The sequence below is a fragment of the Ranitomeya imitator genome, chromosome 2, assembly GCF_032444005.1.
Source record: "Ranitomeya imitator isolate aRanImi1 chromosome 2, aRanImi1.pri, whole genome shotgun sequence".
Lineage (NCBI taxonomy): Eukaryota > Metazoa > Chordata > Amphibia > Anura > Dendrobatidae > Ranitomeya > Ranitomeya imitator.
The window spans coordinates 154,818,162-154,962,340 of NC_091283.1; the positions used below are offsets into that span (position 1 = coordinate 154,818,162).

Sequence of the window (144,179 nt, forward strand, 5' to 3'; positions counted from 1 at the left end):
CCCCTAACCATTGTCACCACTTCCTGTCACTTTTTTACCAGTATTCTCACCACCATTTGTCCCAGTGTTCTCTGCACCTTCCACAGTCACATCCATTCCTTCCTCACTTGTGTGTTGTGTCTGGCTTCTCTGCACTAAGGCTGGTTTCACATTTGCGTTTTTTTGGGTGCGTTTTTGCGGTAAAAAACGCAAAAAAAAGCATGGTGAAAAAACGCATGTAAACGCGTGCAAACGCTGTGTTTTTTTTACGCATGCGTTTTGGCATCTGGTGAAAAAAAGCGGCGTTTTGATGCGCTTACATGCGTTTTTTCATGCGTTTGCGTTTTTTAAACGCATGCTGAGAAATGTGTGACAGCTGCCAATCACCTGCTGGACCGGGGGAGGGGTGCAGCACCACACCTGTTTTCCTTTGATTGGTGCTCTGTTGTGTCTCTGGAGTGCCCTGCCCCCCTACTGCAGCAGTTTTCACTTTATTGTTCTAGGCCCGCTGCTTGTTTGGGGGCGCCTCCTGCCCTGCACCCACAGACTTTGGGGTCCTGGTGTCACGCTTGGGTGCTGGAGCACTCTGTCCCCCTGTCGCAGCAGGACGCCCAGTGTTCCCTGCAGATTATTTATCCTGCTTTTTCTGTGCTTTTTGGACACACTGCTCCCCTATCGCAGCCGCGTGCCCCCTCTCCGTTGAGGCGCACTGCGCCTTTGTCACAACAGTGCGCCCCCCTTTCGCCGAACCTTGTTTTTCGGACCTGCTCCCCACAGCCCCGGCGTCGGCCGGCTCAGCCATAGTGAGCAGGGATGGAGTCTGCCCACACCGTCCCCCTTCTGCAACGGCGTGGACATTCCCCCCCCCCCCACCCTCCCCGACCCCGCCGATAACCGGCTTAGCCGCAGAGGGCAGGGAGGGAAACTCCTCGGGGTCCTCTATGTCCGGCGCTGTGAGTACCACCACAGCCTCGCCCCTGCACTGTTCCCCCCCCACAGACGGCAGCACCGCCGGACGTCCTCCTCCTCTCCCCACCTTGTCTATGCCCCGGACCCACTGCTGAGCCTGTGCCTTTAGGTTTGGTGGGGTTTACACAGGAGGTGGTAGGTGTAACATCAGCCATAGGTACATATTTGTAGATCACCACCTCCTGTGCAGTCTTCTTCTTACTCTTCTTGGTTTCCTCTGCTGGCTCGTCCTCATCAAAGGAAAAGCGCTCCAGGTTCACTGGAGACTCCAGCTCTCGGATCTCCTTTAGCAGACCGCCCTCCTCCTCTTCCTCCGCTGACACTCCAGCCTGTGCTGTCAGAGTCCTCTGCCGTGCTGGGAGGCTGCTTCCCTGTTGTCGGCTCTGCGACTCGCTCTCCCGGCTTGTTCCAGCTTGTAGGACTCCAGTCACAGCCACGTCGTCGTCCTCCTCCTCTTCGTTTAGGACTCCGGCTGGCGGCTCTCCTGAGGTATTTAACCCCTTCATTTCTGAGAACCGCCGCTGGTTCTTAAACCTCTCCAGGAAGGGACCTGCGCTTTTCTCAATCCCCTCCCGGAGGCACACTAACCGGACCACCTCATCTCTGAGGGCTCTGAACCTCTGGGAGGTCGCGGGTCTCTCCTTATTAGAGGCTTGGGTGTTCAGGCCACCCGCAGCTCCTCCTTCAGCACAGTCCGTGCTTTGCCGGCGTCCTCGTACTCACGTAGCATGGCGACCACTCGGGAGGAAAAGGTACTCGTGGACACGCCGGACCTCTTCTCCCCCCAGGATGTTCCTGGGCTCTTCTTCCTGGGGTGCCCCTGTCTCCCTCTCTGGGCAGACGATGAGCCGTCTCAGGGTTTATGAAGGTGGGTATGGTTTTCCTCACCCGTCCCGATCTCCTCAGTCCCTCTTGGGCCGGTTTCTGCTGCTGCTGCTCTCTGTCCCCCGTCGGCACAGATCGGTGAACAGAAGCATGGGAAGCCATGCCGGCCTCCCAGGAAGCCTGCCTCTCCCTGGGGAGAAGAGAGGCAGACTCTGGGCCTCCTCCTGGAAGTGCTGGAGCTCACAAGACAGGTGCTGCTCCTAGCAGGGTGTGACTGACTGTGGGCACCTGTCATACAGTCTCCTTCCCCAGAAATGGCTGATACCAGAGAGTAACAGATTGCAGTCACCTGTCCCCAGTAATGTTTGATAATGGAGATTAATTGTCGTGCCCATTATACTGTACTGCTGAAGTTACAATAGATATGACTCATGTAATGTTAGAAGTGAAATCTTTGGCATTGTACTATATTTCTTATCTGTGCATCATGAATTGTGGTATGTGTTGAAGGGGCCCACTGAGACTCTTTCGCCTGGGGCCCATGAAAATCTGGAGCCAGCTCTGTCTACAGGGCCAGGGTATGAATTTTGGGTTCCTATGTACTCCGGACAGCGGCTCCCAGGGTCACCAGCTTATTTCCCAATTGCTGGCGTGTTGCACAACCTAGTGGCACGCAGCCGGGCGCCGTTTGATCTGCAGTCACATTATCAGCCGCTTCTTTCTAAATATCACATGATTGGCTGTGGGGTCAGAGGTCACATCATCAACTGGGAGATAAAACAAGTGAAGGAGAGATGTGACCCCTAAACTGCAGGGAATCCAGAAAATCCCCCCATCTGTAGACTGATACATTGTAACACACTGTCAGGGAACAGCTTTGTGCTGGGGATCTCTGGGGCACACAGAGGGTTGTCTGGACCGGATACAACTGTGGCAAACCCTCAGCTGGGAGAAGTATGAGGTCAAAATGAGAGCACAAATAATTCCATTCACTGACAGCAAGCAGTTGTCTAGAAAATAGTGACATCATGAAACACAAAGAATGTGGAAAAATGTCAAAAATAATTGAACTTCAATTGTAAAAGACCGGAGACCCCTTGGAGGCCAGGGACCCCCGCCCACACACTAGATGATGCGCTGTAATGGGGGAGCTGTAGACGCACTGTTACGGGGGTACTGCACTGTTATGGGGGATTTTTGCATGAGGCTCTTGTTGTAGGGGATCTGCGGATGACTTCCTGTTATCAGGGATCTGTGGAAAGATGTGCTGCTATGGGGGATCTGTATGTGATCCACTGTAATGGGGATCTGAGGATGGTGTGCTGTTATGAGGGATCTGCAGATGATGCACTGTTATTGGCGATCTGTTCATGATGCTCTGTTATGAGGGATCTGTGGATAATGCGCTCGTATGTATGATCTGTATGTGACTCACTGTTATGGCAATCTGTAGATGATGCACTGTTATGGGGGATCTGCAGATGATGCACTGTTATGGAGGATCTGGGATCATGCATTGTTATGGGGGATCTGGGGATGTTGCACTGTTATGGGGATCTGCAGATTGTGCACTGTTATGGGGGATCTGGGATCATGCACTGTTATGGGGGATCTGGGATCATGCACTGTTATAGGGGATCTGGGATCATGCACTGTTATGGGGATCTGCGGATGACGCACTGTTATGGGGAGCTGAGGATGAAGCACTGTTGTTGGGGATCTGCAGATGACTCACTATTATAGGGGATTTGCGGATGATGCCTTGTTATTGGTAATCTGCAGATGATACATTGTTATGGGCATCTGTGGATTATTATTTTTTTGGGAAATCTGCAGATAGTGCACTGTTGTGGGGGATCTGTTAAGGACGCACTATTATGGAGGATCTGCCGATGATCTGTTGTGAGGGATATGCGCATGATGCATTGTTGTACGTAATCTGCAATAATGCACTGTTATGTGGATCTGCGGATGATGCGTTGTTATGGGGGATCTGCGGATGATACACTGTTATGGGGGTCTGCGGATGACGCACTGTAATGGGGGATTTGTAGATGAGCATTGTTATGGGCAGCTGGCTGATGAATGCTTCCAGGCAGGACGAGGTTAATATGATGATGACTATTCCCAGTACTGTCCCTCCTGCCTGAGACTTTCCCAGGTGACCATCCCCCCCCCCTTCCCCCCCCTCCCTTCTCACTGGGGCAGGTACTGGGCACATGACGTCACACACACACCCCCAGCCCTCCCATGCCCGCCTCTGCTATAAGGAACTACTGGAGACAGCAGCAACAAATGATCCAGCAGCAGCAGCACTGTGAGTATCCTGCCCCTCTGTGTGCCCTCCTGTATCTATCTCTGCACCTTCCTGTATCTATCTCTGTGTCCTCCGGTATCTGTGTGCCCTCCTGTATCTATCTCTGCACCTTCCTGTATCTATCTCTGCGCCCTCCTGTATATATCTCTGTGCCCTCCTGTATATATCTCTGCGCCCTCCTGTATATATCTCTGCACCCTCCTGTATCTATCTCTGCACCCTCCTGTATCTATCTCTGCGCCCTCCTGTATATATCTCTGTGCCCTCCTGTATATATCTTTGTGCCCTCCTGTATATATCTCTGCACCCTCCTGTATATATCTCTGCACCCTCCTGTATATATCTCTGCGCCCTCCTGTATCTATCTCTGCACCCTCCTGTATATATCTCTGCGCCCTCCTGTATCTATCTCTGCGCCCTCCTGTATATATCTCTGTGCCCTCCTGTATATATCTTTGTGCCCTCCTGTATATATCTCTGCACCCTCCTGTATATATCTCTGCGCCCTCCTGTATCTATCTCTGCACCCTCCTGTATATATCTCTGCACCCTCCTGTATATATCTCTGTGCCCTCCTGTATATATCTCTGCGCCCTCCTGTATATATCTCTGCGCCCTCCTGTATATATCTCTGCGCCCTCCTGTATCTATCTCTGCACCCTCCTGTATATATCTCTGCACCCTCCTGTATATATCTCTGCGCCCTCCTGTATATATCTCTGTGCCCTCCTGTATATATCTCTGTGCCCTCCTGTATATATCTCTGCGCCCTCCTGTATATATCTCTGCACCCTCCTGTATCTATCTCTGCGCCCTCCTGTATCTATCTCTGCGCCCTCCTATATCTATCTCTGCGCCCTCCTATATATATCTCTGCGCCCTCCTGTATATATCTCTGCGCCCTCCTGTATATATCTCTGCGCCCTCCTGTATATATCTCTGCACCCTCCTATATATATCTCTGCACCCTCCTATATATATCTCTGCGCCCTCCTGTATATATCTCTGCGCCCTCCTGTATATATCTCTGCACCCTCCTATATATATCTCTGCACCCTCCTATATATATCTCTGCACCCTCCTGTATCTGCACTTTCCTGTATCTATCTCTGCACTTTCCTGTATCTATCTCTGCGCCCTCCTGTATCTATCTCTGTGCCCTCCAGTATAATAATAATAATAATCTTTATTTTTATATAGCGCTAACATATTCCGCAGCGCTTTACATTTTGCACACATTATCATCACTGTCCCTGATGGGGCTCACAATCTAAATATCCCTGTCTTTGGAATGTGGGAGGAAACCCATACATACAACTCTTTGCAGATGTTGTCCTTGGTGGGGTTTGAACCCAGGACTCCAGCGCTGAAAGGCTGCAGTGCTAACCACTGCGCCACCGTGCTGCCCACGGTGCCCTCTATACGGTTCTATCTATCTATCTATCTATCTATCTATCTATCTATCTATCTATCTATCTATCTATCTGTCTATCCCTCTATCTCTGCGCCCTCCTGTATCTATCTCTGTGCCCTCCAGTATCTCTGTGCCCTCCTGTATCTATCTCTGTGCCCTCCTGTATCTATCTCTGTGCCCTCCTGTATCTATCTCTGCGCCCTCCTGTATGTATCATTGTGCCCTCCTGTATCTCTGCGCCCTCGTGTATCTATCTCTGCGCCCTCGTGTATCTATCTCTGCGCCCTCCTGTATCTATCTCTGCGCCCTCCTGTATCTATCTCTGCGCCCTCCTGTATCTATCTCTGCGCCCTCCTGTATCTATCTCTGCGCCCTCCTGTATCTATCTCTGCGCCCTCCTGTATCTCTGTGCCCTCGTGTATCTATCTCTGTGCCCTCGTGTATATATCTCTGTGCCCTCCTGTATATATCTTTGTGCCCTCCTGTATATATCTCTGCGCCCTCCTGTATCTCTGCGCCCTCCTGTATGTATCTATGTGCCCTCCTGTATCTCTGCGCCCTCCTGTATCTATGTGCCCTCGTGTATCTATCTCTGTGCCCTCCTGTATATATCTCTGTGCCCTCATGTATATATCTCTGTGCCCTCCTGTATCTCTGTGCCCTCCTGTATCTCTGCCCTCGTGTATCTATCTCTGTGCCCTCCTGTATATATCTCTGTGCCCTCCGGTATCTCTGCACTCTCCTGTATATATCTCTGCACCCTCCTGTATCTCTGTGCCCTCGTGTATCTATCTCTGTGCCCTCGTGTATCTATCTCTGTGCCCTCCTGTATATATCTCTGTGCCCTCATGTATATATCTCTGTGCCCTCCTGTATCTCTGTGCCCTCCTATATCTCTGTGCCCTCCTGTATATATCTCTGTGCCCTCCTGTAGGTATCTCTGCACCCTCCTGTATCTCTGCGCCCTCCGGTATCTATCTCTGCACCCTCCGGTATCTATCTCTGCTCCCTCCGGTACCTCTGCCCCCTCCGGTATCTATCTCTGCTCCCTCCGGTATCTCTGCTCCTTCTGATACCTTTGCGCCCTCCTGTATATATCTCTGCTCCCTCCGGTATCTCTGCACCCTCCAGTATCTCTGTGCCCTCCTGTATCTATCTCTGCGCCCTCCGGTACCTCTGCATCCTCCTGTATCTTTCTCTGCGCCCTCCTGTATCTCTGCACCCCCCGGTATCTCTGCGCCCTCCTGTATCTATCTCTGTGCCCTCCTGTATCTATCTCTGTGCCCTCCTGTATCTATCATTGTGCCCTCCTGTATCTATCTCTGCTCCCTCCTGTATCTGTCTCTGCGCCCTCCGGTGTCTCTGCGCCCTCCAGTATCTCTGCGCCCTCCTGTATCTGTCTCTGCGCCCTCCGGTGTCTCTGCTCCCTTCTGTATCTGTCTCTGCGCCCTCCGGTGTCTCTGCGCCCTCCGGTGTCTTTGCGCCCTCCAGTATCTCTGCGCCCTCCTGTATCTGTCTCTGCGCCCTCCTGTATCTATCTCTGCTCCCTCCTGTATCTGTCTCTGCGCCCTCCGGTGTCTCTGCGCCCTCCAGTATCTGTCTCTGCGCCCTCCGGTGTCTCTGCGCCCTCCTGTATCTATCTCTGCTCCCTCCTGTATCTATCTCTGCGCCCTCCGGTGTCTCTGCTCCCTTCTGTATCTGTCTCTGCGCCCTCCGGTGTCTCTGCGCCCTCCAGTATCTCTGCGCCCTCCTGTATCTGTCTTTGCGCCCTCCTGTATCTGTCTCTGCGCCCTCCTGTATCTGTCTCTGCGCCCTCCTGTATCTGTCTCTGCGCCCTCCTGTATCTGTCTCTGCGCCCTCCTGTATCTGTCTCTGCGCCCTCCTGTATCTGTCTCTGCGCCCTCCGGTGTCTCTGCGCCCTCCAGTATCTCTGCGCCCTCCTGTATCTGTCTTTGCGCCCTCCTGTATCTGTCTCTGCGCCCTCCTGTATCTGTCTCTGCGCCCTCCTGTATCTGTCTCTGCGCCCTCCTGTATCTGTCTCTGCGCCCTCCTGTATCTGTCTCTGCGCCCTCCTGTATCTGTCTCTGCGCCCTCCGGTGTCTCTGCGCCCTCCGATATCTCTGCCTGTCTGAGCTGCTCTCATGTAGCATTGCGCGACACCGGACATATCCGCCTCCAGCTGCTCACCTCAGACTTTAGCCAACCTGTAGGTTTTCAGCTGCCATGAAGCTACTGATCTCATCATACATGATGCTGCATCTTCTACTTCTCCCTGGGAAACTTTGTAGCCGTTAACAGGATCCAATATAATGGAATGAACTGTAATAAATCCGGGAATTGCTACATAAGCGATTGTCTCCTAAGTGGTGGTCTGTGGCACCTCACAAGGGATAGAAAGTCACTTCTATAGCATGTCAGTGCATGTGTCCTGCTCATTATTTGGAATTTTAAGGGTTACTAGACCTGATCTTCTTGTCTGAGTTCAAAGGGTTTCTGGGTAACCGCAATTTCTAAGAAGAGTGACTAAAAAAAATTCCCGTAAAAAACAAAGGTAATTACAACACTTCCCTAAAGACAATGTTATTTCACTCTGTTTTGTTCCCCATGCTTGTGAAAATAATGTATACCAGCAGCTACCACTAGGGGGAGCTCGCTGTATACTGATACATGATAAGATTCTGCTTTCAGGAAGCTCCACTGAACCTTATAATGTATCTCTGTATGCAGGATGCTCCCCCTAGTGGTGATTGCCGACAGTCCCGTATCACATATCTCTGTATATAGGGAGCTCCCCATAGTGGTGGCTGCAGACAGAATCTTATCATGTATCTCTGTATACAGGGAGCTCCCCCTAGTGGTGGCTGCAGACAGAATCTTATCATGTATCTCTGTATACAGGGAGCTCCCCCTAGTGGTGACTGCAGACAGAATCTTATCATGTATCTCTGTATACAGGGAGATCGCTCTAGTGGTGACTGCAGACAGAATCTTATCATGTATCTATGTACACAGGGAGCTCCCCCTAGTGGTGGCTGCAGACAGAATCTCATCATGTATCTCTGTATACAGGGAGCTCCCCCTAGTGGTGGCTGCAGACAGAATCTCATCATGTATCTCTGTATACAGGGAGCTCCCCTAGTGGTGGCTGCAGACAGAATCTCATCATGTATCTCTGTATACAGGGAGCTCCCCCTAGTGGTGGCTGCAGACAGAATCTCATCATGTATCTCTGTATACAGGGAGCTCCCCTTAATGGTGGCTGCACACAGGATCTTATCATGTATCTCTGTCTGCAGCCACCACTAGGGGGAGCTCCCTTTATACAGAATCTCATGTATCTCTGTATACAGGGAGCTTCCCCTCGTGGTGGCTACAGACAGGATCTTATCATGTATCTGTGTATACAGGGAGCTCCCCCTAGTGGTAGCTGCACACAGGATCTTATTATGTATCTCTGTATAGAGGGAGCTCCCCCTAGTGGTGGCTACAGACAGGATCTTATCATGTATCTCTGTATACAGGGAGCTCCCCCTAGTGGTGGCTGCAGACAGAATCTTACCATGTATCTCTGTATACAGGGAGCTCCCCCTAGTGGTAGCTGCACACAGGATCTTATCATGTACCTCTGTATAGAGGGAGCCCCCCCTAGTGGTGGCTACAGACAGGATCTTATCATGTATCTCTGTATACAGGGAGCTCCCCCTAGTGGTGGCTACAGACAGGATCTTATCATGTATCTCTGTATACAGGGAGCTCCCCCTAGTGGTGGCTGCAGACAGAATCTTATCATGTATCTCTGTATACAGGGAGTTCCCCCTAGTGGTGGCTACAGACAGGATCTCATCATGTATCTCTGTATACTGGGAGCTCCCCCTAGTGGTGGCTACAGACAGGATCTTATCATGTATCTCTGTATACAGGGAGCTCCCCCTAGTGGTGGCTACAGACAGAATCTTATCATGTATCTCTGTATACAGGGAGCTCCCCCTAGTGGTGGCTACAGACAGAATCTTATCATGTATCTCTGTATACAGGGAGCTCCCCCTAGTGGTGGCTGCAGACAGAATCTTATCATGAATCTCTGTATACAGGGAGCTCCCTCTAGTGGTGACTGCAGACAGGATCTTATCATGTATCTCTGTATACAGAGAGCTCTCCCTAGTGGTGGCTGTAGACAGGATCTTAACTTGTATGTGTATACAGGGAGCTCCCCCTAGTGGTGGCTGCAGACAGGATCTTATCATGTATCTCTGTATACAGGGAGCTCCCCCTAGTGGTGACTGCAGGCAGAATCTTATCACATATCTCTGTACACAGGGAGCTCCCCCTAGTGGTGGCTGCAGACAGAATCTTACCATGTATCTCTATACAGGGAGCCAACCCCACCCCCCCCAGTGGTGGCTGCAGTTTCACTGAACTCTGCACCCTCTTCTTTTGTGTTATTTGCCATTGAATTTTTACCTAGTTGGAGAACTAGTAATTGCCTTGTATAACATTATCACTGGAATATCTATGTCTTACAAGCCTCTATATTATAGATGGAATTATACCAGTGGTTTACCACTCTGCCTGTAGTTCCTTCTATGACCTCCAGATGGGGCTGTAATTTGTCAGCTCCGCAGGGCAGGCGTCCTGTATACCGCATATTGTCTCCCCTCACTCGCCGTATTTGACTTTGAATCACTCTTTTCTATGAAGTTAGTAAAGTTTCAGCTGCTTTTTAGTCTCTTCTGGGTCACTTGTTTATGAGGTTAATATTTGGTGCGGAGGTTTGGGGTGCGGGTTAGTGGGGTCTGCGGGCCCGTTCCCTCTGCTGTTATTTCCAGATGAGTCGCTGTGTTCTGGTTATTGCTTATTCTGCTCTAGCCCCTCACACGGACACACGTCCCATCGTCCTGACTATAATGTGAGCTGACATGTGCCATAGACTACACATGGCCGCACCGCCAGACACCACACATCTACCTCCGGGCAATGTGCCCTCCGAAATTTCATAGCTGGGGATCAAAGTGGTTTTGAATCCGGGCGCTGATCCATCTAAGCCGAATAAGAAGCTCATGAAGTCCTAACTGTTAGCTGACAGGCAGGACCACATACCATCTACAGCCCTGGTGGTCTAGGACCCTGTAGGGGAGTAATACAAGAATTACTTGTGGTTTAGGACAATGTAGCATTATATGTGAGGTGGTCTAGGGCTTTTTAAGGGTTAATGTGACTGTTAACTTTGGTGTAGGGCGGGTTTTATTGTGTGTATCCCTGGTGGTGTAGGGGTTAATATCAGCATCTTAAGAAGTGTAGAGGTTAATGTCAGGATATAAAGCAGGATGGGGATTAATGCGAGTATCCCTGATGGTCTTTGGCAGTGAAGGGGTTAATGTCAGGATTTCTGGTGGTCTATGCATATAAACATAACTTACAGAATAGGAAGTAGCTGCAGTACCAGATGCGTCCACACTGGTACATACGGCGCTGTGCTGGGTTACATAGTGACTGGTGAGTGCTGGGGCCCCTTTGTTCTGCTGACCTGGGGTCCCAGGGCCATGTATATATATATAGATCCCTGTATGATGGCATGTGCAGTGATGCCGCTGTGTGGTCTGCCCTCGTCGTCTCCTTCCCGCTCTTTGTAGTTTCCCCTCCGGGTGATGGAGCGATCAGGGAATGTAATCCGTTTCCACTTCTGGTGTTTTATCCGGAAGCTCCACCCGGCACAGACCATTATAATAGCTGGCGATTACCGCAGTGTCCCTGGTGGTCCTGGGCAGTGTAGGGGTTAGTCCAATAGCTGGCGATTATCCCACCATAGTCACCCAGCTTTCTCAGACACAGATATACTCAGGAAACTTATAGAAGAGGTGAGGTCGATGGCAGATGGTAACTGCTGGTCCCGGACCACCATAGTGACGGACGCGTTCCCCTCTTTTTTTTTTTTTTTTTTTTTCAGGAGGCCGGTGATCACACAGCTAATCAGTGAGAAAACAGATCATCTCCAGGCGCTAAAATCTGGGTAAGTTGTAGCAGAGAAGATGGGTGGGGGAGATACATGGACACCTGAGCGGCAGCTCCTGCCAGGACGAGGCCAGTGTGCACAGGAGCTGACGGGCCCGCAGTATATATATATATATACCAGAGAGTGCCCCGGCACCTGTACAATAGAGACCCCCACTCACCCTTATTACACTGGTCAGTGTCCCATACCTGGGGGGCACGTGGCCGGTGGCTGCTCTGTCCGTGGCGCACTTGCCAGTTCTCCGGTCACTGTCTGCTCACGTCTTGGCGCATGATGCTTATATTCCGCAGTCACAGCCGCTTGTACCTCCTCACACTTGCTTAGATGTGGGATAAATAATGGCACCATATTGCTGAGTTTCCTCCTTTCTCTCCCACAGGCGAGATGTCGCAGAGTAAAGGCACGGTGGTCCTGGCGTACAGCGGTGGGCTCGACACCTCCTGTATCCTGGTGTGGCTGAAGGAGCAGGGCTATGACGTCATCGCTTACCTGGTGAGCGGATGGATTTTCCCTGAGGTGGGGGGGCGCTGGGTGACCTCATCATGATTTGTGGCAGGTTTGCCATTCAGGACCCTGGGAAAGCTGTGTGCTGGGCCCTGCAGGACTAGGCTGGCCCCGACCTCCCCTGTCATATGTGTGTACAGTGTCGCCTGCCAGCTGTCGCTGGGATTCTGCTGTCGCTGCAGATCTGGAGATAAACATTCACCTTTGGGACCAGTCTCACATTTGCTGCGCTGTCACTTTAAATAGCAGATAACAGAGGGGAGTTGCGGGCAGTGAAGTCTGAGCATGGGTGAATATTGGGGTCCCATGGCTTGGGGTAGCCCTCCTCACAGCTTGATGCCTCATAGATCCCAAAAATCTGTCACTACTAAAGAGAGATCAGTTCCTGAGGAGCGGGGGAGGGGAAGTGACAACTAGCGAGTGCCTCAGTATTAGGGTCTGGGGTTGTCAGATTCTGACTAGATGTGGGGGAGGGGCGGCTCTGCAGTGTGGATTTTGGAGGAGTAGTAGCTGTGAGGTCCGGGCTCCACATTGAGGAAGCTGAGTCATTTCTCTGGGGACGGAGTGGCGCACTCATTTCCTTCAGGTAAATCTTGGATGTCGCAGTCTGTACAGATGCCAGCGGGGAGCGACACCCGGGCACCAGCAGGCTTGTGTCACAGGGCCCAGTGTCCTCTCGTCCCGCGGTTCTTTTCATTAGTTTCAGGATCTCCGCTTGCTGTCAGTGAAGGGAAACGTTAGTGTTAATATTCCGAGTCTGAGCCTAATTCTTTTCACAGCTGAAGATTTGTTACACTTGTACCAGCCTGCACAATTCTCTGTAAGGAACATCCAGAGCTCCCCCTTGTCCCCAGAGTCTGGACACTAATGTAACAAACCTCCACCTGTGAAAAGTACTGGGACAAAATGTCTTCTCAGCCTCTGAATGTAAATATTAACGTTTCCATTCAGTGACAGTGAGGAGAGATCTGGGACATGGAGACCCCGATTCATGCTTAAATGTGGTCAGAATTCTGCGCGGCTCAGAGGTGCGGCAGACACTGTGCGACATTGGGCGTTTATCCCGCCCAGATCCGCCGATGTAGGCGGGGCATATGCAGAATGGGGCGTGGCTAAGCCCACCCGTATAAGTTGTGCCGTGGGTGGGATGGGAGTCCCCACTGTGGAGGCGCACGGCAGTACTAATGGCGGCACAGTACATGTCCAGATGAATCCGGGCCAAAGTGTGTAGAAAGCTGCAGAGAGGAGACAACCCCCCCTGCTGACCTCTGGTTGGCGAATATAGGGACAGGACCCCCGTAGTTCCCCATAGGACAGAGGGGGGGTCTCAATAAGTACTAGCCTAGGATTATGATGGCTCCATATTAATCAGCGCCGCTGCCAGAGGTCACATGACTCGTTACATCTGTCTCCACCACAGGCAAACATTGGGCAGAACGAAGACTTCGAGGAGGCGAGGAAGAAAGCCCTGAGCCTGGGGGCGAAGAAGGTGAGGCCACGACCACTAACGTGACATAGGGGGCCGCTATCTAGAGATCAGAGGGTCCCGTCCAACATCCAGGTCAGTGGCACCGAGATGAGAGGCCCCCAAATCTCTGACCTTCTGGTGCAGCTTTTTGTTAGTGGAGGTTGGTGCATCGTCATCTGTGCCTCACATTGCGCCAGCCCCGACAAATGCCGTACCGGGGACACCGGGAGGTCAGAGATTCCCAGGTGTCACTGACCCAGGATACCGCTCATCTCTACCGCTAACTTGTATAACAATGCAGGACCGACTGATATCACCCGGCCTCCAGTGGCTGATAACAGGGAGTAATAGATTGTATTAAATACAAAATACTTCACGTGACACCAACTATGATACATTACAAATAAAACACAACAGAACAAAACATAAGAACAAAGCTCCAATCAGACACAAATCACAAAGAAAGAAACCAGAAATGGAAACAAAATGGAGAAAATTCATGACCTACAAATCATGGACAGGAAAGAAAAAATTCAAATAAAATAGAAAACAAAATAACTGTAACTACATGAATACCCCCGTAAAATAATACATAGTATAAAATCATGTAAGATCCCCGGCCCAGCTTCATTCATACTACTATATACAACCCCAACTACATTCACACCGTCCTATATACAATATTATATACAATATATACACTACAAACACATTACACTAAACCGATTCATACAACACCGCAAACACAGCAAAACCCTACTGGTCCCACTGCCTTACCTTACAGCCACCCCCTTACACCACCACATTCACCCTACAACAAACCTAAATACAATACAGTGTACAAAATTAACTTTTTTATTTTATTTACTTTATTATTTTTTTCTTTTTTTTTTCTTTTTCCATTATCATTATTTTTTTAAATATATATAAACACACACCTACACTAACTACCCCGCCACCCCTGATCCAGCTCTGGCCACAAAGTTCAGGAATTATCCGAGCTAGGATCAGGTCCCAAAGTTTTTCCCCAGGCGGGGTCTGGGCCAGGCCAGATCAGTCTCTTATCACCACCATTGAACCCCCCAATCCTCCCACCCAACCTAAGACCCTCTATTATATACAATACATACAATATATACAAAACACTATATACATAACCCAACATTACAGAACACAACCTACATACTCACCACCCAAGGCTCAAGTTCGATGCCTGCAAACCTTCTATTCAGGGAACAGAAATCCAAAACAAAAATCTAGGGTGTAAAGATATCAGCCCACCACCAGGATATAGGGGCGCTAAGGGACTAAGGCACCCCGAAGGAGAAACCCCTCCAGAGATGGGCCGCCCTCCGGGCACCCAGTCTTTTGCACTCCAGAGAACGCACCTTCACCAGGGCACCTAGGATTCTGCTACAAACTTCATCTACACGGAGGATTTTACTCTGCGTTGAAACTAAAACTCGTGCGTTCCAAGTGAAGTACCTGCGCTGACTAAGAATAAAGTGGCTCAGTCCCTTCTCCCGAGGTCTCTGAACGCTCCATAGGCCCACTCTGCATAGGACAGAGTGGCCAGCCGCGGCCAACCAATGAAAGTGCCCACCCTGTTGTACACTTCTGTATTAAAGGCATGTTCTTGCGGTTCGGGGAGGGTGTCCAGAAGATCAAACGCGGGATCCCCGCCTCCCAGCCAGAGACTCTCACACTTGTCCTGGTTGACCTTGGACCCGGATGCCTCCGAGTAGCTCTCCACTTCTGACATCACCACCATCGCCTCCTCTTGCGAAGAAACAAAGACGGTGAGGTTGTCCATGTAGGCCACAACCCTCAGGATAGCCTCTGGCGCCAACCTGCCCATCCTCACCCCCCCCCCCCGCCAACGGATCACAATCGACTCTTCTGAGGAAGGGATCGATCGCAAACGTGTAAAGCAAAGGGCAGGCAGCTCTGGCGGACACCAGATCCCACCCTGAAAGGTTGTCCAATCCACCTGTTTACCAGAGGGAAAGTCTCAGCCCCTGCGTACAAGGTCTTAAGCCAGTCTACAAACCCTCAAGGCAGACCATACTTCAAAAGAGTGGACCAGAGGTACTCGTGGTCGACCCGATCAAAGGCTTTTGCCTGATCCAGGGTCAGCAAGAACCCCTTCCAAAGGCCTGCCCTGCCCCGCTCCACGGCCTCCCGGACACCCAGAACAGCACTGAAAGTGCTACGGACAGGAACGCAACAGTGCTGGGCCTCCAAAAGGAGCCGCGGTGCAAACTTCACCAGCCTGTTGAAGAGTATCTTAGCCAAAACCTTCCTGTCCACATTGAGAAGTGCTGTGGGACGCCAATTCTCAATGCGTGACGGATCCTTACCCTTTGACAAAACTGTCAAAGCTGACCTCCTTAATGATGGAGTAATAGATTGTATTCACCTGTCCTACAGTGACCTCTCCCCAGTAATGGCTGATAACAGGGAGTAATAGATTGTACTCACCTGTCCTACAGTGACCTCTCCCCAGTAATGGCTGATAACAGGGAGTAATAGATTGTAGTCACCTGTCCTACAGTCACCTCTCCCCAGTAATGGCTGATAACAGGGAGTAATAGATTGTACTCACCTGTCCTACAGTCTCCTCTCCCCAGTAATGGCTGATAACAGGGAGTAATAGATAGTAGTCACCTGTCCTACAGTCACCTCTCCCCAGTAATGGCTGATAACAGGGAGTAATAGACTGTACTCACCTGTCCTACAGTGACCTCTCCCCAGTAATGGCTGATAACAGGGAGTAATAGATTGTACTCACCTGTCCTACAGTCTCCTCCCCCAGTTATGGCTGATAACAGGGAGTAATAGATTGTACTCACCTGTCCTACAGTCTCCTCTCCCCAGTAATGGCTGATAACAGGGAGTAATAGACTGTACTCACCTGTCCTACAGTGACCTCTCCCCAGTAATGGCTGATAACAGGGAGTAATAGATTGTAGTCACCTGTCCTACAGTCACCTCTCCCCAGTAATGGCTGATAACAGGGAGTAATAGATTGTAGTCACCTGTCCTACAGTCTCCTCTCCCCAGTAATGGCTGATAACAGGGAGTAATAGATTGTAGTCACCTGTCCTACAGTCACCTCCCCCAGTAATGGCTGATAACAGGGAGTAATAGATTGTAGTCCCCTGTCCTACAGTCTCCTCTCCCGAGTAATGGCTGATAACAGGGAGTAATAGATTGTAGTCACCTGTCCTACAGTCACCTCTCCCCAGTAATGGCTGATAACAGGGAGTAATAGATTGTATTCACCTGTCCTACAGTCACCTCTCCCCAGTAATGGCTGATAACAGGGAGTAATAGATAGTAGTCACCTGTCCTACAGTCACCTTTACACAGTAATGGTGGGTACATTCACCCTTGTACCTCAGCTCCTGTGGTATGTGCCCCCTTGTATCTCCGCTCCTGTGGTATGTGCCCCCTTGTATCTCATCTCCTGTGGAATGTGCCCCCTGTATCTCAGCTCCTGTGGTATGTGCCCCCTTTATCTCAGCTCATGTGGTATGTGCCCCCTGTATCTCAGCTCCTGTGGAATGTGCCCCCTGTATCTCAGCTCCTGTGGTATGTGCCCCCTGTATCTCAGCTCCTGTGCAAACTTCACCAGCCTGTTGAAGAGTATCTTAGCCAAAACCTTCCTGTCCACATTGAGAAGTGCTGTGGGACGCCAATTCTCAATGCGTGACGGATCCTTACCCTTTGACAAAACTGTCAAAGCTGACCTCCTTAATGATGGAGTAATAGATTGTATTCACCTGTCCTACAGTGACCTCTCCCCAGTAATGGCTGATAACAGGGAGTAATAGATTGTACTCACCTGTCCTACAGTGACCTCTCCCCAGTAATGGCTGATAACAGGGAGTAATAGATTGTACTCACCTGTCCTATAGTCGCCTCTCCCCAGTAATGGCTGATAACAGAGAGTAATAGATTGTACTCACCTGTCCTACAGTCACCTCTCCCCAGTAATGGCTGATAACAGGGAGTAATAGATTGTACTCACCTGTCCTACAGTCACCTCTCCCCAGTAATGGCTGATAACAGGGAGTAATAGATAGTAGTCACCTGTCCTACAGTCACCTCTCTCCAGTAATGGCTGATAACAGGGAGTAATAGATTGTAGTCACCTGTCCTACAGTCACCTCTCCCCAGTAATGGCTGATAACAGAGAGTAATAGATTGTACTCACCTGTCCTACAGTCTCCTCTCCCCAGTAATGGCTGATAACAGAGAGTAATAGATTGTACTCACCTGTCCTACAGTCTCCTCTCCCCAGTAATGGCTGATAACAGAGAGTAATAGATTGTACTCACCTGTCCTACAGTCTCCTCTCCCCAGTAGTGGCTGATAACAGAGAGTAATAGATTGTACTCACCTGTCCTACAGTCACCTCTCCCCAGTAATGGCTGATAACAGAGAGTAATAGATTGTACTCACCTGTCCTACAGTCTCCTCTCCCCAGTAATGGCTGATAACAGAGAGTAATAGATTGTACTCACCTGTCCTACAGTCACCTCTCCCCAGTAATGGCTGATAACAGGGAGTAATAGATTGTACTCACCTGTCCTACAGTCACCTCTCCCCAGTAATGGCTGATAACAGGGAGTAATAGATTGTACTCACCTGTCCTACAGTCTCCTCTCCCCAGTAATGGCTGATAACAGGGAGTAATAGATTGTAGTCACCTGTCCTACAGTCACCTCTCCCCAGTAATGGCTGATAACAGGGAGTAATAGATTGTACTCACCTGTCCTACAGTCTCCTCTCCCCAGTAATGGCTGATAACAGGGAGTAATAGATTGTACTCACCTGTCCTACAGTCACCTCTCCCCAGTAATGGCTGATAACAGGGAGTAATAGATTGTACTCACCTGTCCTACAGTCTCCTCTCCCCAGTAATGGCTGATAACAGGGAGTAATAGATTGTAGTCACCTGTCCTACAGTCACCTCTCCCCAGTAATGGCTGATAACAGGGAGTAATAGATTGTACTCACCTGTCCTACAGTCTCCTCTCCCCAGTAATGGCTGATAACAGGGAGTAATAGATTGTAGTCACCTGTCCTACAGTCACCTCTCCCCAGTAATGGCTGATAACAGGGAGTAATAGATTGTACTCACCTGTCCTACAGTCACCTCCCCCAGTAATGGCTGATAACAGGGAGTAATAGATTGTAGTCCCCTGTCCTACAGTCTCCTCTCCCCAGTAATGGCTGATAACAGGGAGTAATAGATTGTAGTCACCTGTCCTACAGTCACCTCTCCCCAGTAATGGCTGATAACAGGGAGTAATAGATTGTATTCACCTGTCCTACAGTCACCTCTCCCCAGTAATGGCTGATAACAGGGAGTAATAGATAGTAGTCACCTGTCCTACAGTCACCTCTCTCCAGTAATGGCTGATAACAGGGAGTAATAGATTGTAGTCACCTGTCCTACAGTCACCTCTCCCCAGTAATGGCTGATAACAGAGAGTAATAGATTGTACTCACCTGTCCTACAGTCTCCTCTCCCCAGTAATGGCTGATAACAGAGAGTAATAGATTGTACTCACCTGTCCTACAGTCTCCTCTCCCCAGTAATGGCTGATAACAGAGAGTAATAGATTGTACTCACCTGTCCTACAGTCTCCTCTCCCCAGTAATGGCTGATAACAGAGAGTAATAGATTGTACTCACCTGTCCTACAGTCACCTCTCCCCAGTAATGGCTGATAACAGAGAGTAATAGATTGTACTCACCTGTCCTACAGTCTCCTCTCCCCAGTAATGGCTGATAACAGAGAGTAATAGATTGTACTCACCTGTCCTACAGTCACCTCTCCCCAGTAATGGCTGATAACAGGGAGTAATAGATTGTAGTCACCTGTCCTACAGTCACCTCTCCCCAGTAATGGCTGATAACAGGGAGTAATAGATTGTACTCACCTGTCCTACAGTCACCTCTCCCCAGTAATGGCTGATAACAGGGAGTAATAGATAGTAGTCACCTGTCCTACAGTCACCTTTCCACAGTAATGGTGGGTACATTCACCCTTGTACCTCAGCTCATGTGGTATGTGCCCCCTGTATCTCAGCTCCTGTGGTATGTGCCCCCTGTATCTCAGCTCCTGTGGTATGTGCCCCCTGTATCTCAGCTCTTGTGGTATGTGCCCCCTGTATCTCAGCTCCTGTGGTATGTGCCCCCTGTATCTCAGCTCCTGTGGAATGTGCCCCCTGTATCTCAGCTCCTGTGGAATGTGCCCCCTTGTATCTCCGCTCCTGCGGTATGTGCCCCCTTGTATCTCATCTCCTGTGGAATGTGCCCCCTGTATCTCAGCTCCTGTGGTATGTGCCCCCTGTATCTCAGCTCCTGTGGAATGTGCCCCCTGTATCTCAGCTTCTGTGGTATGTGCCCCCTGTATCTCAGCTCCTGCTGTATGTGCCCCCTTGTATCTCAGCTCTTGCAGTATGTGCCCCGTTGTATCTCAGCTCTGCTCCTTCTTCCCCTGCAGGTCTTTATTGAGGACATACGGAAGGAATTTGTGGAGGATTTCATCTGGCCGGCAGTCCAAGCCAACGCCATCTACGAGGACCGCTATTTGCTGGGCACTGCACTGGCCCGTCCTTGTATCGCCAAGAAACAGGTGGAGATTGCCAAAAGAGAAGGGGCAAAGTATGTCTCCCACGGGGCCACCGGGAAGGTAATTACTACTGCTAATATTTCATTGTAGGACCCCCCAGATCACAGCCTGCAGGACTTACAGGACAGGCAATCATTCCTGACACCCCAGAGTATTGACCCGAAACACCAGAGCGGTGACCACACACACACACACACACACACACACACACACACACACACACCCACTGACACACCAGAGAGGTGCCCGCCCCCCGACACCCAAGAGCAGTGACCACCTTGACATCTCAGTGCAGTGAGCTTACCCCACCCCCCCTTCCCGACACCCCAGAGCAGTGACCTCCTGACACCCCTGATTATCTAATACCCATGGACCTAGCATGAAAAACTCAAATCATGTAATGCCTATGAATGGCCACCAGATGGCGACGCAGGTTAACATTTCGTTTTCAGTTTGGCACATTGGAAGTCGGGGAGTAGTGGTTCTCTCTTGAACAAGTACTGATTTATGTATAGACTTACATAGCACCCGCTATATTATACCAAATATGTGTAGGTTTGATTTTTTTTTTTTATTATTGTTTTATTTTGAAAGGGGGGTGATTTAAACTTTTATATATTTTTTTTATTTTTTTCACATTTTTTTTTTCTTTTCATTTTTTTTTACTTTTGTCATGCTTCAATAGTCTCCATGGGAGGCTAGAAGCTGACACAACTCGATCAGCCCTGCTACATAGCAGCGATCATCAGATCGCTGCTATGTAGCTGAAATGCAGGCTTGCTATGAGCGCCGACCACAGGGTGGCGCTCACAGCAAACCGGCATCAGTAACCATAGAGGTCTCAAGGACTACTATGGTTACTATGCAGAAGCATCGCTGACCCCCGATCATGTGACGGGGTCGGCGATGCGCTCATTTCCGGCCCGATGGCCAGAAGCGCCGGTTAAATGCTGCTGTCTGCATTGGACAGCGGCATTTAACTAGTTAATAGCGGCGGGTGAATCGCGATTTCACCCGCCGCTATTGCGGGCACATGTCAGCTGTACAAAACAGCTGACATGTCCCGGCTTTGATGCGGGCTCACCGCCAGAGCCCGCACCAAAGCGGGGGTTCTGACGTCGGACGTACTATCCCGTCTGAGGTCAGAAAGGGGTTAAAGGTAATAATTGAGTAAAAGAGGGTAATTTTCGGGGAGTGCTTTTAACAATTAAAGGACTTTTCTGTGTGTGTTTATTGCTTTTGACTACGAGGTCAGTACAGGGGGTGTCTTATATACGCCTCTCCATTACTTAACCCCAGGCTTGATGTTACACAGCTGACAACAACCCAAAAACCATTACCCCGCTTGCCAATACACCAGGGCAAGCGGGAAGAGACGAGGCTAAGCGCCAAAATTGGCTCATCTAATGGTTGCGCCATTTCTGGGGCGGCTGAGGGCTGGTGCTACTAGTCTGGTAGGGGGGCAATAATCATGACCCCTTTCCAACCTGTTAATAGCAGCCCGCAGCTGTCTGCTTATCCTTTGCTGATTATTAAAAATAGGTGGGGCCCCACTTCATTTGGTTTCGAGTGAGGCCCCTTTTTAATAACCAGTAAAGGCTAAGCTGACAGTTGTGAGTTCTTATTAATAGTCTGGGAAGATCCATGAATATTGGCCGCTTCCCAGAATAATAACACCAGCTCACAACTATCTGCTTTCCCTTGGCGTTTTTTTCATTTATTTATTAGTAATGAATGAAACAAACAGCGAGGGCCCCCATATTTTTAATAACCATCTAAGGGAAAGCTGACATCTGTTGGCTGTAGTTAATTGGCTGGGAATGCCCATAGTTATTGGACCATTCACCTATAAATATCAGCCAATTCTGGCACTTAGCCTCAGCTCTTCCCGTTTGCCCTGGTGCAGTGGCAATCGGGGTAATTGTTTTTGAGGTTAATAACGGAGGCGTCAGTCAGACATCCACATTACTAACCCAGTAATAAAAATAAACACACACACAGAACAAAAAATGTATTTGAAGAAGAAGTATTCCCCATTCCACTTCCATCTTCTTTGTCTCCGGCGCCTGTGAATAGCAGTAAAGCTACCACTGTGCACAGGCGCCGGCTGGTGAATATGATCATCAGTGTCACCTGCTTTCGCTGCTATCAGCAGAGCAGGCGATGCTGATGACAGTAGTAGTCATCAGCCGACGCCTGACCAGTGGTAACCTCTTCGCCGCTGGTCACAGCCGCTGGCTCACACACTGTCCTCTGGGAACCGCAATACCCAGCGGCAGTGACTTCGGTAAGGTTACCGCCGGTCAGCGCTGGTGTTTCCTACACTGTCACAGCGTGGGAACCGCCGGATGTTTGGGCCCCTATTCACTTGAATGTGGTCCGGGTTCAGGATCAAATTCGGGTACCATTGTGGTATCTGAACCAAACTTTGTATAAAGCATTGACGAACCCAAACATCCACGAGTCCGCCAAGCCCTACTCATTACATAGCTGAGAAAAACACAGAAAGAAACTGCGGGAATAGCAATTCTTCAATAACTTCTTATTATAGGAATATTGATTCTCTCTGTCATCCTGGCAAATTAGGATAACCTGTGGTCTGACTGTGGGACCTTAGACACGGAACCTCATGAAATATCCAATCGCTACCGATGGGGTGCAGATAACCTCCATATTGTCAGATCCCTCCTGCATATAGAGATGGAATTCTTTCATCAACAGTCTGTGTGCAGTGTCTCAGGTTATATCATGATATGACCACTAGAGGGAGACACAGACCACTCTCCAGACAATTCTCTAATCTCAAGGGGGGGGGGTGTAATAGATAATGTAGTAGATGTCACCTGCAGTCCTATGTAACACCACAGGTAACACAGTGATAACACCACAGGTAACACAGTGATAACTCTCTCAGAACAGATAATGCAGTAGATGTCACCTGCAGTCCTATGTAACACTACAGATAACAATGATAACTCTCTGAGAACAGATAATGTAGTAGTGGTCACCCGCAGTCCTATGTAACACCTTAGATAACACCGTGATAACTCTCTCAGTACAGATAAATATAGTAGATGTCACCTACAGTCCTATTCAACAACACAGATAACACTCCGCTCTATCAGTACAAGGCACCGTGTGTTCTCATTTCAGTTCCTGCCTTTTCTTGCAGGGGAATGACCAGATCCGCTTTGAACTGACCTGTTATTCTCTGTATCCAGAGGTGAAGGTAAATGATCATCATCCAATACGATATATAGGAGAGAGAAAATCCTTATATATTCTTTTTTTTACTTTTTTTTCCCTTTCCTTGTAGATCATTGCTCCATGGAGGATGCCAGAATTTTACAACCGTTTCAGAGGACGTACTGATTTAATGGACTATGCCAAGGTACAGAAATTATCTACTATATACATGTATTGGGGCAGTATTATAGTAGTTAGTTATATTCTTGTACATAGGAGCAGTATTATAGTACTTATATTCTTGTACATAGGAGCAGTATTATAGTAGTTATATTCTTGTATATAGCAGCAGTATTATAGTAGTTATATTCTTGTATATAGGAGCAGTATTATAGTAGTTATATTCTTGTATATAGCAGCAGTATTATAGTAGTTATATTCTTGTACATAGGGGCAGTATTATAGTAGTTATATTCTTTTACATAGGGGGCAGTATTATAGTAGTTTTATTCTTGTACATAGGGGCAGTATTATAGTAGTTATATTCTTTTACATATCAGCGGTATTATAGTAGTTATATTCTTGTACATGGGGGGAGTATTATAGTAGATACAGTATATTCTTGTACATAGGGGGCATTATTATTGTAGTTATATTCTTGTACATAGGGGGCAGTATTATAGTAGTTATATTCTTGTACATAGGGGCAGTATTATAGTAGTTATATTCTTGTACATAGTGGCAGTATTATAGTAGTTATATTCTTGTACATAGGGGCAGTATTATAGTAGTTATATTCTTGTACATAGGGGGTAGTATTATAGTAGTTATATTCTTGTACATAGGGGCAGTATTATAGTAGTTATATTCTTGTACATAGTGGCAGTATTATAGTAGTTATAGTCTTGTACATAGGGGCAGTATTATAGTAGTTATATTCTTGTACATAGGGGCAGTATTATAGTAGTTATATTCTTGAACATAGGGGCAGTATTATACTAGTTATTTATTGTTAGTAGTATGTCATGTTTAGGATGATGAGTGGTTGCGGTAGTTGTCCTATGCACAGGTTGTGTCGGTTTCACCTGACTGGTCTCTGTGCTGTATATGTGTAATGTGGATCACTCAGTGACTGTAATGAATCCAGTGATCAATCATCATTAGTGAGGATTGCAGTTGTCATTGACTCCTCTCACCCCTGCTCCTGGCCAGGCTGCTACTGTGTCACATCTAGGGGGTCATTAGCTCTCATACAGATGATCAGTGAGTGGTGGTTGCAGGTTTTTTGTCTGTGTGTGGGATTGTGATGAGCTGGTGTTAGGATGTGACAGATTTGCCCCCTGGCACAGCCCGAGACCGCTGATTATTGCCCATTCAGAATAAACAAAGGGCGTCATTAATTGACTAACAAGCTCTTGAAAACTAATGAGTCCAGAGCGGTGGATCCGCTGGAGCGCAACGCTTTTCCAATTCTCCCTGTGTTACAGCAATGCTACAATCCGCTGCCCTGTCCCATCTGGGGTCCACACTGCCGGCTCAGCTGTGACATTCAAGTAAAAGAATGTCAGTCATTTCTTATCTCTGTCTGTTCATAGGAAAGCTGGGTGTCATTTAATCCGGCCACCATGCTTTCCTGAGCTATCCACCTGTCCCATAAGTAGATCAGTCTAGTAATTTAGTGAATCAGTATAACGGTATAATGTGGGCATTGTATAGTGGTATTATTTGGTAATATTATTGGAGTACGGTATAATGTGGGCACTGTATGGCAGTATTAGTTGAGTTTGAAAACTACTAGGAAGTAAAAAGTGCACAATATGGTGATATCCCAAATAACGTGGTGATCGAATGGTGGTGCCGCTCACCTGGTAGGGTTGTGAGACCCGACTCTGGTAAGGTAGAAAATAAGGTCTCAGCTGCTGCACCACCTCTGGGTGATAAATTCAGCGTAGTATTGTAGGAAAGGAGATCGCGGGTGTTCGGCACTGTTGTTGGGCAATTAATAATGGGCCGGAATTAAGACAAGATACAGACACTGCGGTTTAATATCGACACATTCTGCTCTATTACAGCTTCTTCTTCAGGAGTACTATAAAGATCTCTGTGGGTCTCCTGAAGAAGACATTGTAATACCTCGAAACGCGTCAAGATTAAACTGCACTGACTGTATCTTCTCTCCATTCCGACTCCTTATGGATTGTAAAACACCCGCAATCTCCTTTCCTACAATATTAGGCGAGTATAGTACTTTGGTAAAATAATGTCTCTATACAGTGTCACACAATATCATGGTGCAATACCCACAGAACACTGCCATGAGATTTCCAAATTACACCATTATACAGTTCCTCACCATATAACTAATACCTTTTATATAATGCCCTAATTATACCGCCATGTAGCCACGAATACTACCACCACAATGAGATATTATCTTTCTTTTTACAGAGGCATTATTTGGCCACCATATGGTGGTAGTATGGCACTGTAAAGTGATATAAATTGGGTAGTGCTATTGGGGTACAATATAATGGCATAATATTGGCCTGGTATGGCAGCATTAGTTACATAATAACATATTGCAATGCAGTACTTCGGGACACTATATAAGGCACGCTGCACGGTATGTCGGTATTATTTGGATACTGAATACTAATGGTTTATGTGCACTATATGGTCATTTCAATCCTATAAAGATTAGAGATTCCCCAAAATGTCCTGTCCAGCACCCCCCCCCCCCCCCCCCCCCCCCCCCAGATTGATTTGGTCCCGGATGAGTGCATTACAAGTGCTTTATTGGAGTTTTCCATGTGAGGCAAAGTAAGTACCCCCTTTGCTCCTCTTGCCCCCAGGCTGCCTCTTATCACAGGGATTTGAGTAGTGGGCTGTGCAGATCGCTATCAGTAGACCCTCCTCTTCTTTGCAGGGTCTCACCCCCTCATAATTGTTGTCATTCTGGAAACAGATAAACTTAAGTGTTCTGTCAGCACCCGGGGGCCTGGATGAGTAAAAGCCCCTAAGTTAACTCCAGGCCCGGCTTCATAACTGTTCGGGATCACACTGGCCTGGTGGCCTTTCACTGCATTCCTAGGGGCTTCCAAGCCATTCAGCGCAGGGACAATACATTCACCACAGCAAGAAAAGATACAAATTGGAGTTTTGTTCTCAGCCGGTTATAAAAACCACAGAGGAACAATGAGGAAAAGGAAATAAAGGCGGCAGCGGCCATCAAAATGGTCCCGGCTGGAAATGTCAAAGCCCGGGGCATAGGGGTTCGTTATGTTATATGGTACCACAAGGTATCTGTGTCCCGAGGATAGGGATCCATTACATTACAAGGTACCACAAAGCTTCTGAGCCATAGGCATGGGGATACGGTATATTATATGGAGTGCCACAAGATATCTGATCCCTGGGAATAGGGATATGTTATATTATATGAGACCACAAGGTATCCGAGTGATCCCTGGGCATTGGGACACGTTATATTACAGGGTATCACAATGTATCTGATCCATAGGTATACGCATACGTTATATTGCAAGGTATCACAAGGTATCTGAGCCCTGCGCATAGTGATACGTTTTATTATACGGTACCATAAGATATCGAAGCCTTGGGCATAGGGATACTTTATATTACAGGGTATCACAAGGTATCTGAGCCTTTGGCATAGTGATACGCTATATTGCAGAGTTTCATCTGTTACCTGGGCATAGGAATATATTACATTACAGACTACCACAATGTATCTGAGCCATGGGTGCATTCAAGCACCAGACATAAGGACACATTATACAACAGGGTATCCGAGGACTTCTCATAGGAAGGTGTACCTTTACCCACTGAGTCAGATGACACAAGCAGTGCGCCTTATTACTTTTGTTCGCTGTTGAGGTATTTTGCACACTGAGACAGAGATGCATGCATACCAACTTTCTACTTTTGCTGGTATCTGTACTCACTGAGCCGGGGGGGAGGGGGGCTCATGTACTTTGTCTTGCTAACTTTGCTGGTAGTGTGAGTTGTTTTGCTCAGTGAGCCAGGGACACATGCACAGCATCTTGCTGCTGTGAGGGGCAATCACCGATGCGTTATAATGAAGTGAATGGGACAATGAAGTGTCTTCCCGATGGTGACATCTTCATTATTTAGGCCCTTTATATAGTGTCAGCTCGTTAGTATGAGCGCTGCTCTGGGGGCCGCGCTGCTGAACATCACCTACCGGCTTTTATTCTATGTGTGGGTGGCGTCGCTCCATTAGCCGGAAGCTTTGGGTTCTTTGTTGTGTTCATCATGGGTGCATTGCTTACCCCTCATTGCCTCGCCCAATGGAGGGGGGGATGCATTTGGAGAAGCCTGTCTACCACCTATGGGGGTCCTCCGAGGCCCCAGTCGGGATCCTCTTTTTCCCGTGATGGGTTTGTTAACATATTAGGGTCCCCACTGAGACAAAAGCGGCTCTGAGTTATTCTGATGCTCCGGCCCAGACGGGGAAAATGGAGATTTTTACGGATTTTCTGTGGGAAAGGAGGAATACATTTTCTGGCGATTCCGTGAAGTGTGAGTGTTTTTCGCTTGTCATTAAATTCCCCCGGTGTTTATAATGCATAGAATCCATCTGTCTGTTCGCTCGCTTGTACATGACGTGCGGCCCTTCGGTGCTGGAGGCGCACTATGTCAGCTTTGTGCTTCCATTTACTGCACATTTGTGGAAATGTAAAAATGTCCAAACAGAGGGTGAATTCATACATTCTGATCAGTGGTGGGAAAGAATTCTACAAATCCACCACGGACCCATCATGCGGCTCTTCAGGCCGGGGCCCTTTTGGTGCTGTAGGGCCCGTGAAGATGTGATCTGTCCTTCCCTACAAGGGCCCCATCACCATCATTGGTACCTCTGACTGTATACATGGCCCAGGTGACACGCCTCACACCGCCATACTCATCCTATACCCAATAGCCCCCATTGAGCCCATTATCCAGCCGTCCCAGCCCCCATAAATCACCCGGATTACTTATAAACCAAAGGACAATGGCTGCCACCACACGGCCACCACAATGACAGATTGACTGGGGAAGACACAATTAATTTTATAGATTTGGTTCCTGAAATGTTGTCATTGGGGACCTCCCCCTGAGCCTCAATAGACCCCAGGATGCACAATAAGCGACATTCGTGCTCATCTATATGGGAAGATGGCCACCCAAAGCCCCTTATAGAGTAATATAATGGACCATGGAGGAAGCTGAGATGAACACACAGGCGATGCCAGGTATCTGATATCTAATTAGTGTGTAGGCCGAAGCCTGAGGCTGCTCTGCTGACAGTCTGATGTCAGAAGTTGTCATAGCAACCCTCTACATCAGTGTACAAACATGGCTGCCGGCAGGACGTACACAAGGCCTACATGTAGACTATGAAGCTCGTTATTTAGGATTTATTGGATTTTCATAAAATATCTGCCCAGAATAATAATTAATATATATCCTACAGAAACATGGCATCCCCGTACCGGTGACCCCAAAGAGCCCCTGGAGTATGGATGAGAATATCATGCATATAAGGTAAGTGACACCAACATAACAGTCGGGGTACGGGATAATGACACTGACACTCGGGCTACAGGATAATGATGCTGACATTCGGGGTACAGGATAATGACGCTGACAATTGGGGTAAAGGATAATGACGCTGACACTCGCAGTACGGGATAATGACGCCAGCACTAGGGGTATGGGATAATGACGCTGACACTGGGGGTATGGGATAATGATGCCAATACTTGGGGTACGGGATAATGACGCTGACAATTGGGGTAAAGGATAATGACGCTGACACTCGCAGTACGGGATAATGATGCCAGCACTAGGGGTAGGGGATAATGACGCTGACACTAGGGGTACGGGATAATGACGCCAATACTCGGGGTACGGGATAATGATGCTGACACTCGGGGTACGGGATAATGATGATGACACTCGGGGTAGGGGATAATGACGCTGTCATTCGGGGTAGGGGATAATGACGCTGACACTCGGGGCACAGGATAATGACGCTGACACTCGGGGTATGGGATAATGACGCTGACACTCAGGGTACGGGATAATTATGCTGACACCCGGGGTACAAGATAATGATGCTGACACTCGGGGTACAGGATAATGATGCTGAAACTCGGGGTACAGGATTATGACGCTGACACTTGCGGTGCAGGATAATGACGCTGACACTCAGGGTGCAGGATAATGATGCTGACACTCGGAGTGCAGGATAATGATGCTGACACCGGGGGTACAGGATAATGATGCTGACATTCGGGGTACGGGATAATGACGCTGACAATTGGGGTACAGGTTAATGACGCTGACACTCGCAGTACGGGATAATGACGCCAGCACTAGGGGTATGGGATAATGATGCTGACATACGGGGTAGGGGATAATGACGCTGACACTAGGGGTACGGGATAATGACGCCAATACTCGGGGTACAGGATAATGATGATGACACTCGGGGTACGGGATAATGACGCTGATACTCGGGGTATGGGATAATGACGCTGACACTTACGGTGCAGGATAATGACGCTGACACTCAGGGTACGGGATAATGATGCTGACACCCGGGGTACAAGATAATGATGCTGACACCCGGGGTACAGGATAATGATGCTGACATTCGGGGTACGGGATAATGACGCTGACACTTGCGGTGCAGGATAATGACGCTGACTCTCCGGGTGCAGGTTAATGATGCTGACACCCGGGGTATGGGATAATGATGCTGACACTCGGGATACAGGGTAATGACGCTGACACTCGTGGTATGGGATACTGACGCTGACAATTGCGGTGCAGGATAATGATGCTGACACTCGGGGTGCAGGATAATGATGCTGACACCGGGGGTACAGGATAATGATGCTGACATTCGGGGTACGGGATAATGACGCTGACAATTGGGGTACAGGATAATGACGTTGACACTTGCAGTACGGGATAATGACGCCAGCACTAGGGGTATGGAATAATGATGCTGACATACGGGGTAGGGGATAATGACGCTGACACTAGGCGTATGGGATAATGACGCCAATACTCGGGGTACGGGATAATGATGCTGACACTCTGGGTACGGGATGATGATGATGACACTCGGGGTACAGGATAATGACGCTGATACTCGGGGTATGGGATAATGACGCTGACACTTACGGTGCAGGATAATGACGCTGACTCAGGGTATGGGATAATGATGCTGACACCCGGGGTACAAGATAATGATGCTGACACCCGGGGTACAGGATAATGATGCTGAAACTCGGGGTACAGGATAATGACGCTGACACTTGCGGTGCAGGATAATGACGCTGACACTCCGGGTGCAGGATAATGATGCTGACACCCGGGGTACGGGATAATGATGCTGACATCCGGGGTACGGGATAATGATGCTGACACCCGGGGTACGGGATAATGAAGCTGACACTCGGGGTATGGGATAATGACGTTGACACTCGGGGCGCAGGATAATGATGTTGACACCCGGGGTACGGGATAATGATGCTGACACCCGGGGTACGGGATAATGATGCTGACACTCGGGGTACGGGATAATGAAGCTGACACTCGGGGTATGGGATAATGACGTTGACACTCGGGGTGCAGGATAATGATGCTGACACTCGGGGCGCAGGATAATGACGCTGACACTCTGGGTACAGGATAATGATGCTGACACTCGGGGCGCAGGATAATGACGCTGACACTCTGGGTACAGGATAATGACGCTGACACTCTGGGTACAGGATGACACTCTGGGTGCGGGATAATGACATTTGGGGTGACTGCAGATAATACATGTGATCTTCTCTCTTTCAGCTATGAGGGGGGGATCCTGGAGAACCCCAAGGTGAGTGAAAATGTAATTATGGAGTGGTTGCTATCGGTAACAGGGCGATTTGTAATCTGACAGTCTTTGGACTCCTAGATCTCCGCTGTGTGACTCCCCCTCCTATAGCCTATAATACCATGCGAGGTGGTTACGTCCTCTGTCCCGGGGAGCTTACAATCTACCATGTGTTCCTTCAGTGTGCAGCACTGATGGCGGCTTCCCCACATGAAGCTGACATTTTTCCTGCAGCGGCTGCCATGTCTGACAGTAGTGAAAACAAATGAGCTGTCAGCAGTAATCAGGATGAGCACGGGCAGGGGATGGCACCGCTGCTCCCATGGGCCACAGCCTGAGGGCAGGATCCACTTTGCTCTAGTATTGTGATAACACTTCAGTGTTTGATCTCTGTTACCTGAGCGGCCCATGTCTGAGCCACTAGAACAAGTGATTTCTCCAAATTTGCATTAAAATTCCACTTTTACTAAAACTCCCGCAGTCTCACGATTATTCACTTCTTCTTGACCAACGTCTTAAGCATTTACTGACCATTTGGCTGTTATAACCTGCTGCTGAAGTGCTGCATAGTCAGCATTTCTGAGGAATCCCATCTCATTCCTCATTGGCAATGGCTTCCAGTTCACTAATATTGGGTTGTCAAGAGAGTGGTCCAAAAAGAGTAGAGAAGAGATCATTGCACAAAGAAGAAGGATACGAGCTGCCGCGGCAGAGGCTGTTCCTACAGATATGGCAGGAAGCAGTGGTCACATAGAAGCACTATCTGGACTTAGCAGGAAGAGGAGGCTATCACTGCGAGTGACTGCAAGACCTGAAGCAAGATCCAATTGCAACCAGCGCTTAGAGCTCAGTTTCTACAGCGCATACTAAAATCTGACGATCTCTGTGTCCAAACTCCAAGATGTCCCCTCTACTATCTCACAAGTACAATAAAAGTTGCCTCCAATGTGCAAAACCATAGAAATAACCTCAGAAGTTCTGTAATTCTGTTCTATGGAGCGATGAAACAACACTGGAACTTTTCTACAGATCACCAGATCTTGGAGACAAAGGAATGAAGCATCCACTGGAAGAACACCCTACCTACAGCCCTACAATGAAGCATGGCAATGCCTCCATGATGTCTACAGTAAAGCATGGCAAGGGCTCAGTGACGACTACTATACACGACGGGGACTCGGTGATGCCTACAGCTCTAAGCATGGTGGGGGCTCCGTGATGTCTACAGTAAACCATGGTAGAGGCTCATTGATTTCTACAGTAAGGCATGACAGGGGCTCGTTGATGTCTACAGTGAAGCATGGCGTTGCCTCGGTGATGTCTACGGTGAAGCATGGCGGGTGCTCTGTGATGCATACAGTGAAGCATGTCGGGAGCTCGTTGATGCCTACAGTGAAGCATGGCAGGAGCTTAGTGATGTCTACAGTCCTAAGCATGGTGGGGGATCAATGATGAATACAGTGAAGCACAGCCAAGGCTCAGTGATGATTAAAGTGAAGCAAAACAAGGGCTTCATGATGCTGACAGTGAATAATGGCAGGGTGGGCTCAGGAAGCCTACAGTGAAGTGTGGCAAGGGGTTTGGTGATGTTCTGGAGCTGGAAATCTGCAGTGTGTGGTGGAGGACCTAATGTGTGCAAACAAGTACGGTATTAGGAAATCCTAGGTGAACAACTCACACCTTCTGTGAGGAGCTGAAGCTCTGGTGCCATTGGACTTTCAAACAGGACAATGATCCCAGCTCCTCACAGGCCACCAAGGCTTGTTGTCAGAAGAAGTGTTTTCGATGCATTGTACAGTACCATGTAAACGTATGGAAAACAAAATGCGCAGTGCACATGCTGCGGGAAAAAAAACGCGCGGAAACGCAGCGATGTTTTTTCTCCACCATGCCAATTCTTTGTGCGGATTCCGCAGCAGTTTACACCTGCTCCTCAATAGGAATCGGCAGGTGTAAAACTGCAGGTGGAATCCGCACAAAAAACACGGTAAATCCGCAGTGCAGTTTACATGCGGATTTTGCAAAAACAGTGCGGAAAAATCTGCACACCAATCCGCAACATATACAGCAGGTTATAACAGCCAGAGGGGTTGTACTAACTACTAAAGACTAGTCATGAAGGGAGGAAATAATGGTGGAACTGCTTGGGTCAGGTAAAGTGCCATTTTGTGGTGAGTTTGGAGAAATCAGTTGGTATATTAGTTGTTCAGAAATTTTCATTGTTCTTATTTTATTGGTTTATTAAAAACATCAGAAATATTATAAATTGTACTAATAAACCAAATTTACAATGAAAGGGTGGGGACAATTGTGACTGTGTAATATCCATTTATTTTTCTTTCCCTCCTTCTCTTCTTTTTCTCGTACATCGTCTTCCCAACTGCAGGGATTTATAAAAAAAAAAAAAAAAGGAAAAAAAACAGATGGTTGGGCCATTTTCTGCCTTCATGAGACCCGATTGAAGGGCAATGAGGCGTCCTAATGTTAGAAAGATAGAAATTTACTTGCTTTAACTTCATCTGTCGCTTTGAAAGAGTTCATTCAGCCTCGGACACAACAAGATCAGCGGGTGAATAAAGCATTGACGGCCGCGCACCCTACACCAGCCTTCACTTCACGCCCCATTTCCTCCTAACCTCCTTCTCCTCTTCTCTCGCCCTCTCCTGTACAATGCCGCTCTCTTCCACCGCACATTTTATCACATTTTCGACATTTTTTTATCTTTATTTTTCTAAATAGTTTAAATTTTTTTTCGATTGCTTAATTTCTCCGTGACATCTCTGTTATAGCCACCCTGCTGGGCAAGATAGATGGAAAGGCTTGTGATGGCGGCCACTAGCCAGATTAACTGAGGCCTCGAGATCAGCGACAAAAATATGGCTGTCAGGAAGGCAACAAAGTCATTTTATTCTTATTTGGTTGTTTTATTTAATGGGAGCTGGGTCAAGAAGTTGGCTCGGCGTGACTTTCATTTCTGGGGTTTAGTAAACGGGCGAGGATCCCATAACTTCCCGACTTTAACCTGACCCTCTTAATTAGCCCAACCCCATTACCGAAGTAGCCACAACCCTCAACTGAACCCCACATTTACTCACATAGTATGATCCCCTAATTAAGGCTACTTTCACACATCAGGCTTTTTGTTTCAGGCACAATCCGGCAATTTTTGGAAAAAACGGATCGTTTTGGGTTTTTTTACGCCGGATCCGTCTTTTTCCCATAGAGTTGTGTTAGCGCCGGATTGTGCCTGATGGCCACACGTTTCATCCGTTTTTTTCCGGATCCGTCCAAATAGTCTTTTCCGGCGGACGGAGAAAACGTTCACTGCTACGTTTTTTTGTCCGGCGGAAAAAACCGCACAGTGACGGAATCGGCAAAAACACATGAAACGGAGGTGTGAAATCATGAATCCGGCGCCCGGATCCGGTTTTCAAAGCATTTTCGATACAAATCTCTCTCTCGATCTGGCGCATCAGTTTTCCACAATTTGCGACAGATCGTTTTTTTTACAAATTGGCTGGATTTAGCCTGAACACAAAAAAACGGATGTGTGAAACTAGCCTAAGTCTGGCCCCTTTTTTCTTATCCCTATTTACTTAGTTTAAATCCATGACATAGTCCAAATCCTTCACTTAGTCCGACCCTCTTGCTAAGCCCGACGCCCAGACTTAGCCAGGGTCCGTCACATCATCTGACCCGCCCCACTACGCGGCTCCCTCCAGTCCAATCCATTCATTTGCCATGCACCACTCACTTGGGCTGAGTCAAAGTGACTAAGTGGATCTGGACTGTCGGAGGGGCTACTGGACACCTGGAAGCCAGTGCATATATTCCGGATCATTGGAAGGCCCAGTAATATAGAAAATGACATGCTGTCTAGAGACTCTGGGAGGCCGTCCCCCCGTTCGTGCCCCTGGTAGTCCCAGTCCCGCTCCCGGCCAATGCTTCTCTGGCACTTTTTGTTTTAAAGGTGTCTGTGGTTTTTCCAAGCGTGGAACACGGTGCTGGAGTGATTGACGGCCATCACCACGCCCACAAGTCAGGGACCGCGAGCAATCAAACGGCCACCGCAGATTTCAGCCAGTAACCCAGAAAGGGCGTGAATGATGAGCGCGGAGAGAAGGCGCCTTCTCATTGTGCCGCTGCCAAGGCTGGCATTAGGCTGATCTGTTTTTAGATGAGTTTCTGCTTTGTTCCTCTCCGCTCCCCCGGATGTATTAACCTCGGGGACACGGTACGAGTGCGTTCCTGCGGAGCACCTGCTGGGGTCACCCGCTCTGATTTCTTTCTGGATTTCTGCAGAATAAACTGCTGTGATAGACGCGGCTCATACATCCGTTATGGGCGCTCGCCCCCTCCCCTGCTCGGCCTGCGCTTTTACCATTATGTCACTTATTACAGTTATTAGAGGGACATTACAATGGAGGTGTGCTTATAAGTAACCTGTGGCACCCCAGCAGGTGTGACACTACAACTCCCAGCATGAGCTGATGGCCTACTATAATAACTAAACATAGTGGCTAGTGCGGCCAATCAGATTGCAGCTTTCATTGTTTTTGCACAAGTTTGAAAATTTAAAAAAATAATCTCATTAGTTGTTGAGGGATGTACCTACCCCATAAAACCCATCCATAACAAAAAAAAAAAATAGCCCAAATCAACCAATCAGAATTTCTTTCATTCCTGTAGAAATTTTAGAAGGGATCTGATTGGTTGTTAGGAGGGCCACCTCAGTAAGTGCCCCATTAATAATAGCCAGTGTCGCCCATAGCAACCAATCAGTTCCTTCCCTCACTCTTTCAGAACTGGTTTAGGAATGAAATTGATTGGTTGTCAGGGGCAGCATTTGACTGAAAGCCTCTTCCATTCCAGGATAATCTGTGTTAGGCATAACGACCTATCAGATTTATTCTTTCATTTTTAAACCTATTCTGGAAGAATGAGAGAAGCAATGCCATTGGTCAGAAAGGCCAATAGACATTAAATGGAGAAACAGCCCAACTAATGGCCTTGCAGTGAGGCTGCGGATTGGTTGTTATGATTATCTGTGTCCATGTTGGATATTTCTAGCCCAGAACTTCCCAAAGTCATCAAGTGTTTTTATTTTCGAACAGAACAATGCACCGGACGGGCTGTTTGTGAAAACGAAGGACCCCAGTGCCTCCCCAAGCACCCCCGACATCCTGGAGATTGAGTTTAAGAAAGGTGGGTGTCTGTGACCGAGTTCCCAACTGTCCCAAATTTTTGTAAACCATCCTGGAAAAACTGGAAAGGGCTTGGTTTACCTGAACTCTGCCCAGGGGTGGCATTCCCTTCATTCTTGTCGTTCCTGATGGAGTCCGGGTGTAAGAATGAAATATTGTAATGTTACTAAATAAGCAGATGCATTGTGGTCCTAGAGCCTGCGGGGGCCCTAACGCCTCTCGTGTGTGTGGAGTCGGGTCTAATGCTGGGATCAGAGACTGCTCCGATCACGGCACTGTAACCTCTTGGATGCCGCGGTCAATCGTGACAGCAGCATTTAGGAGGTTGTACATGAAGGAGGGCTGCCCTTAACCCCCATCTGCCCCACGGAGCACAATGGGGGGGCCTCCTGAATGCTCCCGTGTCTGCCATGTACAAACGATCATGTGGTCGCAGGTTCACATCACAATATAAAACGTTAAAGCGATACCTAAACGAAATCTGAAAAATAATCAAAGTGACCACACTTGGTAACGGAGCCGCTTGTTACCGTCTGACCGAATAAAATGGCAGAATATTTCAGTGAACGCGGAAGCTGTAGAATTGTTTGTTTTATCCCGCTGCTTCCCCAAGAAAATGGAATAAACGGAGATCATGAAGTCATACAGACCCTAAAATGGTAAAAAATACAGCTCGTACCACAAGGAACGGGCGCCGATCCAGGCCCACCGACCGGAAAATACAAAAAGTGATAGATCTTGGAAGATGAGGAGGGAACATCTGAAATGAAGAGGGGCCTCTGGGACTCTGATGCCCAAGGGTCCCGCATACACCTGATCATTAATATAATATATATAATATAATAATGCTGAGTCTATAGCGCAATATGGTGTAATATAATCACGTCTATAATGATTACTAATACACAGAACACCAGTAATAACTTCATGCACTATAATATAATTTTACTCCTATTAAGTGTCTATTACAAAAAATCTAAATGATCGTATACTGATATAACATTAATTACATTTTTTTTGTATATATTGTTTTTTACTTTTATTTATTTTCCCCATCCGCCACCTCACGCTCTCGATAATATTGACCCTCGCTATGTGATATGATATGCATCCATCATATCTGATTCTGAACCTCCACCTCCACCCCCACCATTCCCAAATCCATCACTGGAAAGCCCCATAATGTATAAATGCAGGATTGTGTGCAGGTTGATTGTCGGTGCTGTCTCGGCACACCGCTGCCACCTCTTCTAATACCAGACTGGCAGCTGCTCGGAGCCTGCGCCGTCACGTCCACGGACTCATTTACACGTGGCATTATAGCACCTTATGCTATTGTTACGGAATTATCCCCGAGAAATTAAAGTCCCATCGTCATTCCAGCCGGGACAATGGCGTCTCCAGTTATCCGCAGTCCGTCAGATTTATCTATTCATCTCCCGCGCTTTATTTATTTGAAGTTTTAATCTAATTATTGACTATTTGAAAACTATAAGCTGCGGATCAAGTCCAGGACGGGCAAGAGTGACGAGCAAAATACGGTCCCCCCCCCCCCCCCACAAAAAAAAAAACATTCTCCCATCCAGAAAAAAAAAAACCCTTTAAATCTAAATAGGATCTGCAGACTGATGAAGGCGGCTTAAAGTTCATTATTGCAAAGAATTACATTTAATAGCATAAGAGAGCGAGAGTGCTCTTGTTAAGAGGTGATTGGCATTGAATGGTGCAATCAATACTAATGGGGGCAACAGATGGAGAAAAGATTAAGCACAAACCTAGTCCCGGCTCCGCTTTGTGGCGAAACAAGCCCTTGTCAGATTGCTGATACATTTATTGCTCATTTCACTTTGCAAAAGAATAATGCGGCCTTTCTTTTCATAGTCTGTCCTCTCCCTCCCACCCGTAGCCCTTCCACCCGAAAATCCCCCCTCATCGCCCTCCCCGGACACCACACCCTTCCCTCTGCCTTTCTTGTGGAAGGTGTAATAATTAATTCATGGGGTCTCGATGGCTTTAACTTCTTACTGGCGGACCCCCTCCATTATTCCCTCTTTGAGTGTTGACAGGTCTAGAACTTGGTTGGCGCTCATTGAAACAGACATTATGGGGGGATTGGATGGATGGGTGGGTCGGAAACCCACCGAGCAACTGGCCACCAGCTTCCCCCCTCCTCTGTCCCCATTTGTCAGGCTCAAATCTCTGAGTGGTGAGACAGAAGGTGCCGGGCCGTAAGACAATGGGGGACCGTGAAATGCAATTAAGAATGGGGCTGGTGGCAATTTCACAGTGTATGAAATGAAAGACAGGGTGACAGTAGAGACAGGCCCTGGGCCCGGGGGGCTTAGAGGGGCTCATTTTATTGCAGTTTCTATTTTACCCTAAATCTGTAAACTCTACCCCCTCTTCCCTTCTCTTCCCCGCCACCTTCTGGTTCTTAAGGAGTTATTTAGAGTTCATATCTGTCTCATCCATTAAACGCTGCTGTGTGGAGGAGCCGCCGTCTCGTTGCGAAGCGTTTAGCCCATTCTCATATATATATATATATATATATATATATATATATATATATATATATATATATATACCCATTTATATTGTGTTTTTTTTCCTCAATTACAGGTGTCCCTGTGCAAGTCGCAAACATCCGTGATGGGAGCCGGCATCACTCCGCGCTGGAGCTTTTCACCTATCTCAACGAAGTTGCGTAAGTCAGAAATGAAGAAAGGGTAAAGTGTGAGATGTAAAACTATGCACTGTCACTTTAAGAAGGGATCCAGTTTGGAGAGCATCGGGACTCAGGTTAGGGAATGCCGTTACCTGCAAACCCCTAATTAGGCAATGCACCTGCAATCTAGACTCTAAAAGTCTTCACTGAGGCAATCAATTGAGATAAGGTCCAGGGACGTGGACCTGTCCGCGGCTTCTCTCCATCATTGTTCTGCGTTACCCATGATCACAGCAGCAGCCTCCATGATGTCCCCACAGGTTGAGCCCGCGCCCCGCTCCTCCTCCCCACATACACCCCAACAGTGGGTGGAGCACACAGGTACATTTTTACTTTAAGACGCTGGGACCGTCATGCCCCCCTAGCCCTGCATCTCCCAGCACCTCTGACTTCTCCTAAAATCCTTGCGTTATCTTGGGCCCACTCAGGAGCCCACCTATAATCAATCATTTGAATAGCAGTGTGCCCTATCAAGAAGTTGCAAGTTTCCATCAGATATGTTGTAAACCTCTGGACCCTCGTACCATTATTGAGTCATGGCCCACTAAGGGGTCTTCTGGTCCTATGATGAACCAGCACCACCTTGCCCCCCATCTCAGGTGACTTTTCTTGACTTGTGACATGTACAATGGTTTCTTCATGCCGCGTGGTACTGAACACAGACATGAATGTACAAGACCACCATTAGGGCTGTGACCAGACCCCCCACCCCTGGAAAATGACATCAGGCAATAAGTGCAATTAACCCAAGGTCTCTATGACCCTGCAGCCACCTATTAACCTGTGAACCTTCATTGCCACTTTACATTACAGCACGGCTTCCATGGTTCTTTCCAGAAACAATAACCATACCAGCCTTATAGTGCAGCAGAGAGGAGGCTATAATGCACTTTATTCTGCGGAGGAAATGAAGAGCCGTCACAATAGCAGATCAACCTTGTAAAGAACGGCCTATTGTGAATCAAGAGCCTTGTCTTCAGCTGTGGCTAGTGAGCGCCCCCTACAGGGGGATAAAGCCACTGCGCCTAGTCTGACTGCGGCGCCAGGGAGGACCCCTACTCCATATATCCATTATATAGTAAGCGCCCCCTACAGGGGGATAAAGCCTCTGCGCCTAGTCTGACTGCGGCGCCAGGGAGGACCCCTACTCCATATATCCATTATATAGTAAGCGCCCCCTACAGGGGGATAAAGCCTCTGCGCCTAGTCTGACTGCGGCGCCAGGGAGGACCCCTACTACATATATCCATTATATAGTGAGCGCCCCCTACAGGGGGATAAATCCACTGCGCCTAGTCTGACTGTGGCCTCAGGATGACCCCTACTCCATATATCCAATATATAGTGAGCGCCCCCTACAGGGGGATAAAGCCACTGCGCCTAGTCTGACTGCAGCCTCAGGGAGGACCCCTACTCCATATATCCATTATACAGTGAGCGCCCCCTACAGGGGGATAAAACCTCTGCGCCTAGTCTGACTGTGGCCTCAGGATGACCCCTACTCCATATATCCATTATACAGTGAGCGCCCCCTACAGGGGGATAAAGTCGCTGCGCCTAGTCTGACTGCAGCCTCAGGGAGGACCCCTACTCCATATATCCATTATAAGTGCCCCTATAGGGGGATAAAGCCCCTAAGCCTGGTCTGACTGTGGCCTCAGGATGACCCCTACTCCATATATCCAATATATAGTGAGCGCCCCCTACAGGGGGATAAAGCCACTGCGCCTAGTCTGACTGCAGCCTCAGGGAGGACCCCTACTCCACATATCCATTATACAGTGAGCGCCCCCTACAGGGGGATAAAACCTCTGCGCCTAGTCTGACTGTGGCCTCAGGATGACCCCTACTCCATATATCCATTATACAGTGAGCGCCCCCTACAGGGGGATAAAGTCGCTGCGCCTAGTCTGACTGCAGCCTCAGGGAGGACCCCTACTCCATATATCCATTATAAGTGCCCCTATAGGGGGATAAAGCCCCTAAGCCTGGTCTGACTGTGGCCTCAGGATGACCCCTACTCCATCTCTCCATCATATAGTGAGCGCCCCCTACAGGGGGATAAAGCTGCTGTGGAGGATAGAATCTTATGACCGCGGCCTTAGAGAGCACCCCTACTTCACCCCCTCGGTATTTTTCATATTGCCCTGTAAATAGATGAAATGTTTGTGATCCGTGGATGTGTTTCGTCTCTCCAGGGGTAAGCACGGTGTGGGGAGAATCGATATCGTGGAGAACCGATACATCGGGATGAAGTCACGTGGTAAGTTTCCTATTAAAGGGATGATAAATAAGGTTACACTGCCAAGGTCTGGGTTTCCTATAGCGCTGCCTACCACTCCTATAAATGCATCCTCTGCCTCCACTACTGTGAGTATATCCGCAGCAATATCAAGTTGTCAGCACTTCCCTCAGTTGTCAGAAGGATTTGCTGCATGTCTCCCGATTACAGAATGGCTGGCAGCTCTGGAGCACAAACTGCTGACACATTCACATACAAAGACTCAGAAACTCTATGTATAATAATCGCCATATGAGGAGCCATTGCAACTCTGCTGCTGTGTAGGGAATTGCAATGTAAGCTCTTAACTACTAATCATCTCTTCTGTCCATATCCTATCAAACCAGTTTGGTGGCAGGGAAGGAGTTGAATAAGTTCCTAATTTTTGGGGAAAAGTTGATAAACTTTATAAAAATTAAAAAAAAAACTTGGGCCAATTCATTCATTAAACGGGATTTTTTTTTCCCACAATTCTGATGTAAAACGGTTTCAATTATTACAAATTTTTTTTACATGCTAAAAGATTTTGGGACTTTTGCCTTTTTTACACCAGTCCCGGCCAATGGTTTGAACAGTGTATAAAATGCCAGCGTGGATGTCTCTGGGTCTTTGTGTATCAGTTAGGCTACTTTCACACTAGCGTCGGAATCTCCCCGTCGCAATGCGTCGGGGAGAGATTCCGACGCTAGCGTTTAACGCATTGCACAATGGAGGCAGCGGATGCATTTCTCCGGCGCATCCGCTGCCCCATTGTAAGGTGCGGGGAGGTGGGGGCGGAGTTCCGGCCGCGCATGCGCGGTCGGAAAAAGCGGTCCGTCAGGAGCAAAAAATGTTACACGTTACAGCAAAAAAGCTCCCGACGGTCCGCAGAAGCACGACGCATCCGTCGCTCGACGGATGCGACGTGTGGCAATCCGTCGCAAATGCGTCGTCAATACAAGTCTATGGGGAAAAAACGCATCCTGCAAGCACTTTTGCAGGATGCGTTTTTTCTGCAAAACGACGCATTGTGACGGATTGCAGATCACGCTAGTGTGAAAGTAGCCTTACCCGACCATTTCCAATATCTCTGCTTGCCATCAGTGAATGGAAACCCCATAGATTACATACTGAGAACCTTGTGCCTGATGGAACACTTCTTACACCCAATGTAAACCATCAATCCTGGGGAGGGATACATTGTAACAATCAGGCAGTAGATGTTTGTAGATCACTGTAACAAAACCTCTGCTGTAAAAAGAATTAGGCCTGTACAGGGTTTTCAGCCTCTGGAAATAAATAAAATGACCATATTCTCTATTACTGACAGCAAGCAGAGTTCTTGAATATGCAGAATTAAGAAACGGCGACGGCCAGTGGATTGTGTGGCGGGGGCAGGGCTCGCTCTGTGTGCGGCGCTCGCTCCGTGCCTCTGACAATAGGCTGCTCGGCGCTCGGGCCGCTGAAATTACAATAGATTTGATGCATATTCCGTCTTTTCACAACCTCATTATCAAATTATGTTTTTTTGCGCTGAAGGAGGCCTAATTAAGTCAAGTAAATTAAATCTGTGGGAGGGAAAAAGTGCGGCACGCTTCAGCCTTTAATTCTGCCAAAAGAACAAAGGCGATTTCTTTTTTTAATTTCTTTTTTTTTTATGCTTTAATTTCTCTTTTTATCTCCATTTTCCGTTAAGACAAGTGGCAATAATTTTCCGTCTGAATGGAAAGAAAAAAAGTTTCTAAAAAGTTTTGTTTTGTGTTGGGGTCGTCCCGAAGGCGGTGGGTGGTGGGGTGCTGTGTAATTCCTTCAATTGGCACCTGAGAATTTGTGTGTTTTTGTTTTTTTTTTACTTTGTCATACTAAAAAGGAAATTAGTGGGAGAATAATTCTGCCTGGATAGATCACTCTGGGAGGGTTGTACTGATTGTCCTAGGTTAACGCTAAATATTCCTGATAGTCTAGACGGACTTTGGGGTTGATCAGATTATTCCTGGTGGTCTACGGTGATCTAAAGGACGCCTAAAATTTTTCATACGGAAAGGTGATTGTATTTCCGGAGATCTGGAGTGGTTTATTGGTTAATGATATAGTTTGGCCTTTGGTATTTTTAAAGCTTAATCCTGTTTTTCCCTGGTGGTCTAGGGCAGGGGTCCCCAACTCCAGTCCTCAAGGCCCACCAACATGTCATGTTTTCAGGATTTCCTTAGTCTTGCCCAGGCAATAATTGCATCACCTGTGCAATGCAAAGGAAATCCTGAAAACATGACCTGTTGGTGGGCTTTGAGGACTGGAGTTGGGGACCCCTGGTCTAGGGGAGTAAACAGGCTAATTAATCTTCCTTATTGGACAAAGGGTACGAGCCCACGATAAACAATTCCTGCGGGTTTGATGCTGCATACTTATGAAGCGTTCATCCTGCAGCGGCCAGATCTTACAGCATAGTGGATGGGATTTCTAGAAATCCCATGTCCACGATGTTTGTGCAGACACCTGCGGCTCACCCGTGGAGACTGACATGCGGCGCGTCTTTCAAGACCGCAACATGTCAATTTCTCTCAAGAAGATTCTAATCTCCGCAACAGAAATTCCATTAATAGAAAATGTATTGAATGCGGTAAATCCGCATGGTTCAGTGATCACATGCGGATCTACCTGCGTTCAATAGACAGCAGCGTATTGGACACCGCTAAAATACGCTGTATACAAAGCGCTGCTACTTCCGGATCATGGGCATATAGCCTAGGAGGTTGGTGGAAATGAACCTTGTCATCTAGGGTTGATGGGAACATTCCCTAATGGGCTAGGGAAGATAATTGTTTAATTGTAAAGTCCCTGATGGCCTACGGCAGTGAGGGAGTAAATTTTAGTATAGTAAGGAAATAAATTATAATTCCCTGGTTTTCCACAGGATATAATGGGTTAATTCTAAAGCCCCTTGATATTTAAAGTTTCATAAAGGGGTTCAGATTATTCTCACTGGGGGTCTAAAGTAATATAGCGGCCCTTGTGGTCTAGAGTCATGGGTTAATGATAACATCCTCTAATGGTCTAGTGAAGAAAATGGGTACATGTCATTTCTCTGGTGGTCTATGGTTGTGAAGGGGTTCATTTTAATCTACATGGTGGTCTAAGGTAGTAGTAAATAGATTAATTGTAATACTCCGGGGGGTTAACGGTGGCATCACCTGATTCTCCACAGAGTATAATGGCTTAACTGTAAAATCCTTTATGATCTAGGTTTGTACTGGGGTAAATTTTATTCCCCTTGGCGGTCTAAGGTTATAAAGAGGTTGGTGTTAATGGTCCTTGTGGTCTAGGGTTGTGAAAGGGTTATTAGTAACTTCCCCTAGTGGTCTAGGAATGGGTAATTGGAAATGCTTTGGTGGCCTAGAGTCATGGATGAGTTCATTTTATCCTACCTTGTAGCCTAAACTAATACCCTTGGGAGGCACCTGTAACATCCCTAGTGGTCTACAGAAAAGAATGGGGATGTAATTATCCTGGTGATCAAGGGGAGTGAAGGGTTACTGACAACATCCTTCTGTGGTCTATGGACTAGAAAGTGTTCACTTTTAGGTCCCTGGTGGTCTTGGGTAGAAAAAGCATAGATTATAATAGCCCAATGATCCCGGGCACTGAAGAGTTTAATAGAAACATCCCTGGTGGCCTAGAGTGGTAATAGCTGCCACCAGTGATGTGGATTTGTCATCTCAGCTCGGTTCTGTCTATGGTCCGTATAGGAGTGGTCTAGCGAGTTGGACCTGCGGGGTCCCAGGCATAGATCTCCCGTACAGCTCCTCTGATTGGTGTGACTCGCCTTCTGCCTCCTCTTTGCTCTATTTCTGCTCTCCGCTGTATAATGAGTTACACTCGTCAGCTCGGATACAGCGGGGAAACAACATGTTTATTCATCTAACGGTAAAAATAATTCAGCCGAACGCCGAGCTTGTAACCGAGCCAAAAATCTGATAAATTACACCCAAAACACGAAAATCTGAAGTGCTACCAAGTATAAGGAGCCGATGGGAAGGAGCAGCCGCAGAAACCCCCAGTTACTTACTGTATGCCAGGACCCTACTGCTGAGCCGTGTATCTAATCTCATCATGTGTGATACTGTCTGCTGATCCGTGTATCTAATCCTATCCTGTGTGATACTGTCTGCTGAGTTCTGTATCTAATCCTATCCTGTGTGATACTGTCTGCTGAGCCGTGTATCTAATCCTATCCTGTGTGATACTGTCTGCTGAGCCGTGTATCTAATCCTGTCCTGTGTGATACTGTCTGCTGAGCCGTGTATCTAATCCTATCCTGTGTGATACTGCCTGCTGAGTTCTGTATCTAATCCTATCCTGTGTGATACTGTCTGCTGAGCCGTGTATCTAATCCTATCCTGTGTGATACTGTCTGCTGAGTTCTGTATCTAATCCTATCCTGTGTGATACTGTCTGCTGAGCCGTGTATCTAATCCTATCCTGTGTGATACTGTCTGCTGAGCCGTGTATCTAATCCTATCCTGTGTGATACTGTCTGCTGAGCCGTGTATCTAATCCTATCCTGTGTGATACTGCCTGCTGAGCCGTGTATCTAATCCCATGATGTGATACTGTCTGCTGAGCCGTGTATCTAATCCTATCCTGTGTGATACTGTCTGCGATACTGTGCTCTGATCACACATATGACAGCCATGTTTGCGGGGTGCAGCGGTGAGGCAGCCGCGTGTTCTGGGGCCCTGTCACATCACCTCCATCCTCTCGTGCTGGCGGGGTGTCTGCGCCTCCAGTGCTGTCAGCGGCTTCAGCGCACTTTCTTTTAACTGTTGACAGATGTCACAGCAGAGAAAACATGTAAACAAGAACCCCCACCATCCGCTGCCGAGAGGGAGGATCACACAACAGCAAGCAGCCCCGATGTGGATGGCAGCGCCAGGAATGGTCATGGGCCCCCACACCTGCACATGTTCCAGGATAACGGGGCCCTAGAATGTCCGGGCTGTCAGCAAGACAGACCCCAGTGTTTATATACATGGGTCAGGAGCACACAGGATAGGATTAGATACACGGCTCAGCAGACAGTATCACACAGGATAGGATTAGATACACGGCTCAGCAGACGGTATCACACAGGATAGGATTAGATACACGGCTCAGCAGACGGTATCACACAGGATAGGATTAGATACACGGCTCAGCAGACGGTATCACACAGGATAGGATTAGATACACAGCTCAGCAGACAGTATCACACAGGATAGGATTAGATACACGGCTCAGCAGACAGTATCACACAGGATAGGATTAGATACACGGCTCAGCAGACAGTATCACACAGGATAGGATTAGATACACGGCTCAGCAGACAGTATCACACAGGATAGGATTAGATACACGGCTCAGCAGACAGTATCACACAGGATAGGATTAGATACACGGCTCAGCAGACAGTATCACACAGGATAGGATTAGATACACGGCTCAGCAGACAGTATCACACAGGATAGGATTAGATATACGGCTCAGCAGACAGTATCACACAGGATAGGATTAGATACACGGCTCAGCAGACAGTATCACACAGGATAGGATTAGATACACGGCTCAGCAGACAGTATCACACGGGATAGGATTAGATACACGGCTCAGCAGACAGTATCACACGGGATAGGATTAGATACACGGCTCAGCAGACAGTATCACACGGGATAGGATTAGATACACGGCTCAGCAGACAGTATCACACGGGATAGGATTAGATACACGGCTCAGCAGACAGTATCACACGGGATAGGATTAGATACATGGCTCAGCAGACAGTATCACACGGGATAGGATTAGATACACGGCTCAGCAGACAGTATCACACAGGATAGGATTAGATACATGGCTCAGCAGACAGTATCACACAGGATAGGATTAGATACATGGCTCAGCAGACAGTATCACACAGGATAGGATTAGATATACGGCTCAGCAGACAGTATCACACAGGATAGGATTAGATACACGGCTCAGCAGACAGTATCACACAGGATAGGATTGGATACACAGCTCAGCAGACAGTATCAGGATAGGATTAGATACACGGCTCAGCAGACAGTATCACACAGGATAGGATTAGATATACGGCTCAGCAGACAGTATCACACAGGATAGGATTAGATACACGGCTCAGCAGACAGTATCACACAGGATAGGATTAGATACACGGCTCAGCAGACAGTATCACACAGGATAGGATTAGATACACGGCTCAGCAGACAGTATCACACAGGATAGGATTGGATACACAGCTCAGCAGACAGTATCAGGATAGGATTAGATACACGGCTCAGCAGACAGTATCACACGGGATAGGATTAGATACACAGCTCAGCAGACAGTATCAGGATAGGATTAGATACACGGCTCAGCAGACAGTATCACACAGGATAGGATTAGATATACGGCTCAGCAGACAGTATCACACAGGATAGGATTAGATACACGGCTCAGCAGACAGTATCACACAGGATAGGATTAGATACACGGCTCAGCAGACAGTATCACACAGGATAGGATTAGATACACGGCTCAGCAGACAGTATCACACAGGATAGGATTGGATACACAGCTCAGCAGACAGTATCAGGATAGGATTAGATACACGGCTCAGCAGACAGTATCACACGGGATAGGATTAGATACACGGCTCAGCAGACAGTATCACACGGGATAGGATTAGATACACGGCTCAGCAGACAGTATGACACGGGATAGGATTAGATACACGGCTCAGCAGACAGTATGACACGGGTTAGGATTAGATACACGGCTCAGCAGACAGTATCACACGGGATAGGATTAGATACACGGCTCAGCAGACAGTATCACACGGGATAGGATTAGATACACGGCTCAGCAGACAGTATCACACGGGATAGGATTAGATACACGGCTCAGCAGACAGTATCACACGGGATAGGATTAGATACACGGCTCAGCAGACAGTATCACACGGGATAGGATTAGATACACGGCTCAGCAGACAGTATCACACGGGATAGGATTAGATACACGGCTCAGCAGACAGTATCACACGGGATAGGATTAGATACACGGCTCAGCAGACAGTATCACACGGGATAGGATTAGATACATGGCTCAGCAGACAGTATCACACGGGATAGGATTAGATACATGGCTCAGCAGACAGTATCACACGGGATAGGATTAGATACATGGCTCAGCAGACAGTATCACACGGGATAGGATTAGATACATGGCTCAGCAGACAGTATCACACGGGATAGGATTAGATACATGGCTCAGCAGACAGTATCACACGGGATAGGATTAGATACATGGCTCAGCAGACAGTATCACACGGGATAGGATTAGATACATGGCTCAGCAGACAGTATCACACGGGATAGGATTAGATACATGGCTCAGCAGACAGTATCACACGGGATAGGATTAGATACATGGCTCAGCAGACAGTATCACACGGGATAGGATTAGATACATGGCTCAGCAGACAGTATCACACGGGATAGGATTAGATACATGGCTCAGCAGACAGTATCACACGGGATAGGATTAGATACATGGCTCAGCAGACAGTATCACACGGGATAGGATTAGATACATGGCTCAGCAGACAGTATCACACGGGATAGGATTAGATACATGGCTCAGCAGACAGTATCACACGGGATAGGATTAGATACATGGCTCAGCAGACAGTATCACACGGGATAGGATTAGATACACGGCTCAGCAGACAGTATCACACGGGATAGGATTAGATACACGGCTCAGCAGACAGTATCACACGGGATAGGATTAGATACACGGCTCAGCAGACAGTATCACACGGGATAGGATTAGATACACGGCTCAGCAGACAGTATCACACGGGATAGGATTAGATACATGGCTCAGCAGACAGTATCACACGGGATAGGATTAGATGCTGCCTCTGGTCCCGGCTGTCTCCCTACCCTCATGCTCGGACCTGTCATCGCTCTCCATTACCAGCACTTCATTTTTCACAGAATTTCCAGGACTGTAAAGGGAGTAATTTTGGAGACAGTAGAAACGAGAAGATGTCGCCCTGCTCGCCTGCAGATTACTTTGCGGCTGGTTTGTCTCTTGACGACTCCCGTCCATAATAAACTTTCAGGATGAGGGCAACTTCACAAAGAGGGTTACACCTGAGCTGTGCCCCCACGGTGCCCAGCTGCAGGGCTGTCTCTGTGGTATGGACTGTGGCACCTCTGGCACATGGCGAGCGGGCAGGGCTGCAGTCTTACCCAGTACCATCAGTCGCCCGTGTTACACTGCGACTCTCACCCTTCAGAGAACATCACAGGAGGCTCCGGCCCCCAGAGGGTAAAGGGGCCTGTACTGAATGGCTTCCTGGCCTCACTGATTGCAGGAGCCGGTGGGAACCGAGCTGAGCTGCAATACAAGACACAACCTGTGGACAGAGGTGGCGCTGTTTGAGGAATAAAGCAGCTATTTTTTTAGAATTTGGAGCAATCTATTTAAAACCAGAGTGTAAACCAAAAAGATTGAAACACAATACACAGTGTGTCATAGATTACACCTGTGCCCTATTGGGAAGAAGGCACGCACGCCAAAACGCGCGTAGGGGTGGTGGCGCCGCAGGTCCGACGTAATACATGCTTTAGGCTACTTTCACACTGGCGTTTTTTTTAATACGTCGCAATGTGTCATTTAGGGGAAAAAACGCATCCTGCAAAGTTGTTTGCAGGATGCGTTTTTGCCCCATAGAGTTACATTACCGACGCATTGCGACGTATTGACACACGGCGCAACAGTCTTGCGACGGTTGCGCTGTGTTGTGGCGGACCGCCGGGAGCAAAAACCGTTAAATGTAACGTTTTTTGCAGCCGACGGACCGCTTTTTCCGACTGCGCATGCGCGGCCGGAACTCCGCCCCCACCTCCCCGCACCTCACAATGGGGCAGCGGATGCGCCGGAGAAATGCATCCGCTGCACCCGTTGTGCGGCGCATCAAACGCTAGCGTCGGAATCTCGGCCCGACGCAATTCGACGGGCCGAATCCGACGCTAGTGTGAAAGTAGCCTTACTTGTTTACTTACGCATATGTCTACTGTGGCTCATATTGGCTGGATGCTGTGTACCAGCTGATTGGAATTCATCTTCATGTTTATGTATCCATTACTGCTTACGTTTACTTTGTCTTGTATGGCTGGATGCTGTGTACCAGCTGACTGGAATTCACTTACATGTTTATGAACCCACTATTTTGTATGGTAATCCCCATGGTGGACATAATTACCATTTTCTTGCATGATTATAGCCTCTGATCTGCGGCCCCTTGTAGTTGTCACCTTCAGATTATCCCCCTTTGTTTTGTACCATTTTATTATTGAATTGTATTAATAAACTAGTGTTTTGTGTTACATTCCCGTTTTTTGTGCAGTATTTTTTTGTAGGATTTAAAACGAGAGTGTAGGGTATGACCTCTCTGGGGCAACTTTAAATATATACAGAGAATGATCTCTTAAGGCGTTGCAGCCTTTGGAGACTATTTTTTTTATCTACATGAGTTAACCGAGGATCTGTCAGCGAGCTCATTCTGAGGATCCACTGGGACCATTTCTACTTTTATCTGTTTGTTTTTCTGAGCTCCTCTCAGCTGATTTATGACCACATCAGAGATGAATGTGCAGGGAAACCAAGACCCTGGAAAAGCAAAACGATGCAACAATTTTTAACTAAACCCAATTGCAAAACTGATTTTTGGCTGAAAATGCATGCAGTTAAGTAAAAACAACAGCGAGTCCCTAAACTCCTTTTGAGAGGGGAAATGACACGTCGTGCCCCGATCGGGCTGGATCACAGGCCCGGATGGCTCATGTTTTCCACCGTCCTCACTGCCGCCTCTCCAGACCGGCGCTGGCGGCTCAGAACCCAGCAAGTTACAGGCTTCGTGTCCAACATAGTTTAACATTGTTCTGACAGGCGGAGAATTAACCTGTCACTCCGCTCGGCTGCCTTCCAAAGCCGGCGGACACTTATCTAAATGAGCAGTTATCCTCGAGAGGGAGATACTTTCAGCTTTGTTGCCTGGCGTATCGCTCTCCATCACGGCGTGAGCCGGCGCGGCTTCCAATCACGGCTGTTTTAAATAGTATTATTTCCTAAGCGCTTATGCTTGGCCGAAAGTGAGAGTGAAGTAGGGGAATAAAGGGAGGGGAGGCGAGGAGGGGGGTCCATAGAGAACTGTTATTTCAGGCCCTTCTCCTCCATGCCTCCTCTCCTTCTCCTTGGCTTTAATTACAGCCTTTCTGCGGGAGTCCGGTGGGCTAGAGACGGTGAAGCGATCAGTTCTTGAAACCTGTCATTTCAGCCTCTTCAAAAAAAGAGGAATCTACACATTTTCACCACAAGGTGCGAAGTGGTCTGTCTTTGCCCCCAGCGGGGTAGTAATGACACACACACTTTGCTGCAAGCTGAGAGTGAATGAAGTCCGTCTGCAGTTCTGCTGTCACAGGCCTCATTAATGGTGTCATTTGACAGCAATTTGGGCTTCATGTATCCTTGTCTTTATTATTTTTTTTCTCTATTTTTTTTTCCTCTCTCCCTCCCTTTGCCTGGGAAAAAAAAAAATCTGACTAGGTATCTACGAGACGCCAGCAGGAACCATCCTGCACCACGCTCACTTAGACATCGAGACGTTCACCATGGACCGCGAGGTGCGGAAGATCAAGCAGGGGCTGTCGCTGAGGTTCTCCGAGCAGGTCTACAATGGTAGGTGACCCGTGCCTCGCCCGTGTTACCCGTGTCACTGACGTGATAACATCGTAGAGCAGCGCCCCTTGTAATTTCTGCACACCAGCAATGCAGACTTTGGGGCTTAAAGGAGAGCTTCACACAAAGCTCAACGTGAAGATGCTCATATAGGTGATCTAAAACGTCACAATGATAAATATCATATTGGTTGGAGATGTGGTTGGTAAACTGAGAAATGCATTGCCATAGAGAAACAAAGTAAGATTCTGTCTGCAGTCACCACTAGGGGGAGCTCCCTGTATACAGAGATACATGATAAGATTCTATCTGCAGCCACCACTAGGGGAAGCTCCCTGTATACAGAGATACATGATAAGATTCTATCTGCAGCCACCACTAGGGGGAGCTCCCTGTATATAGAGATACATGATAAGATCCTGTGTGCAGCTACCACTAGGGGGAGCTCCCTGTATACAGAGATACATAAGATCCTGTCTGCAGCCACCACTAGGGGGAGCTCCCTGTATACAGAGATACATAAGATCCTGTCTGCAGCCACCACTGGGGGAGCTCCCTGTATACAGAGATACACAATAAGATTCTGTCTGCAGCCACCACTAGGGGGAGCTCCCTGTATACAGAGATACATGATAAGATTCTATCTGCAGCCACCACTAGGGGGAGCTCCCTGTATATAGAGATACATGATAAGATCCTGTGTGCAGCTACCACTAGGGGGAGCTCCCTGTATACAGAGATACATAAGATCCTGTCTGCAGCCACCACTAGGGGGAGCTCCCTGTATACAGAGATACATAAGATCCTGTCTGCAGCCACCACTGGGGGAGCTCCCTGTATACAGAGATACACAATAAGATTCTGTCTGCAGCCACCACTAGGGGGAGCTCCCTGTATACAGAGATATATGATAAGATTCTGTCTGCAGTCACCACTAGGGGGAGCTCCCTGTATACAGATATACATAAGATTCTGTCTGTTGCCAGCACTAGGGGGAGCTCCCTGTATGCAGAGATATATGATAAGATCCTGTCTGCAGCCATCACTAGGGGAAGCTCCCTGTATACAGAGATACATGATAAGATTCTGTCTGTAGCCACCACTAGGGGGAGCTCCCTGTATACAGAGCTACATGATAAGATTCTGTCTGCAGCCACCACAGGGGGAGCTCCCTGTATACAGAGGTAAATGATAAGGTTCTGTCTGCAGCCACCAGTAGGGGGAGGTCTCTGTATACAGAGATAGGCTGCCGTCACACTAGCAGTATTTGGTCAGTATTTTACATCAGTATTTGTAAGCCAAAACCAGGAGTGGAACAAATAGAGAAAAAGTATAATAGAAACATGTCACCATTTCTGCATTTATCACCCACTCCTGGTTTTGGCTTACAAATACTGATGTAAAATACTGACCAAATATTGCTAGTGTGATGGCAGCCATACATGCTGAGATCCTGTCTACAGCCACCACTAGGGGGAGCTCCCTGTATACAGAGATACATGATAAGATTCTGTCTGCAGCCACCACTAGGGGAAGCTCCCTGTATACAGAGATACATGATAAGATTCTGTCTGCAGCCACCACTAGGGGGAGCTCCCTGTATACAGAGATACATGATAAGATTCTGTCTGCAGCCACCACCAGGGGGAGCTCCCTGTATACAGAGATACATGATAAGATCCTGTCTACAGCCACCACTAGGGAAGCTCCCTGTATACAGAGATATATGGTAAGATCCTGTCTGTAGCCACCACTAGGGGGAGCTCCCTGTATACAGAGATACATGGTAAGATCCTGTCTGCAGCCACCACTAGGGGGAGCTCCCTGTATACAGAGATACATGTTAAGATCCTGTCTACAGCCACCACTAGGGGGAGCGCCCTGCATACAGAGATACATGATAAGATCCTGTCTACAGCCACCACTAGGGGGAGCGCCCTGCATACAGAGATACATGATAAGATCCTGTCTGCAGTCACTACTAGGGGGAGCTCCCTGTATACAGAGATATATGATAAGATCCTGTCTACAGCCACTATTAGGGGGAGCTCCCTGTATACAGAGATATATGATAAGATCCTGTCTGCAGCCACCACTAGGGGGAGCGCCCTGCATACAGAGATACATGATAAGATCCTGTCTGCAGTCACTATTAGGGGGAGCTCCCTGTATACAGAGATATATGATAAGATCCGGTCTACAGCCATCACTAGGGAAGCTCCCTGTATACAGAGATACATGATAAGATCCTGTCTGCAGCCACCACTAGGGGTAGCTCCCTGTATACAGAGATACATGATAAGATCCTGTCTACAGCCACCACTAGGGGGAGCTCCCTGTATACAGAGATACATGATAAGAATCTGTCTGCAGCCACCACTAGGGGTAGCTCCCTGTATACAGAGATACATGATAAGATCCTGTCTACAGCCACCACTAGGGAAGCTCCCTGTATACAGAGATACATGATAAGATCCTGTCTGCAGCCACCACTAGACGGAGCTCCTGTATACAGAGATACATGATAAGATTCTGTCTGCAGCCACCACTAGGGGGAGCTCCCTGTATACAGAGATACATGATAAGATTCTGTCTGCAGCCACCACTAGTGGGAGCTCCCTGTATACAGAGATGCATGATAAGATCTGTCTGCAGCCATCACAGGGAGAGCTCCCTGTATACAGAGATACATGACAAGATTCTGTCTGCAGCCACCACTAGGGGGAGCTCCCTGTATACAGAGATGCATGATAAGATCTGTCTGCAGCCATCACAGGGAGAGCTCCCTGTATACAGAGATACATGACAAGATTCTGTCTGCAGCCACCACTAGGGGGAGCTCCCTGTATACAGAGATGCATGATAAGATCTGTCTGCAGCCATCACAGGGAGAGCTCCCTGTATACAGAGATACATGATAAGATCCTTTCTGCAGCCACCACTAGGGGGAGCTCCCTGTATACAGACATAGAAGACAACATTCTTTCTGCTGCCACCACTAGGGGGCGCTCACTGCATACAGAGATACATATGAATGTACCTTCAGTCTGTTGATGCTTTCACAGCAACTCCCACAGCAGGCACAATAGTCACATGATTAGAGATGAGCAAATATTTTCGGAAAACGATCGCCAAATCTGAATGTGCCATTTTCGTGTCATATGTATACCATATTTGTGCCGAATTTATGTTTGATAATCATTTCCGAACATATTCGCTCATCTGTACTCACATTGATTCCAATGGCGTTCGATTATGTCCGGCGAATATTGCAAATATGGCAATGGTAATCTAAATCGAAAATTGAAATACTCGCTCATTTCTACACATGATCACAGCAATGTGGTGGTTTGAAGGAGAAAAAAAAAAAAACCGCTGGATTTGTTTATTCTTATTGACTTCAGTGGAACTACAGGTGACAACCCCTGTGGGAGCTTGAATTTTGGCCATACTGGTTGTCACCCCAGCATTCCCTGGGAAAGATACAGCTAAGAAAGGTGGTTGTGCCTTCTTAAAGAAGCACTATCATCAAAGTTTTATCCTTTCAATATACTGCAATTATCAAATTGTATTGCACTGTGTACTTACAATTGCCCATTTTGCCTTTCCACCCAGTAAGTTCTTCTCTTTTCTCTGCTCTATGTAGAAACAGGAAGTGTCTTGTGCTTGCAAAAATCATTCCCCTATTCACCTCCTCCCCCCCTGCCATTGACTTTTGCTGTGGCTTATTACTCATACAGGGAAAATTGTCCTCCTGTTTCTACATAGAGCTTAGAAGGATTCAGCTCGTCAGATATTAATCACGTGATGATATAGACCTAATGGAAGCCAGAAGAATTAAGTGGGTAGAAAGGCAAAATGATCAATTGTAAGTGCACGTTGCTGTATAATATGATGATTCCTATATATTCATGGGGTACAAATTTTGATGGGAGGAGTGCTTCTTTAAGGCCTTTTTCCTTTTACAAAAACTCAGCCCCTTTAATGTTAATGCCCCAGTTGCACGGTTAGCTGATGACGTCTGCATAGCCCAGGGGAACGGCCGGAGATTTAGGGACAGATGTGCTCTGGTATTCCTTTCCCGGGAGGAAAGTTGAAGTCCTTTCTTCTGCCTGTGACTAATGTTACCTTCGGAGAATGCTATGGAAGGTGAGCTCACCTGAGCCGGCTCCCAGCGCACACGTCCATATGGTCTCTGATTCCTGACCCTGATAAGGCGCGGGGTCAGGCCGCAGCCTGGCGTCTTTCATACAGGGAGCAGAGTTATCCTGTGCGGCCCCAACTCTGCCTATAGATCCCGGATTTTCTAGAATTACCATCCAAACGTTTCAAGTCACCGCCGCGGTTCCTCCTGCGGTTCACGGACGTCGATAATTAGAGCACACAGCGCAGTCATGCATGAAAGACGGGAAGTTATCAGGAGCAATCTCCAGCAAATAACCCGCGCTCACATTTCATGACAAAGAAAAAAAATCACTACCCCTCGAATTACGTAAAGTTAGTAAACTATTGGTAAAATTCCCAAAATCTGGCGTGTCATTCTGGACTAGTGAGCTTACTGGACCATGGGATCTGATTTATTACTCTATACAGATGGCTCCTTTTCCAGAAAATGGTGGTAGTGCTTAGTACATCACATTGTATGAATGGACCACCAGGCCACATGAGCAAATGCCCCATTTTCCGAGCTGCCTGCTCTGTCTTCTTAGTGTCTGTAGCCTCTCTGTCCTGATCAATGCCCTGGTCTCATTTCTGCAGGTTTCTGGTACAGCCCTGAGTGCGAGTTCGTCCGTACCTGTATCTCCAAATCTCAGGAGCAGGTGGAAGGCAAAGTGCAGGTGTCTGTCCTGAAGGGGCAAGTTTATGTGCTGGGCCGTGAGTCACCGCAGTCTCTGTATAACGAGGAGTTGGTCAGGTAAGACCCCATCTAAAATTGTCTGGGTGCTACCATCACTTCTGATCATTGCCTCATTACATTGCATGAAGCTTCAGTATAGAAAACGCCCAGATTTGCAGTCATCTGCTCCTCTCAATAAAATCTGTGGGGGGGGGGGTGGCTCCAGACTACATAAGGGTCAATATGTGTAGTCTGACCCCGCCCCATGACATGTATTGTGCTGCTGGAGTCGTGCCCTGATCACACTAGAGTTTGGCCATATACTGAGGCCGCCAAAAACCATACTGACATGTGTCAATACAATATTCAAGCTGATTGTTAATGCCTGTACAATTTTGCAGATAAACCGCAGTTGTACCTCTAAAATAGTGTGGCCGTTGCCGCATTACAAAAGGCAATTTTGACACAAGAGGATCGGATTGTTCATAGGGTCAGGGAAGGCAACATTGTAGCTACCAAGTCGGCCACGACACCACCACCAATGCAATCCCCGAGGGCCTTATTATCTCTGGACAGGCCTGCCAAGAGTAAGAGCAGCGCTACCTGAAGCCGATACCCCACCTGTATTTATTTTACCTGAGCTCTCATATTATCTCCACCATACCCCATCCCTCCTCCCATCCATTTCCAAATCAGCAGCTTCTGCATCCAAATCCAGCCCCTCTCATTATGTCACTTTCGCTCTCTCTCGGGGAGATTAGATGAATAAAGTGAAAAGAGGAGAAAAAAAATACCAACAACTCGCTAAAGCGAGCGCGATCAGTGGAGAGCCGGCATTTATACTCGCTGCGGCTCCAACCATTTTGCCTTTCTTCTTCTTGACTTTTGCATCTTTGCTTTGAAAGCTTTTGAATGACAGCGTAACGGGATGCAGGGGGAACGAGCGCGCCGTTGCAACCAGCGCCGGGTGGAAATGCCTCCGCTCAGTGGGTATAAAGTAATGTAATTATAGAGCAGGGCACAGTCACTTCAATGAGCAAAAATAAAAGGCGACGCTTTTCTTCTGTGTCTCTTTCCTTCATACTTTACTTTCACGTCAGGGGAGGTAAAATCGTTCTGGGAGCGTTTTTTTTTTGGTGGTAATTTCTATGATGGGGGTAGGAGCGGTGCTGGCAGGGCACGCCGGCGGTTCGCTTTTACAATTCCCATGTTTCAATCTCCCCGTAATTGTAAGTTTGATATTAACAGCGAGTAGGGAACGGTAGGGACATAGAGATGGGAAAAGAGGGGCAGGGGGCATCTAAAGGACCTTACTTTTATATGTGGACGCCATTGTTATCCGACTTTCCCAGAATTTTGAGTAGCCAGCTTTGTAGTGATCTACGTCTGTCCCTACATCAGGGTCAGTTGCAGACCTGACAACCTGGGGTACTGACACTCCTCTTTCTCTCCGCAGCATGGACAAGCAGGGAGATTACGAGCCGTGTGATGCGTCTGGATTCATCAGGATTAATGCTGTCAGGTGAGGCCCATTCATTTTTTGGAGGGGGCGTACGTCTGCTGCCATTTAAAGCGTTATCCTGGTTGCTAGGCAACAAGGATATGGGATGAGTCTGATGGTGATAGCCTGGAGTAGTCACACATGGCAACCAATCAGGTTCAAGCTTTCACTCTTCCGACGCAGGTTAGGAGTTACCTCACTGGTTGTTATGGAAGACATGTCCAGGTCTTATCAATCACTGCAGCCATGCCAACACTTTCTGTAGCTCCTGTATAAAACACTGCCTTGTCTCCTTCAGTCTCGTCCATACCGGACCCCCTCCTTCACATTGATTCTGTTTCCCATACATTAGGTTTCATGTATCAAACTCCTCTACTAGGCCTCGTCTCCCATAGCGACCAGTCAGAGGGCAGCTGTCATTTCTTACCTTGCTCTGTTACCTGTGCTGGGATTGGTTGCTGCTATTATTTGGGTTTATTATTTTGCAGGCCTTAGCAATCAATCACAGCGGAGTTTTACAGAGCAAGATGAGAAATGAAAGCTGCCATCTTATTGGTTTCTAGGGGAGATGAGGCCGATTACATGGATTTGATAAATGTAGTCCAATATATGTGTAGACGAGAATAAAGCTGAGGGTTTTATGATGAAGGGGGTCCAGTAATCATGATATTGAAGGAAGCACGTTAATCAACTGCTGAAAGTAGGCAAAGTTACCTGTTGGTGACTGCAAAAATTCCACGATCACACAGAGCTGACCACAATCAAACTTAAAACGGCTTTTAATAGAGGTAGAGAGCCCGTTTAATGTGTTTTATAATGTGCCCTCCACGCGGAGGTGAATGGATCCAAACACTTACCTCGGTTTATCACCATACATAGGTTGATAGCTACTAATACAGTTAGGTCCATATATATTTGGACAGAGACAACATTTTTCTCATTTTGGTTATAGACATTACCACAATGAATTTTAAACAAAACGATTCAGATGCAGTTGAAGTTCAGACTTTTAGCTTTCATTTGAGGGTATCCACATTAAAATTGGTTGAAGGGTTTAGGAGTTTCAGCTCCTTAACATGTGCCACCCTGTTTTTAAAGGGACCAAAAGTAATTGGACAATTGATTCCAACGCTATTTCATGGAAAGGTGTGGGCAATCCCTTCGTTATGTCATTCTCAATTAAGCAGATAAAAGGCCTGGAGTTGATTTGAGGTGTGGTGCTTGCATTTGGAAGGTTTTGCTGTGAAGTAAACATGTGGTCAAAGGAGCTCTCCATGCAGGTGAAACAAGCCATCCTTAAGCTGCGAAAACAGAAAAAAACCATCTGAGAAATTGCTACAATATTAGGAGTGGCAAAATTTACAGTTTGGTACATCCTGAGAAAGAAAGAAAGCACTGGTGAACTCATCAATGCAAAAAGACCTTGGCGCTCACGGAAGACAACAGTGGTGGATGATAGCAGAATAATCTCCAGGGTGAAGAGAAACCCCTTCACAACAGCCAACCAAGTGAACAACACTCTCCAGGAGGTCGGTGTATCAATATCCAAATCTACCATAAAGAGAAGACTGCATGAAAGTAAACACAGAGGGTTCACTGCACGGTGCAAGCCACTCATAAGCATCAAGAATAAAAAGGCTAGACTGGACTTTGCTAAAAAACATCTAAAAAAGCCAGCACAGTTCTGGAAGAACATTCTTTGGACAGATGAAACCAAGATCAACCTCTACCAGAATGATGGAAAGAGAAAAGTATGGCGAAGGCGTGGTACAGCTCATGATCCAAAGCATACCGCATTATCTGTAAAACACGGCGGAGGCAGTGTGATGGCTTGGGCATGCATGGCTGCCAGGGGCACTGGGTCACTAGTGTTTATTGATGATGTGACACAGGACAGAAGCAGCCGAATGAATTCTGAGGTATTCAGAGACATACTGTGAGCTCAGATCCAGCCAAATGCAGCCAAACTGATTGGTCGTCATTTCATACTACAGCTGGACAATGACCCAAAACATAAAGCCAAAGCAACACAGGAGTTTATTAAAGCAAAGAAGTGGAATATTCTTGAATCGCCAAGTCAGTCACCTGATCTCAACCCAATTGAGCATGCATTTCACTTCTTAAAGATTAAACTTCAGACAGAAAGGCCCACAAACAAGCAGCAACTGAAAACCACTGCAGTGAAGGCCTGGCAGAGCATCAAAAAGGAGGAAACACAGCGTCTGGTGATGTCCATGAGTTCAAGACTTCAGGCAGCCATTGCCAACAAAGGGTTTTCAACCAAGTACTAAAACTGAACATTATATTTACAATTATTGAATCTGTCCAAATACATTTGGTCCCTTTAAAAACAGGGTGGCATATGTTAAGGAGCTGAAACTCCTAAACCCTTCATCCAATTTTAATGTGCATACCCTCAAATGAAAGCTAAAAGTCTGAACTTCAACTGCATCTGAATTGTTTTATTTAAAATTCATTGTGGTAATGTCTATAACCAAAATTAGAAAAATGTTGTCTCTGTCCAAATATATATATGGACCTAACTGTACATTTGTACCGCCACCTCCACACCACCCATACATGTGCTATATGGAGAAAAGTACTGGGCCCCACATCTTTTCCGGTATCATTGTAATTGGTGTATAACACCCAGCCCTGTCCCGTGCCAGAGTATAACATCTGGCCCCATTGTCCCTGGTGTATAACACCCAGCCCTGTCCCCTGCCTCAAGTATAACATCTGGCCCCATTGTCCCTGGTGTATAACACCCAGCCCTGTCCCCTGCCTCAAGTATAACATCTGGCCCCATTGCCCCTGGTATATAACATCCAGCCCTATTACCTCTCAGAGTATTGCATCCGGCCCCATTGTCCCCGGTGTATCACATCCGGCCCCATTGTCCCTGATGTATAGCATTTGGCCCTCTTGTCTGTTGGAATATAACATCCGACTCCATTGTCCCCGGTGTATCGCATCCGACTCCATTGTCCCCGGTGTATCACATCCGGCCACATTGTCCCCGGTGTATCACATCCGGCCACATTGTCCCCGGTGTATCACATCCGGCCCCATTGTCCCCGGTGTATCACATCCGGCCCCATTGTCCCCGGTGTATCAATAATAATAGTACTGTGCAAAAGTTTTAGGCAGGTGTGGAATAAATGCTGTAGAGTTAGAAGCGTCAACATATAGAAGTGTTACAATAAGCTATTACGCAATTAACAAAATGCAAAGTGACTGAACAAAAGAGAAATTTAAATCCCATCAGTATCTGGTGACCGTCCGTTGTCACCATCATCAGTATCTGGTGACCGCCTGTCGCCTCCATCAGTATCTGGTGACCGCCCGTCACCTCCATCATCAGTATCTGGTGACTGCCCGTTGCCTCCATCATCAGTATCTGGTGACTGCCCGTCGCCTCCATCATCAGTATCTGGTGACCACCCGTTGCCTCCATTATCAGTATCTGGTGACCGCCCATCGACTCCATCACTTCTTCTCATCACTTGCACACAGGTTATGAAGGAACTCAGCAGAAGGTTTTGCTAAACATCTTGAAGAACTGACCCCAGATCTTCTGTGTATGAGGCTTGTGCAGATCCGTCTGTCTCTTCATGTGATCCCAGACAGACTGGATGATGTGACATCAGGGCTCTGTGGGACCGGATCATCACTTCCAGGACTCCTCGTTATTGATGACATTAGGTGGATCTTGGGGTTGTTTGGAGCCATTCCGATGCCTCCCTGTTGGTATTACATAATAGGGTAGTATCTGCTGGGATTTATCAACATTCAGAACATCATTAAATCCTGACCAAAGCCCTGTTTGCTGTAAGGAAGCCCTAGACTTTTAGGACCCTCCTGATAATGCAGCAGATAAAAGACATAATGAAGTCCTCAAGCAGCGCCGAGTTTCCTTGGCCGACCATTGTGTCTCCAGATCCTCAGCATTGTCCATTTCTTGGTGCTACTTCAGTAGCACTTGAGCAGCATGTCATGAACCCCAGTGAGTTTGCCTGGGAGACACCTTGCTGATGCAGTGTAACTACCTGATTGGTAAAATGGTTTATTCATACACACGACTATAATCCTACGACCTAGCGACCTAGAAGAAATGATCAAGGTGACAGGCGGCACCAGATACTGATGGGATTTACCGTTGTCTTTTCTTCATTCACTTTGCATTTTGTGACTTGATAAACTATTAACAATTCTTCTATTTCTGAAAGCTTCTTCCTCTGCAGCATTTTTTTTCTATAGCTGCTGTAGTGCAGGTCTGAATGACCACGCTGATAGGGTTAACCGTGTCAGGTCCTGTATGGGGTCTGGTAGGGTTCCCACAGCATTTACATAAAAGGCTTTCTCTCCATTAATTGACGGTGATCTGCATTCACCTTCCTGTCCTCCAAGGCGTTTTGGAAGAATAATACACCCCTCCCCATAGAATTCCGCATCCATAATAAAGCGCTTACCTGACTTATTAACAAATAAAATTGACCTTGTAACTCGTTGCCATTGATTTACATGAATGACATCGACCTTTCGCTAATTTACTTTTTCCCTCCCCCACCTTTTTCTTCTCTTTCTACAGATTAAAAGAATATCACCGATTAGGGAAGAAGGTCACAGCTCCTGCGAAATAAAAACAGGAAGAAAAGGAAAAAAAGAAAAGGAACAAAGCCGCGGCGATAGAAGAGGAGAGCGGCGGCTGCCTGCGTCTTATCCTCATCCCGTCTCTCCTTCCTCTCATTGATTGGTCGCCGTGATCAATGAAAATGTTTAGCGCAGTAAATCGCAGGTTACATGAGTCTACGAGCAGCAATTACCAGGAGGTTGTGCGGGACGGAAGGGGTTAACAGCGCTGATATTAAAGGAAATCATTTCTGTAGAGTCAATTAAAAATAAATAAAAGCTGTGTATTCAGCGAGATTGTAAGCGACGGTGGCTTTGGTGTGTTACTGACAGGTAATGGGCTGTGCGGAAGATTACAGCACAAAGCTGCGGTGTATTAATAGAGTACAGGAACAAGGGGATTTCAAGTAGAGGTGCATGACACATAGATAAAGTAGCAGAAGAGTGAGTGCAGCTCTGGGGTATAATAGAGCATGTAACTCAGGATCAGTAATGTACGTACACAGAGACTGCACCAGCAGTATAGTGAGTGCAGCTCTAGAGTATAATACAGGATGTAACTCAGGATCAGTACAGGATAAGTAATGTATGTACACAGTGACTGCACCAGCAGAATAGTGAGTGCAGCTCTGAAGTATAATACAGGATGTAACTCAGGATCAGTACAAGATAAGTAATGTATGTACACAGTGACTGCACCAGCAGAATAGTGAGTGCAGCTCTGGGGTATAATACAGGATGTAACTCAGGATGAGTAATGTATGTACAGAGTGACTGCACCAGCAGAATAGTGAGTGCAGCTCTGGGGTATAATACAGGATGTAACTCAGGATCAGTACAGGATAAGTAATGTATTGTGCACAGTGAGTGCAGCTCTAGAATATAATGCAGGATGTAACTAAGGATCAGTACAGGATAAGTAATGTATTGTGCACAGTGACTGCACCAGCAGAATAGTGAGTGCAGCTCTGGAGTATAATAACAAAATTATTCCATGTGAATGAGTCACAGGGTTAAGTGCAAATGTAATTCACAGCCCAATTATCTGTGATATATTAGTCATAGAAAACATCAGGGTGAGGTGGCTTTTTCTCTTTTCTATAGAATCTATGGAAATAACATTGATAATTTCCTGTCATACAAGGGCAAAATAAACCACTATGAAGGGCCCCAGTATCAGTCGGCAGTGGACATGATATACATCTCCCTCTCTTCTCTGACCGCCCATCTCTGTTTCTGGAATAACCTTTATTTTTATATAGCGCTAACCTAGTCCGCAGCGCTTTACAGTTTTGCACAAATTATCATCGCTGTCCCCGATGGGGCTCACAATCTAGATTCCCTATCAGTATGTCTTTGGAATAAATGCGTCCGGTTACCGAGGGTGACAGCACCACCGTATCACGTAGCGGGTGCCAGGAGTTCACTCTGCTGGGCTCTGTGTTAGCCCGGGGTCACACTTGCGAGCGTGATGCGAGTTACATCAATACCCGGCACTGCCACCGACACTTGGGACCGGAGCGCTCAGCGTGTATTTCTATGCAGCCGCACACTCCGGTCCCGAGTGCTGGCGGCAGTGCGGGTATTGATATGAGTGATGTGACCCCAGCCTTACTCTCACACAGGCTGAGCTTTTGCAGAGCCAACTGCTCTGCTCACTGCAAAACTCCACTCTCACCGACACACCCAAACCCTGCTTCAGGGTTTGTTTTTTTTCAAACAACCTGTGGCCATAGGCCACATGGAAAACCTGGCTCGGAGGAGGAAACAGACCAACCCCACTACCTTCCTGTATTCCGTTTAAAAAATAAAAGCCCATGACAGCTTTTCCTAAATCTGCCTTGAACAAATAGCTTGCCCAAAGCCAGCACTCACTTTTCTTCTGCATTGCAACCACAGCTATACCTGTGACTGCAATGCACTCCCATGGCCTTAATACGCTTCTGAGCGCATTCTGGGAGACACATAGCGGCCCTCGCAAATAACACTGGTCACTGCCTCATATATCCCCCATCTGTTCAAACTTGTGGGGTTGAACATTTGTCACCATACACGGGGCCTGTGAAGGGGCATCCACATTTCCCTGTGACATCCCTGCCTGATGTTCCACGGTAAAATTAAAATTTTGCAAAGACAGGAACCATCTGGTGACCCAAGCATTCCTCATCCAGACCAAGGGCGAATTATCTCACCAAGCGAAACGGTCGACCGAGCAAATAATAGCGTAGAGACTCCAAGGCCCCCTTAATGGAGAGGCACACCTTCTCCATTATGCTATAAGTAGGGGTGAGTTTCCAACTTGGGTGGGTGACCGGATGCTTCTCTCCGTCCACCTCCTACGACAGGATAGTTCCTAGGCCCACAATAATCTGTCTGTACAATGAAGAGTTTCTGAAAATTGGGGCTAATGAGGACGGGCTGCCACCTTCATGGATTGGTACGCTTCCTGCACCTGGGGGTTCCACCGAACCATGACAGACTTCTTTCCCTTGAGGAGATCGGTAAAGGGTGTTGTTCTCCCTGAAGAATTGGGTATTCACCTCCGATAATACCCAATGATCCTGAGTAGGGTTGAGCGAAATGGATCATTCATTTTCAAAAGTCGCCGACTTTTGGCAAAGTCGGGTTTCATGAAACCCGACCCGATCCCTGTGTGGGGTCGGCCATGCGGTACGCGACTTTCGCGCCAAAGTCGCGTTTTGTATGACGCGCTTGGCGCCATTTTTTCAGCCAATGAAGGAGCGTGGGCAGAGTGATGATATAGGTCTTGGGGGCGTGGACGCCTATCGTCATCTTGTCGCTTGTGCGCTGTAGTGATTTGCAATGTGTAACACCAGCTTTTCTGTTCGGGGGGGGGGGGAGAGAGAGAAAGAAAAAAAAAATAATAATTCTCATTGACTTTGCATTGGGTTTCGTGTTTCGGTCGATCCCCGACTTTTCGCCATAATCGGCCGATTTCACTCGACTCGACTTTAGAGATAGTCAGGTTTCACGAAACCCGACTCGACCCTAAAAAAATAAGTCGCTCAACCCTAATCCTGAGAAATGCTCTCACCTGTTTGGTGGTAACAGGTTGGGGCCAGTTCTGAATGGCCTCGATTTTATTTATTTGGGATTTAATCACCTCGAGCCATATCCCACATTTCTTGGGATTTGCAGTCAAGCCCACGTCTCTGAGCGAATCTAATACCGATTGTACCTGAGACAAGTGGGTATGCCAGTCAGCGCTAAAGATGATGATGTCATCCAAGTACGCTGACGTATACTTCCGATGGCGTTCCGGCACTATGTCCATCAACCACTGGAACGTAGCAGGGGCCCCATGTAGACCAAAGGACAAGAATACATAGTGGGAAAGATCCTCCGGTTTTATGAAGGTTTTCTTTTCCTTGGCCGACTTTATAAGCGGCACCTGCCAATAACCCTTGGTCAGATCGAGCGTGGTGAATTACTGGACCTGACCCAGGCGCTTGATCAGCTCATCCACCCAGGGCATTGGATAAAGGTCAAACTTTGACACCTCATTCAATTTTCGGAAATCATTACAGAACCGTAATGACCCGTCCGGCTTCGGGATTAGTACAATGGGGCTAGCCCAGTCACTCCGGGATTCCTCAATTACTCCCAGCTGGAGCATTTGTCTCACCTCACTTGCAATGGCTTGTCTGCAGGCCTCAGGCACCCGTGGTTTCAATCCTACACTTACGTGAGGCACGGTGACAATGTCATGCTGGATGACGGAGGTATGACCGGGTAATTCCCAGAATACGTCTGCATTCTCTTGGACTAATTTCCTAACCTCTCTATGCTGTTGTTTCAAGAGAGTGTCTCCTATTTTTACCTCTCTCAGCCTCGGCCGGTGACAAAGGATCCCCTGTTGGTATGACCGGGGTCGCCCCCGCAACCAATCATTCCCGATCCTTCCACGCTTTCAACAGGTTGACGTGATACAGCTGTTTGGGTTTTCTTCTCCCGGGCTGGTGAACTGTATAATTTACTTCTCCCACCTTCCCCCGTATCACATATGGCCCTTGCCACTTGGCCATGAGCTTTTTCTCTGCGGTAGGCACTAGTACCAACACACAGTCCCCTTCTTTAAAGGTCCTGTCGGTGGCTCTTGCATTATACACGTGGCTCTGCGTGGCCTGGGCATCCATCAGATGCTCCTTTACGATGCGCCATACTGCCACAATCCGGTCATGCATGCTTGCCACGTGCTTGATGACACTCATGCGGAGTGGGCTCCTGTTTCCATGTCTCCTTGGCTACGTCCAGCAGTCCACGCGGGTGCCTGCCATACAATAGCTCAAATGAAGAGAACCCCGTGGACGCCTGCGGTACCTCATGGAGAGCAAACATCAGATAGGGCAGTAACATATCCCAATCCCTCCCGTCCTTGGCGACTACCTTTTTAGCATGGATTTGAGGGTTTTATTAAATCTCACCACCAACCCGTAAGTTTGTGAATGTTACACCGATGTCCGTAGCTGTTTAATCCGAAGCAGCTTACATAGCTCCCTGTCACCTTGGACATGAAAGGAGTCCCTTGATCTGTAAGGATCTACTTTGGTAGCCCAATGCGACACAACACGGCAAATATATTGCGGGCTATTAGCTTGGCCGAGGTGTGGCAGACAGGTATTGCCTCTGGGTACTGTGTGGCATAGTCCACTATGACCAAGATATGTTGATGGCCATGGGCGGATTTCACTATGGGGCCTAACTGGTCTATTGCTATCCGCTCAAAGGGTACCTCTATGATGGGCAGAGGTACCAATGGACTCCGGTAGTTAGCAGTTGATGAGGATAGTTGGAACTCTGGACACGTGTCACAGTAACTCTGGGCCTCTGCGTAGACCCTAGGCCAAAAAAAATGCTGCAGAATACTCTCCTGCTTCTTTTTAGCCCCTAAGTGCCCTCCTAGCATGTGAGTGAGTCATGTCAAGCACCGCCCGATGGTAAGATTGGGGTACCACCAGCTGTTCCACCATCTCATCCTGGACTTTATCCACCCGGTATGACAACTCCTGGTGGATAACCATTCAGGGAAAAGCTGTCTCAGCACCTGGTTGCTGAGCTACTCCATTTATTTCAACCACCCTTTCTTGTGCCCGGGCCAGGGTGGGATCCTGAAGCTGAGCGGTCCCGAACTTATGAGGAGCCACTTCCAGCTCAGGGATTGGTGGGGTCTCCTCGACCTCTCCTGCCAATACCTCTAGGCAGGTACGGACTGGGGTTGAAATTCAGTCCTGGCATTTGAAATCACACAGGCCCATGTTGTCCCCATCCCCATGGACCAGATGGGATATAATACTGGATGGAGGAAAGCTAGATTTACTACAAGACCAATATTTCTAATGATACCCGTTGCCTGCTTGGGTAAGTGACGGAGTCAGCAACTTTGTGCTTCATCACAACTCTTACCAGTATGGGTATCTTGAGAACTCTGATACTGCTAACAACGTAGCAGACAATGCAGCCCATGACCAGACAGGCCCTTCTGGCATTTGCCAGAATTGCCAGTCCGGCCCTGCCTCTAGGGGAAGCCTATCAGGGCTACACTCTGTCCCTATGCTGGCAACCCCTATGGCAGGTATCCCTGATTCGGGATCTTTGGGTTCCATGCCCGCAATAGCAGTTTCCTTGGGAGGGTTAACCCTGGTCTTCCACAGGGACCAGAACAGGGGCAAGTCTCTTCCCAATACAGTCCCATACGGATGAGTCTTTACCACCACCACCACCACCACGTCTTATTTCTCCACATGGGGTGGAAAACGTAACCTCCGGGGTCGGGTGCTCTCGGAGCTTCCCATGTATGCACACCACCCCCACTTTTCGTCCATTGGGATTGTTCCCAGCAACAAATGACCCATGAAACAGAGTCAGTAAGCTCCCCAAGTCCAAGAGAGCATCCGTCTGGTAACCGTTAACGAATACCTTGCAATGTTGGGGTTTGGTACAGACAGTGCCTGTGGTGGCGGTGCAGGCGGGCTGGCCAGACATAGACACACGGCAAGTATACCCGCAGTCCATAGGTTCAGCTATCAGAAGGCAGTTGGCAGCCATATATCCAGGGCCCTGGCACCCCCAACACTTGATAGCTGCGGCGCGGCTGGACTTTGGGTCCATTTTAGGGCACACGGGTCTGCTGTCACTCTGCCTTCAGGATATTCCCTCAGACCGGGCTTGGCCCTGATTGTCTCCAGTGGAGGGATGCAGAATTTACGTAACAGCCAAAGTGGAACAGTGTCCCGTATAAATTCCTGAGTGGCTGTATACCGCTCCACCAGTCCAACCACCTGGTCTAGAGTGCCAGGGTCCCCTTGCCCCACCTAACGCTGTAAGGCTGCGGGCAGAGCCCTTACCAGCCGGTCGACCACCACCCTCTCTACCATCTGTAACAGGGTTAAGGTCTCAGGCTGGAGCCATTTTTTTATCCAGTTGCAGCAAGTCATAGGCCTGAAACCGAGCAGGGTGAGACTCGGAAAAGGACCACTGGAACACCCGTTGGGCCCACACATGTATTAACCCCTATCTTCTCGTAGTCCAGTGCATCATCCCGACTGAGGTCCAGGTAGGCCTTCTAGGCATCTCCCGTCAGGAAGGGGGTCACCACTTCAGCCCACTGGGTCACCGGCAAGCTCTCCTGCTCTGCAGTGCATTTGAAGACGGTGAGGAAGGCCGGCCTCCATGTTGTCCTCAGGCGCCATCTTCCTCCGTGCTGACCGGACTTTGTACCAGACCTCCGACTGGAACGTAGTCGCTGGGGTGGGTGCCTCGTGTAGGTTATTTGTCTGCTGCAATTGGTTCTGCTCCTGCTGCAGCTCCTGCTGCTGTAGCTGCTACTCCTGCTGCCGCTGTTGCTGCTCTTTCTGCCTTTGATCCTGTTGTTGCCGCAGGAACTGCAGCTGCTGCTCTTGCTGCTGCCACTGCAACTACAGCTTCTGCATGAGGCCCAACTGCTTACGTATTTCCTCTATCTTTTCTTCAAACTTGAGCTGTAGCATTGCAGGCTTGATTACTGACATGCAGCACACTTTGGGGTATGCCTTAGTTCACGCTGCCCGCACTCTCCACCATATGTAGTGCAGCGGGGTGGGTGCAATCTGACAGGCAGTTACCACAGGGAAAGTTCACAGCAAAACGTGTTTAATGTCAAAAACTCACACAAGTGTACAGCACTCAGTATCTTCTGAATCGCAGCTGGGAAACGAGACAGTTCATAAATGTGTCCTATTGCCGAGGGTGACTGCACCACCGTATCACGCTGTGGGGTGCCAGGAGTTCATGCTGCTGGGCTATGTGTTACACAGGCTCACACAGGCTGAGCTTTTGCAGAGCCAACTGCTCAGCTCGCTACAAAACTTCACTCTCACTGACACACCCAAACCCTGCTTCAGGGGTCTTTTCAAACAACCTGTGGCCATAGTGCACATGGAAAACCCACCCTGGGGGAGGAAATGGACCAACCCCACTACCTTCCAGTAGTCCGTTTTTATTCTGCATTGCAATCACAGCTATACCTGTGACTGCAATACACTCTCACGGCCTTAATACGCTTCTGAGTGCATTTTGGGGGACACATAGCGACCCTTGCAAATAACACTGATTGCTGCCTCACAGTGGGTACTGGATTAGAGGGATTTTACCTTTTACAGTTATTTTCCCCGTGTTCCACATCATCATACTGCTTAGGGGGTAAAAATGAGAAAAGCGATTAAACTGAAAAGGGGTGAATCTGACAAAACCCCAAATTATCCTTGTTCTTTAAGGGCCACAGTACCTTTTTTCACAAAGCAGTCATTGCTCAGGACTATATGATTCCATGTAATAATGAGTGCGCACATGCGGAGCAAAATAGTGATATGACGATGGATGCATTGACCTTTTCACACTGTATTGCGCCCCCCGCTGCCTGCTGACAGCTCCTGCAGAGCACCACTGACATGTCATCAGGAACATCATATTCTAGCTGCAGGTTCCCTTTAAGACTTTGCTATAATTGTTGTGCAATGAAACATTCTGCACTTCCCTAAACCACCTCGGCCCGATTCATCATTTACCATTTATTGAAGTCACTTTTCTATTTTTGTTGTCTTGTGATATTCGCTGACGATATTTTTGCGCCACATTCTTCAGAATTGTGCACAGGTTTCATGAATCCGTCTAAGATCTGAATAAGCAAAGTTGTCGAGGAAAAATAAAAAAGGCTTCAAAGAAAAACAACTTAAAAAGTGACGCTAAACTTTTAGAGAAAAAGGAGCAAATACTAAAAAGCAGCAAATTACTTCAGAAAAGTGAGCAAACAGCAATGAAGGCTCAGGGCCCTTGAATTTCACTTCTTCACCATTTTCAAGATCGCTAAGGATGAGCGCTTCTATTCACTGACAGCAAGCGGAGGTTGGAAAGTAACGTTGCTTACAGCTGAGGGTTTGTTATAGCTGGATCCAGTATAGTCCATCAGTAGTCCGGGAGCCTCGAGATCCACATGGAACTGGCCGAGATCCCTGAATCTAGTTTTCAGTAGTCGGCCCCGCATCATGTTTGATTCCACAGGCTCAAGAAGTCAATCAAAATAGTCACCAGAAATCCCACCATGTAGGAGGCGGTTTGTAGGGCTCCGATCTGACAGCCAAAGACTACCGATGTCGCCCCTGATTATTACAGGTGCCGATCAGCGAGTGCGGCAGACGGCGTTACGTCTTTGCTCTTTAGGCTGAGGAAAGGAGCAGTTGCGCGGATTCTGTGGAGCGAAAGACACATGAGCGGGAGGTGCTGCACGCAGGGACAGTACGCGGCTCCTGAATCGTCATTTTCTTGGTTATCACCCACGACTTGTCCTATTATCGGCCCAGTGCAGAGCAGGTCACGGCCCCCCGCTGGCGCACATCTCGCCTCCCGGCGCGGCGGATTCCCAGGCTGATCTGTAAGCGTGTCAGGCCTCGTAAGATGACCTCGATCAATATCTCATCTCTGGGCCTCTCCTAGCGGAAGTGATAGTCTATTGCCCGGCTCTAATGGATCCTCTCTACTGGAAAAGGCTAATCTCCCTCAGCTGCTCCATCACCGCAGGTGTCCTGGATCTTCACAAGGTGCCACTGTCCTCACCGGAGCCGCCAGGGGGGAGAATAGGACATCAGCGGCCGCCCGGCGACAGCCAACCGAGGCGCAATGACAGCGGAGGCAGCCGACCAGATAACACCTTCTTAATGGCTGCTCTATAGGATAACCCTTCATCTGCTAGAGAGAAATCTGCACATCTATACATTCTGTACGGGAGTCCGGCGACGGAGAAAAGGCCAAAAATCCTAAAAAATATTCCCCGGGTCACATAATAGTACAGAATCTTCTGTCAGAATATCTCCTGGAATAGTGCACTAACGAGCTGTGTATCTAATCCTATACTGTGTGATACCGACTGCTGAGCTGTGTATCTAATTCTACCAAGTGTGAAACTGTCTGCTGAGCTGAGTATCTAATCCTACCAAGTGTGAAACTGTCTGCTGAGCCGTGTATCTAATCCAATCCTGTGTGATACTGTCTGCTGAGCCGTATATCTAATCTTAGTGTAAAACAAAGTCAGTAAAAGGCGGATTCTTTAGGAGCGCTGAATAGGTAGCCCCAGTGAGGGGAGGGCGCACAGTCCCCCCACAGCCAGGGCTGCCACTAGAAATTTTGGGGCCCCATACTGGCAAAATTTTCGGGGCCCCCTTGAGACTCCGCCCAGGCTCCACCCCAGCCCCGCCTCCAGGCTCCACCCCTCGAACTGTCCACAGTCCCACCGCTCTCTCTTGGAAAATCTCCACTTCTCACCTATCACACATTGACAGTTTCCATCACCAGATCACACATATAGCCGGCAGCTTTTGTTTTGGCCAAAAGATTTTTTAAGCCGCCACCAGAACACGGTTGACACTTTTGGCCGGGCCCTACTGCACTGTAACCTACTAAATATTTATTAAAATATGCAATACAATTTAGGTATATTTTTATTTATTTTTCAATTTTTAAAATGACCTATAATACTACATACAAGGAACAAATACCACAGCACTATGACCAGATGACATATTACCACCACAGTGACCGAATAATATCAAATACAAGGAACAAATACACAACACCATGACCAGACCGCATATTACCACCACATAGTGACTGAATACTACAATACTGATCAGTAATAAAAAAAAAACAAACACAATACTATCACCATCAGTGCCATTATACACAGGAGATCTGTAATTAGTAAGCAGTGTCTGTGTACAGGTAATACAGTGATCACCGGTGACATTATACACAGGAGCTCTGTATATAGTATACAGTGTATAGTGTCAGTGTATAGTTAACACTGACTCACCAGTGACGTCTCTAGGTGAAGTCCTTCATCTTTCATCCAGCACAGACCGCCATCATTTCTTCCAGCCAGGACTCGTCTCTGCAGGAAATAACACAGTTATCTCGAGTTCCACTTGCAGAACACATTACTTAATTTTCACAGCCTCTACATTACACCACATAAAGAAGGTGACATAGTATCACTCTGCACAGTAACAGGACCTCCCCCATTTAAAACAGTATACTCAAAAAATAAAATAAATACATCACTGCAATAATAATATCCCTTAATTAGCCCCTATGGTAATATTCGCCATCCTAGCCCCCGTGTGTCTCATTGCAGGCTCCAGCCATATGTTCTCCCATTCTGCCCTCATGAGTATCCATTCTGCCCCATATGATCTCCCCATCCTGCCCCATCTGTCTCCATCGTATCCATCCTGCCCCATCTGTCTCCAATCCTGCCCCATCTGTCTCCATTCTGCCCCATCTGTTTCCAATCCTGCCCCATCTGTGTCCAGCACTCTGCCCCATCTGTGTCCAGCACTCTGCCCCATCTGTTTCCAATCCTGCCCCATCTGTGTCCAGCACTCTGCCCCATCTGTGTCCAGCACTCTGCCCCATCTGTGTCCAGCACTCTGCCCCATCTGTGTCCAATCCTGCCCCATCTGTGTCCAGCACTCTGCCCCATCTGTATCCAATCCTGCCCCATCTGTGTCCAGCACTCTGCCCCATCTGTGTCCAATTTTGCCCCATCTGTGTCCAGCACTCTGCCCCATCTGTGTCCAATCCTGCCCCATCTGTGTCCAGCACTCTGCCCCATCTGTGTCCAATCCTGCCCCATCTGTGTCCAGCACTCTGCCCCATCTGTGTCCAGCACTCTGCCCCATCTGTGTCCAGCACTCTGCCCCATCTGTGTCCAGCATATCTGCCCCATCTGTGTCCAGCACTCTGCCCCATCTGTGTCCAATCCTGCCCCATCTGTGTCCAGCACTCTGCCCCATCTGTTTCCAATCCTGCCCCATCTCTGTCCAGCACTCTGCCCCATCTGTCTCCAATCCTGCCCCATCTCTGTCCAGCACTCTGCCCCATCTCTGTCCAGCACTCTGCCCCATCTCTGTCCAGCACTCTGCCCCATCTCTTCCCAGCACTCTGCCCCATCTCTTCCCAGCACTCTGCCCCATCTCTGTCCAGCACTCTGCCCCATCTCTGTCCAGCACTCTGCCCAGCACTCTGCCCCATCTCTGTCCAGCACTCTGCCCCATCTCTGTCCAGCACTCTGCCCCATCTCTGTCCAGCACTCTGCCAAGCACTCTGCCCCATCTCTTCCCAGCACTCTGCCCCATCTCTTCCCAGCACTCGGGCCCCATGTCTTCCCAGCACTCGGCCCCATCTCTTCCCAGCACTCTGCCCCATCTCTTCCCAGCACTCTGCCCCATCTCTGTCCAGCACTCTGCCCCATCTCTGTCCAGCACTCTGCCCAGCACTCTGCCCCATCTCTTCCCAGCACTCTGCCCCATCTCTGTCCAGCACTCTGCCCCATCTCTTCCCAGCACTCTGCCCCATCTCTGTCCAGCACTCTGCCCCATCTCTGTCCAGCACTCTGCCCCATCTCTGTCCAGCACTCTGCCCAGCACTCTGCCCCATCTCTTCCCAGCACTCTGCCCCATCTCTGTCCAGCACTCTGCCCCATCTCTGTCCAGCACTCTGCCCCATCTCTGTCCAGCACTCTGCCCCATCTCTGTCCAGCACTCTGCCCAGCACTCTGCCCCATCTCTGCCCCATCTCTGTCCAGCACTCTGCCCCATCTCTGTCCAGCACTCTGCCCCATCTCTTCCCAGCACTCTGCCCCATCTCTTCTCAGCACTCTGCCCCATCTCTGTCCAGCACTCTGACCCATCTCTGTCCAGCACTCTGACCCATCTCTGTCCAGCACTCTGACCCATCTCTGTCCAGCACTCTGCCCCATCTCTTCCCAGCACTCGGCCCCATCTCTTCCCAGCACTCGGCCCCATCTCTGTCCAGCACTCTGCCCCATCTCTGTCCAGCACTCTGCCCCATCTCTGTCCAGCACTCTGCCCAGCACTCTGCCCCATCTCTGCCCCATCTCTGTCCAGCACTCTGCCCCATCTCTGTCCAGCACTCTGCCCAGCACTCTGCCCCATCTCTTCCCAGCACTCTGCCCCATCTCTGTCCAGCACTCTGCCCCATCTCTTCCCAGCACTCTGCCCCATCTCTGTCCAGCACTCTGCCCCATCTCTGTCCAGCACTCTGCCCCATCTCTGTCCAGCACTCTGCCCCATCTCTGTCCAGCACTCTGCCCCATCTCTGTCCAGCACTCTGCCCCATCTCTGTCCAGCACTCTGCCCCATCTCATTCCAGCACTCTGCCCAGCACTCTGCCCCATCTCTTCCCAGCACTCTGCCCCATCTCTGTCCAGCACTCTGCCCCATCTCTGTCCAGCACTCTGCCCCATCTCTGTCCAGCACTCTGCCCCATCTCTGTCCAGCACTCTGCCCCATCTCTGCCCCATCTCTGTCCAGCACTCTGCCCCATCTCTGTCCAGCACTCTGCCCCATCTCTGTCCAGCACTCTGCCCCATCTCTGTCCAGCACTCTGCCCCATCTCTGTCCAGCACTCTGCCCCATCTCTTCCCAGCACTCTGCCCCATCTCTTCCCAGCACTCTGCCCCATCTCTGTCCAGCACTCTGACCCATCTCTGTCCAGCACTCTGACCCATCTCTGTCCAGCACTCTGCCCCATCTCTGTCCAGCACTCTGCCCCATCTCTTCCCAGCACTCGGCCCCATCTCTTCCCAGCACTCGGCCCCATCTCTGTCCAGCACTCTGCCCCATCTCTGTCCAGCACTCTGCCCCATCTCTGTCCAGCACTCTGCCCAGCACTCTGCCCCATCTCTGTCCAGCACTCTGCCCCATCTCTGTCCAGCACTCTGCCCCATCTCTGTCCAGCACTCTGCCCCATCTCTGTCCAGCACTCTGCCCCATCTCTGTCCAGCACTCTGCCCCATCTCTTCCCAGCACTCTGCCCCATCTCTTCCCAGCACTCTGACCCATCTCTGTCCAGCACTCTGACCCATCTCTGTCCAGCACTCTGACCCATCTCTGTCCAGCACTCTGACCCATCTCTGTCCAGCACTCTGCCCCATCTCTTCCCAGCACTCGGCCCCATCTCTTCCCAGCACTCGGCCCCATCTCTGTCCAGCACTCTGCCCCATCTCTGTCCAGCACTCTGCCCCATCTCTGTCCAGCACTCTGCCCAGCACTCTGCCCCATCTCTGTCCAGCACTCTGCCCCATCTCTGTCCAGCACTCTGCCCCATCTCTGTCCAGCACTCTGCCCCATCTCTGTCCAGCACTCTGCCCAGCACTCTGCCCCATCTCTGCCCAGCACTCTGCCCCATCTCTGTCCAGCACTCTGCCCCATCTCTTTCCAGCACTCTGCCCCATCTCTTCCCAGCACTCTGCCCCATCTCTGTCCAGCACTCTGCCCCATCTCTGTCCAGCACTCTGCCCCATCTCTGTCCAGCACTCTGCCCCATCTCTGTCCAGCACTCTGCCCCATCTCTGTCCAGCACTCTGCCCCATCTCTGTCCAGCACTCTGCCCCATCTCTTCCCAGCACTCTGCCCCATCTCTTCCCAGCACTCTGCCCCATCTCTGTCCAGCACTCTGCCCCATCTCTGTCCAGCACTCTGCCCCATCTCTGTCCAGCACTCTGCCCCATCTCTTCCCAGCACTCGGCCCCATCTCTTCCCAGCACTCGGCCCCATCTCTGTCCAGCACTCTGCCCCATCTCTGTCCAGCACTCTGCCCCATCTCTGTCCAGCACTCTGCCCCATCTCTGTTCAGCACTCTGCCCCATCTCTGTCCAGCACTCTGCCCAGCACTCTGCCCCATCTCTTCCCAGCACTCTGCCCCATCTCTGTCCAGCGTTTTGCCCCCGTGTCCAGCACTCTGCCCCATCTCTGTCCAGCACTCTGCCCCATCTCTTCCCAGCACTCGGCCCCATCTCTTCCCAGCACTCTGCGCCATCTCTGTCCAGCACTCTGCCCCATCTCTGTCCAGCACTCTGCCCCATCTCTGTCCAGCACTCTGACCCATCTCTGTCCAGCACTCTGCCCCATCTCTGTTCAGCACTCTGCCCCATCTCTGTCCAGCACTCTGCCCAGCACTCTGCCCCATCTCTTCCCAGCACTCTGCCCCATCTCTGTCCAGCGTTTTGCCCCCGTGTCCAGCACTCTGCCCCATCTCTGTCCAGCACTCTGCCCCATCTCTTCCCAGCACTCTGCCCCATCTCTTCCCAGCACTCTGCCCCATCTCTTCCCAGCACTCTGCCCCATCTCTGTCCAGCGTTCTTCCCTGGGCCCCCGGATCGCCGCTCTAAAAAAAAAAAAAAGAAGTTCTTCTTACCTGCCGCGCTCCTGCGGCGGGCGAAGTCTCCACGCAGCTGCAGCGTGCATGCACTCGCCGGCGACTGACAATGATGTCAGACGCCGGCGACATGCACGCACGCTGCGGCTGACGTCAGCGCCTGCCAGCCTCAGATTGGCTGGCGGCGCCGCGGCTGTTAACTATTGACGTGCGGGCCCGCGCCCGCACGTCAATAGCTTTAAACAGCTGCAGCGTCGGCGCTAAGGGCCCGGTTAGCCTGCGGCTGCCGGTAGGGGCCCGGTGAGCAGATAAGACGGGGCCCGATGCGGGCCCCCTCTGCTCACCGGGCCCCATACGCCAGTCACGGCCGTCATGCCCTGATGGCGGCCCTGCCCACAGCTCCAGCCGAACACCTCCGAAGGAGGACAAAAACAGAAAAAGGGTGAAACTCGGGCAAAGGTGCGCCGAAAGGAAACTCTGACACCAGAATAGGGTTTAAGCCACAACGCGTTACCGTCTTCATCAGGTTCACATTTGATGTACACCTGATGAAGACGGTACTTCCGTTGAAACGCGTTGTGGTTTAAGCCCCATTCTGGTGTCAGAGTTTCCTTTCGGCGCACCTTTGCCCGAGTTTCACCCTTTTTCTGTATATCTAATCCTATCCCGGGTAATACTGTCTGCTAAACTGTGTATCCAATCCTATCCTGTGTGATCCTTTCTGCTGAGCCGTGTATCTAATCCTATCCTGTATGATACTGTCTGCTGAGCTATGCATCTAACCCTATCCTGTGTGATACTGTCTGCTGAGCCGTGTATCTAATCCTATCCTGTGATATTGTCTGCTGAGCAGTGTATCTAATCCTATCCTGTGTGACGCTGTCTGCTGAGCTGTGTATCTAATCCTATCCTGTGTAATACTGTCTGCTGAGCCATGTCTCTAATCCTATCCTGTGTAATACTGTCTGCTGAGCTGTGTATCTAATCCAATCCTATGTGATAGTTTCTGCTGAGCTGTGTATCTAAGCCCATCATACATGAGCTCTAGGGACACGTTCTTCCTAGTACAGGGTCCTGTGCAGAAGTTTCGGCACCCTCCTGTGTACCGGCGGTCTGTGGTCACATGCTGCTCTGTAAATGATTCTAACAAGGTGTCTTTGTGTGGGCTGTGGTGCGGAGTCTCCTTCTCCTTCTTCTCAGGCCCTGTACCCAGTCCCTGAAAGGACACATTATGTGATTGCCTTGGGGACAGGCGGCTGTGGGGGGGTTTGGTCCTTTTAAAGTGAGATGAGAGGTTTTGCAGGGTAAATACACACACACCAGTCCACATATCAGAGGCCGGCCGCCCCGGGGGACAGCATTCATACATACAGTGTACAAAGATGACAAGGACTTCATAGATGGAGCAGGGGCTGAGATGCCCATCTGGATCCTGAGTGTGAGGGGCTTAGAAAACACTCTGACAGTTCCCAGCCCCTCTTACCTGCCCTTCTGACCTGGGTGCAAGTGGACAGGAGGGGGAAGGGGACCCTCTACTGAGAAGTATTAGACAGGTAGCATTTTGTACCTTTTGTATAACAACACAGTAGGTAATGATGGAGGGGCAGAGGTCACACCTGCTGACCCCAGACCATACAACACCCTCATCACTGCCGCTAATTCATGTTCCGAGAAACCTTAACCTGCAGCAGGTACACTGGCCTTTATGTTACTTCCATCATGTATGATACTCCAGAGCTGCGTTCACTATTCTGCTGGTGCAATCACTGTGTACATACATTACATTATTGATCCTGTACTAATCCTGAGTTACATCCTGTATAATATACTCCAGAGCTGCACTCACTATTCTGCTGGTGCACTCACTGTGTATATACATTACATTAATCACCCTGAACTGATCCTGAGTTTTATCCTGTATTATACCCAGAGCTGCACTCACTATTCTGCTGGTGCAGTCACTGTGTACATACATTACATTACTGATCATGTACTGATCCTGAGTTACATCCTGTATTATACTCCAGAGCTGCACTCACTATTCTGCTGGTGCATTCACTGTGTACATACATTACATTACTGATCCTGTACTGATCCTGAGTTACATCCTGTATAATATACTCCAGAGCTGCACTCACTATTCTGCTGGTGCACTCACTACATACATTTATTACATTACTGATCCTGTACTGATCCTGAGTTACATCCTGTATAATATACTCCAGAGCTGCACTCACTATTCTGCTGGTGCACTCACTGTGTACATACATTACATTACTGATCCTGTACTGATCCTGAGTTACATCCTTTATTATACTCCAGAGCTGCGTTCACTATTCTGCTGGTGCAATCACTGTGTACATACATTACATTATTGATCCTGTACTAATCCTGAGTTACATCCTGTATAATATACTCCAGAGCTGCACTCACTATTCTGCTGGTGCAGTCACTGTGTACATACATTACATTACTGATCCTGTACTGATCCTGAGTTACATCCTGTATTATACCCCAGAGCTGCACTCTCTATTCTGCTGGTGCACTCACTGTGTACATACATTACATTACTGATCCTGTACTGATCCTGAGTTGCATCCTGTATTATACTCCAGAGCTGCACTCACTATTCTGCTGGTGCAGTTACTGTGTACATACATTACATTACTGATCCTAAGTTACATCCTGTATTATACCCCAGAGCTGCACTCACTATTCTGCTGGTGCAGTTACTGTGTACGTACATTACATTACTGATCCTGAGTTACATGCTGTATTATACTTCAGAACTGCACTCACTATTCTGCTTGTGCAGTCACTGTGTACATACATTACATTACTGATTCTGTACTGATCCAGAGTTGCATTCTGTATTATACCCCAGAGCTGCACTCACTATTCCGGTGGTGCAGTCACTGTGTACGTGCATTACTAATCCAGAGTTACATGCTGTATTATACTTCAGAGCTGCACTCACTATTCTGCTGGTGCAGTCACTGTGTACATATGCAGCACCCCAGTGTCCTGGTCGTTGCAGTAATGTCATTCTTCCACCAGGGGTAGTGATGTTACGTCTGATGGCAATAAAGGAAATCTTACCAGGTATCACAAACCACACAACACACTTCACACTCCAGTCCACCAGGGGGAGCTATGCTCCTATCTATTAGGGCACTCCGCACAATTGGGTAAAACTGGTGGCTTGGATAGGAAGTTAGGCAGAAGCTGGCTGGGGATTGATAGAGTCAGAAGCTGACTGGGCTTCACCCAGGCAGCACCTGTCAGGCAGACAGAGGAAAGGAGGAACATCAAACCATTGCAGACAGAGAGGTCCCTGACAGGGGTGGGATCCTGTCAGAGGCCTAGATAGAAAGCCACGGAGCTGCGCCTGCCCCACGTGCGGCAGCATCCTAAGAAAGGACACGAAGGGAATTGCGTTGCTGAGAGTGAGAAACAAAGTCATAGCGAAAGGAGAGAAAACCAGAAGGAGTTCTGCCCTGTAAAAGGCTGCCTCCTTCTGAGGCGCAGAAGCCTGTAGCCAGAACACCGAGGGAGCAATCGTCTCCAAGAATTGCTTTAGAGACTGGCAGGACAGCTAGTTCCATATTATTTGCCCGACCCATACCCAGGAGGCACGGTGGCAACTTGTGGGGGCTGGGGCGTCGTAGGGTCCCTGTAAAAAGCCTCAGGCCATCAGTCATACGAGTTTGTCCTATCCATACCATCTGAGGGACAGAGAGAAAGAGACATAACATCTAGAACACCAACATCAGTTGTGAGGACCTCACTGAGAAGCTAAGCAGGGAGGGACTACAACACTCAGGCGCTGGTGGAAGGCTACTGATTTCCACCTGGATAAGGGGACTCTGAATTTGTCTTCAGACCGGCTGGACTCTGCCTGCCCTGGGATCTGGTTCTCTGGACTGTGGACGCTGAAGCCTTCAGTAAAGGTAAAGAGACTGCAACCTTGTGTCCTCGTTATGCACTGCGCCTCACAACATCTACCATTCACCATCTACACACCGGGAAGCCCTGGGGATACACGTTACCTGTGGGAAGGTATACAATCTAGCTGCCATAACATCACCCCAGCGGACCCCTAAGCAGCGTCGGTCACCCTGACCGAATACCACAGGTGGCGTCACGAACATTATCCTATAAACTTTCGTCCTTTTATTGGACGCCCCTCAAAGGGCCACGGACCGAGTCAGGCCACGGTGACATCCCCGACAAGAACCGGAGGACCCGGCTCCAAGTACCCCACTGCCCTGACGTGGTGGAGCTTCACATACATTACATTACTGATCCTGTACTGATCCAGAGTTACATCCTGTATTATACTCCAGAGCTGCACTCACTATTCTGCTGGTGCAGTCACTGTGTGCGTACATTACATTACTGATCCCGAGTTACATGCTGTATTATACTTCAGAGCTGCACTCACTATTCTGCTGGTGCAGTCACTGTGTACATACATTACATTACTGATCCTGCACTGATCCTGAATAACATCCTGTATTATACTTCAGAGCTGCACTCACTATTCTGCTGGTGCAGTCACTGTGGACATACATTACTGATCCTGCACTGATCCTGAATTACATCCTGTATTATACTTCAGAGCTGCACTCACTATTCTGGTGGTGGACACTCAGATTTACATTTCTAGTGGCTTCTCATTTATGCAGTCGCCTGGTGAATTCTTAACCAGCAGAACTTGTACTTGTCTCTGCTCTGGTCGCAGTTAACATCAGCACATGGTCATTATGTCAGATTACCTTGAGGATTAGGCTCCTGGGCCTGGCCGGTGCTGTCAGTCATAACACAGATTTACGGTCACACACGAGGCATGCTGAGGTCAGGAGTCACGCTAGCCTTCCCTATCCCAATATTGATCTGTTTTTACCATCCTCTTCTCAGGCTTTCTGCCCCCCAGTCCTCGGTCCCCTGGAGCCGTATCATAGTACACTGAGGACTGCCCTGTACTGAAGGATGCCCGGGCTGGGATGCCAAGAGACAGATGTGAGGCCAAACCTCTGACCTGCAGCAGTCTCTTGGCCCATCGATCGCTCCATAAGGCGCAGGGGAGGCTGGAGATCGCACGTCTGAGTGTCCGTTACTATTGATCTGACCTCTTACATTACTGTTTATGGAGCTTTAGATCTTTAACCCACATTGTTTACAAATATCATCAACCTGCGGTGCGGAATGCAAGCTATTACTCACAGCTATCAGCCATTACTGGTGGTGGCGACTGTGGGACAGGTGATTACAATCTATTACTCCCTGTTATCAGCCATTATTGGGGAGAGGTGACTAGAATCAGTTACTCCCTGCTAGGAACAGCACCTGCCTCACAAGCTCCAGGACTTCCAGGAGGATTACCAGAGTCTGCCTCTCTCCTCCCCAAGGAGAGGCAGGCTTCCTGGGAGGCCGGCATGGCTTCCCAGGCTTCTGTTCCCCGCTCTGTGCTAGTGGGGGACAGGGAGCAGCAGCAGCAACCGGCCCAAGAGGGAGTGAGGAGATCATACCCACCTACACCAACCCTGAGACAGCTGAAGTCCGCCCAGAGAGGGAGGCAGGGGCACTCCAGGCCCCAGGAAGAAATGCCCAGGAACATCTGGGGGGAAGATGAGCTTCATTGAGTCCACAAATTACTTCTCCCGCGTGGTCGCATGTAGCACGAGCACGAGTATGCTGGCAAAGAACTAACCCAGCTGCAGGAGGAGCTGCGGGAGGCCTAGGTTCTGAACACCCGTGACCAAGAGGTTTAAAGCCCTCAGAGATGAGGTGGTCCAGTTAGTGCTCCTCCAGGACAGGATAGAGAAAAGCTCAGGTCCCTTCCTGGGGAGGTTTAAGAACCAGCGGCGGTTCTCAGAAATGAAGGGATTGCATACCACAGGAAAACGCCAGCTGGCGTCCTAAGCGAGGAAGAGGACAAAGTCGTGACTGGAGTGTCACCTGCTGGAGCAAGCCGGGAAAGTGAGTCGCAGAGCTGACAACAGGGGAGCGGCCTCCCAACATGGCAGAGGACTCCGACAACACAGGCTGGAGTGTCAGCTGAGGAAGAGTGTGGTCTGCTAAAGGAGATCCGAGAGCTGGAGTCTCCTGTGAACCTAAATCACTTTTCCTTTGGTGAGGACGAACCAGTGAAGGAGAGCAAGAAGAGGAAAAAGATGAAGGAGACTGCACGGGAGGTGATGAGTTACAAATATGTACCGATGGCTGATGTTACACCTACCACCTCCTGTGTAAACCCCACCAAACCTAAATGCACTGGCTCTGCTGTGAGTCCGGGGCATAGGCAAGGTGGGGAGGAGGACATCCGGCGATGCTGACGTCTGTGTGGGGAACAGTGCAGGGGGCAAGGTTGTGGAGATACTCATGGCGCCGGACATAGGGGACCCCGTGGAGTTTCCCTCCCTGCCCTCTGCAGGTAAGCTGGTTATCACCGAGGCCAAGGAAGGCGAGGGGGATGTCCACGCCATTGCAAAAGGGGGACGGTGTGGGGAGACTCCATCCCTGCTCACTGCGGGGGCAAGGCCGAGGAGCATGGTGTGGTGAAAGGGGAGGGTGCACTATTGTGACAGGGGCACAGTGTGCCTCAATGGAGGAGAAGAGGCATGTGGCAGGGACAGGGGAGCCGCGTGTCAAGAAAGTAGATAAGAAGCAGAAAGTAGATAAGAAGCAGGAAAAACCAACTACGAGGAACACTGGGCGCACTGCCGTGACAGGGGGCAAAGTGTCCCAGCCCCCAAATGTGACACTAAACCCCTGAAATCTGTGGCTACAGAGCAGATGGCGGAAAAACATTCTGCCCAGGACAATAGGGGCAAACTGCTGCAGTATGAGGGCAGGACGCTTCAGGGGCACAACAGAAAGCCAGCACCCATCAAGGTAAAATGGGTGTGGTGCTGCACCCCTCCCCCTGTGAGTGCAGAGAAACCAGACACAAGTGAGGAAAGAATGGATGTGACTGTGGAAGGTGCAAAGAACAGTGGGACAAATGGTGGTGAGAATAGTGGTAATGGGGTGATGGGAGTTAGCAGTTATGGCAAGGGGAATGAAAGGAGCTGTACAGAAAATGATGGGAGAAGTAGTGGAGTGAATGAGGAGCGGCACTGGTGTTGGTGGAGGGGAAGTAGGTAGTGGCCCCACTGCCCCCCCCCCAGCGGTGGTGGGGGCTTCAGCCCCAAGCTATTCAGGAGCGGTCACTGCTGGCGGTAGTAGTGCGCCCTTGTCTTGGGACCCTGGGGACGGTGACTTGCAAGGAAAGGGGAGAACTCCATCAATTTAGAGGGGAGGGAGGTTGATCTGTCTTTCTGGATAGAGAGACACGGTCTTTCTGCCTTCCGAGATAGAGGGGCAGAGAGTGTCGTGTCTCTGCCAACACCGAGGCAGAGGAGTAACCGTAGGAACGTGGCCCGTCTCGTATGGGTAAACAAGATGCCTGTTCTGATCGGTCGAAGGTTGCTGAGCTCCTGCTGGAGTTGGGCTTCATGGCATATGACATCTTTGCCTTGATCCATCCCTGTGGGACCTCGTACTTCGGTGGCAGCTTTGTGAGACCGGAGGGCCTTGAGCTTTTCTGATCTCGCCATGAGCTGCCTTCGGGTCGCCTTGAATGGCAGGGTTTCTTTCCTGTCGCAATATCCCGCCAGAAATCAGTCAGGAAAGTGACCGTTTTGACCAGTAATGAGTCACTTTCCTGTATGAACATCTCCACCTGGGTTGGTCGATATGCCGACATCATCGGTATTCCCGAGAAGACCTGTGACGACCATGGTATCTGGTCAGGGGCCTGGACCATCATATCCCTTACTTAACATTTTTGGGGAGGGACAGGATCTTGATTTTCTACCAGGGGCAGCCTAAGGTCTGTCACAGGTGCGGCAGACCTACACACTTTAGTGTACCACCCAGAAATGCGCACTGTGTGGGGACCTCGGCCATCTCGCTGCTACCTGTGACAGGATTAGGTGTAACTTGTGTGGTGACCTCGGTCACCCGTTCAGTCGGTGTCCGCGTTCCTTTGCCAATGCAATCCTGAAAGCAGTGAGTGCGGGACAGGTGAAAGCCAGGACTAATCTTGCCGGTGAATGGACCAGTAGGGGCGAAGGAGGCAGGGAACCGGTGAGGAACAAGCTGCCGCCATCCAATATCAGGTGGCAGGAGCAGCGCCATGGGAACAGGGGATAGGGAGTAATGACCCTAAACTCTAACCCGGGTACTTCACTTGCAGCTGAGGTTCCTAAAGACAGCAAATTGGAGGTCAGGTTTCTAGACCGGCCCCTCAGGTTAATATCATAATTTCTGGGTTTCTGATTGGCCACGGCCGCGCTACTGATGAATATATTATTTTTCTCTTGAGACACTTGTGAAAAGGTTCTCATGAATAGATACCCTCAGGCCGCAATTAACATCTTCCCTCCAAGACCTAGGAGGTGCCAAATGTTACCTTTCTTCTTGGCCCTAGCTAGACCTCCTGGTGAGATATGGAGACACAATTTCTACTAGTCCCAAGGAAGTACCTATTAACACCTGGGTGCGACTTGCCTTCAGGACAGATGTTACATTATCACTGGTCACACATATAACCCTAGACATATGTCCCTATGCACATATAGATATATATACACATATTTCACCACACCTCCCTCCTTATGGATGTGCATGGGGGTTGACAACTCCCTTCTTGTGCTGAATTGTGAAATCATATTACTGAAGTATCAACTCCATCTAAGCAATTTCCCATTGTCCCCAACTACTCTGTTGAGCCAACTCAATGGGTTATGATCTGTGATCGCGGTGAAGTTGCGCCCATAGAGGTATGGTTGCAGCTTCTGCAGAGCCAACACAATTGCCAAACATTCTTTTTCAACGGTGGCATAAGCCACTTCTCTGGGCAGGAGTTTCTTGCTTAGGTATAGAATTGGGTGTTCCTCTCCTTGTTGGTTCACCTGGCTGAGAAGTGCACCTAGCCCATAGGTGCTGGCATCTGTCTGCACTACAAACCGGCGAGTGAAATCTGGGGCCTGCAGGACGGGTGAACTAACCAATGCCGACTTTAGGGCAGAAAATGATTCCTCACACTGAGGACTCCAGGAGACAATTTTAGGAAGTCTCTTCCTGGCCAGATTAGTTAACGGTTTGGCCAGAGCACTGTAGTTTGGTACAAACCTCCTATAGTAGCCAGCCGTACCCAGGAAGGACAGTACCGTATATACTCGAGTATAAGCCGAGATTTTCAGCCCAAATTTTTGGGCTGAAAGTGCCCCTCTCGGCTTATACTCGAGTCAAGGTGGGTGGCAGGGTCGGCGGGTGAGGGGGTGAGGGCGCTGAGGCATACTTACCTGCTTCCAGCGATCCTGGCGCTCCCCCTGCCGTCCCACGGTCTTCGGGCTGCAGTTCTTCCTCTATCAGCGGTCACGTGGGACCGCTCATTAGAGAAATGAATAAGCGGCTCCACCTCCCATAGGGGTGGAGCCGCCTATTCATTTCTCTAATCAGCGGTAACGGTGACCGCTGATAGAGGAAGAAGCTGCGGCACCGAAGACAGCTGTCCGGGAGAAGGAGCCGGACGCCAGGACCAGGTAAGTATCGCATATTCACCTGTCCACGTTCTAGCTGCCGGGCGCCGCTCCATCTTCCCGGCGTCTCTGCGCTCTGACTGTTCAGGTCAGAGGGCGCGATGACGCATATAGTGTGCGCGGCGCCCTCTGCCTGATCAGTCAAAGCAGAGAGACGCCGGGACCGGACGCCTGAACGAGACGCCGGGAGCTGCAAGCAAGAGAGGTATGTGTTTTTTTTTTACTGCAGCAGCGACAATGGCAGAGCTTTCTATGGGGCAATATGAACGGTGCAAGAGCACTATATGGGGCAGAGCTATAGGGCAATAATGAACGGTGCAAGAGCACTATATGGGGCAGAGATTTCTATGGGGCAATATGAACGGTGCAAGAGCACTATATGGGGCAGAGCTATAGGGCAATAATGAACGGTGCAGAGCACTATATGGGGCACAGCTATAGGGCAATAATGAACGGAGCAGAGCACTATATGGGGCAGAGCTATAGGGCAATAATGAACGGCGCAGAGCACTATATGGGGCACAGCTATAGGGCAATAATGAACGGCGCAGAGCACTATATGGCACAGCTATGGGGAAATAATGAACGGTGCAGAGCACTATATGGGGCACAGCTATAGGGCAATAATGAACGGCGCAGAGCACTATATGGCACAGCTATGGGGAAATAATGAACGGTGCAGAGCACTATATGGGGCACAGCTATAGGGCAATAATGAACGGCGCAGAGCACTATATGGGGCAGAGCTATAGGGCAATAATGAATGGTGCAGAGCACTATATGGGGCACAGCTATAGGGCAATAATGAACGGTGCAGAGCACTATATGGGGCACAGCTATAGGGCAATAATGAATGGTGCAGAGCACTATATGGGGCACAGCTATAGGGCAATAATGAACGGTGCAGAGCACTATATGGGGCACAGCTATAGGGCAATAATGAACGGTACAGAGCACTATATGGGGCACAGCTATAGGGCAATAATGAACGGCGCAGAGCACTATATGGGGCACAGCTATAGGGCAATAATGAACGGCGCAGAGCACTATATGGGGCACAGCTATAGGGCAATAATGAACGGTGCAGAGCACTATATGGGGCAGAGCTATAGGGCAATAATGAACGGTGCAAGAGCACTATATGGGGCACAGCTATAGGGCAATAATGAACGGCGCAGAGCACTATATGGGGCAGAGCTATAGGGCAATAATGAACGGCGCAGAGCACTATATGGCACAGCTATGGGGAAATAATGATCTATTTTTATTATTGAAATTCACCGGTAAATGCTGCATTTCCACCCTAGGCTTATACTCGAGTCAATAAGTTTTCCCAGTTTTTTGTGGCTCAAATTAGGGGGGTCGGCTTATACTCGGGACGGCTTATACTCGAGTATATACGGCACCTGCTTCTTGGTTCGTGGGGTGGCCCAGGCTGTAATGGCTTCTACCTTCCGTGGCTCAGGTTTTAGCAGTCCTCCCCCCACCTGGTTTCCCAGGTATTGTACTTTCCGCATGGCTACCTGACACTTCCCTGGCTTAACAGTAAGACCTGCAGTTTTAAGCTTTTGCAACACCTGAGAAAGATGTATGAGGTGTTCCTTCCAAGAATCACTAAAGATGGCTACATTATTAAGATAAGTGACGGCAAAACCATCACATCCTTCCAATAAGTGATTGACCAATCTCTGGAAGGTCGCAGGGGCATTCTTCATACCAAAGGGCATCGCCAGAAACTCAAACAGCCCGAATGGCATAATAAAGGCAGACCTCTCCTGAGCTTCTCTGGTCAGGGTTATCTGCCAGTATCCCCTACTCAGGTCCATGATGGTGAGGTACGATGCTTTAGCTAGCTGCTCTAATAGCTCATCCATCCTCGGCATGGGTTAGACCTCACATGTAGTCAGTACATTTAATTTCCTGTAGTCTACACAGAACCGGGTAGTACGGTCCTTTTTTGGGACAAGAACCACAGGCGAGGCCCAGGCACTCTGGGATTTTTGTATCACCTTGAGTTTCAGCATCTCCTCTACCTGTTCCCTCATGTGTGCCTTCACCTCTGCTGACACACGCAATGCAGACTGCCATACTGGGGGATTAGTACCAGTGTCCACATGGTGAACTGCTAAGTGTGTCCCCCCAAGCTCCCCTGTGAAGACTTCGGTGAACTCGCTGAGCGCCCCCATCAGCTCAGACCTCTGACTGTGGGATAGCTCAGGGTTAAACTCTGCTGACTCCAGGGCCTCCATGTAATGAGTCCCGGCCCCCAGATCCAGTAACAGATCAGCCTCCCCCTCTTCAGGCAGGCTACAGACAGGTAAGACACAGGCCTCCCTGATGAGCCTTCAACATATTTACATGAAACACTTTCTGACGCTTTGCATGCTCATCTAGTGTCACCACATAATTAACATCATTCAGCCGCTTATGTACAGTATATGGTCCCTCCCATGCGGCCTGCAATTTATTCTGTAACATAGGGACCAACACCCAAACCTTCTGCCCTTCCTCGTAGGCCCTCAGTCTGGCATTATGGTCGAACCAGACCTTCTGGTTGATTTGGGCCTGGGTCACATTCTCATGGGCCAGGTTGCTCAGTTTTTGCATTCTCTCTCTGAGTCGCAGTACATATTCGACCACTGAGACTCCAGTAGTTCTGGGGTCGTCCTCCCAACAGTCCTTAATCAAATCAAGTGGCCCCCTGACCCTCCTCCCATAAACCAGTTCAAAGGGGGAGAATCCAGTAGATGCCAGGGGTACCTCTCTGTAGGCAAACAACAGATGGGGAGGTACTGTTCCCAGTCTCTCCCTTCAGTCTCCACCAGCATTTTGAGCATTTGCTTTAAAGTTCCATTAAAACGCTCATAGAGTTCGTTGGTTTGGGGATGATAGGCGCTGGCCCTAAAATGCTGTACTTACATAGTAACATAGTAACATAGTTAGTAAGGCCGAAAAAAGACATTTGTCCATCCAGTTCAGCCTATATTCCATCATAATAAATACCCAGATCTACGTCCTTCTACAGAACCTAATAATTGTATGATACAATATTGTTCTGCTCCAGGAAGACATCCAGGCCTCTCTTGAACCCCTCGACTGAGTTCGCCATCACCACCTCCTCAGGCAAGCAATTCCAGATTCTCACTGCCCTAACAGTAAAGAATCCTCTTCTATGTTGGTGGAAAAACCTTCTCTCCTCCAGACGCAAAGAATGCCCCCTTGTGCCCGTCACCTTCCTTGGTATAAACAGATCCTCAGCGAGATATTTGTATTGTCCCCTTATATACTTATACATGGTTATTAGATCGCCCCTCAGTCATCTTTTTTCTAGACTAAATAATCCTAATTTCGCTAATCTATCTGGGTATTGTAGTTCTCCCATCCCCTTTATTAATTTTGTTGCCCTCCTTTGTACTCTCTCTAGTTCCATTATATCCTTCCTGAGCACCGGTGCCCAAAACTGGACACAGTACTCCATGTGCGGTCTAACTAGGGATTTGTACAGAGGCAGTATTTTACAAGTATACTTGTATTCTTTCACAGAGGCTTTCCATCAGATCAGAAGATCAGACATGAACTGGGTTCCCTGATCGGTCAACATTTCCCTGGGGAAACCCACACTGAGAGAACACAGTCAGTAAAGCATCCGCAACTTTGTCTGCTCGGATGGAGGACAGTGCCACAGCTTCCGGGTATCATGTAGCATAGTCCACCACTGTGAGGATGTACTTTTTGCCAGAGCTGCTAGGGATTGCAAGTGGCCCTATGATATCCACAGTCACTCGCTGGAAAGGTTCATCGATCAATGGAGCTTTCTGTATATTCCCGGACTTCCCAACTCTGACAAACTACACATGATCGGCAGTAATTGGCAATATCTGTCCCCATCTTGGGCCAATAGAAGTTACGTGTCAAGCGAGCTTTAGTCTTTTGTATTCCAAGGTGTCCGGCCAAAGGAATTTCATGGGCAATCCTCAAAAATTGTTCCCTAAATGGATAAGGGACGATCAGCCACCGTTCATAGTCCCAAGATTCTGTAGTATCCGTGGGGTGAGTCTCTGCATACAGTCTGCCCTGGTCCCAGTATATTCTCTCTTTGCCAGAAGCAGCAGGGGGTCGGTCTGCAAGACATCTGAGCTCCTCCAAACTGACATCTGTCTGCAGGGCCTCCTGGAAGCTCTGTCAGCCTGCAGGCCCTGGCCTAGTGTGACTGCCAGGCCCTGGTCTGAAGCTGAGTTTTCAGTGTCTGTTATCAGGGAGCTTGGTGGGTCTGCCATGTATGGAGGCTCCGGGGCAACAGTATGGGCCTCCGGTTCTGGCAGTTCTGTCTGAGACTCATCCTCTAATCTCTGGGCCTAAGTCTGAGCCGCAGCCTGACTCCGGGTCACAGCTGCCACATAATTACAGTCCTGTGCATTGGGACATTTTCCCTCCTCACATGGGATCTCAGGTGGGTCACTTTCTTCCACCTTCTCTGCATCATTTACTTGCAAGGGAGGAACATAGTAGGACACCATCCTCCCCAGGTCCGTGCCTAGCCACATATTGGTGGGAAAAGCTTCTGATACTCCCACTTCCCTCAGTCCCTTCCCTGCTCCCCAGTCCAGGTACACACGGGCCATGGGCACGGCAGGGCTGACCCCTCCAATCCCGGTTATAGACATAGTCTTTCCTGGTATGATATCGGCAGGGACTATCATGGCTGGATGTACCAGGGTCACCTCTGCCCCAGTGTCTCTGAGACCAATGGTGACTTTATTGCCAACAGTGACAGATTGACAGTTCTCATTAGCCCTCGCATCAGAGCCAGCTACAAAGAGGACAGACGGTGGGGGCACAGACGGCTTTGTGGTGGTAGTTGGGTGTTTCTCCCTTATCAGGGCAGACAGCGCTAACATGTTCCACTTTGTTGCAGGAGAAGCACCGGCGTGCATCGCCTAGAGAATGTCTATTCCCCGGGGCCCCATAGAAGGTGGGCTTGGACAGCACGGGTAATCGGCCGGCAGAGGGAGAAGGGTCCCCGCTTGGCTTACCTCCCCTCCAGCTGAATCCCGATGGCTTCCGCACCTCAGGCATCCTGTTAGCCACATAGCTGTCCGCAATCCTTGCAGCCTGATCCGCAGTTTGTGGCTCCCGATCACACACAAATTGCCGTACATCGGTGGGGCACATGTGAAGAAATTGATCCTTGACCATAAGATCTGTTAAGTCCTCAAAACTGTTAACAGAAAGTCCCCTAATCCATTGGTGGAACGTGGTCCTCAAGGTGCTCACAACATCCGAATAGCTGTTAGTTGATCCACGTTGTAGGTTCCGGAACTTTCTACGATACACTTCTGGTGTCAGGTTGTATTTCCAGATAAGGGCCTCTTTTATGGCCTCATAGTTCGCATCTAGCTCTGGTGGGGGGCCAGCAAAAGCCTCCAGGGCTTTGCCTCTCAACCATGGGGTTAGATACTGTGCCCACTGCTCACGGGGTAGATGGTACTGCCTGCAGGTTTTTTCAAACCCCCGAAGGAAAGTATCTAAGTCTGTATCCTTCTCCATCACAGGGAAGTTTTCAAGACGTGGTCTCCTTTATGTCCTGGGAGGGGGTTATCTGAGGACTGATACCCCATTCTATTTGAGCCATCTGAAGCTGGAACGCTCTGTCCTCCCGGCGTTCTGCAGCCTCTCTCGCAGCCCGGTCCCGGCGTTCTACAGCAGCAGCCTGGCATTCTGCAGAAGCAGGCTGTCAGTACTGTAGAATGATCTGCATGCGCAGATTGGGATCACTTGTTCCCAGCCGTTGTAAGTCAATTTGCAAAGTACAGTCCATAGGCTCCTGAGCACTGGCATTTGCTGACACTTCCATCAGGCATCTCTGGTGCAAGAGCTGGCATTGCTGGGTCTCTCTGAGGTGGGCTCTCTTCTTGCCCAGATGTTCCAGCACTTTGCTCTATGTCCTGCTCGACCAAGGCGCGTATCAGCAGCTCCCTGGATCTGTCGGCTGTCTCTATTCCTCTCTGCTCACAGAGGTCAGTCAGAGCTTCTTTGCTCTGCTTCTTGTACTGGGCTGTCATATCGATGAACAGCCTTTGCCAAATAAAAAATAGAAGAGAAAAACGGGGAGGGGAAACTGTTTGCAAGTATGTCTAAGTAAGCACTGAGTTGAACCTTGAAGAACTGCTGCACTCCTCGCAAGGATACCAATTCTTTAGTACAGGGAATAATTGCTTAAACCATGCACTAATGCTCTAATAGAAATAATTCTATCCCACCGCCCTGCCACCAATTGTCACGGATCCTCTGGTGGATCTCTCCAATCGGTTCCGGGCCCTCCTGGACTCCCCTCCAGAGGGGGGAAGGTGGAGACCCTGAGCTGGAGGTTGCAGACAAGGCTGTTGGGGCTCAGGATGTCGCTGGGTCTCCTTCTCAGGAGGCAAATAAAAGGTCCTCTGGGGAAGAGACTTACTCAGGACCACCAGACAAGGGCCAGAGTGTATATAAGGAGAGAATGGATGAGTCTGTTTGTCTTAAGCGCACTAAAAGCTCATCATTGTCAGAGGAAGAGGGTGAAACTGTTGGGGATGGGAAGAAAAAGGCTATCTAATTCAATCAATCATGATAGCGGCACCCACCCCTTTAACTTTGGCAACCATTATTGTTGCCAGCATAAAGTCAAAAGTGGCAAGGTACACGGCCTTTCATTTTCTCAGCCAACTTGACGCAGACATTTGGTTTTTTTGCAGGAGACTAGGTTGACTGACCTATCAACCATTAAAAAAGGTGGGCGTGGAGGCATGGACCCTACTACTGGTCTCTTGCGGCCGAGCCGTATAGCGGGGGTGGCGGTCTTTTTTAAGACCACAGCGGATGAATACAGACGATTAATCGAATTAGAAATGGGATGATGCTTGATCCTAGATGTCTCCATGGGGGACAGGAGCTTCGGCTCATTAACATCTACGGTCCCCAGTCCAAGTGGGACTGAAAATGTCTCTTCATGAAGATCAAACCTTTCTTACTTTCGAGTCAGCAGGTGGTCTTTGAAGGGGATTTCATCAATGTCACGTGACCATGTGATAGAGGAGGTTCAGGAGATGGGCTGGCTTACGATTGTGTTGCGCTAAACAGAATAGTAAGTGAGGCAAGCCTGGTGGATGTCCACATCCGGCACAACACAGGCAACACGGGATTCACTTTTTTTTAGATAGTCAGTGCAGGTCTAGGATAGACAGGTTTTAATTGAAGGAGGAGGCTGTCTCATCGCCGTTGTCGGTTGTGGAGGTGGAGTTCTCTGATCACTGTTTGATTATGTTTTCTCTGAATGTTACAGAGACTCCTCGGATGAGAAAAGGTTATTGGAAGCTGAACTGGATCGTGATGGGTTGTCGGCTTTCTTGGCTGAAGCTGTTCCTGAGCCAGGGGCTGACCACTCGCTGGGCAGTTTGGCAGAAGCAATCAAAGAAGAGGAAGGGAGACTGGCGATCGATGGGCTCAGGCCCCCCCAAAAAAAAATCAGCAGGTCCTGATGGCTTAACATCAGAGTTATTTACGACCTTCAGGGACTCCTTGGTCCCCCTTTGGACTCAGGTGTATAATGAGTGTCTCTTCTCAAGCACTCTGCCGAGATCATTAAGGATTCGTCACACATTGAGAATTGGCATCCCATAGCACTTCTCAATGTGGCAGGAAGGTTTTGGCTAAGATACTTTTCAACAGGCTTGTGAAGTTTGCACCAAGGATCCTTTCAGAGGCTCAGCACTGTTGCGTACCTGGCTGTAGCACTTTCAGTGCTGTTTTAGGTGTCCGTGAGGCCGTGGAGGAAGGCAGGGCGGGCCTTTCGAAGGGGTTCTTGCTGACCCTTGATCAGGTGAAAGAATTTGATTGGTTCAACCACGAATACCTCTGGTCCACTCTTTTGATATGGTCTTCCTGGAGGGTTTGTGGACTGGCTTAAGACCTTGTACGCAGGGGTTGAGTCATTACCTCTGGTAAACAGGTGGATTGGACAACCTTTCGGGGTAGGATCTGGTGCCCGCCAGAGCTGCCCTCTTAGCCCTTTGCTTTACGCGTTTGCGATTTATGCCTTCCTCAGAAGGGTCGATTGTAGACAGTTGGCGGGGTGAGGATGGGTGGGGTGGCGCCAGAGGCTATCCTGAGGGTAGTGACTTACGCAGGCGTTGTCACAGTCTTTGGTTCTTCGCAAGAGGATGAGATGGTGGTAATGTCAGAAGTGGAGAGCGAGTTGGAGGCATCTGGGTCCAAAGTTAAGTAGGACAAGTGTGAGAGTCTCTCTGGCTGGGAGGCAGGGATCTTCCAGACACCCTTCCCGAACACCAAGAACATGCCAAAGTTCTAGACAATGAATTTGGCGAGGGTGATCACAGTTTTTCATGGTGTAAAGGCAGAACCAAAGGTGTCGCCCAAAGAGTGGACCAATGGAAGAGTTGGTCTTTGACCCCGAGGGAAATGGTTGGCCTGTGCAAAGCTTTCCTGCTCCCCTTGCTAATCTACCTGGGCAGCATCTGTGTCTTGCCAGAGCCTACCTGGACTTGGGTCTACAGTCTGTTCTTCCAGATGATATGGGGGAATAGACTGAACCTAGTCAAGCGGGAGGTCACTTACCGCACGACGAGACTAGGTGGTTTGAATATGGTGATCCCCGTGGTGTTCCTAGTGAACACCTTTTTGAAGGTTCATGTGGCAAACTGATGGAAACAGAGGGCTCCTATCTGGGTATCCATGGAGCGTTCGGAGACCTTGGGAGAAGGGACCGAGCCACTTTATTCTTAGCGCAGTGGTCAGGTACTTCACGTGGAATGCACAAGTTTTAGTTTTGACGCAGAGTAAAATTCTCCGTGCAGATGAAGTTTGTAGCAGCATCCTGGGTGCCCTGGTGAAGGTACGCTCTTTGGAGTGTGAAAGACTGGGTGCCTGGAGAGCGACCCATCTCTGGAGGGGTTTCTCCTTCGGGGTGCCTTAGTCCATTAGTACTCCTATCTTCTGGAGGTGGGCTGATATCTTTGCACCCTAGATTTTTGTTTTGCACTTCTGTCTCCTGAAATAGTAGGTTTGCAGGCTTCGAAATTGAGCCTTTGGTGGGGAGTGTGCAGGTTATGTTCTGTAATGTTGATTTTCTGTATATGTGTATATTGTATATAGTGTATTGTACATATCGTGTATAATAGAGGGTCTTAGGTTGGGTGGGAGGGATTTCAGTGGAGGGGTGTTCAACAGCGGTGATAAGAAACTGATCTGGCCTGGCCCAGGCCCTACCTGGGAAAAAACTTTGGGGCCTGATCCTAGCTAGGATAATTCCTGAACTTTGTAGTCAATGCTGGATCAGGGGTGGCAGTATAGTTAGTTTAGGTGTGTGTGTGTGTATATATATATACTGTATGTATATATATATATATATATATATATATATATATTATATATATATATATATATACACCCACTGTATATAAAAAATAAAAATATAATAATAATAAAATGTTTTTAGAAAATATGTATATATAAAAAAATTGTGCTAATTTTGTATATTGTGTTGCATTTAGGTTTGCTGTAGGGTTAATGTGGTGATGCAAGGGGATGGCTGTGAGGTAAGGCAGTGGGACCAGTAGGTGTTTGTTCTGTTTGCGGTGTCTTGTATAACATTCGGTTTAGTGTAATGTGTTTATAGTGTTTATATTGTATATAGGATGGTGTGAATGTAGTTTGGGGTTCTATATAGTAGTATGAATGAACCTTGGCCAGGAGTTTTACATGATTTTACATTATTTATTATTTTAGGGGAGATATTCATGTAGTTATGGTTATTTTGTTTCTTCACTTTTAGTTTTAATTTTCTTTATTTTTATTTTTTTTTTATTCTAATTTTTTTTTTTTTTTTCCCCATTTAGTAGGTCAAGAACTTCCCTCCATTTTGTTTCCATTTCTGGTTTATTTGTGATTTGTTTCTAATTTTATGTTGCCTGATTGTAGCTTTGTACTTATGTTTTGTTCTGTTGTGTCTGATCCTGTAATGTATCGTAGCTGTGTCATGTGATGTACTTACAGGTGCTTCTCAAAAAATTCTATCATCAAAAAGTTAATTTATTTAATTTCTTCTATACAAAAAGTCCAACTCATATTATATGAAGTCAAAATAGTATTTAGTAGGGAGAAATGCAAGATTCTACATCTGGGGAAGAAAACTAAAATTATATCTGCAGAATGGGAGGAATAGAACTAAGCAACAGCACATGTGAAAAAGTCTTGGGTATACTAATAGATCACAGACTGCACATGAGTCAACAGTGTGACGCAGCAGACAAAAAGGCAAACACAGTTATAGGATGTATTAAGAGAAGCATAGGGTCTAGGTCACGTGAAGTAATTATCCCCTTCTACTCATGCTTGGTCAGATCTCATCTGGAATACGGTGTCCAGTACTGGGCACCACATTTTTAAAAAAGACATTGAAAAACTGGATCAAGTTCAGAGAAGTGCTACCAGGATGGTAGAGGTGCTTCTCACAAAATTAGAATGTCATCAAAAAGCTAATTTATTTCAGTTCTTCAATACAGTCAAACTCATATATTATATGGAGTCATTACACACCGAGTGATCCATTTTAAGTATTTATTTCTGTTAATGTTAATGATTATGGCTTATAGCCAATCAAAACCCAAAAGTCATTATCTCAGTAAATTAGAATAGCTAACAAAAAACATCTGCAAAGGCTTCCTAAATGTTTAAAAAGACTTGACAGATGTCCAGAAGGCAGTCATTGATACTCTCCACAAGGAGAGTAAGCCACAAAAGGTAATTGCTATAAATGAGCTGGCTGTTCACAGAGTGCTGTATCCAAGCATATTAATGGAAAGTTGAGTGGAAGGAAAAAGTGTGGTAGGGAAAGGTGCACAAGCAACTGGGATAACCGCAGTCTTTAAATGATTGTTAAGAAAAGGCCATCCAGAAATTTGGGGGAGATTGACAAGGAGTGGACTGGTGCTGGAGTCATTGCTTCAAGAGCCACCACACACAGATGTATCCAGGACATGGGCTACAAGTGTCACATTCCTTGTGTCAAGCCACTCATGACCAATAGACGATGCCAGAAGCGTCTTACCTGGGCCAAGGAGAAAAAGAACTGGACTGTTGCTCAGTGATCCAAGGTGTTGTCTTCACATAAAAGTAAATTTTGCATTTCATTTGGAAATCAAGGTCCCAGAGTCTGGAGGAAGAGTGGAGAGGCCACAATCCAAGCTGTGCTTGAGGTCTAGTGTGAAGTTTCCACAATCAGTGATGGTTTCAGGAGCCACGTCATCTGCTGGTGTAGGTCCACTGTGTTTTATCAAGACAAAAGTCAGTGCAATTAATGAACATACAATTCAGTAAGCCAACATTTTGGATTTTAAAATCATTTTTCAAGCTGGTGTTATAAAGTATTCTAATTTACTGAGATAATGACTTTTGGGTTTTCATTGGCTGTAAGCCATAATCATCAACATTAACAGAAATAAACACGTTAAATAGATCACTATGATTGTAATGACTCTATATAATGTATGGGTTTCACTTTTTGTATTGAAGAACTGAATTAAATTAACTTTTTGATGATATTCTAATTTAGAGAGATGCACCTGTATATAGATTACATCCAGCAGCTAAGAACCTGTCCTCCCCAAGTCCTGCTCTCATAGCTGCTGTTTGTTTCAATGTTGCAGTGCAGGGAAGAGCAGTCAGAGAACAGAGATTTGTGGTTAGTGTTCCTATTCACTGACTGCCAACAAGGATCTTGGAACTGGTGAGAATTTTTTTTTTGCAAACATGAAGGCAGTGTGTGGGATTGAAAACTGAGAGAAATGTGTCCTGCAGGGGGCGCTGTCATTACAAGTCTGTTTGACCATACAAGGGAAGTGCTGTCTACTAGCAAAGCATCATGGATGAAATCATTGATGATGGCGTCCGAAAGTCTACGCTGCGGAATATCTGAGATACGACTGTGAAGTGTGAATGAGCCCCTATGCTCCAGTTACACCCAGAGCTGCCGTCACTTCTGCTGACGGACCGTCATATGACCTAACAGACAAGCTGTGATGTGGATTTCACTTTGTATGTGAATGGGGAGAAAAGTAAAATTTGTAAATACTCCCATTAGCAGCCGCTGCCGCGTTCATCATCCAGTTATTATTCGATAAGCTGATATAATGGCGATGGGTCGAGACCTCCGCCTGCGTTGGCTTCACTCGCACCCACTTCTCGGGTTGTGAAACGTTTCCTGATTTAGCGACGTCCTTGACGGGACTGGAAGCGAGCGCTGGTTTTGGTGAAGTGCTCAGACGCGGGGAAGGGGCAGTAACGTCTCCGCTGTATTATGCCTATAACAATATAATACTCAGCTAATTATTTGATGCCGCTTTATTTGGGCTCCGGAGCTGCATTCTTATTTAAAGCTGCTCCTGCTGAAATGGTGGGTCCCATCTGGTATCTCGGGTCCTCACTATGGCGGCCCATTATCCCATCGCTGGAGTCGCTCGGAATCTTTTCATGCCTTTTATTCTTGCTTAGCTTTTTACTTTTAAGCTTTTTTATCTCTTTTTTTTTTTTCTACTTCCACCGGTGGCGGCCGAGCAGAATAGAGTAACGTCAGATGTGCGCAAAGCCGACCAATAAACCTAATGCACTCGGCCTTTGTGTGTTAGCTCGCTCACACAGACATTTTCCACTCAGATAAAAACACTTAAAACACATCAGCCACAATCCAACACAAAACAGCCACTTGTTAGCTAATTGTGCGCTTACCTGCAGGGTCCCTGCATCTGCAAACACGTGCCCAACTAAACAAACAGAGGCCCCCCGCCGGGAGAGAGCGCCACCGCACACCGGGACATATCTGTCCATCTTATATCCTCAGATTTACCCATCAAACCTTCACATCCATAGACCTAATGTGAAGAAAAGTATGTGCCCCCCCCCATCCTCCTCCAGGGGCTTCTCTATCCACCATCTACATCCATAGGAATAATATAGAGAAAAGAATGTGCCCCCCACATCCTCCTCCAGGGGCTTCTCTATCCACCATCTACAGCCATAGGAATAATATAGAGAAAAGAATGTGCCCCCCACATCCTCCTCCAGGGGCTTCTATGTCCTTCATCTATATCCATTGGAATAATATAGAGAAAAGAATGTGCCCCCCACATCCACCTCCGGGGGCTTCTCTGTCCACCATCTACATCCATAGGAATAATATAGAGAAAAGAATGTGCCCCCCCACATCCACCTATAGGGGCTTCTCTGTCCACCATCTATATCCATAGGAATAATATAGAGAAAAGAATGTGCCCCCCCACATCCTCCTCCAGGGGCTTCTCTATCCACCATCTACATCCATAGGAATAATATAGAGAAAAGAATGTGCCCCCCACATCCTCCTCCAGGGGCTTCTCTGTCCACCATCTACATCCATAGGAATAATATAGAGAAAAGAATGTGCCCCCCCACATCCACCTATAGGGGCGTCTCTGTCCACCATCTACATCCCAAAGAATAACATAGAGAGAAGTATATGCCCCCCACATCCACCTCCGGTGGCTTCTCTGTACACCATCTACATCCCTAGGAATAATATAGAGAGAAGTATATGCCCCCCACATGCACCTCCGGGGGCTTCTCTGTCCACCATCTATATCCATAGGAATAATACAGAGAAAAGAATTTGCCCCCCACATCCACCTCCAGGGGCTTCTCTGTCCACCATCTACATCCCTAGGAATAATATAGAGAGAAGTATATGCCCCCCACATCCACCTCCGGGGGCTTCTCTATCCACCATCTACATTCATAGGAATAATACAGAGAAAAGAATGTGCCCCCCACATCCACCTCCAGGGGCTTCTCTGTCCTCCATCTACATCCATAGGAATAATATAGAGAAAAGTATGTGCGCCCCCACATCCACAACCAGGGGCTTCTCTGTCCTCCATCTACATCCATAGGAATAATATAGAGAAAAGAATGTGCCCCCCCACATCCACCTCCAGGGGCTTCTCTGTCCTCCATCTACATCCATAGACATAATATGTAGAAAAGTATGTGCCCCCCCACATCCTTCTCTGGGGACTTCTCTGTCCACCATCTACATCCATAGGAATAATATGGAGAAATGTATGTGCCCCACACATACCCCTCCAGGGGCTTCTCTGTCCTCCATCTACATCCATAGATATACAGGTGCATCTCACAAAATTAGAATATCATCAAAGTTAATTTATTTCAGTTCTTCAATACAAAAAGTGAAACTCATATTATATAGAGTCATTACAGAGTGATCTATTTCATGTGTTTTTTTTTTCTGTTACTGTTGATGATTATGGCTTACAGCCAATGAAAACCCAAAAGTCATTATCTCAGGAAATTAGAATACTTTATAACACAGCTTGAAAAAAAATGATTTAATCATCTGAAATGTTGGCCTACTGAAATGCATGTTCAGCAAATGCACTCAATTCTTGGTCGGGGCTCCTTATGCATCAAATACTGCATCAATGTGGCGTGGCATGTAGGCAATCAGCCTGTGACACTGCTGAGGTGTTATGGAAGCCCAGGTTGATTTGATAGCAGCCTTCAGCTCGTCTGCATTATTGTGTATGTAGGAATCAGAACGCAGATTTGGTGGAGACCCCTGTTGTAATATAGAAACAGATAAACCTTCTATTCCTAAGCCAGGAGTGTATCTTTTCCTATCGCCCCATAACCGTTTGCATACTATATGCCCCCAGAGCCCAGTCAAGTCAGTGTGGCCCCACCTGGCCAGTGTCCAAGTGCTACACCCCCACAAGTCTCAGCCATGCCCCCAATGAATATCATGCCTGCACTTTATGGGACCAAAGCCAATTCACGCCCTGCACTGCCCTCTAGCTCCTCCCCTGACAAAACCCAAATTAATGAGGCAGTTATACGTCAGTTCTTTGCGGCCATCCAAGACTCACTAGAAGAATTACTCAATCAGGGTGGGCAGCTCACCTCATCCCTCTTGCTCGCCTGCTGCTCTTGCCCAGATTGCTACAACCAAACATCACACGCCAGTCAAGGGGAACCAATACTGTAGAGCCCAAGGAGAGTGTGTGGCGTCCCTGGAATCCTAGTGAAATGCTGGCTATGATAAGTAGAATGCCAGACCATCAACGGTTTCCCATGCCACTTGTTAGAAAGGTAGAGAAAATTCAAAAGGTTTTTCTCCTGTTGGCAGGATTTAAAGGACCTGGTGTCAGGAAAGGCAAGGGATATCTTCTACCCACTTGTGGCAGGGGGCAATTGGGGCCCCACCTGTGGATCATGCATCACTAAACTTGGGGAAGCAGTATTTGAGAAAACTCACCCAGTGGGGTCAGGGCAGATTAGCCTCCCAGTTAGCCACCCTTTATGATATCCAACAGGATGCTCCAGAGTCAGTAGAAAAATACGCTGCTCAAAAAAATAAAAGGAACACTAAAATCCCACATCCTAGATATCACTGAATGAAATATTCCAGTTGTAAATCTTTATTCATTACATAGTGGAATGTCTTGAGAACAATAAAACCTAAAAATGATCAACGTAAATCACAACTAATATCCCACGGAAGACATCTTCCACAAGCTGTGGCAACCGTGGATGGACTTGAATTAGGATGATAAATGAGAATATAGGGAACCTAGTATTCAATGGAAATATAACGGATGTTTATTCAAATGGTTGTATGATGATGGGAAGTGGGGTGGCTCTGGCTGAGGTCTCGGGTTGGGCAGGGTGGGGGGGCTCTGGGTCGGGGGGGAAAAAGTTATCTGTAAATGTTTAATGAAACATTGCCATGAGAAATATTCTGATTGTTTATTCTTTGCGGATAATAAAAATCTATCTGATAAAAAAAAAAATATCCCACGGAAGACTGGAGTTGGATTGATGCTCAAATTCAAAGTGGAAAATTAAGTTACAGGCTGATCCAACTTCAGTGGAAATGCCTCAAGTCAAGGAAATGATGCTCAGTAGTGTATGTGGCCTCCACGTGCCTGTATGACCTCCCTACAATGCCTGGGCATGCTCCTGATGAGGCTGCGGATGGTCTCCTGAGGGATCTCCACCCAGACCTAGACTAAAGCATCCGCCAACTCCGGGACAGTCTGTGGTGCAACGTGATGTTGGTGGATGTTGCGAGACATGATGTCCCAGATGTGTTCAATCGGATTCAGGTCTGGGGAATGGGTAGGGTAGTCCATAGCTTAAATGCCTTCATCTTGCAGGAACTGATGACACACTCCAGCCACATGAGGTCTGGCATTGTCCTGCATTAGGAGGAACCCAGGGCCAACCGCACCAGCATATGGTCTCACAAGGGGTCTGAGGATCTCATCTCGGTACCTAATGGCAGTCAGGCTACCTCTGGTGAGCACATGGAGGGCTGTGCGGCCCTCCAAAGAAATGCCACCCCACACCATTACTGACCCACTGCCAAACCGGTCATGCTGAAGGATGTTGTAGGCAGCAGATCGCTCTCCACAGCGTCTTCAGACTCTGTCACGTCTGTCACATGTGCTCAGTGTGAACCTGCTTTCATCTGTGAAGAGCACATGGCGCCAGTGGCGAATTTGCCAATCCTGGTGTTCTGTGGCAAATGCCAAGCGTCCTGCACAGTGTTGGGCTGTGAGCACAACCCCCATCAGTGGACATCGGGCACTCAGACCACCCTCATAGAGTCAGTTTCTAACCATTTGTGCAGACACATGCTCATTTGTGGCCTGCTGGAGGTAATTTTGCAGTGCTCTGACAGTGCTCCTTCTGTTCCTCCTTCCACAAAGGCTGAGGTAGCGGCCGCTGGGTTGTTGCCCTCCTACACCCCCTCCACGTCTCCTGGTGTAGTGGCCTGTCTCCTGGTAGTGCCTCCAGCCTCTAGACACTACGCTGACAGACACAGCAAACCTTCTTGCCACAGCTCGCATTGATGTGCCATCCTGGATGAGCTGCACTACCTGAGCCACTTGTGTAGGTTGTAGAGTCTGTCTCATGCTACCACGTGTGTGAAAGCACAACCAACATTCAAAAGTGACCAAAACATCAGCCAGAAAGCATTGGTACTGAGATGTGGTCTGTGGTCCCCACCTGCAGAGCCACTCCTTTATTGATTGTGTCGTGATAATTGCCAATAACCTCCATCTGTTGTCTATTCCATTTGCACAACAGCATGTGAAATTGATTGTCAAACAGTGTTGCTTCCTAAGTGAAAGGTTTGATTTCACAGAAGTTTGATTTACTTGGGAGTTATATCCTGTTGTTTAAGTGTTCCCTTTATTATTTTGAGCAGTGTATTATACCTGGCTCTGGCAAAGATGGTAGGACTTAGGATATGAGAACACGTCCAAAGTTCACACCTGTTTACTGCCCTGTGCCTTGGGTGACCTGCCAACTGAGCCACAAGAGGAACATGACTATGTACAACTAATGTCCCAAGAAACACTTTGTCATTTTACCGATGTCCCACTAGATAACCCAGACCATGAGCTCTTTGTGGATGGATCGCGGTATGGTGTGGATGGCCAGTTCTACACTGGATATACTGATGTTTCCTTCCATAAAACCACAAAAGGAGAACCGCTGCTCCCACACGTCCACCTAGGAAGCCGAACTCCATGCCCTAGAAGAACACCTAAAAAAGAGAACCCTAGGAGCTACCGAAGGGTAACCCCTGTCAGCTAATATGAATGAACCGAAAAAACAAAAAAAGGGGAAACTAGCAACCGTAAAATACGGATACAGAGAGCTCACAGGTGAGCCATATGGTACCAATCCCACACGTCCCAAAATACTGGGTCGCAAGGCTATGTCATATGGGGCAAGGTATGCCAGATAAAGCATGAATGCAAATACAGTAAATGGGTAAGCCTTAGATGTAGATACCTTGTGACATCGTGACCGCAGGGTGCAGGCGTGCAGACAGGGCACAGAGAGCCCTCTCTGTGCCCTGTCTGCACGCCTGCACCCTGCGGTCACGATGTCACAAGGTATCTACATCTAAGGCTTACCCATTTACTGTATTTGCATTCATGCTTTATCTGGCATACCTTGCCCCATATGACATAGCCTTGCGACCCAGTATTTTGGGACGTGTGGGATTGGTACCATATGGCTCACCTGTTTACATGCTTTCTCCTATGAGATGTCATATTGACTTTAGTGGGCATTATTATCTGTCTGGCATCTGGGCTCCAGGTGCTGCAGGTTTTCGCAGCGGGGTTATTTTTTGTGCAGTCTTGAGTGCATCCCTCTACATGCATTTACATCTGATGCACCGTTTCTTTTTAGCTGTGTTTTGCTTTATCACTGTTGTCCTGTCTGTACCGGCACTACTATATTGAATGCTTGTACCGGTACTAGTGTATTTAATATCTTTAATAAAATTTATATCTTGATGTACCCCTGTCTGGTTTGAATTTTATAGGGGCATATCCGATGGTGTTATCATAAAACCATACTGTGTATATTTAGCACCGTATTTTACGGTTGCTAGTTTCCCCTTTTTTTGTTTTTTCGGTTCATGCCCTAGAAGAAGCCTGCCAACATGCTAAAGACCAGACTGACGCCATTTATACAGACAGCCTCTATGCTTTTGGCATAGCTCACGACTATGGACCTATATGGAGAGCTCGACCTTTTCTCGCAGCGGCCAGTAAAACTATCAAGAAAGATAAATCTGTCCAACACCTGATGGTGGCCCTACTTTTACCCGAGAAAGTTGACATAGTGAAACTCAAAGGTCATGCAACGGATGACTCAATCACAGCTAAAGGCAACCACCTCACCAACCAGGATTACCATTCAAGAAACAACCCTGCCGAGGTATCACCTGCACATGTGGCCTCCACCGCGGACCCACCTGTGACCTTCTCCAGAAGTTACCACAACAGGCTGGTGTTGAAAAATTCACCAGATAGCAAGGGATGAGATAAGTCACCAAAAGAATTGTGGCTCGTGGAGGACAAAGTTTCCCTTCCCCGAGTTCTTTACCCCTTGAAGGTTTAAGCCACCTATGGCAATACCCTCCAATCTAAGTGCCATGACAGACCTCGTCCACTGTCATTGGTATGCTCCTGGGTTTAGCCTCACTGCAGCCAAACACGTTCAAGTCTGCCTGACCTGTGCACTCAATAGTGTGGGGCACACCACCAAGACGCCTATGAGATACACACCGAGGCCCCTGTACCCATTTCAGCGCCTTCAAAAAGACTACATTCAGTTTCCTAATGTGCAAACCTATGAGTATGTACATGTATGTGTCGAACTCTTCTCAGGGTGGACAGTGTACCCTGTGTCTAAAGCCACTGCCAAGGCTACAGCAAAGAAACTAATCTCAGATGTCATCTGCAGACACGGGGCACCCGAGACCATAGAGAGTGATGAGAGTGATTAGAGGCAACCACATTATGGGAGATGTAATGCAGGAAATAATGTCCGCCCTGGGAATGGAACATGTCTTTCATACTCCATACCAGCCACAAAGTAGTGAGGGAAAAGTGAGGGGAAGTAGTCAGCTCACCGTTAGTAAATGCACCTTGCTGCAAAGTAGTGGTACAGTAGAGAGATTGAATGAGACCCTGAAACTGAAAATCCAAAAAGCCATGGCTGAAACAGCAGACCATGGACAGAATGTATGACCCTTGCACTCTACTCAATCATGTATACTCCCAACAAAAAGACAGGCAACAGCCCATATTAGGTGTTATTTGGGTCAGCTCCTAGGATGGGGTTGTATTTTCCACAGAAGCTCCATATGCAACATGATAGGCTGTCAACTTACAAAATGCTTGTTTAACATATTCTCTCGAGTTTACTCTCCTCGCCAGATCCAGATTCTGTGGAAGGGAGCCAAATCCTGCAGCCTGGAAACTGGGTGCTGGTCAAAAGACATGTCAGAAAAGCCTTGAACCTCAATTTGATGGATCCTTCCAAGATCTGCTGACAACTGAGATGGCCGTAAAGCTTGAGGGAAAGCCCAACTGTATCCACACCTCACACTACAGAATGACAGCTGAGCCCAAGAAAGCCACTGAATGATGTGGACACACACCCTGTGCCTTATCCTTTTTGCCTTGATACATGGGTTTTCACCGAGGGCTATGTCCCAAGAGAGAAAGCATGGGGAGCTAGTTATCACTTTCTGATTTAATACTTCAGACCCTGTAGTCAGCTATAAATTTGACCTGTGTAACATGGTCTCCTGCCCTAGGGTGGAGTGGCTGCATGGGGACGCCTATACACTTACCCAAAAGTATATATGTGTCACCACATATGTGTCTGATTGCGAGTTCGGGAATATGGTGGAGTGAAACACTGGGGAAGACTGGCCCTACAACCCTACTGTAGCCAGAGAAAAGACAGACAGCAAAGATAGAAGCCTCCTTACTAGAATGACTCTGTTACAACCAGAATATGTGTCCAAACGTTATACAGTAGGGACCTATCTAATTTGTAAGTCTGGCAACTATCTCCAGCTATACTTGACGATAGAGAACCCCTCTATTATGGACACAGGACTATATGTGATGGGCATAAATATCCCAGGGGGGACGGACCAATTAGGACAAATTTATCTTAAGGATATCAGGGACCTAAATAAAACTGAGACCCCTACAACCCAGTAATTCCAAAGACTCATTCATAGGGCACCTAACCTTTGTTTATCCTCAATCTGTGGAGACGGCATTCTCTGAGACCAATTATTGGTCACAGTGGGTAAAATACTCTGCACTCGCCATGAACAAGAGTGACTGTATAGTCTGTGCCCTAGCTACACCCCATCTAGGCACAGAGCCCTTCCCTATAAGCAACCAGACAAACCCCATTGCTTTCTCCGGCCTACTCCAGCTTCCTCCTCCAGGGTTTTCCATGTCCTCCATCTACATCCATAGGCATAATACGGAGAAAAGTTTGTGCCCCCCATATCCACCTACAAGGGCTTATCTGTCCTCCATCTACATCCATAGACATAAGTATGTTCCGGACTCACAATGTCCATTCTTGGATGGAGTTGGGGCTCAGTGCCTCTCTCATGTTCTTCCACCAAACTCCCTCAACTTTGTCTGTAAGGACCTTGTGCTCTGGGCACTTTTATTGGGAAGAGAAAAGGACCATCAGACGCCAGATAAAGAAGTGTGATCTGTCACTGCAAAGAACATGTGTCCTCCAGAGCCCAGTAGTGGATGTTGTACACCACTCCATCTGATGCTCGGCATTGTGCTTGGAGATGTAGCTGCTTGACCATGAAGCTTCTGGTGGGGAGCGCAGTGCTTTTGCTGGTACCAGAGGAGGTCTGGACACTTCTGTCATGGGGTCAGCAGAGCGGTGGTGACTTTTCTACCCTCTGCTCCTCAGCACTCGGTCCTTCGCTCTGTAATGTGGTGGGGTCTCCAATTTGTGGCTGAGCTGCTGCGGTTTGCTTCCACTTCTCAATATTATCACTCACAGGTGATGGGGACGATTCAGGAGGAAGAAATGTCAGGAACACATTTGTTATCCTGGTGTCTACTATTACCGCGCTGGGGTCCGTGAGGTCTGCACCACCGGCCGTTCTGTCAGGTCAGTAAATGTAGATAACACGACGGGTGGCAGGAGGTTATACATCGATGGACGAGGAACTCGAGATTAGACACTTGGGGCGATGGGGCCAGATGTTATACACCGGGGGAATAGGACTGAATAAGAAACCGGAATTCAATGACTTAGATGTGCCGTGCCCAGTACTTTCTCCGTATACTGCATCCAATGGCCTGAAAATTGTTAGCTCTTCCTCCCCCTATACAATGTGTGTGGCCCCACTACTGGTGGTTGATAATGCCCACGATCACCTATAGCGGCCGCTCTCTTTGCCGGATTGCGCGCCTGCTGCCCTGTAGCTTTAAATGATCAGGTGCCAAGCAGCAATCATGGGATTAGAGGTTTTGGGGTTGAACTGTCCCATCTGTCAAGGAGACAGGAATCCACACCCCTCTGCCGGTCGCTCCTGCCCCCTCCACGGGCAGAGCTGTCAGCGTACAGGGCGCGCAGCATTTCACTTCCATTATGGCACCGGAGCCGGAGCAAATAGCACCTGTCAGGGCTATCATCTATGTAGCAATTCACTGTACTTCATCCCCCCCACCCCCCAACAGCAGTGAAATAGCAGGTCTACCCACTGGGCCAATTTCGCCAGTTCCTTGTTTTTCCCCCTCTCTTAAAGATACAGCACACATATTTATCCCCTGCAGCTTAATGCTTGCCTGACTGTAGCCAAGAACATTAGCCAAGTGGCTCCCCGGCTTCCACAAGCGGATTTTCTCGGCTTATTCTTTACATACAATTATCTCCATCCTGCGTTTCATGTGCCACACTACCCGCTTCAGCCCTGCTGCTTAGCCTTTCTCAGTTGCTGATTGAGCAGATCACGTGATCTGCTCGTTCGTTAGGGTGCACTAATGGAAATCTACTAATTGGCTGATCACTACTGCCCTTTTCATTTACATTGCAAAAGTAATCACGGCCATCTGTTTATAGGAAGAGCCTGCGCTGCTCCACGTCCAGGCCGTGCGACGACTCGGCACTATGCCCTGCAGCTGGCCTCTGCACCCCCCGCTGTGGCACTAAGGCCACGTGCACACACTGGTGATCACTAGGTGACGCTGTGTAGTTCTTAGATTAGTGGTCACTAGATGGCGCTGTACAATTCTTAGATCATTACTAGGTGGCAATGAATATTTCTTAGATATGCAGTCACTATTTATTAAATTAGTGGTCACTAGATAACGATGTATAATCATTAGATTAGTGGTCATTAAGTGGCTCAGTATAGCTCTTAGATTAGTGGTCACTAGGTGGCGATGAATATTTCTTAGATTAGTGGTAACTACCATGTGCTGCATATTTCTTAATTAGTGGTCACATATTTCTTAGTTCATGGGCATAAGGTGTCACTATATGGCACTGTATATTTCTTAGACTGGTGGTCACTAGATGGCGCTGTCTGTTTCTTAGGTTAGTGGTCACTAGTAGTACCGCTGTATGAGTCTTAGATTAGTGGTCACTAGATGGCGCTGTATGAGTCTTAGATTAGTGGTCACTAGATGGCGCTGTATGAGTCTTAGATTAGTGGTCACTAGATGGCGCTGTATGAGTCTTAGATTAGTGGTCACTAGATGGCGCTGTATGAGTCTTAGATTAGTGGTCACTAGATGGCGCTGTATGAGTCTTAGATTAGTGGTCACTAGATGGCGCTGTATGAGTCTTAGATTAGTGGTCACTAGGTGGCACTGTATGAGTCTTGGATTAGTGGCCACTAGATGGCGCTGTACGAGTCTTAGATTAGTGGTCACTAGATGGCGCTGTATGAGTCTTAGTTTAGTGGTCACTATATGGCGCTGTATGAGTCTTAGGTTATTGGTCACTAGATGGCGCTGTATGAGTCTTAGATTAGTGGTCACTAGATGGCGCTGTATGAGTCTTAGATTAGTGGTCACTAGATGGCGCTGTATGAGTCTTAGATTAGTGGTCACTAGATGGCGCTGTATGAGTCTTAGATTAGTGGTCACTAGATGGTGCTGTATGAGCCTTGGATTAGTGGTCACTAGATGGGGCTGTATGAGCCTTGGATTAGTGGTCACTAGATGGCGCTGTATGAGCCTTGGATTAGTGGTCACTAGGTGGCGCTGTATGAGCCTTGGATTAGTGGTCACTAGATGGCACTGTCTATTTCTTAGATAATTGGTCACTAGGTGGCGCTGTTTATTCTTAGATTAGTGGTCGCTAAGTGTTGCTGCATGATTCTCAGATTATTGGTCACTAGGTGCAGCTGTATATTTTTTAGATTTAAGGTCACTAGGTGGCACTGTATATTTCAGGTCACTAGGTGGCACTGTATATTTCAGGTCACTAGGTGGCACTGCACTGTACAGCTCTGGCAAAAATTAAGAGACCACCACATCAAAACCCTGTCATGGGCAGCCCAATCTCCAGACCTGAACCCCACTGAAAACCTCTGGAATGTAATCAAGAGGATGATGGATAGTCACAAGTATCAAACAAAGAAGAACTGCTTACATTTTTCTGCCAGGAGCAGTGTGAAAGACTGGTGGAAAGCATGCCAAGACGCATGAAAGCTGTGATTAAAAATCATGGTTATTCCACAAAATATTGATTTCTGAACTCTTCCTGAGTTAAACATTAGTATTATTTTTTCTAAATGATTATGAACTTGTTTTCTTTGCATTATTTGAGGTCTGAAAGCACTGTTTGTTTGTTTTTTATTTTGACCATTTTTCTTTGTCAGAAATAAAATACAAAATTTATTGCTTGGAACTTCGGTGAGACATGTTGTCAGAAGTTTATAGAATAAAAAAACAACTTACATTTTACTCAAAAATATCCCTATAAAGAGAAAAATCAGACAAACTGAACATTTTGCAGTGGTCTCTTATTTTTTGCCAGAGCTGTATATTCCTTAGATTAGTGTGCACTGGACAGTGATGTTTAACTTAATTAAGGCTACGTTCACATTTGCGTTCTCCCGGGCTGCGTCAGGTGCAGCCGCGGCGACGCATGCGTCATGCGCCCCTATATTTAACATGGGGGGCGCATGGGCATGCGTTGTGCTGCGTTTTGTGATGCATGCGGTTTTTTTGCCGCAAGCGTGGGGCGCAGAGGACGCAGCAAGTTGCATTTTTTTTTGCGTCCAAATTTCGGCAAAAAAAGGACGCATGCGTCGCAAAACGCTGCGTTTTAGCGTGCATTTTGTTGCGTTTTTGTTTGCGTTGTGCGTTGCGTCTCCGACGCAACATCGCACAACGCAAATGTGAAGGTAGCCTTAGTGATCATTAGATGGCGCTGTATTTTTCTTGAAATAGTGGTTCATCGATGGTGCGGGCTTTTTGGGGGATAGGATGCAGGTTTTTCTTATGATAAAGCTTCCCGGACGGTGCTGTACTTCTGATGAATTAGTAGGCATTAGATGGTGCTGGATTTTCTTGCATTTGTGCTCACGACATAGAGATGTAATTTTCTTGGATCAGTGGCCACTAGATGGCACTGTCTTGTATGCAGCAGCGGTCTGGCCATCTTTTTGGCTCTTATACAATTTTAAGTAGGATATAACTGAATAAGTGGAGTCCATTATCGGTGTGTCGGTGTGTGACAATGTAGCTCATGTTCTCCTCACCAAATCATGTCACTTCATACATCTCGTTATCTCCAGAACTCCCAGAGAAGCCAAATGGTTTCACTACAGCTCAAAGCATCTCACCGAGTAGAACCATCCTCCTCTCCCCTCAGTCACCTTGATTCTCTGTGGAAAGGGACCTCAGTCCGGGCTACGACCTGTCAGGACGCTGCGACCACAACACCAGCTCAGCAGGACCTTCACAGGCGACACTATAAAAAGAAAGGGCTGTGGCCTGTGATTCTACCCCGTGCTACAGTCTCACTCTCCGTCAATACAGCCTTTATTTTCGGTGATGTCCTCATGAGCCGAAGTTATGAGATGTTTCTGCACCCACGTAATGGTCTGACCCCCAACATGTCATCACTCAAAATGTGCCTGTTATTGAGGCAAAATAGTCATTGCATCCCTTTAGGAGAGCTCCTGCCAATCATCTCAGTCCCAAATTCTGTTCTCTACCTTTTTTTAGAGGCATTCTTCACACAGCACGACTGCTTAGAAATTGGTGGAACTTCCAGGCTGGAATATTGGCATAAAATAAGTCCGTAACTTAACCCTTCTAGAAATTGCATTGTCATAAATATATAATTTGCACGCAACATTTTGATTTTCTCTTTCTAGCTTAATTTCATTTCTTAATTTCAGCTGCCCAGAAATGGTCTATTAAATATATATATATATATATATATATATATATATATATATATATATATATATATATAGTATATGCATATTTAAATCATATATTAAATAATATATTACATTATTTTAATAAGTTTTAATCTAAAAAAAATCTTTATTTTACAAAAATATATACCGTATTATTGTTATTTTAAAATTTATTCTAAAAAATATATTTTTTTTTTTCCGTTTTAAATGTAGAATTTTTGTAATATTTATTATTTACACTTCTCGGCCAACGCAGGTTTTGCCCTTTCCCCAGAAGCTGCTATTAGCGATGAGATTTTAGTGTTGGAAGCACAATGTACAGAGAATCATCCGCTGAGCCCCGGCCCCAAAAGGAATTGAAAAGAAATCCTTAAGTAGCTCTCGCCCCCTCCCGAGCCGGCAATAATAATAAAAAAAAACACAAAATATCTCCAGTTGTCCAGACTGGGGGAGAAAAATACAGTCAAACAGCCATAATTTTCTCTGTGGGGTTTTTCAGTAATTGAACCATTATGATACAAATAAAACCGGCATCGGCGCGGAGGTGAAGGGAAGCGGGAGCGATGGAGATGCGGGGATTATGTCATAGGCGGCACGCTCACACCCCTCACCCAAATCGCTTCATTTCTTATTTTCTGACGGCGGCTGCTGCTGCTGCACATGGGAAAGAAAAAAAAATGTAAAAATTCATTTTTGTTGATTGCGCGCCGGCGGTTTAATTTTTTATGTTTCTTATTGGAAGATTTACGTCGGAAATTTGTTTCTTCGTGTTTAAGGGACGTAATTTCCTGGCAATGAATTATCGCGTCTCGGCGAAGTTCAGATTGAGATCCTGCAATTTTTAGTTTTTTTTTTTTAATTTACAGTCTTATACCTCTGGGTAATTTTTTCTTTTCTGAGTCGTTAACCCTTGAAAATGAGCGAAGAGGATGAGTCTCGACGGTAATACGGGAGCAAAGACCCCAAGTCAAAGATGTGAGAGAAATGACAGATTCCAGTTGTCCGGCATCTGATAGAATATGGCACAGCGTGCTGTAGGATTGGAAGTGGCAGGTGCACACTCCTCCTGGGCAGGGTCACAACCTCGTGATCGACCACCCACCGGGCAAACTACTCAGCATACTGCTAATGTGTCCGAGGGGTTAATGCCGATCCCTGCTGCACCAAGTTATCCATACATAGGAAGGTCAGCTGTCACCAGCATCCCACTGTATCTAATATGCGATACCGTCTGCTGAGCCGTGTATCTAATCCCATCCTGTGTGATACTGCCTGCTGAGCTGTGTATCTAATCCCATCCTGTGTGATACTGTCTGCTGAGCCGTGTATCTAATCCTATCCTGTGTGATACTGTCTGCTGAGCTGTGTATCTAATCCTATCCTGTGTGATACTGTCTGCTGAGCTGTGTATCTAATCGTATCCTGTGTATTTAATGATCTCCTGCATCTGATATATGACATGGTGTCTGGTTATATGTGACTGTGTACATAGGTTTCTTGCCCTGGGTGTGTGGGGAGAGGATTCGGCACAGTGTGTCATGACTAACATGTCTTAATAAACCAATTACAAGTAATTAGGGGTTTCTTCCTGGGGGGCATGTCGGCTGGGATGATGTTCTTTGCGTTCACTTGTTTGTAAGGAAGTGATGATTGAGGTTATTGTTACTTGGCGTAAGGACACCATGATGATGGGGGTTATAGGCACTTGGGAGGCTGTGATGATGGGGGTTATAGACACTTGGGAGGCTGTGATGATGGGGGTTATAGGCACTTGGGAGGCCATGATGATGGGGGTTATAGACACTTGGGAGGCTGTGATGATGGGGGTTATAGACACTTGGGAGGCTGTGATGATGGGGGTTATAGACACTTGGGAGGCTGTGATGATGGGGGTTATAGACACTTGGGAGGCTGCGATGATGGGGGTTATAGACACTTGGGAGGATGTGATGATGGGGGTTGTAGACACTTGGGAGGCTGTGATGATGTGGGTTATAGACACTTGGGAGGCGGTGATGATGGGGGTTATAGACACCTGGGAGGCTGTGATGATGGGGGTTATAGGCACTTGGGAGGATGTGATGATATTCTCCAGCCTCTCCCCTGTGTCAAGCCCTTCACTGGCTTCCTATCGCCCAGAGACTCCAGTTCAAAACCCTCACAATGACATACAAAGCCATCCACAACCTGTCTCCTCCATACATCTGTGACATAGTCTCCCGGTACCTACCTACACGCATCCTCCGATCCTCTCAAGATCTCCTTCTCTACTCCCCTCTCATCTCTTCTTCCCACAACCGCATCCAAAACTTCTCCCGTGCTTCCCCCCTACTCTGGAACTCTCTACCCCAACACATCAGACTCTCACCTACCATAGAAACCTTCAAAAAGAACCTGAAGACCCACCTCTTCCGACAAGCCTACAACCTGCAGTGATCCTGAACTTACTGAACTGCCGCACAACCTGCCCTACCCTCTCCTAGTGTTTCATCACCCACCCCCTGCAGACTGTGAGCCCTCGCGGGCAGGGTCCTCCCTCCTTATGTACCTGTGTGCCTGTTATCTGCTCATGTTTAATGTATTTGTCTATATTTGCCTCGTATTCACATGTAAAGCGCCATGGAATAAATGGCAATATAAAAATGTATAATAATAATAATAATGATAGGATTATAGGCACTTGGGAGGCCATGGTGATGGGGGTTATAGACACTTGGGAGGCTGTGATGATGGGGATTATAGACACTTGGGAGGCTGTGATAATGGGGGTTATAGGCACTTGGGAGGCTGTGATGATGGGGGTTATAGGCACTTGGGAGGATGTGATGATGGGGGTTATAGACACTTGGGAAGCTGTGATGATGGGGGTTATAGACACTTGGGAGGCTGTGATGATGGGGGTTATAGGCACGTGGGAAGCTGTGATGATGGGGGTTATAGACACTTGGGAGGCTGTGATGATGGGGGTTATAGGCACTTGGGAGGCTGTGATGATGGGGGTTATAGACACTTGGGAAGCTGTGATGATGGGGGTTATAGACACTTGGGAGGATGTGATGATGGGGGTTATAGGCACTTGGGAGGCCATGATGATGGGGGTTATAGACACGTGGGAAGCTGTGATGATGGGGGTTATAGACACTTGGGAGGCTGTGATGATGGGGGTTATAGGCACTTGGGAGGCTGCGATGATGGGGGTTATAGACACTTGGGAGGCTGCGATGATGGGGGTTATAGACACTTGGGAGGCTGCGATGATGGGGGTTATAGACACTTGGGAGGCTGTGATGATGGGGGTTATAGACACTTGGGAGGCTGCGATGATGGGGGTTGTAGACACTTGGGAGGCTGTGATGATGGGGGTTATAGACACTTGGGAGGCTGTGATGATGGGGGTTATAGACACTTGGGAGGCTGCGATGATGGGGGTTATAGACACTTGGGAGGATGTGATGATGGGGGTTGTAGACACTTGGGAGGCTGTGATGATGTGGGTTATAGACACTTGGGAGGCGGTGATGATGGGGGTTATAGACACTTGGGAGGCTGCGATGATGGGGGTTATAGACACCTGGGAGGCTGTGATGATGGGGGTTATAGGCACTTGGGAGGATGTGATGATATTCTCCAGCCTCTCCCCTATGTCAAGCCCTTCACTGGCTTCCTATCGCCCAGAGACTCCAGTTCAAAACCCTCACAATGACATACAAAGCCATCCACAACCTGTCTCCTCCATACATCTGTGACATAGTCTCCCGGTACCTACCTACACGCATCCTCCGATCCTCTCAAGATCTCCTTCTCTACTCCCCTCTCATCTCTTCTTCCCACAACCGCATCCAAAACTTCTCCCGTGCTTCCCCCCTACTCTGGAACTCTCTACCCCAACACATCAGACTCTCACCTACCATAGAAACCTTCAAAAAGAACCTGAAGACCCACCTCTTCCGACAAGCCTACAACCTGCAGTGATCCTGAACTTACTGAACTGCCGCACAACCTGCCCTACCCTCTCCTAGTGTTTCATCACCCACCCCCTGCAGACTGTGAGCCCTCGCGGGCAGGGTCCTCCCTCCTTATGTACCCGTGTACCTGTTATCTGCTCATGTTTAATGTATTTGTCTATATTTGCCCCGTATTTACATGTAAAGCGCCATGGAATAAATGGCAATATAAAAATGTATAATAATAATAATAATAATGATAGGATTATAGGCACTTGGGAGGCCATGGTGATGGGGGTTATAGACACTTGGGAAGCTGTGATGATGGGGGTTATAGACACTTGGGAGGCTGTGATGATGGGGGTTATAGGCACTTGGGAGGATGTGATGATGGGGGTTATAGGCACGTGGGAAGCTGTGATGATGGGGGTTATAGACACTTGGGAGGCTGTGATGATGGGGGTTATAGACACTTGGGAGGCTGTGATGATGGGGGTTATAGACACTTGGGAGGATGTGATGATGGGGGTTATAGACACTTGGGAGGCTGTGATGATGGGGGTTATAGGCACTTGGGAGGCTGTGATGATGGGGGTTATAGACACTTGGGAGGCTGTGATGATGGGGGTTATAGGCACGTGGGAAGCTGTGATGATGGGGGTTATAGACACTTGGGAGGCTGTGATGATGGGGGTTATAGGCACTTGGGAGGCTGTGATGATGGGGGTTATAGACACTTGGGAAGCTGTGATGATGGGGGTTATAGACACTTGGGAGGCCGTGATGATGGGGGTTATAGGCACTTGGGAGGCCATGATGATGGGGGTTAAAGACACTTGGGAGGCTGTGATGATGGGGGTTAAAGACACTTGGGAGGCTGTGATGATGGGGGTTATAGGCACTTGGGAGGATGTGATGATGGGGGTTATAGGCACTTGGGAGGATGTGATGATGGGGGTTATAGACACTTGGGAAGCTGTGATGATGGGGTTATAGACACTTGGGAGGCTGTGATGATGGGGGTTATAGGCACGTGGGAAGCTGTGATGATGGGGGTTATAGGCACGTGGGAAGCTGTGATGATGGGGGTTATAGACACTTGGGAGGCTGTGATGATGGGGGTTATAGACACTTGGGAGGATGTGATGATGGGGGTTATAGGCACTTGGGAGGCTGTGATGATGGGGGTTATAGACACTTGGGAAGCTGTGATGATGGGGGTTATAGACACTTGGGAGGCTGTGATGATGGGGGTTAAAGACACTTGGGAGGCTGTGATGATGGGGGTTATAGACACTTGGGAGGATGTGATGATGGGGGTTGTAGACACTTGGGAGGATATGATGATGGGGGTTGTAGGCACTTGGGAGGATGTGATGATGGGGGTTATAGACACCTGGGAGGCTGTGATGATGGGGGTTATAGACACTTGGGAGGATGTGATGATGGGGGTTGTAGACACTTGGGAGGATATGATGATGGGGGTTGTAGGCACTTGGGAGGATGTGATGATGGGGGTTATAGGCACTTGGGAGGATGTGATGATGGGGGTTATAGACACTTGGGAGGCTGTGATGATGGGGTTATAGGCACTTGGGAGGCTGTGATGATGGGGTTGTAGGCACTTGGGAGGATGTGATGATGGGGGTTATAGACACTTGGGAGGCTGTGATGATGGGGTTGTAGGCACTTGGGAGGATGTGATGATATTCCCAAGCCTCTCCCCTATGTCAAGCCCTTCACTGGCTTCCTATCGCCCAGAGACTCCAGTTCAAAACCCTCACAATGACATACAAAGCCATCCACAACCTGTCTCCTCCATACATCTGTGACATAGTCTCCCGGTACCTACCTACACGCAACCTCCGATCCTCTCAAGACCTCCTTCTCTACTCCCCTCTCATCTCTTCTTCCCACAACCGCATCCAAAACTTCTCCCGTGCTTCCCCCCTACTCTGGAACTCTCTACCCCAACACATCAGACTCTCACCTACCATAGAAACCTTCAAAAAGAACCTGAAGACCTACCTCTTCCGACAAGCCTACAGCCTGCAGTGATCGTGAACTTACTGAACTGCCGCACAACCTGCCCTACCCTCTCCTAGTGTTTCATCACCCACCCCCTGCAGACTGTGAGCCCTCGCGGGCAGGGTCCTCCATCCTTATGTACCTGTGTGCCTGTTATCTGCTCATGTTTAATGTATTTGTCTATATTTGCCTCGTATTCACATGTAAAGCGCCATGGAATAAATGGCAATATAAAAATGTATAATAATAATAATAATAATGATAGGATTATAGGCACTTGGGAGGCCATGGTGATGGGGGTTATAGACATTTGGGAGGCTGTGATGATGGGGATTATAGACACTTGGGAGGCTGTGATGATGGGGGTTATAGGCACTTGGGAGGATGTGATGATGGGGGTTATAGACACTTGGGAAGCTGTGATGATGGGGGTTATAGACACTTGGGAGGATGTGATGATGGGGGTTATAGGCACTTGGGAGGCCATGATGATGGGGGTTAAAGACACTTGGGAGGCTGTGATGATGGGGGTTAAAGACACTTGGGAGGCTGTGATGATGGGGGTTATAGACACTTGGGAGGCTGTGATGATGGGGGTTATAGGCACTTGGGAGGCCATGGTGATGGGGGTTATAGACACTTGGGAGGCTGTGATGATGGGGATTATAGACACTTGGGAGGCTGTGATAATGGGGGTTATAGGCACTTGGGAGGCTGTGATGATGGGGGTTATAGACACTTGGGAGGCTGTGATGATGGGGGTTATAGACACTTGGGAAGCTGTGATGATGGGGGTTATAGACACTTGGGAGGCTGTGATGATGGGGGTTATAGACACTTGGGAGGCTGTGATGATGGGGGTTAAAGACACTTGGGAGGATGTGATGATGGGGGTTATAGGCACTTGGGAGGCCATGATGATGGGGGTTAAAGACACTTGGGAGGCTGTGATGATGGGTGTTAAAGACACTTGGGAGGCTGTGATGATGGGGGTTATAGACACTTGGGAGGCCGTGATGATGGGGGTTATAGGCACTTGGGAGGCCATGGTGATGGGGGTTATAGACACTTGGGAGGCTGTGATGATGGGGATTATAGACACTTGGGAGGCTGTGATAATGGGGGTTATAGGCACTTGGGAGGCTGTGATGATGGGGGTTATAGGCACTTGGGAGGATGTGATGATGGGGGTTATAGACACTTGGGAAGCTGTGATGATGGGGGTTATAGACACTTGGGAGGCTGTGATGATGGGGGTTATAGGCACGTGGGAAGCTGTGAGGATGGGGGTTATAGACACTTGGGAGGCTGTGATGATGGGGGTTATAGGCACTTGGGAGGCTGTGATGATGGGGGTTATAGACACTTGGGAAGCTGTGATGATGGGGGTTATAGACACTTGGGAGGATGTGATGATGGGGGTTATAGGCACTTGGGAGGCCATGATGATGGGGGTTATAGACACTTGGGAAGCTGTGATGATGGGGGTTATAGACACTTGGGAGGCTGTGATGATGGGGGTTATAGACACTTGGGAGGATGTGATGATGGGGGTTATAGACACTTGGGAGGATGTGATGATGGGGGTTATAGGCACTTGGGAGGCTGTGATGATGGGGGTTATAGACACTTGGGAAGCTGTGATGATGGGGGTTATAGACACTTGGGAGGCTGTGATGATGGGGGTTATAGGCACTTGGGAGGCCATGATGATGGGGGTTAAAGACACTTGGGAGGCTGTGATGATGGGGGTTAAAGACACTTGGGAGGCTGTGATGATGGGCTTATAGACACTTGGGAGGATGTGATGATGGGGGTTATAGGCACTTGGGAGGATGTGATGATGGGGGTTATAGACACTTGGGAAGCTGTGATGATGGGGGTTATAGACACTTGGGAGGCTGTGATGATGGGGGTTATAGACACTTGGGAGGATGTGATGATGGGGGTTATAGACACTTGGGAGGATGTGATGATGGGGGTTATAGGCACTTGGGAGGCTGTGATGATGGGGGTTATAGACACTTGGGAAGCTGTGATGATGGGGGTTATAGACACTTGGGAGGCTGTGATGATGGGGGTTATAGGCACTTGGGAGGCCATGATGATGGGGGTTATAGACACTTGGGAGGCTGCGATGATGGGGGTTATAGACACTTGGGAGGCTGTGATGATGGGCTTATAGACACTTGGGAGGCTGAGATGATGGGGGTTATAGACACTTGGGAGGCTGCGATGATGGGGGTTATAGACACTTGGGAGGCTGCGATGTTGGGGGTTATAGGCACTTGGGAGGCCATGATGATGGGGGTTAAAGACACTTGGGAGGCTGTGATGATGGGCTTATAGACACTTGGGAGGCTGCGATGATGGTGGTTATAGACACTTGAGAGGCTGCGATGATGGGGGTTATAGACACTTGGGAGGCTGTGATGATGGGGGTTATAGACACTTGGGAGGCTGTGATGATGGGGGTTATAGACACTTGGGAGGCTGTGATGATGGGGGTTATAGACACTTGGGAGGCTGTGATGATGGGCTTATAGACACTTGGGAGGCTGTGATGATGGGGGTTATAGACACTTGGGAGGCTGTGATGATGGGGGTTATAGACACTTGGGAGGCTGTGATGATGGGGGTTATAGACACTTGGGAGGCTGTGATGATGGGGGTTATAGACACTTGGGAGGCTGTGATGATGGGGGTTATAGACACTTGGGAGGCTGTGATGATGGGCTTATAGACACTTGGGAGGCTGTGATGATGGGGGTTATAGACACTTGGGAGGCTGTGATGATGGGGGTTATAGACACTTGGGAGGCTGTGATGATGGGGGTTATAGACACTTGGGAGGCTGTGATGATGGGGTTATAGGCACTTGGGAGGCTGTGATGATGGGGTTGTAGGCACTTGGGAGGATGTGATGATGGGGGTTATAGACACTTGGGAGGCTGTGATGATGGGGGTTATAGACACTTGGGAGGATGTGATGATGGGGGTTATAGACACTTGGGAGGCTGTGATGATGGGGTTATAGGCACTTGGGAGGCTGTGATGATGGGGTTGTAGGCACTTGGGAGGATGTGATGATGGGGGTTATAGACACTTGGGAGGCTGTGATGATGGGGTTGTAGGCACTTGGGAGGATGTGATGATATTCCCAAGCCTCTCCCCTATGTCAAGCCCTTCACTGGCTTCCTATCGCCCAGAGACTCCAGTTCAAAACCCTCACAATGACATACAAAGCCATCCACAACCTGTCTCCTCCATACATCTGTGACATAGTCTCCCGGTACCTACCTACACGCAACCTCCGATCCTCTCAAGACCTCCTTCTCTACTCCCCTCTCATCTCTTCTTCCCACAACCGCATCCAAAACTTCTCCCGTGCTTCCCCCCTACTCTGGAACTCTCTACCCCAACACATCAGACTCTCACCTACCATAGAAACCTTCAAAAAGAACCTGAAGACCCACCTCTTCCGACAAGCCTACAGCCTGCAGTGATCCTGAACTTACTGAACTGCCGCACAACCTGCCCTACCCTCTCCTAGTGTTTCATCACCCACCCCCTGCAGACTGTGAGCCCTCGCGGGCAGGGTCCTCCCTCCTTATGTACCTGTGTGCCTGTTATCTGCTCATGTTTAATGTATTTGTCTATATTTGCCTCGTATTCACATGTAAAGCGCCATGGAATAAATGGCAATATAAAAATGTATAATAATAATAATAATAATGATAGGATTATAGGCACTTGGGAGGCCATGGTGATGGGGGTTATAGACATTTGGGAGGCTGTGATGATGGGGATTATAGACACTTGGGAGGCTGTGATAATGGGGGTTATAGGCACTTGGGAGGCTGTGATGATGGGGGTTATAGGCACTTGGGAGGATGTGATGATGGGGGTTATAGACACTTGGGAAGCTGTGATGATGGGGGTTATAGACACTTGGGAGGCTGTGATGATGGGGGTTATAGGCACGTGGGAAGCTGTGATGATGGGGGTTATAGACACTTGGGAGGCTGTGATGATGGGGGTTATAGGCACTTGGGAGGCTGTGATGATGGGGGTTATAGACACTTGGGAAGCTGTGATGATGGGGGTTATAGACACTTGGGAGGATGTGATGATGGGGGTTATAGGCACTTGGGAGGCCATGATGATGGGGGTTAAAGACACTTGGGAGGCTGTGATGATGGGGGTTAAAGACACTTGGGAGGCTGTGATGATGGGGGTTATAGACACTTGGGAGGCTGTGATGATGGGGGTTATAGGCACTTGGGAGGCCATGGTGATGGGGGTTATAGACACTTGGGAGGCTGTGATGATGGGGATTATAGACACTTGGGAGGCTGTGATAATGGGGGTTATAGGCACTTGGGAGGCTGTGATGATGGGGGTTATAGACACTTGGGAGGCTGTGATGATGGGGGTTATAGACACTTGGGAAGCTGTGATGATGGGGGTTATAGACACTTGGGAGGCTGTGATGATGGGGGTTATAGACACTTGGGAGGCTGTGATGATGGGGGTTAAAGACACTTGGGAGGATGTGATGATGGGGGTTATAGGCACTTGGGAGGCTGTGATGATGGGGGTTAAAGACACTTGGGAGGCTGTGATGATGGGGGTTAAAGACACTTGGGAGGCTGTGATGATGGGGGTTATAGACACTTGGGAGGCTGTGATGATGGGGGTTATAGGCACTTGGGAGGCCATGGTGATGGGGGTTATAGACACTTGGGAGGCTGTGATGATGGGGATTATAGACACTTGGGAGGCTGTGATAATGGGGGTTATAGGCACTTGGGAGGCTGTGATGATGGGGGTTATAGGCACTTGGGAGGATGTGATGATGGGGGTTATAGACACTTGGGAAGCTGTGATGATGGGGGTTATAGACACTTGGGAGGCTGTGATGATGGGGGTTATAGGCACGTGGGAAGCTGTGATGATGGGGGTTATAGACACTTGGGAGGCTGTGATGATGGGGGTTATAGGCACTTGGGAGGCTGTGATGATGGGGGTTATAGACACTTGGGAAGCTGTGATGATGGGGGTTATAGACACTTGGGAGGATGTGATGATGGGGGTTATAGGCACTTGGGAGGCCATGATGATGGGGGTTATAGACACGTGGGAAGCTGTGATGATGGGGGTTATAGACACTTGGGAGGCTGTGATGATGGGGGTTATAGACACTTGGGAGGATGTGATGATGGGGGTTATAGACACTTGGGAGGATGTGATGATGGGGGTTATAGGCACTTGGGAGGCTGTGATGATGGGGGTTATAGACACTTGGGAAGCTGTGATGATGGGGGTTATAGACACTTGGGAGGCTGTGATGATGGGGGTTATAGGCACTTGGGAGGCCATGATGATGGGGGTTAAAGACACTTGGGAGGCTGTGATGATGGGGGTTAAAGACACTTGGGAGGCTGTGATGATGGGCTTATAGACACTTGGGAGGATGTGATGATGGGGGTTATAGGCACTTGGGAGGATGTGATGATGGGGGTTATAGACACTTGGGAAGCTGTGATGATGGGGGTTATAGACACTTGGGAGGCTGTGATGATGGGGGTTATAGGCACGTGGGAAGCTGTGATGATGGGGGTTATAGACACTTGGGAGGCTGTGATGATGGGGGTTATAGACACTTGGGAGGATGTGATGATGGGGGTTATAGGCACTTGGGAGGCTGTGATGATGGGGGTTATAGACACTTGGGAAGCTGTGATGATGGGGGTTATAGACACTTGGGAGACTGTGATGATGGGGGTTATAGGCACTTGGGAGGCCATGATGATGGGGGTTATAGACACTTGGGAGGCTGCGATGATGGGGGTTATAGACACTTGGGAGGCTGTGATGATGGGGGTTATAGACACTTGGGAGGCTGCGATGATGGGGGTTATAGGCACTTGGGAGGCCATGATGATGGGGGTTAAAGACACTTGGGAGGCTGTGATGATGGGCTTATAGACACTTGGGAGGCTGTGATGATGGTGGTTATAGACACTTGAGAGGCTGCGATGATGGGGGTTATAGACACTTGGGAGGCTGTGATGATGGGGGTTATAGACACTTGGGAGGCTGTGATGATGGGGGTTATAGGCACTTGGGAGGCCATGATGATGGGGGTTAAAGACACTTGGGAGGCTGTGATGATGGGCTTATAGACACTTGGGAGGCTGTGATGATGGTGGTTATAGACACTTGAGAGGCTGCGATGATGGGGGTTATAGACACTTGGGAGGCTGTGATGATGGGGGTTATAGACACTTGGGAGGCTGTGATGATGGGGGTTATAGACACTTGGGAGGCTGTGATGATGGGGGTTATAGACACTTGGGAGGCTGTGATGATGGGCTTATAGACACTTGGGAGGCTGTGATGATGGGGGTTATAGACACTTGGGAGGCTGTGATGATGGGGGTTATAGACACTTGGGAGGCTGTGATGATGGGGGTTATAGACACTTGGGAGGCTGTGATGATGGGGGTTATAGACACTTGGGAGGCTGTGATGATGGGGGTTATAGACACTTGGGAGGCTGTGATGATGGGGGTTATAGACACTTGGGAGGCTGTGATGATGGGGGTTATAGACACTTGGGAGGCTGTGATGATGGGCTTATAGACACTTGGGAGGCTGTGATGATGGGGGTTATAGACACTTGGGAGGCTGTGATGATGGGGGTTATAGACACTTGGGAGGCTGTGTATACCAAAGAAATTGAAATTTTGGAGTTTTGATTACTTTGTTTTACGACATTCAATAATTTGTGACTAGATGGAATCTTTATAGATGCGGCGATAACAAATGTTTTTCTTTTTATTAATAGAGAAAAAGAGGGCGATTCAGAATAGATTTTTTTTTTTATGATGACGGAGGTCATACTCCATGCTGTCATTGTGAACTGTGATGAACCGGGATGGAGGGAGCTTGCTCTCGCACCATTGCCCAGAAACTGGGTAACAATGTGCACAGGCCGAAACTGACCGGAAACAGGTGAGGGATTGTTTTATGGTAGCGGGGATGACAGCTTTACTATGGGAGATCCGATAGCCGTACATCTACAGCAGGTGTCTTCACAGCTGCTGCGGCTCTCCGGGCATGCTGGGAGTTGTAGTGTCATTATAGCTTTTGAGCTATAGGCTGGAGACTTAATTCTGGCCGTTAATATTACTCAGTTTTTAAACGCCAAAAGGATCGGCTGCAGTGTATGAGACCAGCGCATGACGGGTGCGATCAGTGGCTGCAGGGGCACAGAACGGGCCCTCGGCCCAGGTGCTAATTTAGAAAACTAAAAAAAAATTATCACATTTTTCTTTTTACAAGCTTCACAGCATTTATTAACCCCTTCCCACCTTGGCCAATTTACATTTCTGCACTTTTGCTTTTTTTCCTCCGTTTGTTGCAGGAGCCGTAGTTTGTTTTTCTGCTCCAGGGCTTGTTTATTGCGGGACGAGTTGTAGTTGTGAATTTCAGAATTCATTTTATTACATAATGTACTAAAAACAAAATTCTAAGCAAGGTAAAATGGTGCAGAAAAAAAAAAACAATTCTGCCATTGTTTTCTGGACATTTGTTTTCACAGCGTTCAATGTGCGGTTCCATTTTCTGAACCTAGTCAAGTTTGAATTTTTTCATTGCTGGAGCTGTGCGAGCGCTTGGTTTTTTTTGGCGTGGCGAGGTGACCTTTGTATTGATTCCATTTTGGGATATTGCATTTTTTTGCAGGAGTACTTTTTTTTTTTTTTTTTAACAGAGTTTAATAATTTTAGATCTTGACAGATCGGACCTCTATGGATGCGTCGATACTGAATATGAGAGAATATATATGGGGTGCTCACTGCTAAAAGGAGGCGCTCAGGAGAACATTTTTCAATATCGATACTGAATATGTCTATTTCTTTTTAACTTGGGGAAAAAGTGGATAGGTTTTTTTTTGTTTTAATTTTCAGTTCCTGAGCTCACAACATACACCTGCATCCAGTATATACATGGAGGATGTCGAGAAGTAGTAGAGACTGGCGATTCACACATTTAGTACTCACATGATAATAAATTTGGCGCATCTCTAAACACCCCACGTGTGAATTGCCATAGATATGTCCAGATATATGCCAATTAAGAGTACACAATTATAATTCAGACATCAGACCCCACTCCCTCCAGCTCAGCACCACCCACATTTCAAAAAATTGGAGGGTCTTATAGCTATATTCCAGTGTGTTATCTGTACCTGTTAGTCCTGGTGCGTCCCAGGTGTCCCCAGCACCTGGTGGATATCCTGCCCCAGAGTACATGCTCATGTTCCTCTTGCAGATCCCACTGCATCACCCTCATCTACAGAGAAGCAAAGAAGGTCCGTCATTACATTAATGCAAGAGATGCAATTATGGTGGCTCCCAGGACCGCAGCGGCATTTCCATCACCTACAGAGGAGCCGAGGAGGTCCAATATTACACCATTCAGTAGATAGATGCAATTATGGCGGCCCCCAGAGCCTTGGCCAAGTAAGGGTACCGTCACACTATACGATTTACCAACGATCACGACCAGCGATACAACCTGGCCGTGATCGTTGGTAAGTCGTAGTGTGGTCGCTGGAGAGCTGTCACACAGACAGATCTCCAGCGACCAACGATGCCGAGGTCCCCAGGTAACCAGGGTAAACATCGGGTTACTAAGCGCAGGACCGCGCTTAGTAACCCGATGTTTACCCTGGTTACCAACGTAAAAAAAAACAAACACTACATACTTACATTCCGGTGTCTGTCCCTTGCCGTCTGCTTCCCGCACTCACTGACTGCCGGCCGTAAAGTGAAAGCACAGCACAGCGGTGACGTCACCGCTGTGCTCTGCTTTCACTTTACGGCCGGCAGTCACAGTGCGGGAAGCAGACGGCAAGGGACCTGACGGACACCGGAATGTAAGTATGTACTGTTTGTTTTTTTTTACATTTACGCTGGTAACCAGGGTAAACATCGGGTTACTAAGCGCGGCCCTGCGCTTAGTAACCCGATGTTTACCCTGGTTACAAGCGAACGCATCGCTAGATCGGTGTCACACACACCGATCTAGCGATGACAGCGGGAGATCCAGCGACGAAAGAATGTTCCAAACGATCTGCTACGACGTACGATTCTCAGCAGGATCCCTGATCGCTGCTGCGTGTCAGACACAGCGATATCGTAACGATATCGCTGGAACGTCACGAATTGTACCGTCGTAGCGATCAAAATGGCACTGTGTGACGGTACCCTAACTCGTCACCAGGTGACATGAAATAAACAATCTGCAGAAAACAGGAACACAATTCTGTTTTTCTACTTTTTGCAAAATCCCTCAAAGGAGGGGCGGAGAACGGCGTCTTATACATAATAGAAAAATGTTAATTACTTACCAGTAATTTAATTTTCCGGAACCCATGACACCACCATAACTAGAGAGTATCCGCCCCCAAGGACAGGAAACCTACAGGTTTAAAAGGCGGAGCCTTTCTTCCCACTTCAGTGGTTTACAGAGCATGAGATAACCTCCATTTAATTAGTTAGGTAGAGAACACACACATTATAATTATATATGTGTGTATACATACAGTACATACATACACACATACACACTGTAACAAAGTGCTGGAGGGGAGATACACTTCACTGACGCTATAAGCTTCAGGCATTGGAAACTCAGATGTGTGCTAAAGCACACTGTGTTCAGAGGGGTTATTCGTCCATTTTAAAGGCAGGGTTTTTGTGAAGAACCATAGAGCGGGTGGGAGACTGTCCACCTTATCTCCACCCTGGGTGTGGTATGGGGTTTAAATAGTCAGCCTTCTGAGGCATTCAGTGTTTCAAGGAGAGGATAACTCCAGAGAATCGTTTGTGTTTGTGCTAAACCTGAACCAGTATCCTGCTAAACCTGAGTGTGCGGAACCCCGCAACTACAAGGACTATGCTTTTTATTACGTTTTTGTTTTTTCTTAGGCCAGAAAGGCCATGTCTGTTTTCTTTGCCAACTCCGCACTGGCTTATGCAGTATCCATAATAAACCAGAGTCAGCGTTCCTGAGTCTTCCTTCGTATGTAGCCGAGTATCCATTCTACCAAAGGTGGTGTTTCGAATGTCAGCAACATTCCAGGAACACGTAAAGCGGCTGTGGACAAACTGCATGTCCTGGGTAAAGGTGGCCATAAGCCAGGAAGCAATGACGGACAGCATGGAGGAACTTCACAAGCATCTGGTTCAGGTCCAACAGCAGCAGCAGCTGGCGCAACAGGAAGCAAGTAAACTCTTAGTGCAGCAGCCCCAACAGCAGCGGCAGGAGGTGCTTACACGGCAAATGAGGCCGTTCGTAAGAGGCCGGCAGTCCCTTCCCTAACACCAAATAATGACTCATACGTCCAGAAAGCGGTAAGACGACCCATGCAAAAAATGACTCCAGGGGATGATGTGGAGACATTTTGGTTGTTTTGAATGGGTAGCAGAGCGGGTGAAGCTGCCCTCAGAGCAGTGGGCAGAGGTGCTCACCCCCCTATCTAACTGGTGAGTCTCAAAAGGCTTTTTATGATCTGGCATTACAGGATGCACAGGAGTATGCAAAATTAGAAACTGAAATCTTGGCACGCACGGGAGTGACTGTTGGTCTGACCACAAAGGGTTCACCACTGGACATATAGGGACAAACCCCCTGGCTCCCAAATGTTCAACTTACTGCATCTTGTACTGAAGCGGTTGCAGCCAGATTCCTTCACTCCAGCCCAGATGGTCAAGCAGGTTCCCACGGACAGATTTATTCACTCCCTTCCTAGGCCGGTGCAGACCTGGTTTGCCCAGGGACACCCCCCGAAATGTAGACGACCTCGCTGGCCCTGTGCAAAAGTATGAGGTGTTTGAAAGATCCCTAAGGAAGCCAGGCGGTGTTGCATTCTCAAACTGGGGTACCCAGAAAGAGCCCGAATCTCAAAAGAGGGGTAGTAGAGCCACAATAGGGGGAATCTGAGGTCCCAAAGGCCGCTGGAAAAGACTTGCTCTTTTGGACGTGTCACGGTCCTGGACATATAGCCGACCCTTGTACTATGTCCTCTGAACAAATGGACTGCAACATATGGAGGCGGAGATACTAAGTAACTCAGACAAGAACCGGGTCAACCATGATGAATCCCCAATCGCAAAAAGAGGCTATGCGGCACACACAATGTGTTTCAGGTGCACAAATAGGAATCCACTCTAATCTACATACCGTATATACTCGATTATAAGCCGAGATTTTCAGCCCATTTTTTTGGGCTGAAAGGCCCCATCTCGGCTTATACATGAGTCATACCCAGGGGTCGGCAGGGGAGGGGAGTCTAATATTACTCACCTGCTCCCGCTACTGTCACTGCAGGTCCTTGGTTCTCCCGGTGCCGCAGCTTCTTCCTGTAGTGAGCGGTCACATGGTACCACTCATTACAGTAATGAATATGGCCCCGACTCCACTCCCATAGGAGTGGAGCCGCATATTCATTACTGTAATGAGCGTTAACGGTGACCGCTCAGTATAGGAAGAAGCTGCGGCGCACGATGACGTGGTTAGTGCGCGCCCTCTGCCTGAACGTCAGTGCAGAAGACTTTGAAGACGGAGAGGCGCCCGAAATGAGGACAGGTGAATATTGAAAGTGCCGGGGGCCTGAGCGATGAGAGGTGAGTGATATTTTTTTATCGCAGCAACAGTATATGGGGCAAATATCCTTATGGAGCATCTTATGGGGCCATAATTAACATTTGTGCAGCACTATATGGGGCAAGAGTCTGTATGGAGCATCTTATGGGGCCATAATCAACGTTTGTGCAGCACTATATGGGGCAAGTATCTGTATGGAGCATCTTATAGGGCCATAACGTTTGTGCAGCACTATATGGGGCAACTATCTTTATGGAGCATCTTATGGGGCCATAACGTTTGTGCAGCACTATATGGGGTAAATATCTCTATGGAGCATCTTATGGGGACATAATCAACATTTGTGCAGCATTATATGGGGCAAATGTGTCTATGGAGCATCTTATGGGGCCATTATTAACCTTTATGCAGGATATATGGGGCATATTTTAATATGGAGCATCTTATGGGGCCCATCAAACTTTATGGAGCATTATATGGGGCGTATTTTGTATGGAGCATCTTATGGGGCCCATCATGAACTGTATGGAGCATTATATGGGGCTCCTGATTCAATATGGATATTCAAAAACACTTCACCTACTGATGTCTCAATGAATTTTACTTTTATTGGTATCTATTTTTACTTTTGAAATTTACCGGTAGCTGCTGCATTTCCCACCCTAGGCTTATACTCAAGTCATTAAGTTTCCCAGTTTTTTGTGGCAAAATTAGGGGTCTCGGCTTATACTTGGGTCAGCTTATACTCGAGTATATACGGTAATAAAATAATGTGGCACTGAGGGTGATGATGAAAAAGATTTATTTCATGTATTATCCACTCTGTTGCAAAAATATTTATGACATTTTGGCCCAAAGGCCTTCCTCAGAACAGGGATTGGAAATGAATGCGAGTAGCTGGAGTCAAGCAGCATAAGATCATGTGGCAAAGTTCATGTGTATGCAGCACTGGAGAAAAGCATGGCTGTGCATAGGGAAGAGCGCTCAATCCCCAATCGCAGTCGGAGGTGGATGAGTTCCCGAGACAGTGACCAACGAGGCCAAAATTCCTGAGTTGGGTGTTTCTGGGAGAAATTTTGGGAATGCCCAAATGCAGGTTCTTACGTTATAAAGTGCATTTGACAATGTAACTGTGATTAACCCCTTCATGACCCAGCCTATTTTGACCTTAAAGACCTTGCCGTTTTTTGCAATTCTGACCAGTGTCCCTTTATGAGGTAATAACTCAGGAACGCTTCAACGGATCCTAGCGGTTCTGAGATTGTTTTTTCGTGACATATTGGGCTTCATGTTAGTTGTAAATTTAGGTCAATAAAATCTGCGTATATTTGTGATAAAAACGGAAATTTGGCGAAAATTTTGAAAATTTCGCAATTTTCACATTTTGAATTTTTATTCTGTTAAACCAGAGAGTTATGTGACACAAAATAGTTAATAAATAACATTTCCCACATGTATACTTTACATCAGCACAATTTTGGAAACAAAATTTTTTTTTGCTAGGAAGTTATAAGGGTTAAAATTTGACCAGCGATTTCTCATTTTTACAACGAAATTTACAAAACCATTTTTTTAGGGACCACCTCACATTTGAAGTCAGTTTGAGGGGTCTATATGGCTGAAAATACCCAAAAGTGACACCATTCTAAAAACTGCACCCCTCAAGGTACTCAAAACCACATTCAAGAAGTTTATTAACCCTTCAGGTGCTTCACAGCAGCAGAAGCAACATGGAAGGAAAAAATTAACATTTAACTTTTTAGTCACAAAAATCTTTTAGCAACAATTTTTTTATTTTCCCAATGGTAAAAGGAGAAACTGAACCACGAAAGTTGTTGTCCAATTTGTCCTGAGTACGCTGATACCTCATATGTGGGGGTAAACCACTGTTTGGGCGCACGGCAGGGCTTGGAAGGGAAGGAGCGCCATTTGACTTTTTGAATAAAAAATTGGCTCCACTCTTTAGCGGACACCATGTCACGTTTGGAGAGCCCCCGTGTGCCTAAAAATTGGAGCTCCCCCACAAGTGACCCCATTTTGGAAACTAGACGCCCCAAGGAACTTATCTAGATGCTTAGTGAGCACTTTGAACCCCCAGGTGCTTCACAAATTGATCCGTAAAAATGAAAAAGTACTTTTTTTTCACAAAAAAATTATTTTAGCCTCAATTTTTTCATTTTCACATGGGTAACAGGATAAAATGGATCCTAAAATTTGTTGCGCAATTTCTCCTGAGTACACCAATACCTCACATGTGGGGGTAAACCACTGTTTGGGCACATGGTAAGGCTCGGAAGGGAAGGAGCGCCATTTGACTTTTTGAATGAAAAATTATCTCCATCGTTAGCGGACACCATGTCGCGTTTGGAGAGACCCTGTGTGCCTAAACATTGGCGCTCCCCCACAAGTGACCCCATTTTGGAAACTAGACCCCCCAAGGAACTTATCTAGATGCCTAGTGAGCACTTTAAACCCTCAGGTGCTTCACAAATTGATCTGTAAAAATGAAAAAGTACTTTTTTTTCACACAAAAAATTATTTTCGCCTCAATTTTTTCATTTTTACAAGGGCAGTAGGATAAAATGGATCATAAAATTTGTTGGGCAATTTCTCCCGAGTACGCCGATACCTCATATGTGGGGGTAAACCACTGTTTGGGCACACGGCAGGGCTCGGAAGGGAAGGCGTGCCATTTGACTTTTTGAATGGAAAATTAGCTCCAATTGTTAGCAGACACCATGTCGTGTTTGGAGAGCCCCTGTGTGCCTAAACATTGGAGATCCCCCACAAGTGACCCCATTTTGGAAACTAGACCCCCCAAGGAACTTATCTAGATGCATATTGAGCACTTTAAACCCCCAGGTGCTTCACAGAAAAATAAAAAATAATTTTTCTTTCCTCAAAAATGATTTTTTAGCCTGGAATTTCCTATTTTGCCAAGGGTAATAGGAGAAATTGGACCCCAAATGTTGTTGTCCAGTTTGTCCTGAGTACGCTGATACCCCATATGTGGGGGTAAACCACTGTTTAGGCGCACGGCAGGGCTCGGAAGGGAAGGCACGCCATTTGGCTTTTTAAATGGAAAATTAGCTCCAATTGTTAGCAGACACCATGTCGCGTTTGGAGAGCCCCTGTGTGCCTAAACATTGGAGATCCCCCAGAAATGACCCCATTTTGGAAACTAGACCCCCAAAGGAACTAATCTAGATGTGTGGTGAGGACTTTGAACCCCCAAGTGCTTCACAGAAGTTTATAACGCAGAGCCATGAAAATAAAAATAAAAAATTATTTTCTCAAAAATGATCTTTTAGCCTGCAATTTTTTATTTTCCCAAGGGTAACAGGAGAAATTTGACCCCAATATTTGTTTTCCAGTTTCTCCTGAGTACTGTGATACCCCATATGTGGGGGTAAACTACTGTTTGGGCACATGCCGGGGCTCGGAATTGAAGTAGTGACGTTTTGAAATGCAGACTTTGATGGAATGCTCTGCGGGCGTCACGTTGCGTTTGCAGAGCCCCTGATGTGGCTAAACAGTAGAAACCCCCCACAAGTGACCCCATTTTAGAAACTAGACCCCGAAAGGAACTTATCTAGATGTGTGGTGAGCACTTTGAACCCCCAAGTGCTTCATAGAAGTTTATAATGCAGAACCGTGAAAATAATAAATACGTTTTCTTTCCTCAAAAATAATTATTTAGCCCAGAATTTTTTATTTTCCCAAGGGTTACAGGAGAAATTGGACCCCAAAAGTTGTTGTTCAGTTTCTCCTGAGTATGCTGATACCCCATGTGTGGGGGTAAACCACTGTTTGGGCACACGTCGGGGCTCAGAAGGGAAGTAGTGACTTTTGAAATGCAGAATTTGATGGAATGGTCTGCGGGCGTCACGTTACGTTTGCAGAGCCCCTGGTGTTCCTAAACAGTAGAAACCCCCCACAAGTGACCCCATTTTAGAAACTAGACCCCCCAAGGAACTTATCTAGATATGTGGTGAGCACTTTGAACCCCCAAGTGCTTCACAGACGTTTACAACGCAGAGCCGTGAAAATAAAAAATCATTTTTCTTTCCTCAAAAATGATGTTTTAGCAAGCATTTTTTTATTTTCACAAGGGTAACAGGATAAATTGGACCCCAGTAATTGTTGCGCAGTTTATCCTGAGTATGCTGGTACCCCATATGTGGGGGTAAACCACTGTTTGGGCACACGTCAGGGCTCGGAATTGAGGGAGCACCATTTGACTTTTTGAATACGAGATTGGCTGGAATCAATGGTGGCGCCATGTTGCGTTTGGAGAACCCTGATGTGCCTAAACAGTGGAAACCCCTCAATTCTACCTCCAACACTAATCCCAACACACCCCTAACCCTAATCCCAACTGTAGCCATAACCCTAACCACAACCCTAATTCCAACCCTAACCCTAAGGCTATGTGCCCACGTTGCGGATTCGTGTGAGATTTTTCAGCATCATTTTTGAAAAATCCGCGGGTAAAAGGTACTGCGTTTTAGCGGCGGATTTTCCGCGGATTTCCAGTGTTTTTTGTGCGGATTTCACCTGCGGATTCCTATTGAGGAACAGGTGTAAAACGCTGCGGAATCCGCACAAAGAATTGACATGCTGCGGAAAATACAACGCAGCGTTTCAGCGCTGTATTTTCCGCACTATGGGCACAGCGGATTTGGTTTTCCATAGGATTACATGGTACTGTAAACCTGATGGAACACTGCTGCGAATCCGCAGTGTGGGCACATAGCCTAATTCTAAAGGTATGTGCACACGCTGCGGAAAACGCTGCGGATCCGCAGCAGTTTCCCATGAGTTTACAGTTCAATGCAAACCCATGGGAAACAAAAATCGCTGTACACATGCTGCGGAAAAACTGCACGGAAACGCAGGGGTTTACATTCCGCAGCATGTCACTTCTTTGTGCGGATTCCGCAGCGGTTTTACAACTGCTCCAATAGAAAATCGCAGTTGTAAAACCGCAGTGAAATGCGCAGAAAAAACGCGGTAAATCCGCCATAAATCCGCAGCGGTTTAGCACTGCGGATTTATCAAATCCGCAGCGGAAAAATCCGCAGAGGACCAGAATACGTGTGCACATAACGAAACCCTAACCCTACCCCTAACCCTAGCCCTAACCTTAACCCTACCCCTAACCCTAATCCTACCCCTAACCCTACCCCTAACCCTACCCCTAATCCTACCCCTAACCCTACCCCTACCCCTAACCCTAGCCCTAACCCTACCCCTATTCTAACATTAGTGGAAAAAAAAAAATTCTTTATTTTTTTATTGTCCCTACCTATGGGGGGTGACAAAGGGGGGGGGGGGGGTCATTTATTATTTTTTTTATTTTGATCACTGAGATATAATCTATCTCAGTGATCAAAATGCACTTTGGAATGAATCTGCCGGCCGGCAGATTCGGTGGGCGCACTGCGCATGCGCCCGCCATTTTGGAAGATGGCGGCGCCCGGGGAGAAGACGGACGGACCCCGGCAGGATCGGTAAGTATGATGGGGTGGGGGGGGAGCACGGGGGGGGGGATCGGAGCATGGGGGGGTGAATCGGAGCGCGGGAGGGGTGGAACGGAGCACGGGGAGGGTGGAACGGAGCACGGGGGGGTGGAACGGAGCACGGGGGTGGAACGGAGCACGGGGGGTGGATCAGAGTGCAGGGGGGGTGATTGGAGCACGGGGGGTGATTGGAGCACGGGGGTGAGCGGACACGAGCACGGGGGGGAGCGGAGCACAGGACGGAGGGGAGCGGGGCAGTGTACCGGGCAGATCGGGGGGCTGGGGGGGCGATCGGTGGGGTGGGGTGGGGGCACATTAGTATTTCCAGCCATGGCCGATGATATTTCAGCATCGGCCATGGCTGGATTGTAATATTTCACCAGTTATAATAGGTGAAATATTACAAATCGCTCTGATTGGCAGTTTCACTTTCAACAGCCAATCAGAGCGATCGTAGCCACGGGGGGGTGAAGCCACCCCCCCTGAGCTAAACTACCACTCCCCCTGTTCCTGCAGATCGGGTGAAATGGGAGTTAACCCTTTCACCCGATCTGCAGGGACGCGATCTTTGCATGACGCCACATAGGCGTCATGGGTCGGCTTGGCACCGACTTTCATGACGCCTACGTGGCGTCATGGGTCGGGAAGGGGTTAATGGGATTGCTCAAAGCCGGGGGGCGACACCAGGTTTCCATATTTCACTTTACCTAAAGAGTTGCTTTATTGGGTCACTAAACCGAAAGGGTAAGTGATGGAGCAGTTGTTGGTACCAGGTCCCTATAAGCGTAGAGTATTAGTTCTGGCCCATTCTCATGTCTTGGGTAGGCAACTGGGAGTAGACAAATCTCAAGAACGGGTCCTTCAGAGGTCCTTCTGACCTGGGTGTCACCAAGATATTGTTAATTTCTGGCGATCCTGCCCTACCTGTCAGCTAACTGTTCCCGTATCCCACTTCCGTAGTCTCCTACTGCCGTTGCCCATTATAGAGGTAGCATTTGACCGGATTGCCATTGACCTTGTCGTGCCCTTATTTAAGTCAGCCAGGGGTTACCAATACATCCTGGTGGTAATGGACTGCAACATGGTGCCCGGAGGCGGTAACTCTGCCAGTAGTATATAATGAGAGCTAGTCCATATGACGTGCCTGCCAAAAGAGATCCTGATGACACAAGGGATTCCTGTTATGTTCAAAGTGATGAGGGCTTTTGTATGGCTCTCCAGATTATCCAACTCCAGACGTTGGTGTACCATTCACAGACAGACGGCATGATGGAGAGGCTCAACAAGACATTGAAATCTATGCTTAAGAAGGTCATGGAGAAGGGTGGTAGAGACTGGGATTGCCTGCTACCGTACCTACTGTTCACCAACAGAGAAGTCCCACAGGCCTCTGTGGGGTTCTCACCGTGTGATCTGCTATATGGACAGCACCCTTGAGAACTTCGGGACATTGCAAAGGAGTCACCGGAAGCAGAGGTAACACCCCACCGAAGTGTCATCGAACATGTGGTCCAGATGTAGGACAGTATTGCAAGGGTGAGGCTGATTGTGAGGGAGAGCTGTCATGATCCCAATGGCAGGGGATCACAAAAGGACAAGCACACAAAAAACAGAACAAGCTCTAGGGTGATGGAAACTGAGCTGACCGCGATCCTGAACCTAATTCACAACACTAGCAGTAGCCGGGGAACGTGCCTACGATGATTCTAGACGTCTCGCGCCAGCTGCAGGACTAGCTTCCCCTATTAGAAGAAACAAAGACCTCTCTTGCCTCCAGAGAAACACCCCACAGAAATAGCAGCCCCCCACATGTAATGACGGTGAAATGAGAGGAAAGCACATACGTAGTAATGAAAACAGATTCAGCAAAATGAGGCCCGCTAAAACTAGATAGCAGAGGATACAAAAGTGAACTGCGCGGTCAGCGAAAAACCCTACAAAAAACCATCCTGAAATTACCTGAACTCATGTGCCAACTCATGGAACATGAGGAGTTATATCAGCCCACTAGAGCAACCAGCAACAAGGAATCACATAACTGCAAGCTGGACTAAAACAAAAATAAAGCAAAACGTGGAACAGGAAAATCAAAAACTTATCTTGTCCTGATGATTACAGAAGCGGGAAGCAGAGGTAACAAGACACACTGATTACATTGATCGCCGGCGAGGAAATGACAAGAAAGCCAGGTTAAATAGGAAACTCCCATATCCTGATAGAACAGGTGGACACCAGAGACCGCAGAGAACACAAGTCACCCAGTACCATCTGTAACCACCAGAGGGAGCCCAAAAACAGAATCCACAACAGAGAGCCTCCTTCAAGCAAAAGAGGCCCAGGCAAGGGTCTACAATCGGTTGGCGAGACTGAGACAGTTTAGCCCTGGAGACCGAGTGTTGATGTTGATCCCCAAGGTGGAAAGAAAGTTCCTGGCCAAGTGGCAAGGGCCATACCAAGAGGCTGAAAAGTGGAATGACTTCAACTATGAGGTCCAACAACCAGGAAGAAAAGAAGAAAGACGTATCAGGTGTCCCATTTTAACCTGCTCAAACCATGGCAAGACAGGGAACCGGTGGAAGTTACATGCTTGAACCCTGAAGCTAAGGGTCAAGGATGTCACAGTGACAGAGACACTGTGACAGTCATCAGTAAGGAAGAAGTGCCTCAAACTGTCCCTGCAACCCGAGTTATCCCTGTCCCTGGGGTACTCTTAAAGGTAGAGAGGCTCGAGTCTCCGACCTTACTACGCTCCTGTTAATGTCCTAAGCTGCCCCCTCTCCTAGGAGGCCCGGGACAGATATGTTAGAGCATAAACATGTAAGACGAATAGTGATAACAAAAAAACAACTTACAGTGGGTACGGAAAGTATTCAGGCCCCTTTAAATTTTTCACTCTTTCATTGCAGTCATTTGGTAAATTCAAAAAAGTTCATTTTTTTCTCATTAATGTACACTCTGTACCCCATCTTGATTGAAAAAAAAAAACAAACGTATAATTTTTTGCATATTTATTAAAAAAGAAAAACTGAAATATCACGGTCATAAGTAGTCAGACCCTTTGCTCAGTATTGAGTAGAAGCACCTTTTGAGCTAGTACAGCCATGAGTCTTCTTGGGAATGATGCAACAAGTTTTTCACACCAGGATTTGGGGATCCTCTGCCATTCTTCCTTGCAGATCCTCTCCAGTTCCGTCAGGTTGGATTGTGAACGTTGGTGGACAGCCATTTTCAGGTCTCTTGGGTTTAGGTCAGAGCTCAGTCAAGAATGGTCACAGAGTTGTTCTGAAGCCACTCCTTTGTTAGCTGTGTGCTTACGGTCATTGTCTTGTTGGAAGATGAACCTTCGGCCAAGTCTAAAGGTACCTTCACACTGAACAACTTAACAACGATATCGCTAGCGATCCGTGACGTTGCAGCGTCCTGGATAGCGATATCGTTGTGTTTGACACGCAGCAGCGATCTGGATCCTGCTGTGACATCGTTGGTCGGAGCAGAAAGGCCAGAACTTTATTTTGTCGCTGGATCTCCCGCAGACATCGCTGAATCGGCGTGTGTGACGCCGATTCAGCGAGGTCTTCACTGGTAACCAGGGTAAACATCAGGTTACTAAGCGCGGCCCTGCGCTTAGTAACCCGATGTTTACCCTAGTTACCCGGGGACTTCGGCATCGTTGGTCGCTGGAGAGCTGTCTGTGTGACAGCTCTCCAGCGACCACACAGCGAAGCTGCAGCGATCGGCATCGTTGTCTAGATCGCTGCAGCGTCGCTAAATGTGACGGTACCTTAAGGTCAGAGCACTCTGGAAGAGGTTTTCATCCATGATATTTCTGCACTTGGCCGCATTCATGTTTCCTTCAATGACAACCAGTCGTCCTGTTCCTACAGCTGAAAAACACCCCCATAGGATGATGCTGCAACCACCAACCATTTTTCACTGTTGGGATTGTATTGGGCAGGTGATGAGCATTGCCTGGTCTTCGCCACACATACCACTTAGAATAATCACCAAAAAGGTCTATCTTCGTCTCATCAGACCAGAGAATCTTATATCTCACAGTCTGGGAGTCCTTCATGTGTTTTTTAGCAAACTCTATGCAGGCTTTCATGTGTCTTGCACTGAGGAGAGGCTTCCGTCGGGCCATTCTGCCATAAAGGCCCGACTGATGGAGGGCTGCAGTGATAGTTGACTTTGTGGAACTTTCTCCAATCTCCCTACTGCATCTCTGAAGCTCAGCCACAGTGATCTTGGGGTTCTTCTTTACCTCTCCCACTCCCGACTACAAGACTTCTCCCGTGCTGCGCCAATCCTCTGGAATGCTCTACCCCAAGAAATTAAGACCATCCACAATTTGCATAGTTTTAGGCGCTCCCTCAAAACACATTTGTTCAGAGCGGCCGATCATGTTCCCTAATTAGTTATTTTGTTTGTGTGCAGCCCATTCACTACTTCCATCTATCCCCCACTCCCTGAAGATGGCTGGACCATCATTGTGAATACATCATTGTAAATACACACCTTTACTTTGTATTTCCCCACCTCATTTTAGATTGAAAGCTCTCACGAGCAGGGTCTTCTTGTGTTGCTTTAATTATTGTATTGTTAACATTGTTACTTATGGCTGTTGTGTTTGAAGCTGTTAAACTGTAAAGCGCTGTGGAATATGTTGGCGCTATATAAATAAAGATTATTATTATTATTACTTTTCTCACCAAGGCTCTTCTCCCACAATTGCTCAGTTTGGCTGGACGGCTAGGTGTAGGAAGACTTCTGGTGGTCCCAAACTTCTTCAGACGGGAGTGATAAGGCCAAGGTTTGAGGGTCTCCTTGAAAGAGGGAGACAACAATCTCTATCCTCTGTACCTCACTCCCAGATGACTGGGTACGAAGCCTGAAATAGTGCTTACAGACTTCTCGGAATGTGACAAATTTGTCCTGACCCCCCTAAAACTAGTTCGGGAGTGCCACTTTAGGTTCCGGTCCAGCTGTCTGGTGTGAAGAAACCTTAGACCATAGGTCTGACAGCTCAAAAGACAAACCCTGCAGCTGTCTCGTAAAGCTAGTGACCGGATCTATGTCAACATCAAAACTGTGGGGCCTGTGAAAATATCACACTGACGATCTTCGGTAAGGAAGGGGGGCTCAAACTGTCCCTGGTACCCTAACTATCCCTGTTTCGGGGGTACTCTTAAATTAAGACTTAAAAGGTAGAGAGGCCCAAGTCTCTGACCTTACTATGCTCTGTATGAAAGCTGTCCGCTCCCGCAGGAGGCCTGAGACAATATGTTAGTGTATAAACATGTAAAACAAACAGGAATAACAAAAAGCAACTTACATACATTCAAAAACACTGACCAAGGGTACAGAGGAATAAAGGGAAGAATAGGGAGGTACAAACCAACTGGGAGCAGGATAATGGAGAAAGCATACACCCAAAAAGCATTAAACAACAATTTCCAGCATCAACTACGAACTCCAATGTCAGCAAGCCAAGAAGTAAACTTGCACAGACAGGGATGAGAAGGTCTGGCCAGGTTTTATATAGAGAGAAAATGAGCAGGTCAGGAGCAGCTGTCAGATGGAGCTTCATGTCCTTAACCAGCATAGAAATAGTCATTAACCTCTTCAGTGCCAAAGGAAACGAAGCTTATTTAATATGAGGAACAAAACACACTCTAAATGAAAGACCTGAGATTCACAGTACACAAAGAACGCCTAACCTCAGATCTCCCAGGAGGATGTGACACACCGGCCCAGAAGCACCAGTACCGACAGCAGCTTCAGCTGAACCGGGACCTGTTTTAAGAGTTGCCTGGTTGCACACAGGCGGTGGAACACGAAATCCTGATGAAATCGCATGTGAGGGTGAACTAAAAGCCATATCGGATTCCCAAAGCCTGCCGTGAGGTTATCTCTAAGGTGGTGAATGTTGAGCCTGGGCATCAGAGGAGTCAAAGAGCGGCTGGCCCAGACCTATTGTCCTTGTGCCTAAGCCAGATAGAGTGGAATTTATGTAATGACTACAGGAAACTAAATGAGGTGTCCAAGTTCAACGCATATCGATGCCCTGGATCGATGAGTTCATTGAGAAGCCAATGTCAACCAGATATATCACCACCCTGGACTTAATGGAAGGGTACTGGCAAATTCTCCTGTCCCCAAATGGCAATCAGAAGACGGCCTATTCTACGCCTGATGGATGCTTTCAGTATACCAGGATGCTGTTCGGTCTGCAGGGAGTCCCAGCTACCTTCCAGAGGGCCATGGGCTGGATCCTAGCCTCTCACAAAAAGTATGCCACAGCTTACCTGAACGACATTGTGATCTTCAGCCCAGATTGGGCAAGTCATGTACAGAAGGTCCAGGTAGTACTGGATGCGCTAAGGAAGGCAGGGTTTGCCATAAACCAAAGAAGTGCGCCATGGGGAAAGAAGAGTCTAAATACTTGGGTTTTGTAAAGTTGGGAGGGGCGAAGTCAAGCCGCAAGTAAATAGAGTAGATGCAATCCAGAACTGGCAGTAACCGGTCTCCAAAAAGCAGGTTAGTGTGTTTATGAGAACAGTGGCATACTATAGGCAATTTATCCTAAATTTCACAATAACAGCCCTCGACTGATCTTCTTAAGGGCACAAAGACGTCAATGGTCAAATGGCCCTTTGAAGAAGAGGTGGCATTCCAGGAGTTGAAGCTCGCCCTAGGCAAACAGCCGATCTTGGTTGCACTGGACTTCATTAAAGAGTTTGCGGTACGGATGAACGCCTCAAAGGTCGGGTTAGGGGCCGTGTTGTCCCAAGAAGTAAATGGGTAGGAACTTCCCATCCTATACTTAAGCAGAAAACTCTCTACCTGTGAGAAATACTACGCCATTGTGAAAAAGTGAGTGATTTTCAATCAAATGGGCAATTGACATGCTGGTACTACCTGTTAAGCCGGAAGCTCAGGCTAGTATCAGATCATGCGCCCCCGAGATGGATAAGGGAAAGGAAGGGGAAGAACGTCAGGGTGACTAGGTGGTTTCTAGCACTAAAGTTTTCATGTGAAACACAGGACCAGTGCAGATATCCTGTCCAGACTCCCATTTAGAGAGTGAAGGTGCCAAAACCCCTGCCTTTGGGCACAGGTGGAGAGATATGTGACAAAGTTAATGGCAAAGTGCTGGAGGGAGATATGATTCACTGAGGTTATTAGCTTCAGTGATTTGAAACCTGCAGGTTTGCTCCAGCACACTATGTGTTTAGAGGGGTTAATCGACATTTTAAGGGCTGGGTTTTGTGGACAACTATAGAGCTGGTGAGAGTTTGTCCACCTTATCTCCACCCCAGGGTGTGGACCAGGGTTTAAATAGTCGGCCTTCTGAGGCATTCAATGTTCAGTGTGTCTGGAGAGGCTAACTCCAGAAAGGTGTATGTGCTAAATCTCAACCAGTGCCTTGCTGACCCTGAGCGGGGAGAAACCCGCAACTACAAGGACTGTGCTTTGTATTACGTTTTTATTTGATCTTAGGCTAGAAAGCCCCTTTTTAATTTTCTTTGCCAACTCTGCGCTGATTTATGCAGTATCCATGATAAACCAGTCGGAGTTTTAAAGAGACAGCGTTCTTGAGTCTTCCTCTGTATGTAGCAGCTGAGTGAGCTGATCTACCACAACACATATACAG

General features: G+C 48.0%; 1 protein-coding gene across 2 annotated transcripts; it reads left to right on the forward strand.

Annotated features, from left to right (window-relative positions):
• The first annotated feature begins 4,003 nt into the window (after positions 1–4,003).
• ASS1 (argininosuccinate synthase 1) lies at positions 4,004–63,484 on the forward strand. 2 transcript variants are annotated; one of them, XM_069747523.1, is made up of 16 exons: positions 4,004–4,090; positions 11,449–11,511; positions 11,894–12,006; positions 13,439–13,507; positions 20,007–20,195; positions 23,308–23,364; positions 23,452–23,526; positions 28,819–28,889; positions 31,206–31,236; positions 36,348–36,438; positions 39,057–39,141; positions 41,361–41,425; positions 52,076–52,207; positions 56,966–57,122; positions 58,501–58,566; positions 63,137–63,484. In XM_069747523.1, exons 3-16 carry the CDS (start codon positions 11,899–11,901, stop codon positions 63,186–63,188), a joined length of 1,248 nt encoding a protein of 415 aa, XP_069603624.1. In that variant the 5' UTR covers positions 4,004–4,090; positions 11,449–11,511; positions 11,894–11,898; the 3' UTR covers positions 63,189–63,484. The 2 variants fall into 2 exon arrangements, with proteins under 2 accessions (XP_069603624.1, XP_069603625.1); XM_069747524.1 differs by lacking the exon at positions 4,004–4,090 and adding an exon at positions 11,341–11,359.
• Positions 63,485–144,179: the final 80,695 nt, after the last annotated feature.

Coding starts and splice junctions, on each gene's coding strand:
- ASS1 (XM_069747523.1), top strand. CDS start 11,899: ATGTCGCAGAGTAAAGGCACGGTGGTCCTGGCGTACAGCGGTGGGCTC. Junction 23,527..28,818: donor ATTTAATGGACTATGCCAAG/GTACAGAAATTA, acceptor TATATCCTACAG/AAACATGGCATCCCCGTACC. Junction 31,237..36,347: donor GGATCCTGGAGAACCCCAAG/GTGAGTGAAAAT, acceptor ATTTTCGAACAG/AACAATGCACCGGACGGGCT.